Source organism: Rana temporaria, chromosome 1 (genome assembly GCF_905171775.1).
Source record: "Rana temporaria chromosome 1, aRanTem1.1, whole genome shotgun sequence".
Classification (NCBI taxonomy): domain Eukaryota; kingdom Metazoa; phylum Chordata; class Amphibia; order Anura; family Ranidae; genus Rana; species Rana temporaria.
Genome location: NC_053489.1, coordinates 284,765,513 through 284,909,691, shown reverse-complemented (window position 1 = coordinate 284,909,691; position 144,179 = coordinate 284,765,513). Strand labels below are relative to the sequence as shown.

The following is a 144,179-nucleotide window of genomic DNA, read 5'->3' as shown; positions in this document are numbered from 1 at the left end:
TTGATCACCTCTGCGGTTTTTATTTTTTGCGCTATAAACAAAAATAGAGCGACAATTTTAAAAAAAAATCAATATTTTTTACTTTTTGCTATAATAAATATCCCCCAAAAACATTTCCTCAGTTTAGGCCGATACGTATTCTTGTACCTATTTTTGGTAAAAAAAATCGCAATAAGTGTTTATCGATTGCTTTGCGCAAAATTTATAGCGTTTACAAAATAGGGGAAAGTTTTATTGCATTTTTATTAAAAAAAAATTTTAAACTACTATTGGCGGCGATCAGCGATTTTTTTCGTGACTGCGACATTATGGCGGACACTTCGGACAATTTTGACACATTTTTGGGACCATTGTAATTTTCACAGCAAAAAATGCATTTAAATTGCATTGTTTATTGTGAAAATGACAGTTGCACTTTGGGAATTAACCACAGGGGGCGCTGTTGGAGTTAGTGTTCACCTAGTGTGTGTTTACACTTACCTCATCCTTCCATTTTGCTTTTAAAATGTCCTTATTTCTTCTAAGAAATCCTCACTTCCTGTTCTTCTGTCTGTAACTCCACACAGTATTGCAAGGCTTTCTCCCTGGTGTGGAGAAAGCCTCTTGAGGGGGCGAGCAGGAGTGTCAGGAGTCAGGACACTCTCCACTTTGCAGATAGAGAAAGGAGCTGTGTGTTAGTGGGTGTCCTGACACTCCTGCTCGCCACCTCCCCCCTCAAGAAGCTTTCTCCACACCAGGGAGAAAGCCTTGCATTACTGTGTGGAGTTAGACAGAAGAACAGGAAGTGAGGATTTCTCAGAAGAAATAAGGACATTGAGCCTAGGTTCACACTGCTGCGAATTCAAAATCGCGGTAAAATGCGCGATTTTACCGCGATTTCGCGGCCGCGATTTCGGCCGCAATTTAATGTAAATCGCGGCCCGAAATCGCAAAAAGTAGTACAGGAACTACTTTTTGAAATCACAGATGCGGCGTCGCACTGATTAGGACAGTGCCATTGCCGACAATTGCCGCCGATTTGAGATGCGATTTGACATGTCAATTTGCATCTCAAATTGTTCCAAATCGTACCCAGTGTGAACCAGGGCTCAAAAGGAAAATGGAAGGATGAGGTAAGTGAAGGAGGACTGTAGGGGGGTGTGGCTGTAGGACTGACGTCATCGATCGAGTCTCCCTATAAAAGGGATCACTTGATCGATGCAGCCGCCACAGTGAAGTACGGGGAAGCCGTGTTTACATACGGCTCTCCCCGTTCTTCAGCTCCAGGGAGCGATCGCGACAGAGCGGCTATAAACGAATAGCGCCGTCGTCCCGGATCGCTCCCCGAGGTAAGCCGCCCCGCCGCACGCAGCGGAGGGGGTCCCGATCGGACCCCCGACCCGCTAGAAGGCAGGGACGTATATATACGCCCATCTGCCTGTACGTGCCATTCTGTGGACGTAAATAGGCGTGCGGCGGGCGTTAAGTGGTTAATAATAACTACAGATGAGCAATAGTGCCTGAGTTCAGGTCAAGGGGGGTTGTCGCATCCTGCATACCTATTTACACTGATCCGTTTTACAAATGGTATGCAGCATAAGTATAGGGGTGAGGGGATTTTTTTAAGTAAACATATATTTGCCTATACGTGTGTAGCGCTACCCCCGAAGAAGCCGCTGGTTGATTTGGGATCTACTCTCTTTTGGCTCAGCTCACCCCTATTAGCTAGCTCGAACCCTTCGGAACACATCAGAAGCCTGGTGGTTGAGATATTGTGACCTCCGTTGGGCTGGGGTCACAATAGCAGTAATAATACAACAATAGAATTACCTGCTGTTAAGGGTGGTTCCTCCAGGCAAGAAAATACACTCTACACAGTGAATGTATTTAAATTAAAAGAATAAGTTTACTTTATGAAAACTTGAGGGAACAAGCATAGGTTTGAGTTATGAACACAACTGGTAAGCAATGTATCACTATGATTCGCAAGGGCCCTTGCAGGAATCAGCAATTAATGACAGTAAGGAAAAACCTGACTAATGAAATGGTACCACTCATTTAAACTTAGGTAGACAGTCTATGCTCGCGAGCGCCCTCTAGCGGGCAGTTCTGCAGAACAGTTAATGTCCACGTCGCGGCCGGTTGGTGCACGTAAGAAATTGTAATCCAAGGTGGCAATCAATGAGGGAACTTAAGCAACAGAATGTCTGGGACAGCAAACGTTGGTGAACTAACACTCGTCAGTGTCGGTCACTTCTATGAACACTCAAACAGTTAACTGGGCCTCTAGGTTTCAGATTGAGGCCGAAAACGTGTCTCCGGCCTGTGAGGTGGCTCTAGGTGTCTGTGTAAACGGAGAGTCAGAAGTTGAGCAAGTGCTCTCTCACCAGACAGGCCGATCCGCCTGAGTTCTCCTCGGAAGGCGCGCTGGTAAATCACCGCTCCACAGCACAGGGATCCCGGACGAGGGTGCTCCACTGGTTCAACTGACAGCTGGGTTGCCTTTACGATCTCCGGGTACACCAGCTGGATGCTAGAGTCTTGCTTCCTTCCGAACGGCTGGTCTCTCGGTGGATTTAGGCCCAGGCTTCTGGCCTAACAGCACGGCTATACTCTGTCAGCAGCTCCGCAGAGGAGAGAAGTGCAGGTCCCGAGAGAAAGAAATCAGCCACGCCCTTTCTTTAAGTAACCTCCCCCATAAGTCTGTACGGAGGTGTCACGTGTTCCAATAACACAGGGCATTGTGGGAAGTGTAGTCTGTTTCTCCTAAGAGTCAATGGAGTCCATATCTCCTGCTACTTGCAGTCCCACAATGCATAACTTCATAACAATGTCTAACATATTTACAAATGTGGATAAAGTTCCAGCGGGGATGACCTGTCGTAAGGCTCTGACAGGATGACCCCGCTACACGTGCACTTGAAATTGCAATTTTAGGCCCAAATTTACTACAGATAAAGAGCACACGCAGGTGTTTTACTACAAAAATTGAAAAACTGCAGATAACACAGCAGTGTAAAATTGGCCAGCAGCAAAACAATTTTAACCACTTCAATACAGGGCATTTTCACCCCCTTCCTGCCCAGACCAATTTTTAGTTTTCAGCGCCGTCGCACTTTGAATGACAATTGCGCGGTCGTACGACGTGGCTCCGAAACAAAATTGATGTCCTTTTTTCCCACAAATAGAGCTTTCATTTGGTGGTATTTGATCACCTCTGCGGTTTTTATTTTTTGCGCTATAAACAAAAGAAGAGCGACAATTTTTTTAAAAACACAATATTTTTTACTTTTTGATTTAATAATTATCACAATTACAAAAAAATAATTGTTTTCCTCAGTTTAGGCCGATATGTATTTGTCTACATATTTTTGGTAAAAAAAAAAATCGCAATAAGCATATATTGATTGGTTTGCGCAAAAGTTATAGCGTATACAAAATAGGAGATAGATTTATTGCATCTTTTCATTTTTTTTTTACTAGTAATGGCAGCGATCTGCGATTTTTATTGAGACTGTGACATTGCGGCGGACATATCGGACACTTTTGACAAATTTTTGGGACCATTCAGATTTACACAGCGATTAGTGCAACTGCACTGATTACTGTGTAAATGTGACTGACAGGAAAGGGGTTAACACTAGGGGGTGCTGAAGGGGTTAAATATGTTCCCTAGGTAGTGATCCTAACTGTAGGGGGAGGGGACTCACAAGGGGAGGAGACCGATCTGTGTTCCTCTGTACTGGGAAAAACACATCGGTCTCCTCACCTCTGACATAGTTACATAGTTAGTCAGGTTGAAAAAAGACACAAGTCCATCCAGTTCAACCACAAAAAAATAAACAAACGAAATAAAAAACACAGTACAATCCCATACACCCAACTCCATACCCACAGTTGATCCAGAGGAAGGCAAAAAACCCCAGCAGAGCATGATCCAATTTGCTACAGCAGGGGAAAAAATTCCCTCCTGATCCCCCAAGAGGCAATCGGATTTACCCTGGATCAACTTTACCTACAAATCTTAGTACTCAGTTATTTTATGTACATTTAGGAAAGAATCCAGGCCTTTCTTAAAGCAATCTACTGAGCTGGCCAGAACCACCTCTGGAGGGAGTCTGTTCCACATTTTCACAGGACAGGACGTGGATCTGTGTGTTTACACACACAGATCCACAGTCCTGCTGTAATCATGGGCAATCGCGGGTGCCCGGCGGGAACATCTGGTGATACTTATTTAAGGTCCTTGTTTTGGACACTTTGTGTAATGCTCTATACCTGTCTCCCACAATCTTCTGCCATTTAATCACCCTGCCACACGCTCTCCCAAAGCAAAAATATTAATTAAGCCCTGTGAACAAAATAAACGCAACCTGCTATGACTGTAGTTCATGGTTTGTTTGTACCTATAGGTAAGCCTATAATAAGGCTTACCTATAGGTACTGTAAATAACTGCTAAACTTGCACTGTTTAGGAGATATTTACTGTATATGCCGCTGATGACGTCATCAGCGCATTCGCTCTGAAGGAACGGCCGCCCGGGTCCCTACTGCTCATGCGCTCTCTTACTGGCCTGGTGGTGGAGTGAGGAGGAGGAGGAAGCAAGACCTCTGACGTACCTTGCCGCGGCGAGGTCCAGCAGAAGTGGGGACAGGGTACCTGTCAAGAACAGGTACCCACTCCTCCCTCCCCCCCTGAAAGGTGCCAAATGTGGCACCGGAGGGGGGGGGAGAGATGAGAGGAAGTTCCACTTTTGAATGGAACTCCACTTTAATTAGGTGAGAGTTCTGTGAGCATGGAATGGTCACACAGAGTTAGAAGTCACACGGAGCATGGAATGGTCACATGGACATCACCCTCCCTATCCATGTACCTGGTCCGTTTCAGGACACCGGGCACATGAATTACTGTGGCGAGGGATAGGCAGGTGGTGTGTATTTTGAAGCACACGATTAGAGCCAGAGGCTCTAAAAGGCTTCATAATAGGGTGGGCTCAGGGCACAGTGCACTGCGTCCCGATTCCACCCTGTTGTGTGACGATAGCGAATACATTTTCGCTATTTTCACATTAACGTTCCTTAACGTTTACCGATTGGCCAAAGCGTTAGGTGATCCTATTGGATGCCTAGCGTTTTGGCGGAAGAGGAGACACGGCGTAGGAAGGAGCCACAATGGAGCTCAACATGTCTTTTACAGTCATTTAACCCACCATGGGCTACTGAGAATTCACTGCTGCAAACAGTGCGAGCTACACTTTCATTGTTTTTTTTTACCCCTATTATGCATGGGTACACTTTAGTGTAGTCAGGGGTGAAGTGCATTTTGTACTTTTTTTATTTTTATTTTAACATGACTCTGCCATGATGGTTCTGCACTGTGATAACCCTGGCCCTGTAGTCTAACCCTGGCCCTGCCTGTGTAGTAACTCTGACACCTGTGACAAGGTGTCACTAGAAGATTCAGTGTGTACATTTTTTTATTTAGAAATTATATTAATATAATAATTAATTATATATAAAACTACTGAATGGCCCCCATGGATCTGATGATTTGGCACCTGCTAAGTGAAAAATGGCCCCTGTGGACAGAGATGGCCCATGCTGTGCTGACTCAGGCCCAGATTCTCAAAGGAGATACGCCGGCGTATCTCCAGATACGCCGTCGTATCTCCAGATACGTCGTCCTATCTCTGAGTCTGAGCCGTCGTATCTATGCGCTTGATTCTTAGGCCCCGTACACACGATAGAATCCATCCGCTGAAAAATCCCAGCAAATGGGTTTCAGCAGATAGATCCTATGGTGTGTACACTCCAGCGGATCTGTTTCTGCGGATATTTCTCCCCTGGGATGGATTCCAGCAGATCGAATATTTGCTGACATGCCAAACAAATCTATCTGCTGGAATCCATCCCAACGGATGGATCCGCTGGTCTGTATAGACTCACCGGATCCATCCGTCCGAAGGGATCCCCTGCATGCGTCGTAATGATTCGACGCATGCGTGGAATTCCTTATATGACAGCGTCGCACACGTCGCCGCGTCATAATCGCGGCGACGGCGCAACACGTCATCGCCAGAGGATTTCGGCGCGGATTTTAATGCGATGGTGTGTACACTCCATCGCATAGAAATCCGCGGAAATCCTCGAGAGGATTTATCCGTGGAAACGGTCCGCTGGACCGTATCCGCGGATAAATCCTCCCGTGTGTATGGGGCCTTAGAATCAGTTACGCATAGATTTGTATTAGATCCGACCGGCAAAAGTCTCTTACGCCGTCGGATCTTAACTGCATATTTACGCTGGCCGCTAGGGGCGTGTACGCTGATTTACGCATAGAAATATGTAAATCAGCTAGATACGCGAATTCACGAACGTACGCCCGGCCGAAGCAGTACAGATACGCCGGGCTTTTCCCGACGTAAAGTTACCCCTGCTATATGAGGCGTACATGCGGCGTACCAATGTTAAGTATGGACGTCGTTCCCGCGTCGAATTTTAAAATTTTTACGTCGTTTGCGTAAGTCGTCCGTGAATGGGGCTGGACGTAATTTACGTTCACGTCAAAACCAATACGTCCTTGCGGCGTATTTGGAGCAATGCACACTGGGATATGTCCACGTCAGGTTACATAACATTTGCATAAAACACGCCCCCCTGTTCCACATTTGAATTAGGCGGGCTTACGCCGGCCTATTTACGCTACACCGCCGCAACTTACGGAGCAAGTGCTTTGAGAATACTGCACTTGCCCGTCTAAGTTGCGGAGGCGTAACGTAAATAGGATACGTTACGCCCGCTCAAAGAAATCTGGGCCTCAGTGTCTTAATTACATTTAAAATGGCCCCTGCTCATGCTGTAAATCACTCACTGCTCTGGGATCCTGAGTGAGTGAGGAAATGTGGTGAGAGAGTGACACAGTGATGCTCAGCGTCACTGTGTCACTCTATCCACACTCTGCAAGAACTCACACACTCTAGATACCTCCAGATACCCAAAGCCAGATACAAGTCCAAAGGAGATCGAAGATTTGCAGTCCAGGGACCTCGCCTGTGGAATGCACTACCAACCACCATCCGACTGGAGTCGGACCACTTGGCCTTCAGGAGAAAGATTAAAACCCATCTCTTCTGCGGTCAAGGGGTTCCTTACCCATGAAATGGATACAGCGCCCAGAGGCGATTCAGTTTGCATGTGTTGCGCTTTACAAGTCTCTCTCGCTCTCTCTCTCTCTCTCTCTCTCTCTAGAGGACCCGCCTGTGCGCACCAGAGTCAATGTGACTCCTCCTCACACAGACTGGTCATCCTAGCAAGTGAGGAAATCCGGCCATTGACGGTGGGTTCCCGGCTGCAGATAGTGCTGGTAGTGGCACAATAATGCCAGCTTTACACAGCATGCCCTGATCCGGGATCCGCCACGGCTGAGTGAGTGGAATACGGCCACGGTGGCTCAGGCTGCTGCGGCTGACAGCCGGGATATCGCACGGATGTCAGGGTGCCACAGCCAAAATGCGGGAGACTCCACCATTTACCATCTGATGTCAGTAGTGTTTGTAGAACTTGTGTAGTTACCAAAGTAGTACAATTGTCAATGTCAAAACCTTTCAGTCTTTGGCTTCCAGACGTTATGTTTGTTATGTAATACACTTCTAAAGCTATCAAACTAAAAGGATGTGGGTGCTTTTCACAATGTAAGAATGTCATTTATATATTGTTTCCTATTATTGATATAAATGATTATCCTGTCATTTCTTTTGAAAACGTATTTATAATCGTTGATACGCTACTCAGCTCCACATAATATACATCTGAAAGATGTCCTACTAAAACAATTGCATTTGAGAGTACACTGCAATAAACAGCTGCTACCTGACTAGACAAAGGCAAAGGAAACAAAGACAACCTGTCTACATGACTTAATTACAACACAAGGTACTTTCCACACCACTGGCAGAATAGCCTTTCCATGACAAAACTGGAAACTAAAGAAAACAGCTACAAGTAGAGTCACATATAAATGGCCTGCTGATCAAAATACAGTAAGCCCTCAGCTTCATAGGTCAAATTCTAAAGGAAACGCTACATTCCTTTTATACATGCAATAATCAAAATACTATATTAGCTGGTTATATTTTATTTTTACAGAAAGATTGTACAATTCTTAGTGGGAGCAGGTACCTGTAAAATTCAGGTACCTGCTCAACCCCCCTCCCCAAAAGCTCTTTTTCACAAACCGGGGAGGCGGCCTTAAAGGGGTTGTAAAGGTACAATTTTTTTTCCTAAATAGGTTCCTTTACCTTAGTGCAGTCCTCCTTCACTTACCTCATCCTTCCATTTTGATTTTAAATGTCCTTATTTCTTCTGAGAAATCCTCACTTCCTGTTCTTCTGTCTGTAACTCCACACCGTAATGCGAGGCTTTCTCACTGGTGTGGAGTGTCGTGCTCGCCCCCTCCCTTGGACTACAGGAGAGTCAGAACGCTCTCTACTTTGCAGATAAAGGAGCTGTGTGTTAGTGGGCGTCCTGACTCTCCTGTAGTCCAAGGAAGGGGGTGAGCACGACACTCCACACCAGGGAGAAAGTCTTGCATTACGGTGTGGGGTTACAGACAGAAGAACAGGAAGTGAGGATTTCTCAGAAGAAATAAGGACATTTAAAAGCAAAATGGAAGGATGAGGTAAGTGAAGGAGGACTGCATTAAGGTAAAGGAAGCTATTTAGGAAAAAATAAATGTACCTTTACAACCCCTTTAATGCGGAAGTTCCACTTTTGGGTGGAATCCTGCTTTTAGCCCGGCTGACACTCTGCCCGTGTGTATGTCAGTCTGTCCAATAGAAGCCAGCTGTTTGGCTGGCTTCTGGCAGACGTGCATGCTGGAAAACCAGCATATGACTGACTCCCAATCAGCACTCTCAGCCAATGGCACACACAGGGAGAGGACAAGAAAGGAATCCCAATTACGGTGTAGTATTTCAGGCTTAAGATGCGTGTTTATTGAAAAAAATAGGTACTCACATTTAAAACAATCAAGAGAGCATATCAGCTATGAGCGCCGAGCACATCCGTGTCACCTCCGGTGTCATCTATCACGTGACTTCATCAGGGGATGGGAAAAAAGCACAGGAGATGTCCTTATATTAGCATATAGGGTTCTCATTAGGGCGGCCATTTTCCTGGAGTCCGATCACAGGATCACACATCTTAAGCCTGAAAAAATACACCATATTGGGATTCCTTTCTTGTCCTCTCCCTGCTATTTATGAACGCCATTTGGAGATCTCATACCCCAGGAACAAGCAATTTGCTGCATATACCTAGAGAACCTTCCCCCACACCCTATTGCCCTGTACACACGATCGGTTCATCCGATGAAAACGGTCTGATGGATTTTTTCATCAGATATCCGATGAAGCTGACTTTCATCAGTCTTGCCTACACACCATCAGTTAAAAAACTGATTGTGTCAGAACGCGGTGACGTAAAACACAACGACGTGCTGAGAAAAATGAAGTTCAATGCTTCCGAGCATGCGTCGACTTGATTCTGAGCATGCGTGGATTTTTAACCGATGGACGCGCCCACAGACGATCGTTTTTTTTCTATCGGTTTTTAACCATCAGATAATTTTAAAACAAGTTCCTAGTTTTTTCACCGATGGATAAAAAAAACTATGGGGCCCACACATGATCGGTTCGTCTGATGAAAACGGTCTACTGATGAAAACGGTCTATCAGACCGTTTTCATCAGACGAACCGATCGTGTGTATGCGGCATAAGACAGCACCAGGCTGGATCTGGATTGGTATATTTATATGCTGTAACCTCACAGCAGTGAGATAAGGAGCCACCTATCACCATCGCTAGAGAATATTCACAGTGTGAAAACCCTGGAAGAAATTGTCACTTACTTATGCAGCACCTATTTTTTCACCTTACTTTGGACTTTCATATTTTAATTATGCATGTTTTTTGTTACACCATGCAATAAGATACTTTGTACTGCACACCAGTTGGATTGTCACGCATGACATGCATGTTGCTTGCACTTTTAATATAAGGTTTTGCTGGTTTCACCAATAACGTAGCAGTTGCTGGTACTTATTTAGTCAGGAAAAATTACGTTTTTCTTTTTTTTTCTGCATTTAGTACCATATTTGTTCCTTCCTTTTAGCAATACTGCACTTAGATTTGGAACATTACTCCTTGTCCCTACTTTTGGAGATACCTGCACTTTGCACCCATATATTGCTTCACATTTTTCATATTTCCAACAGCTCAGCACTACTTTCTATACACAGTACATGCACAGAGCCAGGATACTGGAGACTGTTGCCTCTAAGCAGCAGCAGCCCAATCGCACAAAACTTCTCAAATCCCAAAACTATGCCTCCTTCCCAATACCAAAGAAATAGGAAGCGAGAGGACCAATCACCACCCATCTCCTGATAGACAGAACCCAGACGCCATGTACTGTGAATGTAGTGATAGTGATGTCCCCTCCTCTACAGGCCTCAGGAGTTTGCCTGCTATTTAACTCTGGACAAATGGTGTAGTTCTGTCACTGACGTGGGCTCAAGAAAAAGCAGCTGCTTTGGGCCTCACACTGACCGGGCCCAGGGCATCTTCCCCTTTGCCCCACGTTAAAGACAGCCCTGCAGCTTTCAATTCGTAGATGTGATTGTTGCATTACCTTATTTTTTTAGGCTTTCTTTCTACTATTATGTAAAACCTTTATTCCAAAAGGAAAAAATGGTTTGCTGTAATTACTTACAAAGAATTAGCTGGAGTTTGGCTTCAATTTGTAACTGTTGCTAAATCTATTAGTACATCTAACACTTCCCTTTCCCCAGATTAACAATGCTGCTGTCCAAAGATGTTCTACTAGAGTGGTGTCTCTATAGTTCAGGAGGTATGTTACTGGCCAGATCACCAGGTGAAAAGAGAGGGGAAAGAAAGCCTAAACATTTTTTTTGCTGTCTCCACATCTAATGTTGGTAAGCTGAGATATATTACATTTTGGTTTTGGGTTTAATACCACTTTAATATTGCGTCCAGGAGGCCCAGAGGCTTTGTAGAGCTTTGGGTAGGATGAGGCTTCAAGTCCTAGGACCACATTTTACCTGTTAGACAGACCTCATTAATTGGTCTTAGCTGTCCACAGACCTTTATAGATGTGAACTGATTGAGGCTCAGGGACTTTGTGTTACTATCTCTTCTACAGTGGGGAGAACAAGTACTTGATACACTGCCGATTTTGCAGGTTTCCCTACTTACAAAGCATGTGGAGGTCTGTAATTTTTATCATAGGTACGCTTCAACTGTGAGAGACGCAATCTAAACCAAAAATCCAGAAAATCACATTGTATGATTTTTTTCAAGTAATTAATTTGCATTTTATTGCATGACATAAGTATTTGATACATCAGAAAAGCAGAACTTAATATTTGGTACAGAAACCTTTGTTTGCAATTACAGAGATCATACGTTTCCTGTAGTTCTTGACCAGGTTTTCACACACTGCAACAGGGATTTTGGCCCACTCCCCCATACAGAGCATCTCCAGATCCTTCAAGATCTTGCGATACATGGCCCCATCCATCCTCCCCTCAATACAGTGCAGTCGTCCTGTCCCCTTCATAGAAAAGCATCCTCAAAGAATGATGATTCCACCTCCATGCTTCACGGTTGGGATGGTGTTCTTGGGGTTGTACTCATCCTTCTTTTTCCTCCAAACACGGCTTGTGGAGTTTAGACCAAAAAGCTCTATTTTTGTCTCATCAGTCCACATGACCTACTCCCATTCCTCCTCTGGATCATCCAGATGGTCATTGGCAAGCTTCAGAAGGGCCTGGACATGCGCTGGCTTGAGCAGAGGGACCTTGTGTGCACTGCAGGATTTTAATCCACGACGTAGTGTGTTACTAATTGTTTTCATTGAGACTGTGGTCCCAGCTCTCTTTAGGTCATTGACCAGGTCATGTCGTGTAGTTCTGAGCTGATCCCTGATTCCTCATGATCAGTAATGCCCCACAAGGTGAGATCTTGCATGGAGCCCCAGACCGAGGGAGATTGACCGTCATCTTGAACTTCTTCCATTTTCTAATAATTGCACATAATATTGGATCCAGGAGGCCCAGAGGCTTCGTAAAGCTTTGGGTAGGATGAGGATTCAAGTCTTAGGACCACATTTTACCTGTTAGACAGACCTCATTAATTGGTCCTTGATTTTCACAGACCTTTGAGCTGATTGAGGCTCAGGGACTTTGTATTACTATCTCTTCTATGAGAGCCTGCTGCTGGGTGAAAAGTCTGACTGTTGACATAATGCTAAACAGGTACATGTGCAGCTTGTTTGTTTTGGTAAAGTTATTAGGGGGCACTCTGTTACTCAGGAACTGACATAAGTTCAGTTGGTGGCTCAGATGAGCAGATACTTTGGACTTGCTGTACAAATCCCTCATGCATTGAACTGTTTGTTGCCTTGCTATATAAAGTGCAGCAAAACCAGATTGGACTGTTCCTGAGTCTCCCCGTCTTTATGTCTTTTATGCATGGTGTTCTGCTGCCAAAACCAGTTGTGCCTGTCCTACTGTGTTTGTATGTATATATATATATATATATACACACACACACATATATATATACACACATACACATCTATTTCCATTGTAACTTGATGTTATCTATTGTTAGACTAGTATGACTACAACTAGGTTTTAATAAAAGTGGAGATATTCTTGAAGAAAAGGCACCCTTGTCCACTTTTTCTGAGGGCATAAATATATTTGGGATATTAAATTACAGACAAACTTAATGATCCTGCTTTTTATTTCTAATTATATAATAAACCAGTTTGATATGTCCCAGTACCAAAGAAGAAGAGTTGGTAACACATGGCCTGTGATAATTTACATAATGCTATTTACTTTGTTTAACGCTGTGGCAGAACACTCCACCCTTACAGATGATATATTTAATCATAAGTATGACATAAAATCATATCATTTAAGTTTGCCAATTGTGCAATAAATGATTCTGTTTCATGAAGGCAATGCTTATTGGTCGATCATTTATGCATTAAAGTCTCCATGGTTTGCTTGTACCTACAGGGAAGCCTAAAATAAGGCTTACCTGTACAATAGTATATTTACAGTAGTAGCAGCAGGTGATGTCAGCGGCGCATGCGCACTACGCTCTCAATGGACGGCGTGCTGTCCATTGAGAGAGCTGTGCCGCAGCCATGACTCCTGAGTGCATGCCAGGGAGTGATGTCATAGTGGCTCAGCCAAACAGCCAAAGCCCGCAAACCCAGAATGAAGCCAGAGTGGAAATGGAGTTGCCAGGGAGTCATGACAGCTCTACTGGAGGGCTTTGTTCTACGATACATATTTCATAATGTGTTAGTATCTTTCATATTGTGCTAGCACATTATGCTATTATCCTGCAGGGGCCCAGTTTTTTGGATTTTTACAGAAGTGTTACAGAAGGAAAACCTATGTACTTTGATTTAACAGCCAGCACCCTCCAAATTTATATTCTAAATTGCCTTTTTACAGGTTTTTGAATAATTTATCTTTTGTTTTAATGCAAACCTTTGAACTATTTCCTCTTGTCATTTTCTAAGAAGTTGGCATTTTGGAATGTGCGGTCACACAAGAGCTGAACCACCCACTCACTAAAATGCAGGTAGAACATATACTGCACAATAAGTGAGCATGTGTACCTTGTGTCCTCTCTATTACTTCCATGTGGAAGATGCTGTTCCATACATGTATCTCTGGGTGCATGGCATGTATGTTGCCTTACTAAAAACTCAGATCATTACCTTGATGTCCTTTCCACAGAGGAGGGATTGTATAAAAGATCATGAAGCAAGTAAGATATCATACCTCCTTGGAGCAGGATTCCATGATGAAAAAACCGGCACCTTTTGCTTTGATTGCACCTTATTTTGGCAAATAATTTCACAGCTTAAAGTGGATGTAAACCCGATTCATGACATTTGAGCTGATCACATGTATCTGCAGTGTTTTGTTATCTATTTTCAGTGAGCCAAGTCTTATAGCTCTCTTCTGAACGGTTCCCTCTGTTATCAGCCTGTGAACATCTTTTTTGACTTTTCAGACAAAGGCAGCCTGAATCTTTTGTCAAAGGAGGTTGCTAAAATAGATTAGCAGAGAGCAGCTCCTATTACAAAACAGCTCTGAGAGTCTCTGCCTATGAGGAGAGGGGGTGTGTGCCTTTCCTCCAATCAGCAATGTTAGCTATCTTGGCTGTATGCCCAGACATCACACTCCGTGTTGACCAGGAAGAGAAAATCTCCCGAATTTTCTAAACAGTATATAAAATGTGAAGACAGCAGATATACATATAAAACCTATGTAGGGAGATTTGGTCAATCTCTGTGTATCATCTGAGGCTGTTCACTTTACTGGGTATATGGAGGGTTTACATCCACTTTTAATTCTCTATACTATATAATTTATCAGTTCGATGTTGATTCATCAAAATACATTTTTCTTATTTATTTTATTGGCATACATATTCTTTATTTTTGTAAACATTTTGAGTTGTAGTTGTTTTTTGACTACATATTGTATGCTTTGAAGAGATTATTATTTTCAGAATAGAGATAGGAAGCAAACCATTTTTTTTTTTACAAATACCCTACAGTGGTTGTAAACCCTTACATATACCCAGTGAAGTGATTGGCCTCAAGTGATACACAGAAATTTAACAAATCCTCCTACATAAGTTGTACCAGTCTATCTGCAGTACTCCTTTCTCTACAGCTGTTCAAATTGCAGAATTAAAAAATTAAAAGCGCAGTATGGGGAGCTAAAGTTACACTCTGCAGGGCTCATTGAGAGCTGATTGAAAGGAAATACAATACAAATACAAAACCCCCGTATTTTTGAGTATGTTCAGGTGTTTTTAACTAGCCTTGCAGGATAAATGTCATTTTTGCATGTGTGCGCTATAATCTGTTTTGTATTGTCTTTAGCCTTATAGCAGCACCATCTTAGATGTAAAGCATTTTAGGGTGTGCCCCCCAAGTATGTTTTTGTTTGTTTGTTTGCTGATTGGAAGGAAGGGACACACCTAGGGTTGCCACCTCATCCCTTTAAAAAGGAACACATCTGAATTACACAGGTTCTGTGGCTGATTAAGGTGGTAATTAAACTCACTTGGTGCCTTATCTGCATTAAATTAGCCTCAGAATCTGTGTAATTCAGATGTGTTCCTTTTTAAAGGGATGAGGTGGCAACCCTGGACACACCCCACCTTCACACAGGAACAGAGCTGAGGCTGTCAATCACAGGCTGCTTGCTGGCGCTCCCTCCCATGTCACCTTTTTTCTCTTGGTGTCAGGAAAACTTGTTAAAAGTGACTTGTGCTGATAGCAGAGGAATGGAGCAGCAGACAGAAATGACACTCAGTGCTCTAAATTGAGACAAGTACACACTACAGAGGGATATGCTTTGTTCACATTTCATGTCTGAGGTTTATAACTACTTTAAATAGAATTTTTCTGATAATGTTTTTTGCCTATATTGGGAATATTGCCAAGTTTTTCTAATAGTTCCCTAATGAGTGTACACAGAATATAACTCACACAAATGTACCCCTTTTCCCCCTTTTTTTAATCCTTTTCATTGCATCTCAGTGCTGTTAATTTCCTACAGCATCTTTGCAGCCATCTACTGCTTACATGCACTCCAGCACGCAATATACGCCTCCAGCTGTCATTGTGCGCTGCTGGGCTTCTGGTGTGTCCTTGCGCCTTTATAGAAGAAATGGTCTGCTTCCAGGCATATAAACCTGCCCTTAAAATGACGTTTTTTTTCCTGTTTTGGATAGAGTGGAGATAGATTACAACACCTGTCAGTTTTTATTGCTGTCTGTGCCCCCGTTAATGTGATTCACCCTCTCTATTTGTCCTGTTTACAATGCAACACCTGTCAGTTTTTATTGCTGTCTGTGCCCCCATTAATGTGATTCACCCTCTCTATTTGTCCTGTTTACAATGATCAATTTTGAGTTATCCCCAGAAAAGTAACAGAGGGGAAATCTTCCAATGAGGACACTAGTTCTGGTGATCTGAGTGTCCCTTAATTTGCAGGGATTTCCTCCCACTTCCTGTTTGGCTATGGGACAGGAAGTGAATGAAAATCAACACAATGGGACACAGATGTTGGGAAAAAAATCTGACAAAGGTTATAACCTGCCCATTGTTCTACTTTAATTCATCCATTGCTATATATGCTACAACATGTAGACTCTCATCGACCAGAGTTATTACTGCACTATACAGAGGGGCCTTGAAGAGGCAGTGAGGCTTCCATATATATTTGCAAATTTTGTTTCTTGGTGTCCTCAGAACCCTCCCCCCCTGCCCTTCCCTGCTGTGAGAATGATAGTGGCAGGTGGAAAAGGGATCTGCAGGGCAGCCAAAGAAACAAAAAGATACCCAGTAGCATGAGTCTGTATGGGACTGTCACTCAGTTTGGGTTTGCTCTAAATGCTAGTTATTAGTTGGGGCAGCTGACATTTTTGTTTAGCACTCCAGAAACTGAGGCAACTGGGTGGGTTGCCTGCAACTGGGAGACAATGACAAAGCCTTTAAAATGGACCATGGCACAATCACTCATTATTGTTTTAAAAACAATTATTGTGTTGCGTTATCACTAGAAAGTGCATAAGATCATTGTAATAATCATACAAAATATGTGATTTAAAACATATGTGCAAGTTATAAAACAATCCTTAAAGTCCAGGATATAAAGTGCTTCAATGCAAAAAAAAGTTCATTAAAACATTTAAGTGTTAACAAAATCCAGTGCTCCAAAAGTGGATGAAGAAGGATTCTTCACACCCAGACAGTGCACACCCCACTCACTAGCCGATTGCCAGCTATTAACCACTTCCTTACTGGGCACGTATACCCCTTCCTGTAGTTCCCATTAGGCCATGATGTAGCAAGAATGAATGCGCACCGCAAACCAGGAAGTCAGTGAGAATAATGATTCAGGAGTGCTGGAGGTGAATAAAACAGCTCGATTTCAACAGGTATCAAACTAGTTAAAATGCAAAACATTACTTTATCAGCTACTGTCAGACTTTAATTTAAGAGGAAAATATTTTTGTCTTTACAACCCCTTTAACTTTATTGCTATCACACAGGAGAAAACAATTCCCTGTGTGATGGCAATTGGAGGGGATAGGTTTTCTTTATTTTTTTATTTTTTTAAATGTGTATTTTGTGCGTGTACTCGAGAGAGGAGCCGGACTGCAGGAGTTAGGAGTAGGCAGGCCTCCCCAGAGGCAATCTGCCACCTTTCTCCATGCCCCGGGTGGCAATGGCAGGTGTGTGAGGGGGTCCTCCCACACAGCCCGCCCTACCTGCTCCGCTTTGAAGCCCAATGGGGCAGAGGGACTCCCTACAAGGGAGTGAGAGGATCTAGCCCGCTCAACCAGCCCCGTTAGTCCTTCGCCTCTCTTTTTAGAGACCGCGTGGTCAAAGTGCGTGCATGTTGACCCAATTTCGAGTGCGTGTAAGTGTGGTGGTTTTTGTGGGAGGGGGTGGGCGTACTAAGCGCAGGCTTACCTTGCATAGCACACCCACCGGGAGCCGGGCTGAGACCACCAAACTCAATTCACATGTAGCCGAGAGCGGGATCCGAACCCCTAGCTGCAGAGGTGAATGGCTTGTCAGCGCAGTGCCAATCGCGTTGAGCCACCGCAGCTCCCAGGGGGGGCAGCTCCCAGGGGTTTTCTTTTATTAACCCTGTTACCTCCAAAAACAGGACTGCATTGGCGGCAGGGACAGGAGCCAGACTCGGCAGCTGGGGGGAGGAGGGGGGGGAACAGAGTCCTGAAGATAGAGCCAGCCGAGGGAGGTATGTGGGGGGAGAGGGGAGGACGGATGGCTGCACAGTGCACACATGTTCTGCTAGAAAGGAAAGCAACTCACCGCCCGTATGTTGAAATTGTCTCCACTCTGCTCGCACACAGCCCCACCTCCTCCTAACCCCACGCTGTGATAGACAGAACACATCTCAGCATTAGACCCGCATTCTGTCTATCACAGCGTAGTTAGAAGCAGGCGGGGCTGTGTGCGAGCAGAGCGGTGACAATTTCAGTGTGTGTTTTACCGCTCTGCAATTCTGCGTTGCACCACTAGTCATTATCAGCAATTTGTTGTTTCGGCATTTCCCCAAAACAGCTATTTTCGGCCGATATGTATCGGCCGCCGATATATTGGTGCATCCCTAGCTAGGACTTAAACTTGAACTTTTAACACTACACTATGAGTTCCTCCTCTGTTTCCCCTTCTCATTGAGTGCACTGCTCGACCGTTTTAACTGCATGGTCTATCCATCTTGGAACCCTTGCTCTTGGCATTGGACTGCTGTGGACTGGGTTAAAGTCATTTTAAAGTATCCTGAGACCATTCATGTGTGGGGTTGCTTCTCGGCCAAGGTAGTGGGCTCGAAATATTGGGTCCATGGCTAGGAAACCCCCCAGACCTTAATCCTATTGAGAACTTCTGGTCAATCCTCAAGAGGCAGGTAAACAAACCCGCCCCCCCACAAATTCTGACAAACTCCAAGCTTTGATTATACAAGAATGGGCTGCCATCAGTTATGATGTGGCCCAGAAGTTGATTGACGGCATGCCAGGGCGAGTTGCAGAGGTATAAAAAAAAAAGAAGGGTCAACACTGCAAATATTGACACTTTGCATAAACTTAAAGGAGTTGTAAAGGAAAAAAAAATGTTGCCTAAAATTAATGTCTGCAAGGTAGACAGACAGAATAGTATAATGATTCTGTTAAAAAAAACAAGTAAATACCTATTAAATTCCTTCATCTATATCACCTTCCTTCATCTATATCTATCATTCTAGTTTCCGTTTTCTCATTCACTTCCTGGTTTGCGGCGCTCGTTCATGTAAGAACTACATTTCCCAGTATAAATTGCGGCACGCCCAGTAATTCACACCTCCTTGAAGTCTCTAACACGCAGAGAGCGTCCTGACGCACAGATATAGTTCCCAGGAGGGGGTGAGTACGTTACTGACCACCGCAGTAAACCCTCCCGTCACGTTGGTGAGTAACAATCAGACAAGCAGGAAGTGAACAGAACAGAGAGGAAATAGAGCAACTTCTGAGCAAAAACGAACAATGAGGAAGTGAAAAGAGGAATGTCTGCAGGTAAAGGATGCTTATTATGAAAAAAAAAATTCATTTACAACCCCTTTAATGTAATGGACAATAAAGCCTTTGACATTTATGAATTGCTTGTAATTCTATTTCAGTATACCACAATAACATCTGACAAAAAGATCTAAAAAACACTGAGGCAGCAGACTTTGTGAAAATTAATATTTGTGTCATTCTCAAAACTTTTGGCCACGACTATATGTTGTCTTGGTGGATTATGACACGATTGTTTGTGTGGTGACACTTTTGCCAAACTTGTTTCCAATTTTTTAATTATTATTTTAAGCAGCAGATTTAAAAGTCTAAAAATTGCTTTTTATTTTTTATTAAGCAAATTAGAAGTTATATGGAAATTTTGTGACAGTTGACATTTTTTTTTTTGGTTATCAAAGAGAGGATGAAGAAATATGTGAAAAGGGTTGTAGAAAAGCACAACTATTAGTGATGATGTAATTGTAGAAGTATTTCCAGTCAGGTTATATAACGAATCTATATTTCAACATGCCGTGGTTTATTTCTGTAAGATGACTAAAGGGCAACGCAAATAACAGAATTCATAATGGGAGGGATAACCATATTCTTTTTTATATGTAAAAATTGGGACTATAGTAAAAATCGGAATACAAGAATCTGCATACAGTATCTACACAAATACTAAAGTAGGTTTGCTTCAATGAATTACGATTCTCATATTGAAAACAAAAGCATTGTTTTTGAAGGGAATGTGTTTGCTGAGATTCAGTATCATACGTAACATATAAATTCACTTAAGAATAAGGCAATATAAAACTGACAATTTAAAGCAGTATTAAGCCCAAAGCCAATAATTGCAAACAGTGGCCCAGATTCAAGAAGCTATTGCGCCCGCGCAACCTATGGTTGCGCGGCGCAATAGCTGTTTTGCTCCCGCGTAGCGAATGCCCCTGATTCAGGAACATCGCTACGCGGACTGCAGCCTAGGATATGACAGACATAAGCCTCCTTATGCCTTCATATCTCAGGCTGCATTCTTGCGTTGGCCGCTAGGGGGCGCGGCCATTGTGATCGGCGTATAGTATGCAAATTGCATACTACCACCGATTCACAAAAGTTGCGCGGGCCCTGCGCACGCAAGATACGGAGTTTCCGTACGGCGACTTTAGCGCAAGGTTGCTCCTGCTAATAGCAGGGGCAGCCAATGCTAAAGTATAGCCGCCCTTCCCGCTCGTGAAATTTAAATTTCACGTCGTTTACGTAAGTGATTCGTGAATGGCGCTGGACGCCATTCACGTTCACTTAGAAGCAAATGACATCCTTGCGACGTCATTTGCCGCAATGCACGTCGGGAAAGTTTCCCGACGGAGCATGCGCTGTTCGCTCGGCGCGGGAGCGCGCCTAATTTAAATGATTCCCGCCCCCGGCGGGATCATTTACATTAGGCGCCCTTACGCAGGGCTAATTAGCATAGCGCCCGCGCAATTTACGGAGCTACTGCTCCGTGAATCGCGGGCAAATCGAAATATTTGCGTGGGCGCAGAGAAAAATCTTTGCTCTTTGCCCACGCAAATATTGCGCGATTCTACCTGAATCTGGGCCAGTATATTGCAGCCTACCAATCATTACTGTAGATAGGGAGGTAGCATTTGTTTTTGTTAAGGCTTTTGATCACCTGGTTATCTGTTCAGTAACACACCTCCTGTATTAGGTGCCCCCACTCTGGATGAAGGAGCACAGGGGCACAGCAGACAGCATCATTGTCAGCTTGGGAAGAGGGGAGTGTCAGATGTTAGCAGATTTAGATACATTACAAACTCTAGTTGACACTGCAGTTTCACAAGCAGTTAAAGCAACAGATTTTTCACTTGGTATAAAGATTTTACATTAATAAATTAAAGCTGATCATTGTAAGCACCCCTGTCAGTGGTATATGGTTTGTCTTAACACTAACTGCTATGTTTGCATGGGCGCTTGTTAAGTTGAAAAACAACAGACTTATGGCCCGTACACACGATCCGAATATCGTACGACGGATCATACAACTTTTTTCGCTTAACAGTCGCAAGTAAAATGAAATAGGTTATTAAAGTCACAAAAATTCTCATAGAAATAAACGGAAGTGATGTCATGTGCTGTAATGTATTTGTATTGTATTTTCGGATGACAACTGTACTGACTAAATGAAAATCGTATGATCTGACATCGTACGAGGAAAAAATTTCGTGCATGTCCGATCGAATAATATCGGATGAACTGTCATGATCGGCTCTCGAAAGTAGTGTACACACGATCCAAAAATCGTACGATCCTTCATCGGACGATCGTTTTCGTCCGATATTCGGATCGTGTGTACGGGCCATTATTGGCAGGATCACCAGGTGAAATAAAGGGAAAAAAAGCCTAAAAGAAGAATTATAATGCAGCCATCACGTCGAATGATTAAGCTGCAACATGATGAATGTTTAATTGGGTTTAATTTGGTTTTAAGTAGAAGTAAGCAGTGATTTATTAACCACTTGCCGAACAGCTCACATAGATATACTGCGGCAGGTTGGCAGTGCTGCGTGAGTCGCCTTCCTTTTACAGCAGCTTGCACAGGCAGCACTCTCTCGCTCCCGCTGCGTGAGCGTGTCCGCAGGTCGGACAGACTCGATGTCCGCCGCCGACTCGCGATCAACTAGCACAGAGGCAGAACGGGAATCTGCCAGTGTAAACTAGGCGGATCCCTGTTCTGACAGGGGACATGTCAGAGATCTTCTGTTCCCAGTGATCAGGAACAGTGATCTCCCTCATGTCCAAGTGAGCCCACCCCCCCCCTACAGTTAGAACACACCTAGGGAACACAGTTAACCCCTTGATCGCCCCTAGTGTTAAACCTTTCCTTGCCTGTGTCATTTTTACATTAATTAGTGAATTTTTATAGCACTGATCAATGTGATAATGTCGCTGGTCCCCAAAAAGTGACATTTGGGGATTTGTCTAGCTTAAAAAAAAAAAAAAAATTGCAGATCGTGGCCATTACTAGTAAAAACAATAAAAATCCTTAAATCTATCCCAGAGTTCGTAGAAGCGATAACTTTTGTGCAAAACAATCTATATACGCCTATTGCGATTTTTTTTTACCAAAAATATGTAGAAGAATATATATCAGCCTAAACTGATGAATACATGTGTTATATATATATATATATATATATATATATATTTGGATATGTATTACACCAAATAGTTAAAAAAAATGTTTTTCCCAAATTGTCACCCTTGTTTGTTTATAGCATGAAAAATAAAAACCGCAGGGGTGATCAAATACCACAAAAAGAAAGCTCTATTTGTGGGGGAAAAAAAGAACGTAAATTTTGTTTGGGTACAGCATCGCACGACTGAGCAATTGCCAGTTAAATTGCAAAAAATTGTCTGGTCATGAAGTGTAAAAATCCTTCCGGGGCAGAAGTAGTTAACCTATCTCTGTGCTGGCAAGATTGCCTTGGTCCAGTTCCTGGATCTGTCCCCCACCAGACATTGTAGAACCACAGAATGCAATTTCACCATGTCATGGGGTCCTGCACAGGAATCATGTTAGTGATGTGTAATCAGACTGGTGACTTGAGGAAACTGGTAGAAAAAACTGCAAGCAGGAAAAAGAATACTACACACTGAAGCAATACATAATAATCAGAAACAGCAATTAGTACAAGAAAAATATAAAAACACAAATAGTTAATAAACACAAACAATGCCTGAAAAGGACACAATCAAATGAATATAAAAGCTGTATACAAGTAGGTGGTAACAGGGAAAGCAGAATAGGACAGGAAACTAGAAGGGTAGGTACAAAATTGCAAGAGAAACAATAGGCCACAGTGAGGGAACATACTGGAGGCTGCTCTACATGATTGGTGTAGGTGGGGGCAGGGCCGGATCCCTGACAAGGCTACAGAGGCCAGGCCTCAGGGCGGCAGTGGGTGCAGGGGCGGCGCAGCGGCAACAGGGGGGTGAAAAAATGTTGTCGTCCTGGCCGGTATCCTGACGAAAAAGAACCACAACAGAGTCTCCGAAGTTAGCCAAAGATGAATAACTGTGAGTCACCTGTTACAGGGCGCCTGCGCAATGACCACTATGCAGCGGCACACTCCCGATGCTCATGCAGAGCAAGGGACGGGTGTATTACTGTTATATGGTATACAGGGCGGATGGCTCTGCAAGAGGCGGGTGTATTACTGTTATATCGTGCAAGGGGCAGGTTTATTACTGTTATATGGTGTACGGGGCAGATGGCGCTGCAAGGGGCAGGTGTATTACTGTTATATAGTGCAAGGGGTGGATGGCTACAGAAGCGGGCAAATTTTAAAATGATGGACATAGATGATAAAAATGTTGATGGGCGTTCTTAATACTTGTCATATTATAATATATTACTATATATAGTATATTGTAATTATGCTTATGTTGTAACCCCTTCACCACAGAATGGCTACAGGGGATGCATTTAAACATGTATTATGGATGTACACAATATAACAGCAATAAACCCGCCCTTGCAGATCCGCCCCTTGCAGAAGATAACAGTAATACACCCGCCTCTTGCTCTGCACGAGCATTCTATCACATATGGGGGGGGGGGGTGGGTTCAGAAGCCCCCTATGTGACGGTGTGTGTGTGGGGGGGCATTGAAGGACCCGGCCTTGGGGCGGCAAAGGGAGTAAATCCGGGCCTGGGTGGGGGTGTAGGCTAAAACCTAAGCAACCATGCACAAGTCATTACTAAGAGCTGGTGCACATCAGATGCAGGTCAGTGCATTTTTAGTCTGCATCAAAAAATGCAGGCACAATGTTTTCCATGTATCCCAATGGCCCTAGTTCACACCAGGTCAGTGCATTCCAGTGTAGTCAACAAAAGTAGAACATGCTGCATCTTTTTTTTTCCTGTATGGAACACATCTGAAAGTGGCTAAATGCACGGAAAATGCACCAGAACGTATGTAAGCGCACACAATTTTTTTTTGTGTTCTACTTCCTGCTGTGATAGTTTACTTTGCATTTTTGATAAAATCAACTGGTTTCATGAGCACAGGGATGCAGAAAAATGCAGACATGTTGCAATTTTCCACACCTCTGTGCCCAGCTACTGTATATTTAAGTGTCAACTGAACACACAGGAAACCATTGTTTTCTTGGTGTCCTTGCAGAGAACAGTTTCTCTTCACTAAAAAAGTGTGAACCTTCCCATATACCTACCCCAGAACTGCAGGGAGAGAAGAGCTGGTGGCCACTAGATGAAGCGACAAACTCCAAGGCTCAAAAGTGGAGACAAATGTTTACCAGCGAACTGCTTTCAATACTGTACATTGTCCTGCAACAGGTAGAAAGAGCTACATCTCTCTTTACCTCTTTTTTTTCACAAAAAATAAATAAAATAAGATGTAGCGCTCCCCCTGTGGGAGCCGCTTAGGTTAATTAACCAGCACTTTACCAGCATTAGTGTAGAGCAGGGGTGTCAAACCCATATTCATCGTGGGCTGCATCAGCATTATGATTGCCCTCAAAAGGGCCGGTTGTATCTGCAAGATTAGATGTCCAGCGCATCCCCTCCCCTTTTCATTAGATGTCAAGAGCCACCCCACCATCAGAAGTTGAGTCCCCCACTCTCCCTTACATCACAGTGCACCCTACTTACCTTATGCTGCTGCTGGGAAGAAGCTGGATGCATTGCTTGACAGCAGAAAGTAAGATTCTGGAGGAGGACTAGAGGAGGGCTGCATGAAATGGCCTGGAGGGCCGGATTTAGCCCGCGGGCCTTGTGTTTGACACCTGTGGTGTAGAGGTATCCAGGCACACAACATTTTAACTCTTTCTGGCTTAATAATCCGATTGTAAATTCTGATCGTGTGTATGAGGCTTTAGGGATATCTTTTATGCTCTTGTAGAAAGAGGACACTCTTACATTCTCTTAAACAGTCTCTGTACACAAGGACAGGAGAGATGGCTGTCAAGTTCTCATGAAGCCTACCACTGACTGAGCAAAAAAATTGGCCTTCTGAAGAAAGGAGAAAGTTCAGCCTCGTCTTTCCAATATCCACCGGGCACTCTTCAGAGGGAGAAACAAGGATTACAATTCCACAGGACAGCTAGACACCTCCTTCCAACGGGTAATCTTCAACGAGTTCTCCAGATCAAGATTCCAGATGAAACCCTTCCAATAGGACCCCTGGCCATGCTACAGCTGGGACCTCACTGAGCATATGGCAGCATTCCTGTAAACTGCCCTTAGGGATAGAATCCCCTCCCCCTAAGGCTGGGGATTGCTCCTGCAGGACTGGATGTAAAACCAACTCAACTCCTGCTCCAGGCCTCAGACTATTTACAGGCTCTTCAGCCCCCTACTGTGCACACTGCCCTAGAAATGGGCCCCCATATAGTTTCAGACTGGCCTTCTGCCTTTCCTCCTACTGTGATTTCAGAACCCTGTAGAACAGTGGTTCTCAACTCCTGTCCTCAGTACCCACTAACAGGCCAGCTTTTAAGTATTACCTTGGGGAGATGCAGACTAGAATACTGCAATTAATGAGCAAATTATATCACCTGTATGTATTACAGTTATCTTGCAAACCTAGCCTAATAGGCTGCATTCACACCTATGTAGTTTTAGTGGTTTTTGCATTTTGCAGATTGGCACTATAGTTCATTTAACATGGTTTCCTATGGAACACGTTCTGTAGTGCAAATCTGCAAAATACACGAAAACTGCATAGGTGTGAATCCAGCCTTAGTAGGCCCTTAGGACAGGCGTTGAGAACCACTGCTCTAGAATGCAGGGGAAAATATTCAGACCAGCAGCCTGTGAAACACTGAGCAGACTAAAGCAATCAACAACTGTTTCACTGGCTGCAGAAGAGCCAAACTAAATTTAGTAGGCAGGTGCCACAAATGAAAAAGTGAACTTACTCATTACACCCTCAACACCCAACCAGTGCACTTATCTCCTTTCTTACCTTCTGCTGCCCACAGCAGAATGGGCATCTGAGAAACACAGTACACAACCCAGCATTTTAGTGATACGCATGCATTGGTGACCATGCTTGACCAATTAGACTCTCTCTGAGCTGTCCTGGAGGAAAAGTGTGCAGAAGAGCATGGCTTTCAAATGCCTAGACCATTATATCAGCTAACGTGAGTAGTGAAAGAAATTCATACAAGGAGGTAAGTGCAGTGGGAACTGTGTTGTGTGTTAGTTTGCCTTTTTGTGCTTCGTGAAAGTGAACTAGGCCTTTAAAACCCAGATGCTGAGGTCTAGACACCAATGCTCAAAGCAAAATTTAATATTAACCTGTTTCCGAGTTTTTCCCCAAGAAGCTTCGCTCACCTTGCTTCCTCCTCCCCCAGAACATCCATTTTGTGTTTACATTAGAGGGGTGCCAAGTTGTAGAGTTCCTATGGCAACATGTTTCAGGAATGATATGATTATTTTTGTATAATAATTCTAGGGATCCTGGGAACTCCAACCTGAAAGTGGGTCCCTTGCTGTTCTGTCAATTAGCATCCAGGAAGAAGTTCCCGACCCACAATAGCAGCCCTGCTAATGGGCCACAGAGGGTTGCTAGAGATAAACATCTTGTAGAGCAGGGGTAGGCAACCTCGGCCTTCCAGCTGTGGTAAAACTACAAATCCCATCATGCCTCGCCTCTAGGAGTCATGCCTGTGCTTGTCTTTCAGTGTCTCATGGGACTTGTAGTTTCAAAACAGCTGGAGGGCTGAGGCTGCATCTACCCCTGTTGTAAAAGACTCAGACAGGTGCATATCATCCGACTCTCTGCAATGCGCTTGATCTTAGTTTTACATATGGCTTGCTATGTTAACGCAGAAGATCAGATCATTATAAACTGTTTTTCTTTTATCATTATTATTTTATTGTATTCAAGTATTGGTCCATCAAATCTGACTTCCTTTTTTTTTTTTTTCAATCGTTTTTTTGTTTTTGTCTTGTTATAGCTATCTCGCTCATCCCCCGGGATCTAAGCTGTGTGCAAGATCCGTGTGCTTCTACGCACACACAAAACAAATTCATAAAAGGAATGATCAGAACACCATCAAAAGAAAAATCCAAGTATTTATTTTTTAAAAACAAAGTACACCAGTCTAAAATAAAAGAAATAAAAGCAGCTAGAAATTTAAGATCAACAGAGAGCTGGTATATTCACAGCACGGCAAGTTTTTTGCTTCCTCTGCCTGTGTGGAGCGGGGGGTGTGCCTTTCCTCAAATCAGCTCTCACACAGTGTATGCCCATACTCCCTTCCCACTGCTAAATGAGGACTTGTAACACAATGTGCACTTTCTATAGTTTGTAGAAAGATGAAGACAGCAGATATACATGTAAAACATTTAGGGAGACTGGTTTCAGCTGTGTATCATCTGAGGCTGTTTAATTCACTGGGTAATATGTGAGGGTTTACATCCACTAAGTGCACAGTAAATTTTGACTTTAGTAAATCAATCTCAATGTACCGGTATTTAAGTTAGAGGGCAAGAATGACCGTCTGCCAACTAAAATTTTCAGAATGTCAGCAATTGCAGCCTTGTTTTTGTTTTGACAGGTTTACTTTCAAGGTAACAATATATTTATAGCACACTATCCTTCCATTTTATATAATATATACAATTTTTCTATAGCGAGACAGCTGCTTTCTACCAGCTTCTGCTTTCAGGCAGTGCTTTAAGAGCTCCAGACTGTCACATAATAGATGTATTTTCTCAAGTACAAACCTGAAAAAAAAAAAAAAAAAAAAACAGGCATTAAAACATTACCTTGTTTTAGTTGTGTGCTTTCTGTATGCTGAATATCATGGTTCCCTTAATGCATAAGCCAATATTAGTTCCTCACGTTAGGCTAAGTAACAGGTGCATTTTAGTGTAGAAACTAGGGTTGTCCCGATACCACTTTTTTAGGACCGAGTACAAGTACCGATACTTTTTTTCAAGTAGTCGCCGATACCGAATACCGATACTTTTTTTAAATGTGTCCCCAAATGCAGCCATGTCCCTCACATATGCAGCCATGTCCCTCTAGCCATGTTCCTCACATATGCAGCCATGTCCCTCCAGCCATGTCCCTCCAGCCATGTCCCTCCATACCTTTGCCGCCGAAAGCCGCCGCATGGAGAAAATCACAGCATTCATTTGAATAGCTGTTTTTCCCGCGTGTATAGACACTCCCCCTTGCTCGGGATTGGACAGATCACGATCACCCATCCAATCCCGAGCAAGGGGGAGTGTCTATACGCGCGGGAACACTACAGCTATTCAAATTAAAGCTGTGATGTTCCCGCACAGCGTTTAACCCATGCGACGGCTTTCGATGCGGCGGTGCGATGCGGCGGCTTTCGATGCGGCGGGGGGGGGGGGGAAGTATTCTATTTAGGTATCGGGGGTATTTGCGCGAGTACGAGTACTCCCGCAAATACTCGGTATCGGTACCGATACTGGTATCGGTATCTGGACAACCCTAGTAGAAACCGTAAGATTATTTACTTCCACTCAGATCTTCTGACAAAAAAAAGAAAAAACCTCAAAGACCACAGTAAAGGTACTTGCAAAGATTTCTCTTGTTCAATCCACGGGCCGAATCCAAGAAATCAAAAATGTTTCCATACACAGTAAACAGCATGCTTGGGAGGAATCTCCCCTGTAAGGGATTATATTTAGCAGCCAGAGAGACCCTGCTCCTTTTGACAAGGAGATTGAAAAATCAGTTTATGCCAAGCTAGGTGGTGCCGATCAGGCCAGTCACACCTTGCATTTTATCTGAATTCTGCAAGCAATGCATGGCTAGCTTACATAAAAACAAAATGTAATATTACAGCTTACAAATTCTTAAATGTGGTTGCTGCGTTACCTGATGGCTTGGTCAGTAAAGCCTGGTACACACCACTATCTTTTTTCCCTTCAACCCAGCAGGTCAAATGTTAGCACAGCAATTTCCCCTGCTGTTTTATTGTGTTGATCTGCAGCCCTTTTTCAATCATGAGCCTGTGACAGAAGACAGCCAAACAGCCCGCGTCTGTTGGACTGGCTGCCATACACACGGGCCGAATGTCGGACGGTTTCTATTGAACTAGCAGACATTTGGACCGTGTGTACTAGGAATAAGTGTTTAACTTCCTTTAAACAGACCAAGCTGCCCAGATAAAGTAGCAGTTGGGAGAGTTGAGACAAAAATTTACCACCAATAGGGGTGATTACAATGGTCAGCTTTTATGCAAAAGCTTTATCGCAACAGGTAAGATTAAAAACCAAACACTGTTTGGGGGTCCACCATGATAGTCAACATCAGCATTATCCACCAGACAATTACCACCACCATCATCATCACCAGCGCTATTACCACCAACCATCATTTTCATCTGCAGGACCTTTTTTGTATCATGGTCAGCATGAAATATTCAGCAAAAAACATTCGTGGTCTAAGGACTACCGCTCCAACGTTACCGGATGCCATTAAAATAATACAACAGAAAGAATAACTGCTAAGAATTGATCGACCATCAAAAACAGGATGGCACCAGCTCAGCTACAACAGTTATCATGCGCCTTGATCAACACAAGATCCGCAGTAAAACAGACAGGAAATCCACAATTTTATCATTCAACACAATATTGACTGCCTCTTTGTCACAGAAAGCTGGCCAACATTAGATTGTAACACCATTATAGCAGAACTTGTGCCAGAAAATTATGGTATTTTCACCGAAAACAGAGTGGGACAAAGAGGAGGAGGTTTAGCAGTGATTTACAAGGCTCACCTCTCGCTCACCAAACCAAATTTACAGAGCGCATTGCCATTCATGGAAACGCTCACTCTGCAACTCCAAACAAAACACCAGGACACCATTCACATACTACCATGTTACAGACCGCCAGGCCCAAAGACTCATCTCTGTACATCGCCGACAGAATTTATCTCGACTTACACCTTAAATACCAAACACCTCCTGTTACTTGGAGATTTCAACCTATGGGCCAACTCTACACAGGATCCCGTCGCCAACGCCTGCATTGACCAATTGGAAGGACTAGGTCTGCAGCAACCGATTAAGCGCCCACGCATGTTTCAGGTCACACCCTCGACCTAATCTTCAAACAGGACATGGAGATCAACATAACGGAGAATAGGCCCTTACCTTGGACAGATAATCACGCAATCCAATTCAAAATGACCACCAACATCGTCTTAAAAAAAAACGCCAAACCCGCTAATAACACACTGGACAAGATCCCAGATGAAGCTCCATTCGAAACTCTTCAGAACCACACTATTAAACAAAATATAATTAATAGAGCAACACCAAACAGCAGTAGAAACACTTAACTCCAACAACAAAGGACTATTACAGACCGCAGACATAATTGCTCCGAAACGCAGAACGCTCATCCGGAAAACCAACTCCGGCTGGTTTAATGACACGCTCACATTATTGAAGCAAGAACGCAGAAGAGCAGAAGCCGCCAGGGGGAAAAAAACTCAAAGGAAAACCACACAATCTACAAACGAATCACAAAAAATATCAAAGAAATATTTAAAGCGAAAAGCGAAAATTTTTCTAATATCCTCGCAAAAGCCCGCAACCGCCCCCACGAGCTATTTAATTTAGTCACTCAGACCATGAATCCAGCCTGCCTAGAGGCTCCGAATTATGAAACACAAGATTTTTGCAATGAATTATCAGATTACTTCATTAACAAAATTGTAAAAATCTGTGAAACAATTCAGCAAAAAATTACCAGCCCCACTCCCCTAAATCAACAAGTTAATTACAATACAAGTACGCCACAATCAACAAAGTTCACACTAAAGTCTATTTCCATCGACACCACAATAAATATCATCAGAACTCTGCGAGACAGTACATCGCCTAATGACATCATTCCCACAAAACTGCTGAAAGAATGTGCCGATATTTTGGCACCGGCAATCACGCACCTTATAAATTTATCATTTAAGGAAGGTACTGTACCGACCTCCCTAAAACATGGCATAATCAAACCCATTCTAAAAAAAAACAACCTCGACCCCAAAGACCCAAACCATCGTCGACCCATAACAGGCCTAAACGTCTTCTCCAAGATAATGGAGAAAGCAGTAGTGCAAGAGCTACAACACCATCTAGACACTCACAAATTATTGGACCCACTACAATCGGGTTTTCGTCCAGGTCACGGGACGGAGACAGCACTTCTCAAAATATGGGATGATGCGCTCGAAGCAGCAGACGAAGGAGAATCATGTCTTCTGATACTGCTGGACCCGAGTGCGGCCTTTGACACAGTAGATCACAAAATGTTGCTGTCACGCCTAGCAGAAGTAGCTAGAGTTGCAGATTCGGATCTTCCCTGGTTCTCCTCCTTGCTGGAAAAATCAATCTCAGACAGTGAAACTAGGTCCTTTCACCTCAGAACAACGTACCGTGTCATGCGGAGTGCCCCAAGGTTCACCCTGTCACCCGTATTATTCAATATTTATCTCTGCCCTCTACTTAAAATTATCAGTAACCAGGAGTTACTCTACTACTCCTACACCACCCAGATGTATTTTGCATCAGCAGTAAAAAGGATCATTCTCTCAGGCTAGAAAAATGCCTCACTTTGATAGAGAACTGGATGACGGAGAGTTACCTTAAACGGAATGGATCAAAAACAGAACTTCTTCTGCTCCACGCAAATCGAAAGACTAGCGACGCCAACGTGGACCCCCCCGCCCATTTTGGGACAAATCATCATCCCCAGCACCAAAGACAAGAGCCTCGGAGTCACCTTTAACTCAGACATGACAATGGATGCACAAATAGGATCAGTAGTCAGCGGATCTCCCACCATCTGCTGCGCCTGCTACGTAGACTTGTCCCCTTCATCCCAAAAGAAGACACAGCAGTAGTCGTGGGAACAATAATCAATTCCAGGCTCGACTATGCAAACGCCCTCTACCTTGGTCTTCCAAAATTCTAGGTTGCACGTCTACAAGTCACCCAGAATACGGCGGCACGACTTGCAATAGGAAAAAAAATCCCGGAAATCAATTACCCCCTCCCTCAGGTCCCTTCACTGGCTGCCTGTGAAGGACTGGATCGCATTCAAGGCCCTCTGCCTGACCCACAAATGTGTACAAGGAACTGCTCCCCAATATTTATGTAAGAAAATAAAATACCACAACCCCAACCGCGTTCTCAGGTCAACCAACCAAAATCTACTTAAAACCCCCAAGGCCCATTACAAAACAAAAGGAGAGCGAAGATTTGCAGTCCAAGGACCCCGACTAAGGAACGCATTGCCAACCAATATCCGGACGGAAACGAATCACCAGGCCTTCAGGAAAAAACAACTCAAGACCCACCTATTCTGAAGGCCAAATTAGAAGTAAATGGATACCAAGCGCCTTGAGGCGATTCAGTTCGCATGTGTAGCGCTATACAAGTTTTTCATTCATTCACTGTTGCTGTAACTGCTTAAAGTGGGAGTTTCACCTGTTTTTTTTCTTTGCACCAAAAATCCTAAAATAAAAAAACAAAAAAAACAAAAATTGGATTTTTTTTTTATACTCACCTGAAAGGGCTGTTGCTATGTGGAAGTAGCTTTTCTGCCTCTTCTTCCACCGCGGAGGATCTTCAGGCTCGTCCTACATCGCTGTGTCTTCTTGTGAAAGAGCCGCGCTGCCTTCTGGGAACTGTGTGTATCCCAGCCGCCCATTCACAAAGCGCTGTGCGAGTCGCGCACACGCAGTAGGAAATGGGCAGTGAAGCCGTAAGGCTTCACGACCTGTTTCCCTTAGTAAGGATGGAGGTGCCAGGACTGAGCGATCGCTGTCAGGGGACCGACATCGCGGGCGACTAGGACAGGTAAGTGTCCTTAGTAGCTGCTGACTTTAAAGCGGGATTCCACCCGCAATTTTTTTTTTTTTTTTTTTTTTTTAGAGAGTTTGCCAAGTACTGTATTTGTTTATCAAATCCATCGGAATCTGCCAACACTACCCTCTCCACAGGTTGCAATGCTGCTGTTCAAATTTGTCTCCAGGGTGGAGACACCTTAAGACAGGACCATGTGCCACTTAAAAAAACAAAACAAAAAAAAAAACCACACTAACAAATGCCAGCAAACACTTATCTAAATCTGCTAGCACATCTAATGCCGCGTACACACGACCATTTTTCGGGTTGTAAAAAAATGAAGTTTTTAAGGGTTTAGAAAAAACGTTTTTTTTTAACCCGATCATTAAAACAGCCTTGCCTACACACGATCGTGGAAAAAAAATGCTCTAGCAAAGTGCAGTGACGTACAACGGCACTATAAAGGGGAACTTCCATTCGGATGGCGCCACCCTTGGGGCTGCTTTCGTGTTAGTAAAAGACGATTCGCGCTTTTCAGTCTGTTACAGCGTGATGAATGTGCTTACTCCATTACGAACGCTAGTTTTACCAGAACGAGTGCTCCCGTCTCATAACTTGCTTCTGAGCATGCACGTTTTTTTTTCACGTCGTTAAAGCCCACACACGACCATTTTTTACTACGTTAAAAACGTTGTGAAAAATTAGAGCATGTTCTAAATTTTTAATGGCCATTTTTTACATCGTGAAAAATGCTCTGGAGCCTACACACGATCGTTTTTAATGACATTTAAAAAAAACTAAATTTTTTACAACCCGAAAAACGGGTCGTGTGTATGCGGCATAACACTCCCTTCCTCCAGACTGACAGTGTTGCTGTCAAAAAGTGCTCCCCTGTGCTCATTCATCCAGAGTGGAAGTACCCTATTACAGGAGATGTTACTGGCCAGATCACCAGGTGGAAAAAGCCTAAAATTAAAAACAATGTATCCACCACATCTATGGACTGGCAATATATCAGATTTTTGGTTTTGGGTTCAATACCACTTTAAGTCATCGCTAAAGTGAAGATTTGCTATCTTATAGGGAACATCCAGAAACATTGCATCTAAGGGCTCATACACAAGGGAGGCATGATTTTATTAGGCTCTTGTTCATGCACGGCTGTACACATGTAACATTTCTGCTATGTCTTCATGCTTCTGGTGCTAGCATACTTGGTTGCCAAGATACAGGCTGCTATTTACTCGTGGGCCTTGTCTGCATATTTTTATCCACCAAGGAACGAAGAAGGGGGGGGGGGAAATCTCTAGATTCCCCCATCACCAACTGTTAAGCCTGGTACACACATTGGATTTTTTTTCATTCAACCCAGAGGTTGAGGTCCAGCGGGCTGATAGTACCCAAGTGGATTGACTTTGATGGTTTGAATCTCAGCTGATGCTTTACCAGTCGATCCATCCATGGCTGGATTTAAAGCGCATTTTCATTTTTTTTTTTAAGCCAAAATGGGATAACTACTTTATATTGGTTACTTGGCCCCCATTTACATAGAATAAAATAAAAAATATTTAAAAACTACAGCATACATTTTTAGAGAGGTTTTTCCCTGGAAACTCCAGCAAGGAAAATCCAAGGGTGCTGATTTACTTTGTCTGTACTGTGCCGATGGATTTAATTTATCAGTTGTAAAAGTAGATGAAACCAATGTCTTTCCTATCAAAGAAGTTAAAAATGTAAGCAGGGAATACAAATTATTTTTTATTTTTTTTCATTCAACTAGTGGGTTAAACAAAAACACAACCCTGACAGAGCGACACAAATGATATGCCACGATATTGTTCTTCTGACAGTGAGGGGGACTCTGCTCCTGCAATCAGTATACAGCCATTGGCTGAAAGCGCTGGTCAAATAATCGATACATATCGACCACTTTGAGGCCCCGTTAGCCATTTTTCATGAAGTGGTTGCTTACCTTGTTTATCTGCCTCCTTGTAACATCCTCCGAGAGCCCCTGAACCGCCTTTTACTCACAAGAGTATAAAAACTGACGCATTTTGGAGGACAGCGCTCTGAGGATGGGGGGGGGGTTGTCCCCCGAAATGCATCAGCCATCCAATTGGGTTGGTCCTACGATGAACATCACGTTCTGCTGGAGATTTTGATATTTATGCATACCGCTTTTATCTGCTTGCGAGTATCAACTTGTCTTCGTATACGCAATACGTTTATCAATGGTAATGCACAAAGTGTTTGCACCCTCCTGTGTATCTTTACGGTGTAACAATGATTTCCCAGTCTGATGAGGGATGCACCCCATGCTTATTGAAGCATAGTGTGGGGGAGAGGGTTGGGGAACCCTGATCTAGTGCTGGAACATTTTTAGAATTTTGAGTAGGCTTGAATGCTGAGAGGACGCATACAGGTGTAAACATTCTGTGCTGAGAGCGGGCACCCTGTGCGCTCCCAGGACAGACTAGCGGGTACTAGAAAGCTCCCGATTGTGAACTTTGATTATGTGACCATTAGGACAGTTGATCACATGATCAAAATACCCTACTCCCAACATTTAAAACCTCTTAAAGCATGGGTCTTCAAACTATGGCCCACCAGTTGTTCAGGAACTACAATTCCCATCATGCCTGGTCATGTCTGTGAATGTCAGAGTTTTACATTGCCTCATGGGATGTGTAGTTCCGCAACAGCTAGAGGGCCGTAGTTTGAGGATCCCTGTCTTAAAGGGTCGAGGGGCAGTGACAGAAGGGGGTCAATTATACGGTTCTTTACTGCTGTTGTATATTGTAACATCAGGAAATTATTAATGAAGACCTCTAATGTTACTAATATTACTAGCATTTACCAATGACCTATATTGGGTTTGGCAAGTGGCTTTTTTTTTTTATAATATTATTTTGATCTAAATAAAAAAACTTGAGTAACAAATGCTTTTTGCAGTCTGGATACATCTGTTCCTTATTTATGTATGCAGGAAACAAGAATGTGTTTGCATATAAAACAAAGGCAATCTAAGTACAGGTAATACCCACATGAGCATTTAATTTGTACCTTTCATCTGACAAAACAGAAGCAATCTGAAGAGACTGGAAACGTCTGACGCACACAAGAGTCAGACATTTATATCAGAGAACAGTGTGAGTCAGTGACGTATCCAGACAGACTCTTCAGTTTGGCAGATCAGTGGAACAGGGTTAGGAGAAGTGTAAAATACCCATTGTGTACATTTAATATAGCATAAAAAAAATAAAATAAGGGGGAGCAGATTCACATTGAAAAGTCATTACAAAATGACCAGTTACACTTACCGGTAGCTGTATTTCTGGTAAGTCTTACAGGACGGCACCCTGAGAGATGACTGGCTTCTCCTGACAGGAAACACAATCAAAAAGAGGTTAAAAACCCCGCCCCTTCCCGTGCTCCTCAGTTTGAGATAAAGTATGAACCCACCAGTGCACGGGAAAAACACCACAGAAAATATAATACAAACCAATAATGTATCACAAGGGTGGGAAGTAGGCCTGCCGTCCTGTAAGACTTACCAGAAATACAGCTACCGGTAAGTGTAACTGGTCATTTCTCTAGTCGTCTTCCAGGACGGCACCCTGAGAGAGAAGCAAGTAGCTTCAGGCCTACCTTAGGGCGGGACCACTGCTTGCAGGACCTTTCTCCCGAAAACCAAGTCCTGAGGTGACAGTAGGTCAACTCTATAATGTTTCAGGAACGTGTTCTGGCTTGACCACGTCGCTGCTCTGCAAATTTGCTCCACCGAAGCTCCGGCCCTTTCTGCCCAGGAGGTTGCTAGTGATCGTGTGGAGTGTGCTTTAACATTAGGAGCTACCTTACCGGCTTGTACATAAGCTAAGGAAATTGTCTGCCTAATCCATCTAGAAATAGAGGCTCTGGACGCTTGAAGGCCTCTTTTCTGACCCGAAAAACAAATTAATAGATGAGTAGAACGTCTAAAGACTGTAACTCTTTCTAAGTAAGCTAATAGACATCGTCTAACATCCAGACAATGAAAGGAAGCTTCTCCTTCATTCTGGGGATTTGAACAAAAAGAAGGGAGGATTACTTCCTGTGACCTGTGGAACTTTGTCACTACCTTAGGAAGATAAAGGGGGTCCTGACTTAGAACAACCCTGTCCTCAAATAAGCGAAAAAATGGCTCTTTAATGGAGAGCGCCTGCATATCACCTATCCTCTTGGCTGTCGTGATTGCCAAGAGGAAGGCAAATTTAAAGGTGAGTAACCTGATGGGGATAGTGTCAATTGGCTCAAACGGAGCCTTGGTAAGTTGGTTTAACACTAACGAAAGATCCCAGGGTGGAACCCTAGAGATCTGAACTGGGGACAACCTGTCTCTGGCTATAAGAAACCTTTTGACCAGGGGGTCCAGGGATAGACGTCTATCCAAAAAATACGACAAGGCTGCCACCTGAACCCTTAGAGTCCTTGTGGCTAACCCCTTGTCTACTCCATCTTGGAGAAAATCTAAGATGACCGAGGTCTCCTGCTGAGAATTCTGTCTCTCTGAGCACCAGCGAGAGAAGATACCCCAGGTTTTGGCATATATACGCCTAGTGACTACCTTCCTACTGGCTAGAAGCGTGTCAATAACTCTCTCGGAGCAGCCCTTCTCCCTCAGGTTCCGCCTCTCAAGCACCAGGCCGTCAGCTTGAAGAAGCCGGGTTCTGGGTGATAAATCGGACCCTGACGAAGAAGGTCCGCCCGGACAGGGAGAAGTAGGGGAGGCAACACTGACCCTCGCTCTAGAGCGGGAAACCAGGCCCTCTTGGGCCACCAGGGTGTGACGAGAATGAACTTCCCTACTGCTAGATTTACCTTCTGCAGGACTCTCGGAATCAGGCTCAAGGGAGGGAAGGCATAGGCTAGCTGGAACCTCCATACCTGTGCCAGTGCATCCACCCCCTCCGAGCCGTGTTCTCGGGAGAGAGAGAAGAACCTCTTCACCTTCCGGTTTGCCCTGCGGGCGAAGAGATCTATCTCTGGGCTGCCAAAGTGCTGGCATATTAGACTGAAAATCTCTGTATTTAGTTCCCATTCTCCCTGGAGAATGGGATGGCGACTTAAATAGTCTGCCTCCAGATTGAGGGTCCCTTTCAGGTGTACCGCCGAGAGTGAGAGAACTCTCTGCTCGGCCCAGCCCAGGATCTCTAAGGACAAGTCTAGAAGGGTGCGAGATCTGGTGCCCCCCTGATGGTTGAGGAAGGCCACCGCGGTCGCATTGTCGGAAATGATCTGGACCTCCTGGTCCAAGACTCTGTCCTCGAATGCCTTCAGAGCCTCTCCGACCGCTAATAGCTCGCGGTAATTTGAAGAGGCCCCCTTCTGTCGTTGTCCCCAGGTACCCTGGGCACGGAGATCGTCCAGATGTGCGCCCCACCCCCATGAGCTGGCGTCCGTGGTGATCCTGACCGGATTGATCTGGCCCCACGACAGACCTTGCTGTAGGTTCTGTGGGATGAGCCACCAGCCCAGTGAGAGCTTCACTGGTTCTGGGAGACTGACTCTGAGCTCTAGGGATTCCCTTCTTCCGTCCCAGGAGGAAAGAAGGAAAAATTGGAGGGGTCTGGAGTGGAGCTGAGCCCACGGGACTGCTGGAATACAGGAGGTCATTAGGCCTAGAACTCTCATGATGTCCCTGAAGGAGGACTCTACTCCTTCTAACGTTGATCTGACCACTGACATGAGACCCCGGATCTTGTCGTTGGGTAAAAAGAGCTTCCTCTCCAAGGAATCTATCAGAAACCCTAGATAGAGTTTCTTCTGCTCTGGAAGGAGTGAGGATTTCTCCTTGTTGATGATCCAACCCAAGGACTCGAGGGTAGTCATCACAGTGGCTAGATCCGAAAGAAGGAGATCTCGACTTTGATTGTATAGTATCAAGTCGTCGAGATAGGGAACTAACGCTATCCCTTGTAGGTGCAGGAAAGCGATCGCCTCCGCCAGGACCTTGGTAAAGACCCTTGGACTGGAGGCCAGTCCGAAAGGAAGGGCAGCAAATTGCCAATGCTGTACTCCCTGGGCGGAGGCGATCGCAAACCTGAGGAACCTCTGATGACCCAAGAAGATTGGGACATGGAGGTACGCGTCTCTTAAATCGATGGTGACCATGAATACCTCTCTTAGTAGGAGCCTCCTGAGGCTGTAAATACTCTCCATTCGAAACCTCTTGTGGAGGAGGGAGGTATTCAGGGGTTTCAGATTGATAATCAATCGAAATTTGCCTGAAGGCTTGGGGACCACAAAGATGTGGGAGTACACTCCCAACCCTCTCTGGTACACAGGGACTGGAACTATGACCCCCTGTTGTGCCAGTTCTGAGACATTTTGCAGAAGGCCTGCTGACTTGAGAGGGTCCTTGGGTAAGTGAGTCAGAATAAAGTTTGGAGGGGGAAGCTGACGGAACTCTAGTTTGTACCCCTCCCTTACGATTTGGAGAATGTGGGGACTTTGAGTAATACTCTCCCACCTGGGAAGGAACTGGGAGAGTCTTCCCCCGACCTTCCCGTCATTTGGAGTCCTTGTCGCTGGGTTTTGGATTGGAAAAAAGGATACCCCCTTTTTGTTTTTCCTTCCCAGCACCCCAACGTCTGTTGTAAGGGGCCTTCTTCTCCGAGGAACGGTTCTTACCTCCAAACCCCCCCTGGGGGCCTCGAAAAAACTTTTTCTTGTTTTGTCTAGGCTTAGTAGGAAAACGCACCCCTTTTTCTGAGGACCTAGTCAGGGCCTGATCCAGGCCCGTACCGAAGAGAAGGGAGCCCTCGAAGGGAAGACCACAAAGGCGGTTCTTAGACGCAAGGTCCCCATTCCACATCTTGACCCATACTGCTCTTCTGGCAGAGTTTGAGGAGGGCTCCTGTCTTTGCGGTAGAACGTACCGTCTCTACTGAGGTGTCTGCTAAATAAGCTACTGCGCTCCCTATGAGCTGAAGGGATTCTAGAATCCCCTTAGAGTCTGAACCCTGGGACACATGTTCCATCAACTTGGAGATCCAAGAATTAGCATTCCTAGCAATACAGGCCGAAGCCAATGCGGGGCTCAAGGCAGCCGCATTAGCTTCCCAGGCCCTACACAAGGAGGTCTCTGCCCGCCGATCCATAGGATCCTTCAAGTTGCCTGTGTCCTCAAAGGAGAGGTCCGACTGTTTGGAAATTTGCGCGAGGGGAGCATCTAATCTAGGTATTTTAAAAAATTTAGATTCCTCCTCCTCTTTAAAGGGGCAACGTCGTTTCCAGGTCTTGTATCTTAAAAGCTTTTTCTCTGGTTCTGCCCATTCCCTGAGGATGATATCCTTAAGGGACTGATGTACCGGAATAGCTTTGGCCTGAGGTTTAGACAGGCCTTGGTATAACCTATCCTGTGTGGAAATTTCTTCCGTAGGCTGTGGAATCTCCTCGGAGGCGTACACTGCCTCAAGGAGACCTTCCATGTCGTCGGCAGCAAAGACATATCTGCCTGTCCTAGTATCCTCATTTTCTTCTTCCGCCTGACCAATAGAACCTTCCTCCTGGGGAGGAATCTCTGAATCTTCAGAGTCAGATACTAAGGAACCAAGGGATTCCTGGCGGACTCTAAAAATCTGCGAAGAGGAACTTTCTTGAGAAGAGGGCCCTGCGATGGGGGCTTCAGGCTCTTTGCTCTTTAAAGACACATGAAATTCTTTAAGAGTAGAGAGCATCTCAGACTGGACCTCAAGAAATCCTTTCAGAATTTCAGAGGTCTCCTTCCCTGCCAATTTAATGATACATTTAGCACAAAAGGGTTTGGAATAATCTGAGGGTAACTTGCAACTACAATAGCCACATTTTTTGGAGCGACTAGTGTCCTTAACTGAACGACTAGCACCCCCCTGGGCAACAAAATCCTCCCCTAGAAAGAAAAGGATACACAGGCATGTATGTAAATACTAGGGAACAACTACTGGGTCCCAGCCCACCATACCTGTGTCCAGGAAGACTCACCCCCTGTGGTCTCCTCCGCAGCCGGGGTCGTAGACGACCGGACCTCTCGCTCCATCGCGTGAGGATGAAGGCGCCGCTCTCTCTCGGCTGCTGCTGCCCTTTCGTGTGTCTCCGGTGCCGTGGGAAGCCGACTGGCGTGTTGGAGCTGCAGCGCGCCATCTTTGCTGAGCCGACCCGGAAGTGACACGCGCCGCGCGTGTGACGTCATTGCCCTGCGCCGCCGGCTCTGTGAGACGCCGGTTTTGGCGCCAAATTCGAAAACGGCAATGAACGCTCCAGGGAATCCAGGACGACCCAGTCGCAGCCCCAGACCGCACAGAAAACCCCCACCACCGGAGAGAGCCTGACCCACAGACCTCCAAGGTAAGGGGAAAGCTCAGAGAGAGAGAGTGGATCAGCCCCTGGAGCTCCAGAATAGCCACCTATCCCCAGGAGACTCCAGCACTCAGGGGGGTTCTTCAACCCACATAGTGAGGCCCCCCTGAGCAAGAAGGGACCCCCTAGGAATGGAAATCTTCGCTAAACCCAAAGGCTACCCAGTGCCTGCGGTTCAGTTCCCAGGGGGGGACCACCAGCCCCAGGCCTTAGGTCAGAAAAAAATAAACGTTTCGCTGTGGGGAAACACAATCAAGAACTGAGGAGCACGGGAAGGGGCGGGGTTTTTAACCTCTTTTTGATTGTGTTTCCTGTCAGGAGAAGCCAGTCATCTCTCAGGGTGCCGTCCTGGAAGACGACTAGAGAAACAAACATGCCTTTTAAGAACCTTGGAGCTGTAAAATGCATAATGCATTAAGATTTAAAAAAAAAAAAAAGGTAGCCTCCCCAGCACCCCTAATGCTTACCAGAGCCCTATTGCTCTCCAGCGATGTCCACGAATGTCTAAGCCTCCCAGGACACTCCTGATTGGCCAAGACACAGCAGTGGCACCATTGGCTCCCGTGGCTGTCAAAGTCAGCCAGTCAATCAGGGGAGCAGGGCCAGGTTGGGGCTCAGTGTCTAAATCAGGGGTGGGGAACCTTTTTTCTGCCAAGGGCCATTTGGATTTTTGTAACATCATTCGGGGGCCGTACAAAATGCCAGTTAAAGAGACGCAGTGCCGAATCGCAAAAAGGGGCAAGGTCCTTAACCTGCATAATGGTCCGAGGCTTAAGTGGTTAATTCGCATACAGTTCATACTCCAATTTTATGCACTTTCACAGTGGGGGTGCCACTTTGGGAACACATGAACAGAGGGCAGCAACAATGCAAGTCAGATGGCAAGCATGGCTCATTTAAAATAACTCAAAACCATATTTTACCTGCTGTTTTTATTTATATTACACAGTAGTGGTCTTGCCTCAGCCAGCTTCTTCTGCCACCACCAGCTCTTGCCACCTTCTGCCACCATCACCTCCTGCCTCCACCAGCTCCTGCCCCACCAGCTCCATCTCCAGCTCCTTCTGCCACCACCGTCACCTACTGACACCCTCACCAGCTCCGGCCAGAAGCTCCTCCTGCCACCACCAGCTCCTGCCACCATCACCTCCTGCCCTCACCAGCTCCTGTCCTCCAAAGCTCCTCCTGCCATCATCACCAGCTCCTTCTGTCACCACCAGCTCATGTCCCTACCAGCTCCTTCTGCCACCACCAGCTCTTGCCACCTTCACCTCCTGCCACCATCACCAGCTCATTCTGCCACCACCGTCACCTACTGTTACCATCACCAGCTCCGGCCAGAAGCTCCTCCTGCCCTCACCAGCTCCTGTCCTCCATAGCTCCTCCTGCCACCATCACCAGCTCCTGCCACCACCAGCTCATGTCCCTACCAGATCCTCCTGCCACCACCAGCTCTTGCCACCTGCCACCATCACCTCCTGCCCCCACCAGCTCCTGCCACCTCCTGTCCCACCAGCTCCTGCCACCTCCTGCCCCACCAGCTCCTGCCACCATCACCTGCCACAAGCTCCTCCTGCCACCATCACCAGCTCCTTCTGCCACCATCACCTTCTGCCACCACCGTCACCTACTGCCACCATCACCAGCTCCTGCCAAAAGCTCCTCCTGCCACCAGCAGCTCCCTCCACCTCCTGCCACCACCAGCTCCTGCCCTCCATAGCTCCTCCTGCCACCATCACCAGCTCATGTCCCTACCAGATCCTCCTGCCACCACCAGCTCTTGCCACCTCCTGCCATCATCACCCCCTGCCCCACCAGCTTCTGCCACCTCCTGCCCCACCAGCCCCTGCCACCTCCTGCCAGACCAGCTCCTGCCACCATCACCTGCCACAAGCTCCTCCTGCCACCATCACCAGTTCCTTCTGCCATCACCAGCTCCTGCCAAAAGCTCCTCCTGCCACCAGCAGCTCCCTCCACCTCCTGCCACCACCAGCTCTTCCTGCCACCATCACCTCCTGCCCTCACCAGCTCCTGTCCTCCATAGCTCCTGCCCTCACCAGCTCCTCCTGCCACTATAACCATATCCTTCTGCCACCAACGCCGTCACCTCCTGAGTCCTGCCACCAGCTCCTTTAGTACCTTGAGGCAAGGAAGTCTGAGAATGCAGGCTTGGCTTGCCATGAGCTGGCCTGGTCAGTTTCTGCTGTGGATGCCTGGGTAGCTGCTGGGCTGTCTGGAGTCCGGATAGACCACCGCCTGGAGCCGGCACCAAGAAGGCAAGACTGCTCCATCCATTCCCTCTCGTGACTATTTTTAAAGTTTGGCGCGCCTGGCGGGATGCACGATGACATCACTCGCATCGCCACCTCTGTCTAATCCACGGCCGCCCCCTGGGCCTGGGGGGGGGGGGGGGGAACAGGATCGGAGGCTCAGCTCGGGACTCGGGCAGCGCCGGGAAACTGCGCATGCGCAGTTTAAAGCCGACGCGGTCACGGCTTTTTTTTACGGGGAATCTTGTCCTATAACGGACACGGAACTTGCAGCTGCGGGAGGGGGCCGGATGGAATGATTTTGCGGGCCGCAATCGGCCCGCGGGCCGCAGGTTCCCCACCCCTGGTCTAAATGCACACACACGAAGCTGTGACTCGTCTCCAGTGGCCCCATAGAAAGCTGACTGTGGAGGCGCCAGTAGCAGAGGCAAGTTGTTAAAAATAAAAAAACACACAAGTACAACATAAAGTAGTTATAGATTTTTACTGGGTCACATCTAAACCAATGCAAGTCTTTATAATACATGATTAAACTTTATACAATCCCAGACAGCCACGACAATTATGACACTAAATAAGGCCTTTATATGTATCCACAGTGTTATCCATTCACAATTTGTACTACATATCATTAAACTGCAGTTGCATTCATTATTGAAACTTGAAGCCAACCTAAACTGAAGGTCAGGCAGCTTAAAGAAAGAAAAAAAAATTACATATATAAAAACAAAATTTAAAAAATGCTTTGTAAACTAAAATTGAAAAAATAAGATTTCCAAAAAATTGCAGAATCATGCAGCTTGTCTGCAAAACAATTAAAAAAAAAAATTACAAAGTTCTGTTAGGATGAACATAATGTTTAGAGTCAGTGAGGTCTACAGAACGTTGCCTTGTACTTTAAAACAAGGTTTTAAATGAACATTTGAAACGCTCTGGCCAGTTAGTGGTATTTATAGTGGTACTAGAACTTGAAGAGCATTAACTAAAGTAGCAATGGCCTACTGCTACATTGATACGCGGTGATCAAACTAAATTGGTAAAATAAGCCACTCCTAAAGAAAGGAAAAAAACCTTGGCAAGTTATACAATCTAGCCCAAGAAGAAAAAAAAACAAAACAAAGGGCCCACTTTGGAATATGTGGAATCCAGCCCAGTGTGTCCAAAGGGGCTGCCTGAAAACCCCCCACTGACTTGAAAGATTTTGGCCAAGGAAGCTTGTTCTGTCAGTTTAGAGTCCAGCATGCCGTCGCTCAGCAACAGAAAACAAAAAGATTTAATATTCCCTTTTCAGCACACGTAGAAAGAAGTAAAAGAACAGCAGCTACAGACACCGTGGCGCTCGGCTGCACCTTTTTGCAAAACTGTCAATTACTTTTTTTTAAGAAAATATTGTTTGGATGACATTGCAAATATGTACACCAGTAAAAAGGGCAATCCTACTACTGTACATGGCAACTGCCCATAAAAACGAACAATCTGGCTGTGTCAAGTCATTTAGGTGTATAGTGTATATATAGTGGTTTATGGTTCAGTGTATGAAAATCACAGCTTCTACTTCAGATTCTTAAACATGTCAGTGCTTCTTAGGTTGCGAGAAGCTAAAAAGGAAATAGTTAAATGTGTTTGGCAACAAAATTCTACTCACTTGATACGATTTGTATTCCATAAGATAGGAATTGACTGATCACAGAAAGTTAAATCAGATTATGTGTGTAAAAAAAAAAAAAAAAAAAAAAAAAAAAAAAAAAAAAAAAAAGCGCCTACGTGGATCATAAACCGATAGACAAGTGTTTGCGTCTCAGGGCACCTGGGAAACCAGAACTATCCTAATGAATAATATAGAGGGGACTTTCACAATCAGTTTGTTGCCATTTAATCACACTGCTCATCTTAGATACAGTACATATGGATGCGCCATGCTGATATGATGAGCTGCTTCTTTCAAGAGCTCTTGTAACAAAAGAAATAAAAATACACACAGATGTAGGTAAAGGACAGCAAAATAATTTCCACATTTTAATACTGGTATAAAAACCTTCATTATCAATGTTAAGGGACAGTACATCCAATGACATTTTCCCGTTATGACTGCCACTGCAGGTTTGTTTTACACTTGGACGGTCAGTAAAACGATCCGGGTGTATGCCACATGCAAGTTTTGTATACAGAGCCTTCTCGATACCACATGCAATAGTATTAAGACTTGTGATAATTGCATTGCACTGCTGACTGAATGGTGCTTAAGGGTAACGCCACCATGTGATCGCTGAAAATAGGTTGCCCCCACTTTGCTGGCTAAAGTACCGTTTTAAACAATTCCGTGTCATTTAAATCTGCACCAATTCTACTGTAAAAGTTCTGACATACTGCAAGGCTATAATCCAACAGAGAAGAGAACCTGAGGTATCTGCTGGTTTGTATACAGTGGTGCTTCCCTCAGTACCAATGTCATCTTGGATTCTGCGACACCCGTTTAATAACCTCCAAATACTAGCATACGCCTTAGCGTCATAAGTGACAGCACAGAAGAGATTTTAACTAACACTGTACAGGAGATTGAAAAAAATCAAAATAAAAAAATTAAGAAAAAATGTTTTAGACATGCTATTCCGTTAAACAAATCATTACCTGTACATCTGTTAAGGCGACCAACATAATTTGCAAAACAGACCTTCAGGTTTGTATAGGACCATTGTATGGCTCACAGTCCAGCAAAATAAAAGAAACATGATCGGTTAAACTCTCTGGTGGGTGGCCAGCGAGCGCCGCTATGCACTGCTGTGAAAGTTGGCGCCACCCTTCCGTGCCACAGGTAGAGATTGTTTTGACCAAGTAGTACTTTACAAATTTACAAGCTCTTGTGTGACAAACTGTTTTAACCGTTCAAGGTATTGTCCATACAGTTCCACATCGTTGTGTCCAGCTCCTTCCACCCACAGCGGCTCCACCGGCCTTTGACAGCGCTCGAACAGTGCCAGTCCATGGGAAAAGTCAATAACTTCATCTTCTGTGCCATGGATGATCAGCACGGGAGAGGTTATCTTGGAGATTTTATCAATGCTGGAAGAAAATAAAAGTGCATTACACGAACAGCTAATGTAAATATTAATACATTACTTTGTTTAAAAATGATAAAACTAAAGTACATGCTGTAGCCTCTTGCAATTAAGTAAACCAGATTATTTTGTTACCTCGTCCACTGTACACACCATTTTAAGATGGTGTGTACAGGCTGCCAATATGCAAGCTGATTTCCAAGACAAATAAATGCTGAGCATAACATTGGTCCCAAAGGGGGAAGTATAATGAGGTCGCACATGCAGAAACAAACGCTGCACCCCGCCACATATACATGAACTCGTGGCAAATTTGCAATGCAAACTATAGAAAGCAAGCAGACGTAAAACTGCACCTGGTTACTGAACTTCAGTGTTTATGGTAAACTTGTAGGAAAGCTATTCCTTTGATACTGTCCTTTACAACCCTGACTGCAGCCCACATGGTTAAAGTAAAACTAAAAGGCAAGATCATTTTGGATAGAATTAAGAGGGGTTAGAACATCTGACAATTTTTATTGCCGTCTGTGCACCTGTTAACCTCTTCCATACAGGGCTTTTATACCCACCTCCATACCGGGCCTATTCTGGCACTTCTCTCCTACATGTACAAATCATCATTTTTTTGCTAGAAAATTACGCAGAACCCCCAAACATTATATATGTTTTTTTAGCAGACACCCTAGGGAATAAAACGACGGTCATTGAAACCTTTTATTCTGCACGGTATTTGCGCAATAATTTTTCAAACGCCTTTTTTTGGAAAAAAATTGTTTCATGAATTAAAAAAACAAAAAACAGTAAAGTTAGCCCAATTTTTTTGTAAAATATGAAAGATTATGTTACACCGAGTAAATAGATACCTAACATGTCACGCTTTAAAATTGCGCACACTCATGGAATGGCGCCAAACTTCGGTACTTAAAAATCTCCATAGGCAACGCTTTGAATTTTTTTACAGGTTACCAGTTTAGATTTACAGAGGAGATATAGTGCTAGAATTGTTGCTGGCACTCTAACGCACGCGGCGATACCTCACATATGTGGTTTAAACGGCGTTTACATATGTCGGCGGGACTTGCGTGTGCGTTCGCTTCTGCGCGCAAGCTACTGGGGACAGGGGCGTTAAAAAAAAAAAAAAAAATTTTTTTTTTTTTTTTACATATTTAATTTCTTTTTTTACACTTTATTTTATTTCATTTTTTTTATTATCACTTTTATTCCTATTACAAGGAATGTAAACATCCCTTGTAATAGGAATGTGTGTGACAGGTACTCTTTATGGAGAGATGCAGGGTCAATAAGACTCCAGGCCTGAAATCTGTGAAAAAAAAATTCACCGATCTCATGTTTACCGTTGCTTAGCAGCCGCAATCGCGGCTTTGTTTACTTACGGGGACCCGGGCGTGACGTCATCACATCGCGCCCGGGTCCTCCGACGGTCATAGAGATGACTGGTGACCATCTGGTCACCAGTCATCTCTATGCTTCCTGCGAGCGCCGGACATATCGTTCTCCGGGCCCCCGATGGCACGGGAGAGCCCGGAGAAGCACCGGGAGGGGAGGGGGGGGGATGTCACCTCCCGCAAGAACGATCTAGCGGCGGAACCGCCGCTATGATCGTTCTTACGTTGTGCAGAATCGGCGGCACAAGAGAAGGATATCTGAATGATGCCTCTAGCTGCAGGCATCATTCAGATATCCCCCCCCCAAAGCCCAGGACGTCATATGACGTCCACTCTGAACGGCAGAGGTTCTTTGTGGACGTCATTTTACTATGGGCCGGTAGGGAAGTGGTTAAGGAGATTCACCCTCTCTTCTTAGCCCGTTTACCAATTAGCATTGAATGTGAAAGTAAAAAGAAATCCCAAATTTTGGATCGCCCCCAGAAAAGTAATAGAGTGAAATTCTAATAAACATATAAGACAGGATTTACTTATATGAAAATTCAGATACACAATACATGAATATATTCATTCTAAAAAATGCATTGCCTTTAATATTGTATAAATATAGGCTGTATGTTGTATTTTAAAACGTCAAAGGTTAAAAACAGTTACATTGGTCGGTTTAGAAATTTGCTGCACATTTCTAAACCAATGTAACAGTTTTTAACCTTTGACTTTTTAAAATACAACCTATATTATTTATACATTATTAAAGGCAATGCATTTTTTTTAATGAATATATCAATTCATGTATTATGTATCTGAATTTTCATAGAAGTAAATCATGTCATTTTGTTTATCAATATCTCATGTATAGAATTTTTTTTAAATTCTGCTGTGCAACTCCCAAGGCCCAGATGAAGCGGAATTGTCTGAAACGCGTTGGTCCTATTGCTTTCATTGTTTGGGACCCGCACATCCCGTATTCAAAAACACCAAGACTGTAAAGTTCTTTTATGTTTTTTTTATTAGAATGTACAGATTAATAAAAACTTTTCTACTTTTTCATAAATCAATGTTTTTGAATTTCATTTTTTATACTCCTCAAAAGGAACATTTAAAGTCCCACTTTGTTCAAATGCCCCCTTTTTTGTAACATATTTGCATACCCATAGGAATGAATGGGACTGTGATAAACATGCACACAAGAGAAAAGGACTAGACAGGGATGATTTTGCTGTAAAAGCTGCAGAACGCCAAATATAGCTGTGCTGAGGAGGGAGACAGGAATTTGTCCACTTAGAAACTGGACTGAAGGTACCGTGTTGTTCTTAAAAAGGGTGTAAACCATTTTTTTTTTTTTTTAAACACCTGTAAGGCATAATGAGCCCTTTATGAAATACTTACATTAGGTTTAGTAACACTAAGATTTTTTTTATTAAAATAATTAGTGCCATAATCCGCATACAGAAATGGAAGGGATAATGTAAATTAAACTGTGCGTGTTTAGTATCACTTTAAAAGTGGTAGTAAACCCTGAAATGTTTTTACCTACAGGTATGCTCATAATAAAGCCAACCTGTAGGTAAAAATAAAAATCGGCTAAACGTGCACCATTTAGGAGATATGCTTGTGAGGAGCGGTTGGTGACGTCAGCGGAGTATGCGCTCTGAGGGAACAGCATACCCGTGCCGCAGGAGTGTCGTCATCGGTGCTCAGCCAGACGCCCCAAGTCCCGAACCCGAAAGGAAGACTGTGTGAAGATTGAAGCCTCCGCAACAGTGACAGCATGCTGCTTGAGAGCTTCATTTTAAAAAGGCAAGTCGTTCATAATGTGCTAGTATGCGGTGCATACTAGCACATTATATTGCCTTGCAGGTGAAATCTTTTCCGTCTCCCAGTGTTTACTACCGCTTTAAGCTCGGAGACACAATCTGGATGGCCCACAGCTGTACTTTTCAAAAGCAGAGAAGAAAATTACTAAAAAGCTTGTGGTCTTGGCTATGCTGCCCGTGCACAAATAAAACTTACAGGCAACAATGCATATCTACAGTAAAGACCGAAGTCCAGGATATCAAAGACTTTTACCTTATAAAAACATAGGTGTTATATTAGGACTATTAGGAGGGTGCCCTGAGGTCACTACTTCATGATAAGTGACCTTGCGATTTAAAAGGGTTGGAAAAAGGTTAATTTATTTTTGAATAACAAACTCGTCATACTTGCCTCCACTGTGCAGTTTGTTTAGAGTGGCACCGATCCTGCTGTTCTGGGGTCCCACGGCGGCTCCTCCCCGCAATAGCTATCCCCCTCTGGGAAGCTCTCACCCGAGGGGTTACCTTGCGGGTGCGCTCCCATGTCATACATTCGCCGTCCATAGCTGCCGAGTGTATGACTTGGCCCGCGTCATTGGATTTGATTGACAGCAGCGGGAGACAATAGCTGCGCTGCTATCAATCTATTCAATCAACACCGAGACTCCTAGGAGAAGAGGTCGCCGTGGACGCGCCTAGCAGGCGTAAAATAAGGGGGGCTGGGAGGCCTGTCACAGCCAGGTGTTTTCACCTTAATGCATAGGTTGCATGAAGGTGAAAAAAAAAAAAAAAAACCTTTACAACCCCTTTAATAAAATTGCAAGAACCATTGGTAAATGTTGCAAAGTTTCATCATTATGTCCCAAATATTCTGCAAACTCCCACCAAGAAAAGCACAGTCTTTGCCGAATGAAAGAAAAACTCAACATTATAATGTAACAGGGATGGGCAGAAATAGCGAATGTGCTCTATAATAAGATTAGAGGTCACATTGGAAGAACAGACATCAGGAGGAAGGTTATAATGGATCACAAAAAAATGTACTCACTTAGGGAATGCATCAAAACAGTAGGTTTTCTTGGTATCAGGAAAAGCTACCCTCATCCCGGAGGTAAGAGGAGAATGAAGAATCACAGCAGCACTTTCATATCGAGCAGCCAGATCCACAGAGGGGACAGTTCCTATACTCTGGCCGTAGATGATCACATGCTCTGGGCGTATACCATACCTGAAAAAGAACAGATTCAAAATTTACATTGTATTTAATTTTTCTAGAAGCTTGAAAATACTAAAGGGCACCATAAAAAAAAAAAAAAAAAAAAAAAACACACACCCACACACAATTATTAGGAAACATTTTAGTCAAAATGGCAAATAAAGCCATAACATGCATACAAGCAGCCTGGTTTCTCCTACTCAGAATATGAGACTTTAAACTACTGAAGCATTACATGTTTCCCGTCTCTTTACCACCTGTTATAATAAGCATGGGAATTGCACAGCTCAGGATGCAAATTATGCACACGCATGAATAGTCAGCCATTCTTCATTAAATGTATGTATCCAAAAGATTCAGCACCACAGTACAAATTTCCATATGCTGTGACATCAGGTTTAACCCCATACAAAACAGACCAGCTAACATGTTTCAGCCCTAATGGCCTTAATCACACATTTAACCCCTTTTGACTGCCCTAGATGTTTAACCCCTTCTCAGCCAGTGTCATTAGTACAGCGACAGTGCATATTTTTAGCAATGACCACCATTAGGGTCACTGGCTCCCACAGCGTATCAGAATGTCTGCCACAATACCGCAGTCCGGCTCTAAGTCGCTGATTGCCACGATTACTACTATATAAAAAAAAAAAAAAAAAAATTCCAGTATATTTACCTTAGTTTGTAGATGCTATGACTTTTGCACAAACCAATTAACATACGTTTATTGGGTTTTTGTTTTCCCAAAAATATGTAGCAGAATACAAATTGGACTAAATCTATGAAGACATTTGACATCACTTGATCGGATATGTTTTTTTTTTTTTTTTTTTTTTTTTTTTTGCTATAAAAGAAGAAACTCCGTGCCAAATTGCAAAAAAAAGAAAGAAAATAAGACAGGTCATGGAGGGGGGTGCAAATGGTTAAACTTCAGTATACAGTTGATCAATGGGTCAGTACACTGTTGGCCTAAGTGTTTGTGGGAGACCCCACTTCTTCAGCACCATATATTTTAGGCCAATTATTCTATACACCTAGGTCAGACTCTAAACCATTTCTCTGATTTGGATGTACATACCCTCATATTAAACCTGAGAGCAGGGCTGTGGAGTCGGTAGATAAATGTTCCGACTCCTCAGTTTTATGTACTTCCGACTCCTCTGTATTAATATGCGAATGTATTTTATACATTCCTTGAGGGAAAGAAACGCAACCTACCACAGGACTACTGGCTGGGAAGCCAACAGTCTACTGTATTGCACAGTTTAAGCAAAAGACAAACACAATGAAAACAATCAAGTGGCTGAATAGTAGCAGCAGGCATAAACATCAGGAACAGGATCTTTACCAGTTCAAAAATACAAACCACATTATTTGGTTGTTTTAGAAAAAAAAACAAAGCTTATCTATAATGAACCAAAAACAAAATGTGTAAAACCTAGAAATGGTTTATATTAATCTTGAAATGTAGTTCTAGGCTTAGCAAATGCAAATCAATTCAATGTAGAGTTCTAAGGAAGAGAATTGCCTCTGCCAGATCCTCTTTCATAGAGGCTCTTAAGTCAGACTTTATTATTTTTAGGGCTGAAAATAATCTTTCGACACTGACTTGGGTGGGTGGCATTGCAGTAACTATTCTGGCCACATCACTAACGATCTCTGGATAAACAAGGATGGCTTCTTCAACAGTAAGTTTTGATGAGCGATCATACTTTTCAACTTCTTTTAGTGCTTTATAAAACTCCTGTTGGAATTTTTTTATTTGGACACTTACTGGTTCTCTAACATGCGTTCCCTGTAAAAGCAGAACACAACACTATGGAAAGTATAAGTATTGCAGCTCCTAATTGTGCATGCGTGCCATATAGTGAAGCACATGAAAAGCATGCTTCTTCACGGTCACTTAACGTGTTCGTTTTGCGGTTACGTGAGGCACTGCATGCATTGGTCTTTATTCTTACAGTAGAGAAGTCATTAATTATAACTTTTTGTGAATTGGGACATTTAAACTTGCTTTTTTTTTTTTATTCCAATCTAAATTTAGTAGGAGCATTGTTTGCCGACTCCGACTCCAGGTACCCAAAATTTCCCTCGACTCCGACCCCACAGCCCTGCCTGAGAGTGCACACTTTCAGCCCATATCCATTACATAATAGCTTAAATATGTTTTGGTAAATACCTGGAGAGGAGAAAAAAAAAAAAAAAAAAAAAAAAAAAAAAACTAAAATTGGGCCTGTATTCAAAAATATATGGACCCAACTGTATATGGTCCTGAAGAAGCAGGGGCTCCAGTGAAACATGTAGAACGGTGTACTGGCTCATAGAGCAACTGTGAGTTGACGTCACAAAAAGATTAACTGCTTTTACTATGGTATACAATTTGATATTTTTATATTAAAAGGGGTTGTAAAGGTAAAAAAATAAAATAAAAAAAAATCCCTAAAATGGTTTCTTTACCTTAGTGCAGTCCTCCTTCACTCACCTCATCCTTCCATTTTGCTTTTAAACGTCCTAATTTCTTCTGAGAAATCCTCACTTCCTGTTCTTCTGTCTAACTCCACATAGTAATGCAAGGCATTCTCCCTGGTGTGGAGTGTCGTGCTTGCCCCCTCCCTTGGACTACAGGAGAGTCAGGACGCCCACTAACACACAGCTTTGTTCTCTATCTGCAACTTAGAGTGTCCCGACTCTCCTGTAGTCCAAGGGAGCTACGTCGCACGACCACGCAATTGTCAGTTAAAGCAACGCAGTGCCGAATCCCAAAAAGGGGCCCGATCATTGACCAGCAAAAGGGTCCGGAGCTGAAGTGGTTAAACAGTCATTACATCCTCTTCACTTTTATTTCCATCCAGAGAAGAATGGTGGGGAGTTGTGTGTCTCAAATAACACAAACTATGCACATGCTTAGCTCTACTAATAGAAAAAATGCTCTAATGGCTTAATTAGTAAAACAATGACTTTAGAAAGCCAAAAATGAATAACTTCATTCCTTTTGGGCCTTTTTAGCAATAAAAATTACAATACCCTGCAAGCTTTTTTAAATATATATATTTTTGTGAAAAGCTACAAAAGGCTTTATAAAAGTCGATTTTTTTTTACTAGTTTTGGTTTAATAGGTAATATTTAACCCCCTTCAGCCCCTTTTCACACGTGCGACTTGTCATGCAACTCCGATGTTCAAGGTCGCAGGAAAAGTCGTACCCCAAGATTCCCAACGATACCCATTCATATCTGTGAGACTTCAAAAAGTAGTCCCTGTAATACTTTGGTCCAACTAATGCGAGTTAAAGCGGAGGTTTCATTAAAAAAATAAATAAAAAAAAAAGTCAGCAGCTACTAACACTGTAGCTGCTGACTTTTAATAAGGACACTTACCTGTCCTAGCCGCCAGCGATGTTGGCCCCTGCCAAGGCCGATCTTCGATCCTGGCAGCTCCAGGCGCCGCCATCCACAGTAAGGGAAACAGGCAGTGAAGCCGTGCGGCTTCACTGCCCGTTTCCTACTGCGCATGCGTGAGCAGAGCGGCGCTTTGGTGAATGGGCCCGGCTGCTTTCTGGGACACACAGTTCCCAGAATGCAGCGCGGCCCATTCACAAGAAGACACAGAGTGTAGGAGGAGGAAGAGAATCCACCGCGGATGATGAAGAGGCAGATTCAGCACTTCCACATAGCAACAGCTATTTAGGGTAAGTAACATTTTTTTTTGGAAAAAATTCTCAGGTGGAAACTCCACTTTAAGCTCCATAGACCAAGTTTACACAGGTATTCCCTGAAATCGCATTAAAATTGAGGCCGCAAAGTCGCACGACTTCCATGACGTGGCTTCGTGAAACGGGCCTAAAGGTAAAATATTAACCACTTGCCACCTGTCATATTGACTGAGCGGGAATTTTCTGAATGATGCCTGCAGCTACAGCTAGTGCCGGATCCTCCTTACACCATAAGAACGATCAAAGTGGCTGTTCCGCCGGTTGATTATGGGTGGCAAGAGAGGATGCCCCCCCTCGCGCCATCTAACCAGAGAACACCTTGTATTCATTTTGAAAAAATAAAAAAAAGGAAGAAGTTCTGTGAATGGCGGAATCGCAGAACGAGGTCAGTGTGCAGAAGTAAAACTTGCTTGTCACAAAGATTTGGCTATAACTAAAGTAGCTATGAAACGTGCAAAGCAACATGCTTATCACACACAATGCAAGTTACCGCAACACATACTATTGGAAAGGTGTGTTTCAGCCTCCGCAGTCACAGGCAACACATTGTTGCCCACCAGGATCTCCCCTCCTGTCCATCCCATGGGCTTGTTTGTGACATCACTTGGAATGAACAAAAAATAGGTGGGGGGCTCTGCATGAGAACAAAAGCAGTGCTACTGTACAGTATACTACTGCCTTCCCTAAAGGCTCATACACACGATTGGATATTCCGACAATTGTCCGATGGGCGCGTTTTGTCTGTATGCTCCATTGGACAATTGTCGGAATTTGACAACAAATGTTGGATGGGCATGCTCTAAAATTGTCCGACAAATGTGCTCCATCAGAATATCCGATCATGTGTACACAAATCTGCGAACTAAAATCCAAAGTACAAACACACATGCTCAGAACCAATGCTAAACATCAAACAATAGCAGAAGTTGCCCAAAGGGTGGCGCTAAAGAGCAGAAAAACTATGTAGTTTTGTGAATGTTGGCTCAAAAAGTTCTTAACTCTGTATGCAGAACAAGTTCACAGCCAACAGATTGGATTTGTCCAATGGAAGTCTGATCGTGTGTATGAGGCTTTACTGTGCTTGGCTGCTGCTCCCTCCCATGCAAGGTGCCCTGCTACCAACCCCATGTAATGTTTTCTGCCCTGCTGACCCCTGTATACTGCTTATCTCAAAGTCTCACCAAGAATTCAGCATCTGTGCAGAAAAAGCCAAAAGGTTTTATCAACTTTTTTTTCTTCATGCCATTTCCCCAAAAAATAATTGCCGTTATATCAACAGCTCACTAAATCACATCAATGTTCTGTGAGCTGAAAATATGAACATTTCTGGGGTTTTCTGTAATCTAAAACTTTTGCCAAGAGTTACTCTAAGGTAAAAATAGGCAGGGAAATCCTGGTCATTAGGCTACATTGGCAATATATTGTAACGAAAGTCTAGTTTTTCCCTAGTACAGATTTATCATCTTAAAGCGGATCTCCACTCTAAAGTGGAGTCCCGCTGATCGGAACCCTCCCCCCCTCCGGTGTCACATTTGACACCTTTCAGGGGGGAGGGGGGTGCAGATACCTGCTGTCTACAGACAGGTATCTGCACCCACTTCCGGCCCTACGATACGGGCAAAGGACGGGTTTTTTCTCCGCTTCCCGTCGCCCCCCCGTTGTATGCTGGGAACACTCGGCTCCCAGCACACAGCGGGAGCCAATCGGCGGGCGCAGCGCGACTCGCGCATGCGCCGTAGGGAACTGGGCAGTGAAGCCGGAGCGCTTCACTTCCTGGTTCCCTCACCGTGGATGGAGGGGGGAGCAGCAGGGTGACGAGCGATCGGCTCGTCATCTGCTGCGATCACCGCTGGACTCCAGGACAGGTAAGTGTCCTTATATTAAAAGTCAGCAGCTGCAGTATTTGTAGCTGCTTGCTTTTAATATAGTTTTTTAGTGGCACATCCGCTTTAAGAGGAACTGCAGTCTGCTCACATAATTTGTAATAAAAACATCTTTGCCATTCTGAAGCTCCACTCCAACCACTTTGCATATCATTTTATATATATTGTGATTCTGTACTTTCCAAATATGTTGCAGAAATCTCACTCCACCGAGTCTGGCTGCATTTTAACTGTGGGCAGCTGAAGCTGCTGCCTCTTCACTTCCTGTATTTACACAGAGGCACACCTCCAGCTTTCATTGACCCTCTTATGACTCATCTCTCCCCCCACTCCTGGCAAACTCACTCTGTGTGCATGAGGTAATAAACAATAGAAAGTATTCAGCGCTGGAAAAAAATATTATAATAGTAATAATTATTATTATTATTATTATTATTAATAAGATTTGCAAGCCAGCACTCATAAAACGTCACAAAAGCAAAACTCACAGTGAAAACAGTGCCGCGCAAAAAACAATGGGTGAAACAATATTTAAAGAGGAAAGTCGTCCATGAGTGAATGTGAAAAAGGAGAAATCAATCACGTGGTGCAGGTATATAAAAGTGACCAAATAGATGTCCTCCACCATGAGTAAGGATGGCCTCTCACCTCAAAGGTCACTGAGCATATATATCAATCACAAGGTCCTGGTGACCATGAGGTCATAATAAGCCTAGGCTTTTAATCAGACATGAAACCGGAAGTGGGCTGAATAAGATATTTACTGGCAGGAGGGGGAGGGGTCGGATGGGAAGGTTTTACTATGCAAAGTTAAAACAAGGGCAGAAGATTTAATAGATGGAAAGTTAGGAAAAAAAAAAAAAAGAAGAAGGACTGAAGGTCTGCTTTAAATAATACAAAAGTTGAACAGGTCTATAGTGGGGCAAAAATATTGCTGTAGTCCATAGAGTATTAAAAAAAAAAGAAATTATGAAATCTGTGTGGTTAATCCAACAGGCAAAAGCTACCGTTTAAGTACTTGTGAAACGATCAAAGTTACATAAATGACTGGTGGGGAAATAATGTGCAGTAATCATCTGAAATCTATGCATCATGCCAGCGCTATTATGTACACCACAATGGACTCAAATACTGAGTCAGCACTTAATACTTCCCTATACACTGAGTCACTTCCGTGAAAGCGTACATATGCACACCAATAGGAGGAACACTATGATCACACTGCAGTGAGGACACCCGGTATTCATAAGCTTCCTGCCCTACAAGGCATTTAGAAATGTGATTACTATGACCCAGATTTTTATTTTACGTAGCATTTGTCATTTTAAGAATTTTGTGAATGGTGCAGTGAAACTACCTTTAGGGCTTGCTTACACCATAACCTGCACAAGTTTCTGTGCGTTGTGTCAAGGCAGCCCATTCATTTTACAAATCGCACCTCACCATGCCCCAAAGCACAGAAAGTCACACCTGTACAATGTTTGTAAAACACAGTACACATCTATGTTTAGGTGCACTATAGCATAGGTGTGGTCCGTGCGTTTGAATACAAAGAATGATTGGAAACGCACATGTATAGCGCTAGCCCACATTATATAACTTGCCTGTTAATGCATCTTTTTTCCCCCACATTTGTACCACTCTGGGGGGGTCAGATATTATGATTGCTTATAGCAGTAATATACACCTCTATAAGCAACTATTTTTACTGAATGACAGTGTGCATACAGTGTGTATGGTTGCGATTAGCCACAGCTAATCACATAGTAAAATGGACTGTGATCATCTTTGACTGTACCATGTGGGCACTGTGACCAATCACAGCTAGAAAACAATTGTATACAATGAATGGCATGAAAAGAGGCAGCGGGACAGTACACTTTTCAATTACCCACTGTGTCCGGTGAGCACAGGGGGCGACAGATAGCATTGCCCGTTCTCGGGACAACGTCATACGATGTCCTACTAGAACAATTTCATTGGCGGGAAGCAGTTAACCACTCAAACGCTCACTGCATATATGCTGTGGCAGGGGGGTTCTAATGCGCGAAACAACGTACCTGTACACAGTTTCCTGCAATAGACACTGAGGAGGCGCCGATGCTTGTGTCCGACAGGCCCGATGTCTCCCGGCCACCCGCGATCGCAGTACAGAGACCAGCATTCTGTGTCTATAGACGCAAATGCTGAACTTGGGAGAAGGCCCACAAGGTATCCCCCCCCCCCCCCCCCCCCGGGATTGCGCTTCTCCCAGGGGGAGACCCAATTGTGGCAAGTAGGGTCCCCCAGGGATCTGTCCTGGGACCAATTCTGTTTAATTGATTCAGGAATGATAGAGGATGAGATAAACAGCTCAATTTCAATATTTGCAGATTAGCAAGACGACATTAACTTCTGTGCGGGATGTGGAAATTGTACAAGACTTACATAAAATAATTGGGTGGGCAACTACATGGCAAAAGAGGTTTAAATGTTGAAAAATGTAAAGTAATGCATTTGGGTGCTAAAAACACGAGCGCAATCTACAGATCTAAAATTGTTTTAACCACTTGCCGCCCGCCCTATTACAAAATGATGGCGGCAAAAGTGGTTTCAATATCCTGACCCAACGTCATATGATGTCTTCAGGATATTGAGCCGCTGCGCGATCGTTGTTGCGGGGTGTCACGCTGACACCCCGCAACACCGATCTAGGTAAAGAATCTGACGAAGACTCTTTACCACGTGATCAGCCGTGTCCAATCACGGCTGATCACGATGTAAACAAGAAGTTCCGGTCATCTGCTTTTCCTCACTCGCGGCTGCTCCTCTGACAGGGGTGTTTGCGCTGATCGATTATCAGCGCATCTCCCCCCCCCCCCCCCCCCCCCCGAGGATACCCACACTAGACCACCAGGGATGCCCACCAGGGATGCCAATCAGTGCCCACAATGGGCATCACTGATTGGCAGGCATTATTGTTTGGCACTGATTGCCATCCATCAGTACAATTACAGTACATCCATGCCACCTATCAGTGTCGATCCATGCTGCCCATCTGTGCCACCCATCAGTGAAGGAGAAAACTTAATTTACAAAGTTTTTTTTTTTACCACACACACACACACACACACACACACACACACAAAAATCGTTTGGGTACAGTGTAGCATGACCGCGCAATTTTCATTCAAAGTGAAACAGTGCTGAAAACTGAAAATTGGTCTGGGCAGGAAGGTGTATAAGTGCAGCAAATCTTCAAACGAAAGTGACAAATCCTCCACCAACAAAAGAAGTGCTTCCTTACTAGATGGGATGGACCATTTGCATAACAAGTGGTCAAATCAGCTTGTTCCCACCATGAGGGAGATGATGCAGATGAGTCCAGCAGTGTGGTACACAGACATCAGATGGCACAGGTCAGATATGGAATAAAAGTGAAACACGACCTCAGTGTAGACTGTTATTTTATTCCAAAAAATTTAAAACAAAAAAAAAATCCACCACAAGCCACAAACCGATCTGAGTGGATACAAAGATGGGGGGGGGTCCATAACGTACGTACAGGGGAGGAGCTTCTTGCCGTGACGTCACCCGCGTCCTTTCCACTGCCGCTCGCAGCCGTTTGCTCGTTTTCTTATTACGATCCACTTCACTGGCTACCAGTCCCCTGGCGGACCCCCCCCCCTCTTTTTTTGCCTCTTTTTTGTGTTCAGCTTGCAACTTATTTAGTTTTATTGTTTGTGTGCAGATTGCCGTTTTATCAAGGTGTATAAGTTCCCTGTATTGAAGTGGTTAAGCAGGTCAAAAGGCAGAACATAAGAGGTTAACTGCACCCGTCAATGAATTCGGAATGATCTCAGGAGTTCAAACTGCTGCTGTTGACACAAGCCTTAATGCGGAGGTCCGGCGTTCAATAAAAACACTGTAGCAGCTGACTTTTAATAAGGACACTTACCTGTCCAGGGTGCCTGCGACGTTGGCAGCCGAACAATCGCCTGGGTCTCGGCTGCCCTGCCACCATCCTCGGTGAGGGAATCAGGAAGTAAAACGTTGCGGCTTCACTTCCCTACTGTGAATGTCTCCCGGGACGGACACACACACACACACACACACACACACAGCCCCAGGAGACCTCGCTCCCCATTTCCCAGGAGGCAGTGCAAGGAGAAGAAAGAAGACCACCGTAGACGAGGAAGTGGAATATTTTTTTTTTCTTTTGTAGCCTTTTTGGCCATTTTATTTTTAGGGTGGACCTCCGCTTTAAGCCCTGGTTGACACGGACGCAGCGTGAATTTAAAGTGGTAGAGGCTGCAAATTCGCATTGCGAATTTTTTTTTTTTTTTTTTAACATCGCACTGTGAATTCTGCTTAGCAGGTGCAGTTTCCATGCAAATTTGTGAGGGAAGTGGTCACATCTGCAATTTTTTATAAAAATTATATACACACACACACACAAAATATATATATATATATATATATATATATATATATATATATATATATATATATATATATATATATATATATATATATATATACACACACACATACACACACACACACACTTTTTTCCGTAGCGATGTGAATACTGGACTGCGATTTTAATCTTAATGAAATTTTTTTTTTTTTTGCAAGAAGCATATATTGGTTGGTTTGCGCAAAAGTTATAGTGTCCACAAAATGGGCAATAGATTTATGGACTTATTTTTATGTTTTTACTGGTAATGGTGGCTATCAGTGATTTTTAGTGGGACTGCGACATTAGGGCGGTCAAATCTGACCCCATGCGACACATTTTGGGGACCAGTGACATTACAGTGATCAGTGCTAAAATTGCACTGATCAATGTATAAATGACACTGGCAGGGAAGGGGTTAACCCTAGGGTGCGATCTTTTTGCGACACAGATTGTGGTTCCTGATCACTAGGAACAGCAGATCTCCATGTTGTCCCCCGACAGAAAGGGGATCCGACTTGTTTACGTGCAGCAAGTCCGCCATGTTCCCGTGGCACGTGTGTGCCCCACAGTATCTATTGCATGAAACCAAGTACAGGAACGCCGTTTCACGCAATAGAGCCGCCCTGCCCCAGTATATGTGCGGTGGGCGGTCTTAAAGTGGTTAAATTCGCCTCGCACTGCACTAAACTAGCATAGGACCCCCCTTTTTTTTTTAACTGGATCAAATTTGCACTGCATATATTCGAACAGCCTTCATTGGAAAAAGTTGTTTTACATATCATGCAAATCTATGCATTTCGGATGGCATCTGATCCGCATAGAATTTGCTTACGCTGTTAAATTAAGCGAAATAGTTCAAGAAGAGGAAATCAGTACACATTTCAGTTTTGGATTCAGTTGGGAATAACCCCTAAATGAGATTTCCAACGTCCTGACCTAGTAACTACTATCCCTAGGAGAGCATGTGTGGCATCGCCCCACAAAGAATGATAACCTGATAAAGAGGTTTTATATATATATATATATATATATATATATATATATATATATATATATATATATATATATATATATATATATATATATATATATATATATATATATATATATATATATATATATATATATTCAGCAGCTACAAATCCTGTGGCTGCTGACTTTTATTAAAAAGGACACTTGCGTGTCCAGGGATCCAGCACAGTTCTCACCATGGCTAGTTCTTCACTAGCCTTTGCGTTCCCAGTGCCAGTTACCCACCAACTGGACAGCCAGCTATGCGGCTTTTGGCTTTACAGCAGGCTGTCCACTGCACTTACGAACCACACTGCGCTTTGTGAATGGTCTCATTGTCTTCTGGGACCTTTTATGTGTGCCAAAAGACTGCGGGGAGAAAGAAGAACCTCTGGTCAGATGGCCTAGGTAAGCCAAGCAGAAGTGGGAGCAGGTACCTGTCAAAACTAGGTACCCGCAGCAAAAAAATAAAAAAGTATAAAAAAAAAAATGTACATGTCAAATGTGGCAGAGTGGAAAAGGAATCAAAGCGGAACTTCCCAATCTTGGGTGGAGTTATGCTTTAAGGTTTGTCTGTAATTAAAGAAGTCCAGACAAAGCTTGTTTGGCTGTACTTCTGTGGATCACAGGAGTGCAGTTCGTTTTGCACTCCTGTGACCAGTTTTCAGAAAAGAGCAGACTGTCGCCAATGTCAATCCAGGTACCGCGTCAGCCCGACAATGGGAGTCTGGAGCCGCTGAGAGCCTAAAACTGCTTTTCCACCCCCTCAACAGCTCCGTGTTCCAATGAGCGAGGAGGGAGAAGAGCAGAGAGCTGTGACTGACAATCTACAGCTCTCTGCTCACGGAGCTCCGAAAACCGAGCGATCAGCTGTGTTCGATCGATTGGTTCTCAGTGCATAGGCGATGGGGGACAGATGCAGCATCGGACCAATGCTGCATCCACCTAGGCAAGTGTAAAAATATGCAAAAAAATAAATAAAAATTCCTTTACTTCTCTTGTAAACTTAAAGTTCATGTACAGGCAAAAGTGTTCTGGAGAAAGGTAGAGTTAAAACCCCTGTCAAGTTACAGTTTTTTTTTTTTTGTGCCTGAGACGAGACGCAACAAGACAGAGGAAATCTCCCAAAGTGAGGGACAGCTATCCCCATTGGAAGATTTCCCCTTACCTCTGGTTTGGGGACAACTATAAAATGTTGCATTCCCCCCCTTTTTCCTTGACAGAGGGTCTAACCCTTCACCGATCTGTCTAAGAACATTATTTTAAACGATTTCTAGGCTAGGGACGTCTCCTTCCTCTACAGCCAAACTGTATATCGAGAACACAGAATCACTAACCTTGTTCTTAGAGCAATCCAAGCAGCATCAATATCAGCATATAAATTCTTCTCCGATGGCTTCCCAGAGCTTGACCCATATCCAGAATAATCGTAGGAGAATATGTTACAATTAATACGAGAGCCAAGTCCTATATAAAAGCTGCTCATCTGACCCAAATCTACAGCATTTCCATGAGAAAAGAGAAGTGTGTACTTAGCATTGGGAGAGCAGCGTACAAACATGCAGGCAATGCGGTTTCCACGGCTGGTCCTAGTCATGAAACACTCTATAGCGTCTTTTTCCCGGGCAGAATATTGCCAGTCCGCTCGTTCCGTCAAATGAAGAGTCCAGCGGCTTCCACTCTCATCACATATAAGAGTGTAAGTTGGATCAGGAGGTAAGAAGGCAAGTTTGGAGGCGATTTTCCCTGGACACGGTGGGCAGCAAAACAGGCAGCACAGCTCGCTGAAGGACAGATTATTCATGGTGGTTTCTGGGAAGAGAAAACACATTAATTAGTACTTGGATAAAATAAGTAAATATTTGCCTCCCCCCATTCACATTTCAGGAAAGGTGCTAATCAAATGACTATGCTACAAGAGATTTGCTGAACAAAACAAGCAGATGGTTTATTTTGAGAGGAATTTACTAGTCCCCAGTGGCCAGGAAAAACGCTGACCTTCCTTGCACTGGTGGCAGCGAATGGAACCATGTAATGGAAAAATAACTTTATTCCAGCGCAACAGAAACTTACGGCTCTAGTCAGACTTGTGCGCTTTGTTAAACTCCATAACCATTTCTTCTTTCTACTGAACAGGGCGATACAGTTCACTGAGATATCAAATTACAGAAAATGCTGGCTATTGTAGGACTTTATAAAGCCTGGTGTCCAACCTGCAGCCCCATTGGTACTTTGGCCCTCAGGAACTCTCTCTGCACAGTGTTTTCCCTTTTATGAAGCACCGTCCTTGGTGCAGAGGTAAATAAATTACTAAAAACTTTAAAATTCTAGGTTGTCGCACCTCAAAAAATGCAGAAAAGTCCAAGCAAACTGCATACCAGCTCTAGCCCTGTTAATTTACAGGAAATCTGGTTACTTTACTTTGGTACTCTGCCTAGTATAAAAAAAATTTTTTTAAAATCAGGAGAATCTTCTGGCGCTCACGTGACTCCTTGGCTCTCTCCTCTTCCCGGCTGACAGCTATAGCGGGAGGGGCTAAGAATTCCCTCTGATGTATAGAAAAGTTCCCATCTGTACCTATAACAGACACAGGGGATGGGATGTTTTTATTGTAGTTATGATAGCAGAAGAGGAGGGCTGGGCAGTGGATAGAGCTGCAGAACTTCAGATGAAAGAAGCATGTGAACCGACTACGGTTTCAGGAATCGGAAGCCATGATAAACCGTGGTCAGTTTACAGGGGGAGGACAGAACCAGACAGGATCAGCCAGGTTTTATTTAGGTGATAGAAGGGGCCAAAAATTACAAAGCACAAGCACTGTGCAGTTATTCATGCGTGAAAAGAACAGGATTCATTTTTGTTTAGGGTAACAAACGCTTTAAGTAAGATTCCCATCAGGAATCATTTTTGTGGTTAGTCTTCAGTGTAGAAACCATAGAAAAACAGCAGCAGTTTGGTAAGATTTTGCTAAAAGGAGGATTATTGCTGCACATCCAACATCAGGATTACATTATTTTTTGTAAAAATCCCTGCACGTCCTAAAAATAAAAATTAGGACTGAGGGGGTTAGGCAAAATGTAAACTTGTATAGGTAGAAGTCTGAGCCCCTGTACAAAGTAATGGTGCAACCCTGTTAAAAAAAAAAAAAAAAAAAAAAAGGGGGGGGGGGGGAGAACACGATTTAGACACCTTTCCAACCTAATGGAGACATGGATTTAACAAACTGTCTGTAGGCTGCTGCAACGTGCTGCAGTTGAGAATTTCACAAGGTGTGGATCTATGAAGACTGCTTTGTTCTGAGCCCTAGTTAATGTGTGGGGTTGGCCTGGCTCAGCAGAGGCCTGGTTACCATGGCCACTGAGGATTCTGCCTTTATTTGTATTTTAAACATTGTGCAGACCAAATTCTTCAGATTATGGAAATAAAAATAGAATATCAAAACACTCGTTTGTACCAAGGTAGCCTGTTTGCATAATAAACAGGTCTTAAATGCCAAAATTCTTCAGTGCACACCACATAAACCTTGGTAAAAATTGGCATTTTTGGAAAAGCTAAGCAAGTCCACTGCACTACATTGAAGTAGTGAAGAGTACATCTGATAGTGTGAACATATGCAGCATTATCATTGGCCAGCTGTTCTGTACCAAGTAAATGTATCACACATGTTTAATTTTTTCCCCATATACGAGGCGTAATTTAAATACATGCATGGGTAGACTTTTTATAATGTAACAATCTAGTCGCACAATCGCCTTTAGATTGATCGAGTCTAAATAATGCTGGATACAAGTGCCTGCTTACACAGTGCATTCAATTAATTGTAGTCAGTAGGACGCAATATATCGTTCTCTAGGGGTGTGTGTACATTTTTTTATATATATATATATATATATATATATATATATATATATATATATATATATACACACACACACACACACACATATATACACACACACACACACTTTATTTATTCAAGTGTAATATATATATATATATAGAGATATATATATATATATATATATATATATATATATATATATATATATATATATATATATATATATATATATATATATATATATATATATATATATATATATATATATATATATATATATATATATATATATATATATATATATATATATAGTTTGAAAGACCGCTGGGTAAATTACGGCGACATAAAATATTGCGACCACCACCATTTTATTCTCTATGGTCTCTGAAAAAAAAAGAGAAGAGATAGATATCCATCATGTTTGGGTGTTCCAAGTAATTTTCTAGCAGACAAAAATGTTGACTTTATGTGCTCAGGGTCATATCCAGAGGTTGTCTTTGGAAAATAGACGTATGAGTGCTGCCAGCATTGCTGCAGAGGTTAGAGGAGTGGGGGGTCAGCCTGTCAGTGCTCAGACCATATGCCACATGAAAATTAGTCTGCATGGCTGTTGTCCCTGAAGGAATCTTCTTCTAAAGATGATGCACAAGAAAGCCCACACTTTGCTGAAGACAAGCAGACCAAGGACATAGATTACTGGAACCATGTCCTGTGGTCCGATGAGACCAAGAAAAATGTATTTGGTTAAGCTCTGTGATGTCGTCATGGAGGAGTGGAAGAGGACTCCAATGGCAACCTGTGAAGCTCTGGTGAACTTAATGCCCAAGAGGGTTAAGGCAGTGCTGGAAAATAATGGTGGCCACACAAAAAATTGACACTTTGGGCCCAATTTGGACATTAATGGCTGTGTGTTGAGTGATGGAGGGGACAGGAAATTTACAATGTTATACAAGCTGTACACTCACTACTTTACATTGTAGCAAAGTGTCATTTTTTCAGTGTTACATGAAAAGATATAATAAATTATTTACAAATATGTGAGGTGTGTATTCACTTTTGTGAGATACTGTACATACACACCTATCCTCAGTATACATAACCCAACAGTAAAATAAAATATACCCAATGGGATATAAAATACACATTTGTTGGTAGATCGGGTTGTATTGCCTTTTACAAGGTATTCCATGACAAACTTTAATAAAAGTCAATACACAGATTTTAGCAAAAGATCACTTTTACTATGAAGCAAAATAAATGCGTGGGTGGTGTAAACTATAATTTCATCCAGAGCACATCTGCTTTGAGTACACATAACAAAAGCTGAAAAAAAAAACAAAGCTTTTGGAACCCATTGTGCTTCAAATTAACTAGTTACAACCTACACATGCATGGTTAGTGGTGTGTTTTTTGTTAGACTCTTTGGTCAATGAGCCACAATTTTTCACATAGAAAAAGAGTTGGGTAATATCTACAAAATTACACTCCAAAGGTCACCATGTATTAAAAGAGATTTTTGCAGTTAAAACCACAACAGCCACTACAGCCTAAAACCTTATCACATTGGCCTAGTCCGATTTTGTTACGGTATTTCACTGCGGTACGGTTAACGTGTGTTATGTTGCATTGGGCCAAGGCAGCCCAATCAATTGGAAAAGTTGCCAACGCACCACATTGGGCAAAAGTACGATTTCACCCCCAAAAGATGGGAGCTGCAGATTAACCAAGAAGCCGTTACTACACAGCAGTCAAAAACATAACATAATTTAAAAAGGAGTAACTCCAGTCAATTGTGTTTATTATGCTGGCAGGGACCCGAGAAGAGTAGGTTCACGGTTGCTCTGTGCAATTCAATTGCACAGAGCAGGCAAGTGTTAGAGCTGCATAATCGATTACTACCCCCCCCCCCCCCAATCTCCAGGCTGGATGACCCGCAATTTTCGGGTGCGGCCATAGGAAAGTCCCCGGCTTCGGCCTAGCTCCGGCCATCTTGGTACACCCGGCAGCGGCTGTTTAGTCAGGAAGTGACGTTTCGTTGCCACCATCTTGCTCCACCCCACACTCCTGCACAGTAATGTTAGTGAGAAGGGGGCAAGCGGACATCTTGTTACACCCAACGGAGTTTTAGATTGCAGTTATTTTCAACACAAAATGGAGCTTATGTGCTTAAATACAGTATATGTAAATCTGATGGAATGTTTACATGTAAAATTTTAAAAGCAGCAGCAAACCTGCTGACCTTACATGCTTGCTAATGTGAAAGAACCCCTCTGATTTTCATATCTAGTTAAATGTGAAAATCAGAGGTGTTCTTACACATTAGCAAGCATGTAAGGTCAGCAGGTTTGCTGCGGCTTTTAAAATGTAACATGTAAACATTCCATCAGATTTACATATACTGTATTTAAGCACATAAGCTCCGTTGTGTTGAAAATAACTTTACATTTTTGAGAACCGTGATCTTCATTTTATGCAAAAGAAACGCGATTCTCATTTTCCCCCAGAATCGTGCAGCTTTAGTAAGTACCGTATTTATCTGCGTATAACGCGCACTTTTCTCCCCCTTAAAATCAGGGGGAAATCGTGGATGCGCGTTATACGCCGATCACCTCCAAACCCGCAGACGGACACCAACAAGGCTGGATGGACCCCGCGCAAGGAAGCCGCAGACGGACACCAACAAGGCTGGACGAACCCCGCACAAGGCTGCCGATGGACGCAGGGCAAAAATTTAAGTGTATATATATTTTACCTTTGCAATAGCTTTAAAGCGGAGTTCCAACCACAATTAGCATTTTTTAAATGTATGTGCTTTTATCCTGCGTTTTTATAATATAAATCTGGTCACTTACTATTTTACAATCCGCCGCAGATCTGCATAGATATTCAAAAAAGATAGTTTATAAAACTATATCTACACCGTTGTCATTTTGCTTGTGGGCATTGTGAAGCCTATAGGCACTTACTTCCTGGAAGTCTTGGATGGGGAGTGATAATTGGACAGCGCACTGCATCCTGGGAAATGACAACACATGTTTCCCAGGAGCAATAGAGGGAGGTGATGTCAGATTCCTAGGTGGTTTCAAAGGCAGATTTCGTGGGACTGCATAGCAACAGGCATTTCCAGATGAGTAAAAAAAAAAGTTCTGATGGATGGATCTGATGTTTTTTTGATGGAACCTCCACTTTAAGCAAGCTCCCAGCAGGCTTTCAACAAGCTTTATGAAGTACTGAAGTCTTCTAGCAGCCAACATACTTTGTTGCAAAATGAGAATAATCTGCAGATACATATAGGTATATATACCCAACGTTACAGCCCTTTTTCAACAGATAAATTAGAGAGGAAAAGTTTATAGCAGAAACGATTTTCAAAAAAAATTCCCATTAGTACACCCCCCAGTCTCCGCCCGGAATGGAGGGGCGGAGACTGGCAGGGAGGGGAAGCACACCACCTCCATGGGCAGCACAGACTGGGGCTAAAAAAAAAACCTCCGCCCACTACAGGAAATAGAACTCCCGCTCGCTGTGATTGAACTACAACTGGGCGTGTCAGACCGCTGGCTGAGCTTAGGAGAGGGATAGAAGCCAGCGGTCTTACAAACAGGATGTCAGCAAGCAGGAACGGCTTTTCAGCAAGTTCAGCAGCCTATTGAAGAGGAACTACAGAGCTCAGGAGAACATGGATAGCAAAGTTGGTGAAGATAGATCAGCAACAAAAACATGGAGAAAGGTTTCTCCCCCCCCCCCCCCCCCCCAAGTTCTGCCTTAAAAGTAACGTGCTGAGTTTGGGGAAATATACGGTAGCTATTGAAAAACAATACAAAAAATTGCATTGTGTCAGGTAAAGTATACTACCCATTAATGGTGTTGCTGGCCATGTTTCTTGCAAAAGGTTGGATCAATGAATGTAATGGGTAGCTCAGAACCTGGAAAGGATTGCTGCTTTAGAGGACATCGTTACAGCTCTGAACTGCAGGCAAAAAACTGGATTTTCTGCAGATTTTGCACCTATAATTGGAGCAGGATTTCATTGCTTGGGTGCAAAGAAAAAATAAAAAAAAAAAGTGTCAAGGCATTCCAGAGAAAAAATAAAAATGAAACAACGTTCTATATAAATGATCGATCACACACTTCAACTTTAAGCTGATTTTACACTGCTCTGTAGCAAAATCATGAGAAGGCAAAAGCTGGAAATTTGACAGCTAGTAACAGACATAAAAAAAAAAAACTTGCCACTTCTAAATACCACATTTATGCGCGTTTGCGTTTAGAAGCGTTGTTTAGGGAGGGTCAGGAGACCCATGAAAAACAATAAGCACAGAAGGCACAGCAGCATTGCCAGCCTGGGGGAGAGGGTACGGTTATCTGGATTAGTAGATTTAGCAAAATTAAGCCAAATTCCAGATCACACTTTATAATCAGTTCCAGCAGATTTTCTCCTTTTGGGATAAAGATTTTGCAGGAATAAATAAAATCTGATCATTTAATCACCCCTGCCAGTGTTAAGTGGTTTGTCTCATCCATGTGATGTATTCTGCTGGAGCTTTTTTTTTTTTTTTTTTTTTTTTTTTTTTTAAGGCCACAGGACGCTGCTAAACGTACGTTCAGAGGCAGTTGGGACACTTTTCAACTGCTCCGGAACTCATTTAAAGCGGATGTGCCATGGGAACAAAATATTAAAAGTCAGCAGCTACAAATACTGCAGCTGCTGACTTTTAATATTAGGACACTTACCTGTCCTGGAGTCCAGCGCCGATCGCAGCAGAGCACGAGCGATCGCTCGTCACTCTGCTGCTCCCCCCGCCATCCACGCTGAGGGAACCAGGAAGTGAAGCGCTGCGGCTTCACTGCCCGGTTCCCTACGGCGCATGCGCGAGTCGCGCTGCGCCCGCCGATTGGCTCACACGCTGTGTGCTGGGAGCCGAGTGTTCCCAGCACACAACGGGCGACAGACGGGATGTGACGGAATGCCCGTCTTTCGCCCGTATCGTGTGGCCGGAAGTGGGTGCAAATACCTGTCTTTAGACAGGTGTCTGCACCACCCTCCCCCCTGAAAGGTGTCAAATGTGACACCGGAGGGGGGGAGGGTTCCGATCAGCGGGACTCCATTTTAGGGTGGAGGACCGCTTTAATGTTACCCTATGTGACCATGTACACAGTGTTGTTTATTGCCGTTTGGCTGGATCACTAAATGAAAAAACAGAAAACGAAGCATGAAAACGAATGCAGCCATCACATCCAAAAACTGGTAAGCTGCAATATTACAAATGTTTGCTTATGAGTATAATAACGCTTTAATAACTATATTTGGATGCAAAGTAAATGTATATCTTTTGTGGCCAAAGACTATTTTATGAAGATTTCTCTGACTGGTGTTCAGGTTTAAGCTGATAGTAAGGTGTATGAAAAAATAAATAAAACCACACACACCACAAAGCACTGATCAAATTACATTTCAGCCGTGCTCTGGGACACTCCACAAGGTGATTATCCAAACTGTAAATTAATCCCCGTGTAGAACATAAGCTTTAAGAGCTCAGGGTCAAGGGTTTAATCACTGGTCAAGTTCTTAAGCAAGTCTTGATTTACACCGCAAGTAACACGTTTCTTCAGAAGTACTAAAAAATATTGGGGGAAGAAAAATAAGAAGGCAAAAACAAACAAACAAACCATTCATTTGACCTTTACAATGGCCAAAAAATCTATTTACTTACAGCAAATAAAAAGTATGCCATTACTCTGACATCTGTAAACTGCCTTCATACTTCTGCATTGCTAGTCTATGCTTTGTCATGGTCCCCATGTTCTAAACCCCCATCCACACCTGAGGGTTTTGCAGCATGACTGACCAGTTTACCCTTCAGTGCTCTGTTGCTTGTAGTCCTATGCCCTACACTCAACGTTGTACATTAGCCGTTGTGACGTGAGGGCCCGTGGAATCCAGAACCCCTTGGAAAGGTTGGCAAACCCCTTGTTTCAGCTCCCCATGCACCTCCCATGTCTAAGTGACCCTGTGTCCATTAGAGAAAATATATGACTGGGATTACTTAAAATGGGAAAGTAATATTTATCCACAATATCTCCTAGGACAGGGATATGCAATTAGCGGACCTCCAGCTGTTGCCAAACTACAAGTCCCATCATGCCTCTGGGTGTCATGCTTGATGCTGTCAGTCTCGCTATGCCTCATGGGACTTGTAGTTTGGCAACAGCTGGAGGTCCGCTAATTGCATATCCTTGTCCTAGGATATATGTAAAGACTATTGGTTTGTTTGAGTCTGAACTCAACATGTTCGTTAAGAGGGCTGATCACATTGGCCTCTGTACAATGTAGGAGACAGGCCGACTCATACTGGAGCTCCTGCCATTGTGTGAAGGTGTCCTGTGATTTTTAGGGATGAGCCGAAACCCCCCATTCGGTTTGCACCAGAACCTTCAAAACGGACCGACCGTTCGCTGGAACATTTAGAACCCCATTGACGTCAATGGGACTCGAACGTTCGAATTCAAAAGTGCTCATTTTAAAGCCTAATATGCAGTAATTGTCGTAAAACATCTGAGAACCCGGGTCTTGCCCCAGGGAACATGTATCAATAAAAAAAGTTTTAAAAACAACTTTCGTTTTTTCTGGAGCAGTGATTTTAATGATGCTTAAGAAAAAAAAAAGAAAAATCCCTTTAAATATCGTACCTGCTGGGTGTCTATAGTATGCCTGTGAAGTAGCACATGTTTAGAACTGTCCCTGCACAAAATGAGATCACTATAAGAAAAAGTAATTTAAAACTGCTTGTGGCTTTAATGTAATGTCTGGTCCCTGCAATATGGATGAAAATCATTGAGAAAAATAGCAGACACAGACAGTACATACACCACGTAGCTTTAGGTGCACACTGCAGAGGACACAGGCAATACACCACGTGAGAATACTGCAGCTAGCACAATCACCTGCCTGCCAGTAAATTAGGAAGAGCTGATTTAGCTAAACTATACTGTGTGTATGTGTATATGTGTATATGTGTATATGTGTATATGTGTATATGTGTATGTGTGTATGTGTGTATGTATGTATGTATGTATGTATGTATGTATGTATGTATGTATGTATGTATGTATGTATGTATGTATGTATGTATGTATGTATATATATATATATATATATATACATATACATATATATATATACACACACACACACACACACACACACACATATATACACACACACACACACTAGGGCCGAAACAACCAATCGATTATGAAATTAATCGATTAATCGGCCAGTAACATAATGGGGTTAAAAACTAAAATTAGCCCTTTACAGTAACGATTTGCTTTTTTTGTACTATAAATAGTAATTTTACTGTCCCACAGTAAAAAAAAAAAAAAAAATTAACCCCTTACAGGAGTGATTATTTGCTCTTTTTGTACCTATTTTTGTTTTTTTAACCCCATTATGTTACTAAACATCTCAGGCCTGGGTTCACACCTCTGTTTTCTGGTGCTTCTTGAAGAAACACACTACAGTTCATTTACATGTTTTCCTATGGGACACGTTCACATCCATGATTTTTTTTCAGCTGCTGCATATTTGGAAAGGGGCGGGGACTTTTTAATGCAAAACAGTGCCATTTTGTTTTTTTTGGTTCAATATACTTCAATGAAGAATCTGCAGAAAAGCATATAATGTGTTTTTGCGGCAATTTGCGTTTTGTAATCTGCCCAACAAAAAATGTAATATTTTTTTTTTTTAAGGCTATTAATCAAAATAATCGGCCAACCAATCGATTATGAAAATAATCGTTAGTTGCAGCCCCTAATATATACACACACACACACACACACACACACACACACACACACACCACCTGGGATGCATATATATCCTCTACACACTAACTTTCTCTGTCTTCGCTCTTTAACCACAGCAACACACTACACAAGGCCGACATGCAGGTGGCCTTTTATAGTGTGGGGCGTGTACTAACCCCCCCCCCCCCCCCCATAAGCCATAACTGGCCAAAGCCACCCTGGCTTTGGCCAATTATGGCTCTCCGTTTATTGCAAGCTGTGATTGGCCAAGCATGCAGGTCATAGTGCATGCTTAGCCAATCATCAGCCAGCAATGCACTGCGATGCCGCAGTGAATTATGGACTGTGAAACGTAACTCGAATTTGGCGTGAACGGCCCAAAATGTTCGTAATTCAACGAACGATCGAACATACGATGTTCGAGTCAAACATGAGTTCGACTCGAATACGAGGCTCATGCCTAGTGATTATACATCATCATAAGTATAAACAATCTACTGTGTGAAGCTCGGTGACAAAAAGTCTGACCTGTAGTGAAATCCTAATTAATCACAATGGCCAGGTGAGCACGGAATCACCTTGTATGGTTAAAGGATTAGTAATTAGCTCATGTTAATTAGGTTCCTGGTTACAGTTTGTGTTGTCATCCAGGTGTAAATATTTGTGCGAGATCTCAAATAAAGCAGGCAATTCCTGATGCACTCCAAAGGCTGGTGTTGTCTGGTTCTTGGGGGTTACTATAGCCAGATCCATAGGTCTCGTGTTCCAGGACGAAGGAAGTGATATACTGACTGAAGCACTCAAGTAGAGTGTGGGATGTCCCGTCACAGCCATTTTTTTTTTAAACCACAATTGGGAATCTTTGGCCGCCCCCAGACTACAATAAGAGTGCCTGTAAAATGCTCAACACATGTGTTTTTGCACATTAAAGAACTACTCTCCTCTTGCCCAGGTCCAGCTGTGAAGGCCCACCACTGCCCAGAATGGTTCCTGGGCTCTCCTGTTCCTCTGCGGAGTCCAGAATTACAGTAAAAAGGTCCAGTTGGCTGCCCATAAAGAAGATGGAGAAACAACCATTCCACGATCTTCTGTCTGAGGAATAAACTCGGAAGCAACATGATAACTTTCAAAGCTATCATTTCCTTCATTCACCTTGTTTCTGTGGATGTGAAGATTCATCGTTTTGGCCAGCTTTAAGACTGGTATGCACAGGCTGAAAGAGAAGGGAAAAAAAAAAAAAAGCAGGAACCGTCTGACATGCGGTCAGTGTGTAATGTCCAACAGAAGCTGGTCCCACGAAAGGCTTATATCGAAGGGACATGCTGGTAAACCAGCATCCGAATGGTCTTTACAGCCAATGGCTTTTAATACCTCAGCTTTAAAAAAAAAAAAAAAAACTTATACATTCAATTCCATCCAGCAGATCTTACTAGTCGATAAGGCGACACTTTCTCCTTTAAGCAAGTGCATTTTCCTGGCTGCATGTTGCCCTTACTGATCTGGTGTACAAAGATCACACGGGAAAACATATGAAGCTGCAAATAAGAGATTAGTAGAGAGCCATTGTTAGCAAAAAGTTAGTGTTTAAACTAATGAATACCTATACCTACTCTGACATCAAACAAGGAATAGCTTGAATAAGGAACTATTCACCCATTCAGATATACAGTAGGTTTAGAGTGCTGGAAAGTCAAGGTCATAAAGGTCCAATTTACTGTACTATCTGGGATGGTTGTTTTTTGGCAGGATGCTGTATACAGGAAGGGACTATCAATTCCACCCTCTCGCACCAAAAGAGAATAAATATAGAAGCCATTAACCTAAGTAAACCAGAACGACAACGAATACAAGTATGGAATTCTATTTTACTTTTTAAAGCTGAACCTTAGCCAAAAACAATTTAAGGCCATTTGCACTGTAAAAAGAAATGAACACTAATGAATTGTGTGCAATGTGCAGCTACTGCATTATGTAATGATCTTACTTCTATCTCCCCTGTACTGTACAGTCCAGTCCACACCAATCGTTCAGCTCCAGCTGGAGTACACAGATCACATTGGGTCAGTCACTCTGCAGCTTGCCCAATCCTAAATCATCCAAACAGAGAGCACATTGAAATGCAAGATGTTTCTGGAATGGATGAGCTGCAGAGAGATCCGCTGTGATCTGTGTACTCCAGCAGGAATTCTAAGTTTCAGGGCTGACTGTATGAATATACAGCTGGCCAAAGATGGTTTGAAATTCAGCTTCTTCAGCAGGGACTGGACGAATTTCAATCCATCTATGGCCATTTCTGTTCGAGAGCAATCAATCAAACTGGCTTGTTGGAAAAAAAATTCAGTCGATCTGTGCATGCAGCCAATGGCTGCAACACTGATCAGTGTATTCTGATGGTGGGGGAAGTCCCTCCCTGCTCTCAGAATACAATAACCCAATGGGAAGGATTGCCTCATCCACCTTGAGTGTTTGGATTGGGGAAATCAATCCATCTATGGCCACCTTAAGAGCCAGTTCACACTGGCGTGACTCGTCAGGTGGCTTAGTCACGCTCCGTTGAATGGAACCGTTCAAATAGGAGAAACTCCGGTCGCTCAGACTTAGAAAAGGGTTCCTGTACTACTTTGGGACCACTTGCATTGACTTCAATACAGAAGTCGTTTTGCAAGTCGGCTCTGAAGTCATGGCCAGATCGCCTTGCCGAGTCGCTCGGCAAGTCATGCTGCCCCAGTGTGAACAAGTGTTAAAAAAAAAAAAAAAAAAACAACACACCACACACCCCATCTCTAGTATAAATTGTCTAACTTTACCCATAACAACTTGATCATATTTTTTCTTTTATGTTTTTTTTTTTTAGCAAGGAACATACTTTTTACATTAATTATGCTACCAAAATGTGTTGTAAATTGCCTCCAGCATTGCTCCAGTTTCCTCTTGATGGAGGCTGCCATTTTGCTGAAGGCCAGAGCCCCGCAGCAGTAAGTCAAAACAGAACTAAACCCATTGATTTTTTTTTTACTCTTAGTTACATCCACTTACGGGAGTCTGCACCACAGCCCGTGACGTCACAGAGGGGGCTCCCTCCCCCTCTTCCGGCCGCCAGGCCAATATGAGAGAGGAGCGGGGCCTCGCGCATGCGCAGTAGGGTTCCCGGCGTGAAGCCAAAAGGCTACACTGCCGGGTTTACTTACCCGCAATGACGGCAGCACCCGACAGCTGATGGAAACCGTGCCGACATCGAGGGACTCCAGGACAGGCAAGTGTCCCAATATTAAAAGCCAGCAGCTGCAGTATGTGTAGTTGCTAGCTTTTAATTCATTTGTGTCCGCAACACCCCTTTAAGGTCATCAGCAGATCGTTCTCTACAAAATTTGGCAGTGACTAAAAATGGAGCAAAAAAGCATGTGCAGAGCAGGGCGAGAGTATTACTAGATTTTAAACAGTATAGTAGAACCGCGGACTGCGAGTAACGTGGTTTACGAGCGTTCTCATAAGACGAGCAGGATTCCAGCCTCTGGGGTGTGCAGTACCGTATTTGGCCAGAGGTGCGGGGGTTCCGTTGACGCTCAGCCACGCAGAGCCGATTGGAAACACTCTGTTCCCAAGTGGTATCCGATGGTCTTTCTCCCCCCCCCCCCCTGGCCACATGCAGTGCTGCATACACTAGCAGTGACACTGGAATAAATTATCTGAGTTTCCATATATTCCCATGGGGAAACTCACTTTGATATAAGAGTGCTTTGAATTACAAGCATTCTTCTGGAACGGATTATGCTTGTAATCCAAAAGGTACTACTGCAAATATACACTTATTTGTAATGTTTTACAGCGCTACCTGCAAGAGGGGCCAGGCTAAAGTGATCCAGCAGGACTTAATTTTCTGATGAAAGTTACACTTTATCTTTGCCAAAAAAAAAAAAATTTGGCTAGAAAATACCGGTTTTCATATACTTTCCATTTCTATACAAGTCATTCTTCTAGGCCAGTGATGGCAAACCTATGCATCCCAGATGTTTTGGAACTACATTTCCCATGATGCTCAAATACACTGCATGAGCATCATGGGAAATGTAGTTCCAAAACATCTGGGGTGCCAAGGCTGCTGCTGTCTCCATGATTCTGGGACACAATTGTCACTAACTCCAGAAGTCAGATATTCTTTTTTTTGCTCCCATGAGAGTTTGCAGCCAGGGGTGGAGGGCAGAGGAGAGGTGAGAGCTTAAGGGTGGCCTAATGGAGGGTGGAGATCCATGTGTACCAAGCCCTTACTGCACATGTGCTTCCAGCCCTTTGCGCATGTTGCTATAGCAGTCACAGTGGAAGTTCGCTGCTGTTGCGATAACAATGTGTATACATAGGGCTGGAAGCGATGCGCTTAGTGCACAGGCATGTAGTTCGGACTGGGTGTAACAAGATGTCCGCTGAAACTTACTGATAACGAGTGCAGGGTGTACCAAGATGGGCGCTGCAGCATAGCATTTTCTTATGTCATTTATTGCTGCATTTTAGTGCCTGCCCATAAGTGCCAGCCACCTATCACTGCCATCCATCAGTCAGTGCCACCTATCAGTGCCCATCAGTCAAACTGTCACATGGCATTTAAAAAAAAAAAGAAGAAGTGGCAGTGGGACAACCCTACAGGGTAGGTAAACAAATAATTAGTATAGATTAATGGGAAAAGATTGTTGATTTTAGAGATGACAAAATTCCTAACAATGTATGGTCTTTGTAAAGTAAATCAACTTTGCCTGCCGCTCCTCTTTAAGAGTACTACATAAAGCAGCTGCAGCCACATCATGCACACACTTTGTTAGTATTCATTTTTTAATATTGCAAGTGGCCAAAAATGGTTTTGGCCGGAGTTCAGCTTTCAACAAAAGATTGTGCATAGGACGGCGCGTTCGAAAAACTTTAAGGATTACTACTTTTGCTCAAAAGAGCAAGCTGAGGGGAAAAAAAATAAAAATAAAAAAAACACAGGCCCTTCAAGTGAAACTTACTCACATAGTGCCTGTGAAAACGAAAACTACAAAAGAAAAGGTCATGTGCTTCACATAGAATGTTGTTTATTCATACGACGTGACCCTGTATGACTATTACAGGACTCCGGTAAAGGAAACGCCGTCTGAGATACTGGTTAAAAAGCTGCACCTGTTATCCTGAGGGAAGATTCCATCAATTGAAATGGTTTTTGATAATTAATGTCACTAATCTTACGTCTAAGTGACACACACAAAAAAAAAAAAAAAAAATTATATATATATATATATATATATATATATATATATATAATCTATATCGTCTTTTCTGACTGAAACATCAGACATATGAAGGAGGTAACTACAGTATTTGGGGGTTGGGGGACCGTCACTTTTTAGTTTAATGTCAGCAGCAAAAGATTGGCGGACCTAAAATCGGCTTAGTTGGAGCACTACTCCAGAGTAGGGCCGGTTGCTGCTCTATAATCATACAACAGAACTAAAGTCGCAGTTCAAATCCACAAATCTGCAAAAATAAGGCCTCATTCACACAACGGACCGTTCAGGTCCGCCTGTCAGTTTTGATAGGCGTCGGATGTTAGCAGAGACATGTCCGCTGGCATCCGACCCTATCCGATAAAAACCAGACGTATGGGGGGGCACGTCCCCATCCGTCCATGCAGATCGGGTAAGATCGCTCCATAGGAGACAGCGGTGCCCGACAAGCCCCTCCCCGCTCAGTGAGCAGAGAGGAGCTTGTCATCCGTCGGCTCAGCGGATATCTGCAGACTGATCTCCCGTTGAGCTGGCGGGAGCAGGCGGACTCCATAGGAACGGAGTCCGCCTGTGTGAATGGGGCCTAATGAATTTGAATCTTTTACCCAAAATTCTATATTTTGTTAGAAAACAAGGTTTGTGTGCATCCCCAGCTTAGCCCCCATTTACATGTGTAACAATAGCCAATTGATTTAGGAGCTTTTTTGCACACTTGTAATCCAGGAGCAGAATTTAGCGTTTTTGCTACTTTAATTACACTTAGGTGTTTGAGGATTCCTTAACACCTTTGTACAAATGACTTGTAGTACAGGAGCAGAATCACATGTTTTTTGCCCTATAGAATTTCTAACACACACACACACACACACACCTACCTTTCAATTAAAATCTATAGGGGCAAAAATTAGCAATTCTGCCCTGAATTAGGTGTTGTCATTTTTCAAGCTTCACATGACTCAACACACAGATCAGGCCACTGAAACAATGGGATTCTTGACGTTTAGGGTTGTTACGCTCTGAGAATCTTGAGACAAAACCTTCAGGTGTGAACGAGGGTACAACCACCCTTGTTGCAAGCTACCAATTGCAGACCTTATTCATACCAAGCATGTAGGATCAAAATATTTAGTTCTCCATATTTTTCATTCCTCTATTGCCCACATCTATCCAATGCACAGTATAAAATGGTTGTCTGATGGCCTCCAAATACTATTTTTTTTTTTTTTTTTTTTTTTTTTAATTACTACCCATTACTTTGAGAAAACTGAAAAGTGGAATTTTTTAAGAAAGATTAGTAGGCTAGTAGGTAAAGGGACAGACAGGCACTTGTTCTACAAGATTCTTCCTCTGTGAGCTGTCAATGAGTGTTATACTTAGTTTAGAGTTCGAGAGCCACAACTGGTAACAGCTTCTGCAAAAAGTGGTCAGTTCAATTTACAACAAGCCACTTCCCCATTCTTTTAGTTTGCCTCTAGGAAAAGTGTCACTAAAGTCAAGTCACAAAAACTGGCTAAGAATGAACTTGCATAATGGAGTAAAAAAGATTGAGCAACTAAATTAGTACAGTTTAGACATAGTTGAATACATTGATACAAAATGATGCACGTGACAACAAGGCATATGAAAGTAAACCTGCTATTAAAGTGGCTTAAACCTGCTTTGTGAAGTTTGACCTAGGCACATGTATATCTGTAGTGTTTACTCATCTCTCTCCAAAGCCCTGAGTCATGTGTCTTTCTGTGCTTTCGTTCCTCTGTTATCAGCATGATAACTTCTGACAAGATAAAACAAGCCTGAGATTTGTGTCGAGGTGGGTGCTATAGATAGATTAACAGAGAGCTTGTCTTGTCACAGCACAGCTCTAAAATTACATTTCTTCCTGTGCCTATGTCGAGGGGGGGTGTGTGCACATTTCCTCCAATCAGCTGTCACACAGTGTATACCAAGACTATACTCCTACTGCTGAACGAGGAAGTAAAAATTCTAAAGAACATAGCAAGTTGAAGAAAGGAGATCTACATATAAAACGTATGAAGGGAGATTTGTTTTATCCCCGTGTATCATCTGAGGCTGTTCACTTCACTGGGTGTATGAGGGTTTACAGACACTTTAAATACAGGAGATACCATGGCTAGTTGGAGAATGTTAATAATCTGGCTATTATGCCTACACACTGGCTTAAATTTTTTTAAAGCATTTCTAAACCAAAATTACTAGACTCTCATAACTCACCATACACATTACAATCTTTGTGAATAAGGCTGATGTCACAAAAACTAAAAATCTTTAGTCCAGGTAATCTGCATACTGACAATAAAGCTGCACTTTGCATGCTAGCGATCCAGTAGTAAGACTATAGGAGATGGCAGAGAATAGAAAGCTTTAACTGCTTGCATGTGATGCCCCTGCATTGGCAGATTTTCAGTAAGCATCACCAATTTTGGTACAATTTGCAATGCCAACCTTGGAAACCAATTCTGGTAAAACTATTTCAAAATAACTGATCTTTTCAGACAGACCGAGACTGGAAGCAATGGTACCAATATAGCCAAACCAACTGTGTGACCATGTTGAAAAATAAAGTTAGCACCTGGTAACCCGGCTATGTATAGTTCAGGCTCTCATACAGGAACCAGAGCCTATCATTATCTTTTACATCGTCAATTCACAAAACGCATTGTATTCTGCTTACAAAGGAGAGCGGAGGGGTACAGCATCTCTCCTTGTCCATTTACAGAACGTTTTGTGATCACTGAACCAAACACACTGATCACAAATGTAAACCAAGCCCTACCCTTCTCTCTGCAAATGATCACACCAACCCGACTGTCGCAGGCAGCAGAGATGCCAGTGCAATAAAGTTCACCACAGACAGGAGGTGGAAACCAGGAAGAGACCCGATTGAAAAAAAGAGGACCCGGCAGCATCAGCGGTTTTGGGTGCATTACCATTCTTATTAATGTACGTTTATGATCATGTAACCAATAGCTTTTGGTTGACTGTTTAATTTGCACATTAAAGTGGTTGTAAAGACTCAAGTCATTTTTTTTTACCTTTGTGCATAGAATGCATGAAGAAAAAAGAAAAAAAAAACACCCACCTTCTGCTCTGCCTTTTATTTTCCCAAAGTCTTCAGGTTTGTCACACAACGTGCAGGTTTCACAAACCATCGTTATGACACGTGCAGATTAAAAAGGTCCCTAAAGACAGAGGATGTCTACCCAATCAGATGATTGGCAAGTATTCATATGGTTTTAGGCCAATCAATGCATCCCAGTTGAATTTGCTCATGAAGAAGTTGATTGGCGAGGATCGATTTTCCAAGCCAAAAGCTATAGATTCTGTGAAGGCAGACAATGCCTAGAGCCCTTCTCCACCCCCTCTCTGTAAGCACAAACATGTGATTTTGCTTGATGCACACTTGTATGTATGTAGAACAATCTCTTGTTAGAAAAGATCAGTCAGTCACAATCTAATGTCTGCATGTGCAGGGCAAGGCAACACATTCACTTTAATAGCCCTACTCAACACATACCCTGTACAGCAGGGATCTTCAAACTACGGCCCTCCAGTTGTTCAGGAACTACAATTCCCATCATGCCTGGTCATGTCTGTGAATGTCAGAGGTTTACAATGCCTCATGGGATGTGTAGTTCCGCAACAGCTGGTGGGCTGTAGTTTGAGGATCCCTGCTGTATAGACTACAAGTACAAAGAACAATTTAAATGAAACAGTATGGGTGCTTTTCCCATGTGCCCAAGGGAAAAGGGGGGGGGGGGGGCACAAGGAGCCAATCAGGCCTGTTTCAGTGAAAAAACGCATTGGTGATAGAGTAGTGGTGGAGAAATGCACTTGGTGTGCCGATTCTCAGGGGCAGGCAAGGGCTAAGGTGGAGACATGCAAGGTAAAGAGAAACCACAGCAAAGGTCTGGACCCCTTCCCTGGCAGACAGATCTTTGTAAATCTCAGAACTGAATACAAATCTTTTGGAAGGTAAAACAGCTCTCATATGCATTTCAGGGCTCCATGTCTGAACAGACACAGGGAGCTCTGACTCAGCTCAGGTGTCCCCATAGCAAGCTGCTTGCTGTGGGGGCACTCAACAGGAGAGAGGGGCCAGGAGCACCGAAGAGGCATCCGAGAAGAGGAGGATCTGGCCTGCTCTGTGCAAAGTAACTGCACAAAAGCAGGAAAGTAAAACAGGTTTATTATTTTTATATAAAAAATTTGACTTTACAGTCACTTTATTAGCCTTTAAGTCATATGTCTTCTGCCAACACACTACACATCACGGGAGAAATATTAAGTTTTCAGTAACAGACAGCTGTGGATTGGCCCTGCTCCTTAAAGTGGTTGTAAACCCTTACCTATACCCAGTGAAGCGACTGGCCTCATTATATACGCAGAGATTAAACCAATCCTCCTACATAAGTTGTACCTGTTTATCTTCAGTCTACTCTCCTCTACATCCATTCAAAGTCTAGAATTTATAATGCTTGTCTGAGCGTTCACAAAAAAGGGGGCGGAGAGCTGAATTTACACACTGCAGAGCCAAGTATAGATCTGATTAAAGGGAAGGGACACCCCCCCCCCCCCCACAGCACACAGGAAAAGAGCTGAGGCTGTCAATCAGTTGGTGGTCCCTCCCGTCACCTTTTTTCTCTTGGTGTCAGGAAAACTTGTTCGAAGAGACTCATGCTGATAGAGGAATAAAGCAGAAGACAAAGGCGACACCAATGCCGATTGCACACGATCGGACATTCGACAAAAAAAAAAAAAAAAAATTTCCGATGGAATGTTGGCTTAAACTTGTGTTGCATACACACGGTCACACAAATGTTTGTCGGAAATTCCGAACGTCAAGAACGCGGTCACGTACAACACTACGACGAGCCGAGAAAAAGGAAGTTCAATGATTCCGAGCATGCGTCGAATTGCAAGCATGCATAGGATTTTTGTGCATCGGAATTGCATACAGACCATTGGAATTTCTGACAAGCACTTTTGTTGTCGGGGAAAAAAAAAACAAGAACCAGTTCTCAAACATTTGTTGTCGGAAATTCCGACAACAAAGGTCCGATTGAGCATACACACGGTTGGATTTTCAGACAAACTCACATCAAACATTTGTTGTCAGAAATTCCGACTGTGTGTACGCGGCATTAGTGCTCTTAATTGGGACAAGTACACACTACAAAAGGATATGCTTGGTTTATATTTAATGCCAGAAGTTTACAACCACTTTAATGTACCCAAGGATGATGGAAAAGCATAGCCACCAATACAAGGAATGCAATTACATTTGCTGGAATGGGTCGAGAATACGCACAGAATAATTTCAAATGTTAAATAAGTCGTTTTTCAAGTCAGAGCCCTTAAACGCCCGGTTGACATCGGTGCGACTTGTCATTAATGTGATTTTGGACTTGTCAAATTGAATGACAATTCGCACCCCATTGCCGACAATGGAACCGTTCACGTAGCAGCGATTAAGAACTGGGTTCCTGCACTACTTTTTACTGATATCATTGCGACGTGTATAGACTTATGTTAAAAGTCGCAAACCACAATGAAATCAGCAAATTGCACCAATTTAAAATTGTGCGGTTTCAAAGCCGCACCGGTGTGAACAGGGGCCAAGATAACACCAAGCTCTTCCGAGTCCTTCAGTTATCATTAGAGCTTGCAACAACATAGTAGGCAAGGCTGAATAAAGACAGGTCCATCCATTTCAACCTCTGAGCATTTCTTTTGAAGGAAACGAAAGTAGCGAACGTGTTTGTGTGAAGGCTACTTTGTGGTTTATTTGATGTTGAGAAAATGCACTAGAATTTGTGTTTCTATTAGAACAATGTACAGTGGGTGAACTATACAACCATTAAACTATGATGTACAAAAGCAAAAAGCCCCAAGCGATCAGTTTAGAACACTTGTGATGTCACAGGTACTCATGGCTGTGAAGAGGAAGCAGTCATTTACATTTAGCTGGATTCAGGATGGCGGGCGCATAGTTGCGGTGGCGTAGCGTATGGCATTTACACTACGCCGCTGTAAGTTAGCGAGGCAAGTACATGGTTCATAAAGTACTTGCCTGCTAAGTTACGGCGGTGTAGCGTAAATCGGCTGATAAGGGCGGCTAATTCAAATTCGGCTGAGGGGGCGTGTTATGTTAATGGGGGTTGACCTGACGTGATTGACGTATTTTACAAACGGCGCATGCACCGTCCGTGTACATATCCCAGTGTGCATTGCGGCAAAGTACGCCGCACGGTCCTATTGGTTTCGATGTGGACGTAAATCCCTATTCACGGACGACTTACGCAAACAACGTAAAATTTTCAAATTTCGACGCGGGAACGACGGCCATACTTAACATTACTATTCGAGCGATTTGATGGAACAACTTTAGGCCTGAAAGTGCGTTACGTAAACGGCGCATCTTTACTGCGTCGGGCAAGTGTACGTCCGTGAATCGGCGTATCTACTCATTTACATATTCTAGGCCGACAGCAATGGAAGCGCCACCTAGCGGTCAGCCTAAAAAGTACACTTTAGGATACGACGGTGTAAGACACTTACGCCGCTCGTATCTGAGCCCAATTTAAGCGTATCTGGTTACCAGAATACGCTTAAATTAGCGTTGGTGCAGATTCTGACTTAGGCTGGCGTATCTACTAATACGCCAGCCTAAGTCTATCTGAATCTAGCTATTACTATCTTTCTAGCAGGATGGATTCACGCCATCTGCCTGCTTACTACCAATTACTGAATGGCTTATGTCTTACCAAATCTAAAGCCCATTCAGTAGAACTACAATACACCAATGTTTACTGCCCATTCAAAGAGCTTTTGTTTCCATGTTCTTATTGTAATTGTTAGCACAACTCAAAACCGTGTAATAGATAACAGGGCAATATTCTAATGAAGAAGTCCTATTAAGTAAACCTATACAATAGAATACACACACACACACCAATGTGATTCCTTCTATCTTTTAGTGTAAAAACAAATCTTGGTCTGTACATTGTGTATGGAGGGCAGCACAGGATCCTATTTAAATGCCTGCACTGCATATAATCCAGACATAAGAGAAGAGGGTGGATCAGTCTGTGCCTACCACCTACACCACATCCGCCCCCTCGTCCCAATCCTTGGATACGAATACCAGACACAGCAGCATTATGGGGGAGGGGAACAAGGATACTTTCTTAGCTGTTGATGAATGCAAAGACAGCTTGTTCTGGGTTGTGCAGACAACATAAAATCCATGTCACTGCAATATGATCACAAGGTGTTTTTCTATGGTATATAAATCTGTTAATCACTCAGATGGCCAAGTTAAACAATACTTATTGTTAGATGCCAGTCGTTTGTAATCACTGTGTGGAGTACAAGTTGTCGTGACCTGAAGCAACCTCAAAAGACAAATGCAGAGCATTGTTGGACATGTGCCATTGGTCACATGGAGGTAACCCAATTTCAGCATTGCGCTCTAAACCATGTGACATTTGTAGATCCTAGAGTACACAGTGTTGGACTTATACTAGGGTACTGTTTAGTTTGTTAAGGGGGGGGGGGGGGGGGGGGAACTTTTTTTTTTTTTTTTTTAACATGACAAAGGCCAGTCGTGAGACCCTGCTATAGCCATCATTCCCAGGATTACCATCGATGAGCAAGGCGGGGGATGGGTGCAAAACAAAGAAGAAAACACAGGGATATCAAAATACGGACCGACACAGAAAAGGACACATTTCATGCTTCCCAGCCTAAAGGCAGTCTCTTTCTAATGCCTTACGTTATAATGGATCCTATTGGATTTTAAGTAAATGTATATTCAAGTGGATGACGTTCACTTTGCTGAAGCACCATGCAAACAAACACTTTTTTTTAAATTTTTAATAAAACTCTTTTCCTCATTTACTCCAAGCTGCTGATCTCCTGCCACTTCCTGCCTACATACACTCACCCTAGTGTCAGTTGTGCACCACTGCTTCCCAACAGCGACATTGGACCATGTCTGAGCAATGTGTAACAGCTTTGCAGTCTCCATCAGGGGCTCATATGACAGCACAGGAGCGCCCCTGGGGGCACCATTGTCACCATAGCGTAGGAAGTGCATGAGGCAGGATCACCAGCTTTTTATTAGTAACTGAAGATTAAAGTGGAAGTAAACCTGATTCATGAAATTTGAACTGGGTACATATCTTTCTACAGGGAGTGCAGAATTATTAGGCAAATTAGTATTTTGACCACATCATCCTCTTTATGCATGTTGTCTTACTCCAAGCTGTATAGGCTCGAAAGCCTACTACCAATTAAGCATATTAGTTGATGTGCATCTCTGTAATGAGAAGGGGTGTGGTCTAATGACATCAACACCCTATATCAGGCAACTTCCTTTCCTTTGGCAAAATGGGTCAAAAGAAGGACTTGACAGGCTCAGAAAAGTAAAAAATAGTGAGATATCTTGCAGAGGGATGCAGCACTCTTAAAATTGCAAAGCTTCTGAAGCGTGATCATCGAACAATCAAGCGTTTCATTCAAAATAGTCAACAGGGTCGCAAGAAGCGTGTGGAAAAACCAAGGCGCAAAATAACTGCCCATGAACTGAGAAAAGTCAAGCGTGCAGCTGCCAAGATGCCACTTGCCACCAGTTTGGCCATATTTCAGAGCTGCAACATCACTGGAGTGCCCAAAAGCACAAGGTGTGCAATACTCAGAGAGATGGCCAAGGTATGAAAGGCTGAAAGACGACGACCACTGAACAAGACACACAAGCTGAAACGTCAAGACTGGGCCAAGAAATATCTCAAGACTGATTTTTCTAAGGTTTTATGGACTGCTGAAATGAGAGTGAGTCTTGATGGGCCAGATGGATGGGCCCGTGGCTGGATTGGTAAAGGGCAGAGAGCCCCAGTCCGACTCAGACGCCAGCAAGGTGGAGGTGGAGTACTGGTTTGGGCTGGTATCATCAAAGATGAGCTTGTGGGGCCTTTTCGGATTGAGGATGGAGTCAAGCTCAACTCCCAGTCCTACTGCCAGTTTCTGGAAGACACCTTCTTCAAGCAGTGGTACAGGAAGAAGTCTGCATCCTTCAAGAAAAACATGATTTTCATGCAGGACAATGCTCCATCACACGCGTCCAAGTACTCCACAGCGTGGCTGGCAAGAAAGGGTATAAAAGAAGAAAAACTAATGACATGGCCTCCTTGTTCACCTGATCTGAACCCCATTGAGAACCTGTGGTCCATCATCAAATGTGAGATTTACAAGGAGGGAAAACAGTACACCTCTCTGAACAGTGTCTGGGAGGCTGTGGTTGCTGCTGCACGCAATGTTGATGGTGAACAGATCAAAACACTGACATAATCCATGGATGGCAGGCTTTTGAGTGTCCTTGCAAAGAAAGGAGGCTATATTGGTCACTGATTTGTTTTTGAATGTCAGAAATGTATATTTGTGAATGTTGAGATGTTATATTGGTTTCACTGGTAAAAATAAATAATTGAAATGGGTATATATTTGTTTTTTGTTAAGTTGCCTAATAATTCTGCACAGTAATAGTCACCTGCACACACAGATATCCCCCTAAAATAGCTAAAACTAAAAACAAACTAAAAACTACTTCCAAAAATATTCAGCTTTGATATTAATGAGTTTTTTGGGTTCATTGAGAACATGGTTGTTGTTCAATAATAAAATTAATCCTCAAAAATACAACTTGCCTAAAAAATTCTGCACTCCCTGTAGTGTTCTCTTTCTCCAAAGCACTAAGTCCCAAGTGTTTCTGTTGCTCCGTTCTTCTGTTATCAGCATGACAACTTCTGATAAGTTCTCCCATCAACCAAGATAAAACCAGCCTGAAATTTATGTTGTGGGAGGTTGCTATAAATAGATTAAAAGAGAGCTTGTCTAGTCATAGGCACAGCTCTGCATATTACTTCCTTTGCCTACTTTTAGGCCCCTTTCACACCAAGGAGTTTTTCAGGCGTTTTAGAGCAAAAAAATAGCGCCTAAAAAAAAAGAAAATCCTGCCCTGCAGTCTTCAGTGTGAAAGCCCGAAGGCTTTCACACTGAAGCGGTGCACTAGCAGGACCGCTCCAAAAGTCCTGCTGGCCACATCTTTGGAGCAGTGAAGGAGTAATGTATTTACCGCTGCTGCCCATTGAAATCAATGGGACAGCGCGGCTATACCGCCCGCAATGCGCTGCTTCAGCAGCGCATTGCGAGCGGTTTTAACCCTTTCTCGGCCACTAACAGAAGTTAAAACTGTGCCGCTAGCGGCCGAATATCGCGGATAAAACGACGGTATAGCAGCACTAAAAATATCGCCGCTATACAACCAGCGCACCTTCCACGCCCAGTGTGAAAGGGGCCCAAGGCTTCATTCACACTACAGCGACTCCAAAGTCACACAATTCCCAGTGCGACTTAGGAGGGCGAGTTTGAACTCTCTGTATGAAGAGGTAAAGGCATCTTCTTGAACAGTGTGCCATTGAAGGAAATGGGCTGCGACCTCTCATGCGACCGATGTGAAAAGTTGCACACGTGTTACTGGAGCCTTAGGGTCCATATGCATGGGAAATTGGCATCCCCTGCTAATACCGGTACCAGCAGCAAGAATCTGCAGATTCCTACAGGTGCTTCCTGTGGCCAGTCAGTCTATACAATGCTGACAGCGGTTGTAGCCATCCATGACCGTTCATACAGCCAGTGATTATCTGCAGTGACCGTGGCTGGATACAGACCTAAATACAAGTAATCACTGGCTGTACGAACATCACGGATAGCTGCAGCCACTATCAGCCTCTGCACTGTATAGGCTGGGCAGCTGTACACAAACCATCAGTCAGACAACAAAATTCACAGAGTGCCAATTGCCCTAATGAAAAGGACCCTTAGGGACATTTCCCACCTTCGTGATGCTTAGGGCCCTTTCACACCAATGCACTCCCATTGACTTACAACAGAAGTGTGAAATGGGCCTTCCAGACTGAAAAGTTCTTATGAAACTTACATGATTAAAGTAATTCCGTTTAGATCTGCTTTCTATTTACTATCTGGAAGGGTGCTCCAAATGTTGCTGATGAAGGAAATACAGAAGACATTAGACTGCTAGTAACATTTGTAAGAAGTCTGTTCTCATTTCCCAGAGTGGTGTAATAAAACCCTTGTGACTCGGCTGATAGACAAGTCTCACATGACTGCAAATCTAGGATCTACAGACAATCCTAGGCTCTGTATATCCACTGACAAGATCTACCAGGAGGAGGAATAGGTCACGGGACACGGCACACTGATCCCTTCTATTCCATATGTCATGCCCAATGCTCAGGATCCAAACTGTCCTATAGTAGTATTAAGCCCTAACGCTCATTCACACTACTGAAAGTCACGCTCATTCACACGACTTGTAAACTAAAATTTTTCCGTTTTAGCATGCGGCCTGGTGCCAGTTTTACCCGTTACAGGTGTTTGTAACTTTATTGAGCATGTACAAATGTACAGTTTCAGTTGTAGTGTGAACAGGGCATCTAAAGAACAATTGTTTTCTATGTGCCCTGCGCAAATACGGCGTGACAGAAAGTATTGCAACGATCGCCATTTAATTCTCTAGGGTGTTAGGATAAAAAATATATATAATGTTTGGGGGTTCTAATTAGACGGAAGAAGATGGCAGTGAAAATAGTGAAAAACAACATTAGAATTGCTGTTTAACTTGTAATGCTTAACTTGTAATACCAACGGCCACCACCAGATGGCGCCAGCTCACATCGGGTGGTAATAACTTGTAATACCAACGGCTCACCACCAGATGGCCCCAACTCACAAAATAAAATTTTTTTTTTTTTTTTTTTTTTTGCCCCCCTTCCAATTCAAGTCGCCAGGACCCTATTTCTAGTCGCCATGGCGACCTGGCGCCCGGGATTTGTCGAGCCCTGCCATACACTAGTAGATATTAAAACATTTGTACAAAAACTCCCTGTACATTTGATGACTTCATGAATGATGATCAAGAGTGTTTTAGAATTTTGTTAAAAACACTTTCGCGTTTAGAAATTTTTGGTTCATTCGCGAAAATTTTTCCATCTGTCTTAGAATTTTCTCATCGCCGAGGTTAAAAGCGATCGCCAACCTAGCCCTACTGACGAAAACAAAAACAAAACTCCACTGGCCAGTGTAAATCCATTGGAAGAGAAGTTTTGCCAATTCAATTGAATAATCAAAATATACCAAAACTGGGAGCATTCGGAATCTGGTGCAGCTGCGCATGGTAGCCAATCAGCTTCTAACTTCAGCTTGTTCAATGAAGCTTTCACAATAAAACCTGGAATCTAATTGGTTTATACACGGCTGCACCAGTTTTAGTAAATCTCCCCTCTTGTGTGTTGCCCATAATGCGGAGGTGTACTTTACTGAGGCTTGGACAATAAAACCTGGAAGCCGATTGGTGCAGGTATGTATAGAAACCTATCAGCTTCCAGGTTTTATTGTTAAAGCCTCACACCAAGACCCCTTTCACACTGCGGCTTTTTCAGGCGCTATAGCGTTAAAAATAGCGTCTGCAAAGCTGCTCCATTCACTCCAGTGTGAAAAACCGAGGGCTTTCACACTGTAACGGTGCGCTGGCAGGGCGTCAGAAAAAGTCCTGCCAGCAGCTTCTTTGGCGTGCATTAGAAACGATGAACTCACCGATCCTAATGCGCTCCTGCCCATTGAAATCAATGGGCTACACTTTGCGGGCGGTTTTAACCCTTTTTTGGCCGCTAGCAGGGGGAAACCCGCCCCACGAAAGGCACCGCAAATCTGACTGTAAATAGCAGCGTTTTACCACCGATGCTCGGGGCGGCTCGGTGTCAAAAGGCTCTAAAAGACATTTTGGGCAACCCACAAGAGAGGCCATTTACTAAAATCTGGTGCAGCCGTGTATAGAAACCAGATTTTAGTAAGGCCCCTTTCACACTGACACGTTTTTCAGGCGGTTTAGCGCTAAAAATAGCGCTGCTATACCACCTTAAAAAATCGTGCCCTGAAGGCTTTCACATTGAAGTGGTACGCTAGCAGGACCACTTCGAAAGTCCTGCTAGCCGCATCATTGGAGCGGTATAGGAGTGGGGTGTTTACCGCTCCTTCCCATTGAAATCAAGCAGAGGCGCGTTGGCGGCGGTATTAACCCTTTTCACCCGCTAGAGGGGTTAAAACCGCACCGCTAGCGGACGCATATCGCGGTAAATATGACAATATAGCAGCGCTAAAAATCACGCTGCTATACCGCCACGGCACCTCTGCTGCCCCGTGTGAAAGGGGCCTTAAAGTGGAGTTCCACCCATTAAAAAAAAAAAAAAAAAAATTACACTCACCCGAAATACCTGTTGCTATGCGGAAGTCCGTAATCTGCCTCTTCCGTAACGGATGTCCGTCTTCTAGTGAATTTGGTGCGCTGCTTTCTGTGAACTGTGTGTAATCCCAGAGAGCAGTGCCCATTCACAAGTCAGCGCGAGACTCGCGCATGCGCAGTAGGAAACGGGCAGTAAAGCCGTTGGAAGCGTCAGGTACCGCCAAAGTCCCGCGATTCGGGATCGGGGGCTGAAACGTGGCTATTCTGGCTGCGATCCGGGACACCAAGATGTGAACGGAGCCTTAAAGTGGTTGTTATAATAAGGCTTACCTGTACGGTTTAGAAGATATCCCCTGTATCACCGTCATCAGCACATGCTCACTGGAGCAATGGCACGTTTATGCCGTTGCTTCAGCTAGTATGCGCGGGAGTGATGCCATTGCGGCTCCGGCCAATCACAGAATCGGAGCCCACGACACCTGGAAGTGACTCCGGGAGCAATGTCGCCGGCCAGATCGGTGTACGGGGACTTCAATCTAAGGTGAGCGTTTTGTTATGAGCTAGTATGCTATGCTTTGGTGGGTTTACAACCTCTTCAACAATAAAACCTGGAAGCTGATTGGTTTCTATACACAGCGTCACCAGTGTTAGTAAATCTCCCCTCACGCGGAGTCGTCCCCAGCGCGTTGCGTCCCATGAGCACGGTACTAAGCACTGGGGAGATTTAGCTGTGGCTGGTCAGGGTGGCTCCAGGGAGACCCTGCAAGGTGAAGGAGCCACAGTATGGATGGAAAGTCCACACAAGAAACTTTGAGAGGATGCCAATACTGCACACCATAGAGGAGGGAGGATCAGTGACCATAGAGTAGACTGGGCGAACACTGACCTGTAAAGTGCGGTGTCAGATCTGGACGCCTTGGCCTCTGGGAACCAGCAGCAGGGGGGGGTTTCGCGTGACGTCACTCCGTCCACACTCGATGACGTCACTCCCGTGTTTCTTCCAGCCCTCCTCTAGACGTCATACCCCGGACAGCCTTCGCTCCGACATGAACAAAACACGACAATTCCAATACCCGTCCACAAGGCACTTGGCTGTGTAGTGACGTCACGGCTTAGGAGTTGCTCCGGCTGCCTTACGGTTGGTAGGAGAGGTCAGTGTAATCCAACCGGGGCGCTGCGACACTACACACCGGAGCAACACACAGACACCACCGCGACTCACCGCCGAGTAACCCGGGAGGGGGGGGGAGTGCAGGGGAGGAGTCCCCAAACACTGCTGTTAGTAGTGGGCGGGGCACTAGCGTCTAGGATGTCCAATCGAAGCGTGAGAAGATATGTGACTTCAAAGGGTCGCTATTAGCGAATGGGAGGCGGAGCGAAAGAAAACGTACCAATCATGTCGCTATATTGTTTCGTGAGTTCCAATCAGATAAGACCCTGGCTGTGAGGTTTTGTGGGGGGGTCGGCGTGCGTAAAGAGGGAACGGAGGACCGCCTTCCGTATGATAAGCAGACACGTTGTCCAATAAAGAGAGAGAGATAGTGAGGAAGTCGTTCTCTGGTAGGTGAGGAGGGGGTCTTCGGTAAGGGTGCCTCAGTGGCTCAAACTCGGCAGCATGAGTTCTCAGAGGGGAAACGTGCAGAGGTCCAGGCCGCAGAAACATAAAAATGCGACTGTCTATAAGAATGATAAATATGAAACAAGCTCCTGGACTAAGGTGAGAGGGAGATACGACAATATACTTATTATCAGTGACACATGGCTGCAGTTATTCAGGAGGTCCAGACTCCAGGGCAAGCTGTAGTGAGACGAATGGGGGTACCTCATTGTTTATGGGGAGGCGGATATAAAAGACATACAGACATGCAGCTCTGTAATCGGTAAACCCTTCCATATACCCAGCGAAGGGACTATCCTCAGAAGATGCACAGTAAATAAACAAATCCTCCTTCATAAGTTGTATATGTTAATCTGTAGATCTCTCTATCTGTTCAGAATTTATAAAGCTTGCATGAGAGTTCATAAAACAGGCAGAGAGCTGAAGTTACACTCTGCAGAACTCAGTGAGGAGAGCTCTGAGAGCTGATTGGAGGGATGCGACACACCCCCCCTCCACACAGGAACAGAGCTGAGGCTGTCAATCAGCTGGAGGTTCCTCCCCTGTCACCATTTATCTCTTGGTGTCAGGAAAACTTGTCACAAGTGATTCATGCTGATAGAAGAGGAATGAAGCAGCTCACTGAAATGACACTTAGTGATTTTAATTGAAACAAGGATATGCTTTGTTCTATTTCATGCCTGAGGTTTACAACCACTTGCTGACTATGCTATAGCCAAATCATGGCTACAGCGTGGTCATCCAGTTCTGGAAGGGCGTCATATGATGTCCTCCCAGAACTATGCTCTGTGTGATCGCTCTGTCCCTCGGACACAGACCATTACAGATCAGGGTAAGGCCTGGTTCACACCTATGCATTTTTTATTTTTTGTGTATTTTAACCACTTGCCACCCGCCAATGACACATTGACGTCGGCAAAGTGGTTGTAGAATCCTGACTGGACGTCATATGACGTCCTCAGGATTCTGAGCCGCTGCACGCCCCCGGCTGCGCGCATCACGGCAATCGTTGTTGCAGGGTGTCAGTCTGACACCCCGCAACACCGATCAAGGTAAAGAGTCTCTCACGGAGACTCTTTACCACGTGATCAGCCGTGTCCAATCACAGCTGATCACGATGTAAACAGGAAGAGCCGGTAATCGGCTTTTCCTCACTCGCATCTGTCAGACACGAGTAGAGGAGAGCCGATCGACTGCTCCTGTGACAGGGGGGGGGGTTTGTGCTGATTGAATATCAGCACAGCCCCCCCCCCCCCCGAGGATGCCCACTGGACCACCAGGGATGCCCACTGGACCACCAGGGATTAAAAAATAAAGGTATGCCACCCTAGACCACCAGGGATGAGGACACAAAAAATGGATGCTAATCAGTGCCGCAATGGATGCCAATTAGTGCCCACAATGGGCATCACTGATTGGCAGGCATTGTTTGGCATCCATTAGTAAAACACATACAATAGTGCCCATCCGTGCCGCCTATCCGTGCTCATCTGTGCCACCTATCCGTGCCCATCCGTGCTGCCTATCCAGGCCCATCCATGCCGCCTATCTGCGCCGCCTATCAGTGTCCATCCGTGCCGCCCATCAGTGCCGCATATTAGTGCCCATCAATGCCACCTCATCGGTGCCCATCAGTGCCGCCTTATCAGTGCTCGTCAGTGCAGGAGAAAACATACTTATTTACAATGTTTTATAATAGAAACAAAAAAAAATGTTTTTTTTTCCGGTAATTTTTTAATTTTTTTTGCAGAAAATAAATATCCCAGAGGTGATCAAATACCACCATAAGAAAGCTCTATTTGTGGGTACAAAATGATAAAAATGTAGTTTGGGTACAGTGTAGCATGACCGCGCAATTGTCATTCAAAGTGCAACAGCGCTGAAAGCTGAAAAGTGGTCTGGGTGGGAAGGTGTATAAGTGCCCTGTATGGAAGTGATTACGTTTTGCAGAAACACGCTTCAGTCCATCTGTGCATTTTATGGAAAGGGCCAGGGACTTGTTTTTGGTTCCATAGACTTCAATGGATCATAAATGTGTATTGCAAACTGCAACCCAGATAGGTGTGAATCAGGCCTAAAGAGCCAATCACAAGTGGCTCTTTACCACGTGATCAGCTGTGTCCAATCACAATGTAAACAAACTTGCTGGTTATCGGCATTCCATTCCTCACTCTGTCACAGCCTGAGGAGAGAGCCGGTGTTCTATCGATATGTGCCCTCCGTCGAAAATTGCCTGTGCGTTGTACAGGTTGGAGCCGCACTCCCAGCTGATTTCCCAATCAGCTGTAGTGACGTGACCACGGCGCATGCGCACATCACAGGAGGCATTTTTCGGTGGGAGAGGGAGTTTCACGGACACAATTGAAAGCTATACACAGAGCGGAGGGGGACACTGTAGTTGTTGCATTCTGCCTCGCTGTTGCAGGGCGGCTTGTGGCTGTGTTGAAGGGCGGGTTTTGTCAGTGTTGCAACCCGCCCTTAGACACAGGCAACAGGCGCTGAATAAGACACTAAAGTTGCCGTGCAACACTGACAAAAGGCGACCATGAGCAGACTGAAACTCCGCCCCGCAACAGCGAGGCATAATATAAGAACTACGGTGTCCCTCCGCTCTTTTAATAGTGTCCGTGACATTCTCTCTCCTGTTGAAAACTGCCTCCTCTGATGTGCGCCTGCGCCATGGTCGCATCACTCCAGCTGATCGCCAAATCAGCTGGAGTGCGGCTCCATCTTGCGCATGCGCAGGCACTTTTTGTCGAAGGGCACATATAGGTAGAACGCCAGTAACCGGGTAGTGTGAAAGGTGACATCTGCACTGATAATCGGGGCACTGTTATTCAATGTCCTGATCATCAGTGCAGCCTATCAGTGTACATCAGTACAGCCTCATCAGTAATGGAAAATAATGACCTGTAAAAAAAAAACTTTTGTTTCCAATTTTTTTTTTTCCCCTGTTTGTTTAGCAAAAGAAAAAAAAACAGTAGAGATTAAAGAGGAAGTAAACCCTGATGGGGTTTACTTCCTCCTATCTTTTCCTGCAAAGGTAAAGCATAATGGGCATTATGTGACACTTGCCTGCAGGAAAAGCCTGCAATGTCACCGTCTTCCATGCTGGCAGCGAGCATCCAAAGGGTGAACCCTTTTCTTCCGGGGGCTGCGAACCCCAGCTCTCTTAACTGGCCAGAGTCGCGTGACGTTGCTTGCGCGTGGGAGACGCTTTTCACGGCTTGAAACGACACAGTGCGCCCTTTCAAGATGGTGCGTGTGCCATTGAAGTCATCGCTCAGGGAAATTGCAAATATCTCCGAGACTGTGTAGGCTTCCCTGTAGGTGTAAATTCTCCCCGAGGGTTTACAACCACTTAAAATACCACCAAAGGAAAGCTCTGATTGTGGGAAATAAATGATAAAAATGTATTTGGGTACAGTGTTGCATGACCGCTCAATTGTCATTCAATGAGTGACAGAGCTGAAAATTGGCCTGGGCAAGGAGGGGGTGAAAGTGGCAAGTGGTTAACGTGGATTTCCAGATGTTTATCAAAAGTCAGCAGCTACAAAAAATGTAGTTGCTGACTTATAATAAACACACACTTACCTGTCCCACGGTCCAGCGATGCAGCTGACCAATGCCTCACTCCTCTCCGTGGCGCCGGCCTCTTTACTGTAGGCACCCGGCTGTGACAGTTTGCGGCTTCATAGCCTGGTGCGCACTGCACATGTGCGAGTTGCCCTGCACGTCCTGAATGGCTGAGCAATCTTCTGCGGACCTGTGACGTGTCCTAGAGGATTGCAGAGTGGGAGAGGAGAACTTCTGTTCGAGTCGCCCAGGTGGCCTGAGCAGAAGTGGGGGCTGGTGTACCTGTCAAAACAAAGTATACACCCATGCCAAATGTCAGGGGGTCAGAAGTCCTTAACCGCTTTCCACCCGTCAAAGGTCATATGACATTGCAGACTTTGAGCAGTGATATCTGAATGACGCCTGCAGCCACAGGTATCATTCAGATATCTTTTACAGCCGGCGATTCCCTTCACCATAAGAACAATCATAGCAGCTAAACCGCTTGAGTGTTCTTACAGGCGGCTTCTCCCGGGTCGCCCCTGCGATCGGTGAGCCAGAGATGGAACCAGCCAGTGTCGGATGGTGACCATGGAGATTTCCAGCAGGCCAGATGGTCCCTGAAGTCTCTATGATCGTTCGGAGGCCATGCACGATGTTATGATGTTACGCCCGGCCTCTGCATTTAAAAAATTTCTGCCGCCTCAGTTGGGAAGCCAGGAGGCCATCGTCGTCCCCTTTTTTTTTTTTTTCAGCCTAGAGCTGAAATTTGAGGACTTATTGATCCCAGATCTCACTGTAAAGAGGACCTGTCACGTACTATTCCTATTACAAGGGATGTTTACATTCCTTGTAGTAGGAATAAAAAAGTGATAAAAATAAATAAATAATTGTACCAAGAAAGCATCAAACTAGAAAAATTTAAAGCGCTCCTGTCACTGCGTGCTCACTCGCAGAAGTGAATACATATGTCACGCCCACATATGTATCAGTCAAACTACACATGTGAGGTATTGCCGCGAACGTTAGAGGGAGAGCAATAATTCTAGCACAAGACCTCCTCTGTAACTCAAAATATGTAACCTGTAAAAAAAAATTTAAAACTTTGCCTAAGGGGTTTTTTGAAGTACAGGAGTTTGGCGCCATTCCACGAGTGTGTGCAAATTTAATGCGTGACAAGTTTGGTATCTATTTACTTATAACATCATCTTTCACATTATGCAAAAAAAAATTATTGGGCTAACTTTACTGTGTTTTTTTTTTTTTTATGCATGAAACTGTTTTTTTTTTTTTTTTTTAATGAAAAATTGTTGCGCAAATACTGTGCAGAGACCATTTTATTCTCTATGGTCTCTGCTTTAAAAAAAAAAAAAAGTTTGGGGGGTTCTGTGTAATTTTCTAGCAAAACAATTATGATTTTTACATGTAAAAGAGAAATGTACGAATTGGCCTAGTAGGCAAGTGGTTAAAGTGCTGTAAAGCCTTGTTTATTTATTTTTTGTTTATTATTTATTTTTTTAAACAAACATGTTGCCGGTTCACACTGGGGCGACTTGGGATCCGACTTCATGTCGTCCCAAGTCGCGCTGTAGAGAAAAACAATGGAAGTGAATGGGAGCGGTGTTAACTACTTGCCGACCGCGCACCGTCATAATACGGCGGCAGGTCGGCTCTCCCAGGCGAGAGCCCGTAGCTATACGTCCTGCGCGTGAACGGCGATGGGGCGGGCGCGCGCGCGCGCCCCCCCGCCGTTCCAGATGATCAGATTCGTTTCAGAACTGATCAATCACCAGGTCCAGGCCAATAAAATCTGGCCTGGACCTGGTGATCACACTAACCAATGGTTGTCTTCCCCTGGCAATGTTTTGTAAACATTGGCAGGGGAAGTACTGCTCTCTCCCTCGTGTCGGTCTTTCCGTTCCAGACCGAGAGGGAGAGAGCATCTGAAACGTGAGTTGCACAACACTACTCTAACACCAGGTCACATAGGCACACATTTAACCCCCTGATCACCCCCTGATCACCCCCCAAATTAACCCATTCACTGCCTGTCACTGTGTCACCCAGTACAGCAATCAGATTTTTTTTTGATCGCTGTACTAGTGTCATTAGTGACAAAAATAAGTGTTTAGGTAATCAGTCTTAGGCCATAAAAAGTCTAGGGACCCCCCCTAACCCCCCCCAATAAAGGTTTAACCCCTTCATTACCCCCTGTCACCAGTGATCACAGTATAAGTGTCACAGGTGACGCAGTTTAGTTTGTTTATTTTCTATAGCATCAGGGCACCCGCCATATTTTTTTAAATAAAGTTTTAACCCCCTGATCGCCCGGCGTGTGATAAAAGTTTGGTTTTAGCGCCAGATAGGGTCTGCGTCGCCCCAGGCAGCGTCAGATTAGTGCCAGTAGCGCTAACACCCACGCACGCACCATACGCCTCCCTTTAGTGGTATAGTATCTGATCGGATCGATACCTGATCTGATCAGATCTATACTAGCGTCCCCTGCAGTTTAGGGTTCCCAAAAACGCATTGTTAGCGGGATCAGCCCAGATACCTGCTAGCACCTGCGTTTAGCCCCTTCGCCCAGCCCAACCCACCGAAGTGCAGTATCGATCGATCGATCACTGACACAAAACACAAAAACACATAACTGCAGCGTTCGCAGAGTCAGGCCTGATCTCTGCGATCGCTAACAGTTTTTTTGGTAGCGCTTGACTCAGTCGCTAACAGGTCAGGTGCTTTTTTGCCTGTGAATCTCACCACTGTACCCCTAAATTTAGAGCCCAAAATGGCAAATCGATGGTACAGTGATGAAGAGGCCTACTTGTTTATGAGCCTGTCAGATAGTGATGAGGAGGTCACGCATCTGTCAAATTCTTGCTCAGAATACGATCCTGTAGACTACAGTGGCTCCCTGACAGATAGCTCTGACGACGGAGTGGTCCCTGCTAGGGTCAGGCGTACCAGACCCCGATCTTCTGCTGTCGCTGAGGTGCAAGAACCGCAGGGCTCTCGTATGGAGGAGAGAAGTACTAGCGCCGCTATTCCTTCTGGTGAACTGGCAAGCACCAGCGGCCTAGTACATCCTGGTCATATATCCAGCACTGCAGTAACACTTGGTGACGTGGCGAGTCCCATAAGTGCAGTTCAAGCTGGAGAGGTGGCAAGCACTAGTAGTGTCCCGCTGCCACCAAGAAGAAGAAGACGACAAAGACAGGCCCGTCCCCATAGTGTCCTTCCTGCTGCATTCGCCAATCCTGATTGGGTACCCACCACTTCTGCAGCACCCGTACTTCCCCCATTCACTGGCCAACCCGGAATTCAGGTGAATACAGTTGATTTTACGTCACTGGATTTTTATTCGCTGTATTTCACCGAAGATCTCTATAGATCTATTGTGGACCAAAGCAATTTGTACGCTGGTCAATTCTTCGCCGCTAATCCCCAGCTGTCCCTTGCCAGAGATTGGAAGCCAATTACGGTTTCCGAATTTAAGATCTTTCTGGGCCTTTCCCTCAATATGGGCATTACTAAAAAGAGTGAGCTGCGGTTATATTGGTCCACGCACCCAGTTCACCATATGCCCATTTTCTCTGCCTCCATGGCCAGGACACGATACGAGCAGATCTTGCGGTTCATGCATTTTAGTGACAATGAACTCTGTCGTCCTCGGGGAGACCCTGAATTCGATCGGCTCTACAAAATTCGGCCCCTCGTAAACCACTTCAACGAACGGTTTGCAGCCTTGTATAATCCCCAACAAGTTGTCTGCGTTGATGAGTCCCTGATTAAGTTTTCTGGCCGCTTGTCATTCAAACAATACCTTCCCAGCAAGCGTGCCAGATACGGGGTCAAGTTGTATAAGCTCTGTGACAGGGCAACAGGCTATACATCTAGCTTTATGGTTTACGAGGGAAAAGACAGTCACGTAGAGCCGGAGAATTGCCCTGATTACATAGGGAGCGCTGGTAGGATAGTGTGGGAATTGGTGTCACCCTTATTCGGAAAGGGGTACCACTTGTACGTGGACAATTATTACACAAGCGTGCCACTTTTTAGTCACCTTTTTGATTATGGAATTGGCGCATGTGGCACCGTGCGACCTAATCGCCGGGGCATCCCCCAACGGCTTGTAGAATCCCGTCTTAGTCGGGGGGAGAGAGCCTGCTTACGGTGTAATAATTTGTTAGCAGTGAAGTGGAGGGATTCACGGAATGTTTTTGTTCTGTCCTCGCTTCACGCAGACACGGCAGTCCAAATTCCTACGGCGACTGGTGTTGTGGAGAAACCCCTCTGTATCCACGAGTACAACCTTAACATGGGAGGGGTGGACCTCAATGACCAGTTGTTGGCGCCGTACCTAATTGCCCGGAGGTCCAAACGCTGGTACAAAAAAGTATCAGTGTATTTGTTTCAATTGGCTTTGCTGAACGCTCATGTGCTATACAGAGCTTCAGGACGGACTGGATCCTTCCTAAAATTCCAGGAAGAGATCGTCGAAGCCCTTCTGTTTCCAGATGGTGCTGTGCCCCACCTTCCCAACGCAAATGCAGTGAGCCGGCTGTATGAGAGGCATTTTCCTTTTGTCCTCGCTGGTACCCCTACCCAAAGAACCCGCCAAAAAAGATGTCGTGTCTGCAGCAAACTCGGATTTAGGCGTGACACCCGCTTTTATTGTCCCGACTGTCCTGACCAACCTGGTCTCTGCATTGGTGTATGTTTCAAACGCTACCACACACTAATTGAGTTTTAGCGTAGGGTACAGCACCACACAGTCCTAGGCACACCAACACAGGGTCTCGGAATATGTGATGGCCATCACATTTTGAGAGACCATAATCTGCAACGTTCAGTTTATAGTTTTCATAAAAGTGAAAAAAAGTAGAAAAAAAATAAAAAAACACACAAAAACACAAAAAAAATATAAAATAAAAAATCCAAAAATAGTTGTGGTTGTATTTTTCTCCTCTCTTTATTGTTCTCTTATGTTCACTCTCTACTGTCCACTCACTATTGTTCTATATCTATTCTCTCTATTTTTACAATGTTTTATTGTATTTGCTTTGCAGGTATGGTATGTTATACTGTAATGTTTGTTTTATTGTTAACCATCATTTGCTTAGCAGGTACGCTATTCAGTTGCATCGCGGATTTATTTAGCGTGACAGCAACAGCGTTTGCTCCCACGATATATAAAGCCGCGACTCCAACGCTGTAGGAGGTGATTTCACCACCACAGTTAAAAAAAGAGCATATATGCCGAAGCATGGGGGCATTAGGGGCGGAGGAGCGATTTTGCTCCTAATGCCGCGTACATACGGTCGAAATTCCGACGGAGGCTTGCCCGTGGAAAAGTTCGACCGTGTGTACGCGGCATAACTTTTTTTTCGGGAGGATGCCCCCATGCTTCGGCATATATATTTTTTAGGCACAGGTTGCGTTAAAAAATGTTTTGTTTTGTTTTTGATATTTGCTTTGCAGGTATGGTATGGTAAGATCTTACTGTTAAAATGTAATGTTACTTTGTTATAATGTTAACCATCATTTGCTTAGCAGGTACGCCATTCAGTTGCAGTGCGGATTTTTTTAGCGTGACAGCAACAGCGTTTGCTCCCACGATACATAAAGCCGCGACTCCAACACTGTGGGAGGTGATTTCACCACCACAGTTAAAAAAAGAGCATATATGCCGAAGCATGGGGGCATTAGGGGCGGAGGAGCGATTTTGCTCCTAATGCCGCGTACATACGGTCGAAAATTCCGTCGGAAGCTTGCCCGTGGAAAAGTCCGACCGTGTGTATGCGCCATAACTTTTTATGCGGCGTACATACGTGTGTGAGCGGCATAACTTTTTTGCGGGAGGATGCCCCCATGCTTTGGCATATATAAATGGTGCATGTATGCCCATCATTAGAAGTGGGTGGATGAAGGGAGGTATTCTAATGGTGGGCATACCCACCGATCAATCTTTTTTTCGTTCAGCCAACAGGCTGCATGAAAAAAAAAAAAGATTACAATACATGTCCAACAAGAACCATCAACGTACTGGTATGTTGCTGGACTTTGAATGGTTATACCAGAATGATGCCTGCGGGTTTAGGCATCATCTTGGTATCATTCTTTTCAGCCAGCGGTCGGCTTTCATGTAAAAGCAGTCCTAGCGGCTAATTAGCCTCTAAACTGCTTTTACAAGCAGTGGGAGGGTATGTCCCCTCCCCGGATATAAACTGCGCCATTGGGAAAGTGGGAAAACATTTTATCACACCGATCTTGGTGTGGTCAGATGCTTTAAGGGCAGAGGAGAGATCTAGGGTCTAATAGACCCCAATTTTTTCAAAAAAGAGTACCTGTCACTAACTATTGCTATCATAGGGGATATTTACATGCCCTAAGATGGCAATAAAAATTATAAAAATAATAAAAAAAAGTAAGGAACAGTTTAAAATAAAATTAAAAAAGCAAATTAAATAATAATAAAAAAAAAAAAAAGCACCCCTGTCCCCCCCTGCTCTTGCGCAAAGGCGAACGCAAGCGTCGGTTTGGCGTCATATGTAAACAGCAATTGTACCATGCATGTGAGGTATCACCGCGAAGGTCAGATCGAGTGCAGTAATTTTAGCAGTAGACCTCCTCTGTAAATCTAATGTGGTAACCCGTAGAGGCTTTTAAAGGCTTTTAAAAATGTATGTAGTCTGTCGCCACTGCGCATTTGTGCGCAATTTTAAAGCATGTCGTGTTTGGTATCTATGTACTCGGCCTAAGATCATCTTTTTTATTTCATCAAACATTTGGGCAATATAGTGTGTTTTAGTGCATTAAAATAAAAAAATATGTATTTTTGCCCAAAAAAATGCATTTGAAAAATCGCTGCGCAAATACTGCGTGGTAAAAAAAAATGCAACACCCACCATTTTAATCTGTAGGGCCTTTGCTTTAAAATAATATATAATGTTTGGGGGTTCAACTTAACTTTCTTGCAAAAAAATATGTTTTTATGTAAACAAACAGTGTCAGAAAGGGCTTTTTCTTCAAGTGGTTAGAAGAGTGGGTAATGTGTGACATAAGCTTCTAAATGTTGTTCATAAAATGCCAGGACAGTTCAAAACCCCCCCAAATGACCCCATTTTGGAAAGTAGACACCCCAAGCTTTTTGCTGAGAGGCATCTCGAGTCCATGGAATATTTTATATTTTGACACAAGTTGTAGGAAAGAGAATTATTATTATTTTATTTTATTTTTTTTGCACAAAGTTGTCACTAAATGATATATTGCTCAAACATGCCATGGGCATATGTGGAATTACACCCCAAAATACATTCTGCTGCTTCTCCTGAGTACGGGGATACCACATGTGTGAGACTTTTTGGGAGCCTAGCCGCGTACGGGACCCCAAAAACCAATCACCACCTTCAGGCTTTCTAAGGGTGTAAATTTTTGATTTCACTCCTCACTACCTATCACAGTTTCGGAGGCCATGGAATGCCCAGATGGCACAAAACCCCCCCAAATGACCCCATTTTGGAAAGTAGACACCCCAAGCTATTTGCTGAGAGGTATGGTGAGTATTTTGCAGATCTTGCTTTTTGTCACAAAGATTTGAAAATTGAAAAAAGAAAAAAAAAAAAAAAATATATATATCTTTCTTCATTTTCAAAAATAAATGAGCGCTGTAAAATACTCACCATGCCTCTCAGCAAATAGCTTGGGGTGTCTACTTTCCAAAATGGGGTCATTTGGGGGGGTTGTGTGCCATCTGGGAATTCCATGGCCTCCGAAACTGTGATAGGCAGCGAGGAGTGAAATCAAAAATTTGCGCCCTTAGAAATCCTGAAGGCGGTGCTTGGTTTTCGGGGCCCCGTACGCGGCTAGGCTCCCGAAAAGTCCCACACATGTGGTATCCCCGTACTCAGGAGAAGCAGCAGAATGTATTTTGGGGTGCAATTCCACATATAACCATGGCATGTGTGAGCAATATATCATTTAGTGACAACTTTGTGCAAAAAAAAAAAAAAGTTTGTCATATTCCAGCAACTGGTGGCAAGATATAAAATATTCCATGAACTCAAAATGCCTCTCAGAAAATAGCTTGGGGTGTCTACTTTCCAAAATGGGGTCATTTGGGGGGGTTGTGTGCCATCTTGGCCTTTTATGGCCTTCAATACTGTGATAGGTAGTGATCGGTAGTGAGGAGTGAAATCAAAAATGTATGCCCTTAGAAATCCTGAAGGCCGTGCTTGGTTTTCGGGGTCCCGTACGCGGCTAGGCTCCCAAAAAGTCCCACACATGTGGTATCCCCGTACTCAGGCGAAGCTGCAGAATGTATTTTGGGGTGTAATTCCACATATGCCCATGGCATGTGTGAGCAATATATCATTTAGTGACAACTTTGTGCAAAAAAAAAAAAAAAATTGTCATATTCCCGCAACTTGTGGCAAAATATTAAATATTCCATGGACTCAACATGCCTCTCAGCAAATAGCCTGGGGTGTCTACTTTCCAAAATGGGGTCATTTGGGGGGGGGTTTGTGCTATTAGGGCATTTTATGGCCTTCAAAACTGTGATAGGTAGTGAGGAGTGAAATAAAAAAATTGCGCCATTAGAAATCCTGAAGGCGATGCTTGGTTTTCGGGGTCCCGTACGCGGCTAGACTCGCAAAAAGTCCCACACATGTGGTATCCCCGTACTCAGGAGAAGCAGCAGAATGTATTTTGGGGTGCAATTCCACATATAACCATGGCATGTATGAGCAATATATCATTTAGTTACAACTTTTTGTAATTTCTTTTTTCTTTTTTTTTTTTTGTCATTATTCAATCACTTGGTACAAAAAAAAAAAATATTCAGTGGGCTCAATATGCCCCTCAGCAGATTCCTTGGGGTGTCTACTTTCCAAAATGGGGTCATTTGGGGGGATTTTGTGCTATTTGGGCATTTTATGGCCTTCAAAACTGTCTTAGGTAGTGAGAAGTGAAATCAAAAATTTGCGCCCTTAGAAATCCTGAAGGCGGTGCTTGATTTTCGGGGCCCCGTACGTGGTTGGGCTCCCAAAAAGTCTCACACATGTGGTATCCCCGTACTCAGGAGAAGCAGGAGAATGTATTTTGGGGTGCAATTCCACATTTAACTATGGCATGTGTGAGCAATATATCATTTAGTGACAACTTTTTGTAATTTCTTTTTTTTTTTTTTTTTTGTCATTATTCAGTCACTTGTTACAAAAAAAAAAATATTCAATGGACTCAACATGCCTTTCAGCAGGTTCCTTGGGGTGTCTACTTTCCAAAATGGGGTCATTTGGGGGGGTTTTGTACTTCCCTGCTATTTTAGCACCTCAAGAATTGAGATAGGCAGTCATAAAATAAAAGCTGTGTAAATTCCAGAAAATGTACCCTAGTTTGTAGATGCTATAACTTTTGCGCAAACCAATAAATATACGCTTATTGGCATTTTTTTTACTAAAGACATGTGGCTGAATACATTTTGGCCAAAATGTATGACTAAAATTGAGTTTGTTCGATTTTTCTTATAACAAAAAGTAGAAAATATCATTTTTTCTCAAAATTTTCGCTCTTTTTCCGTTTATATCGCAAACATTAAAAATCGCAGAGGCAATCAAATACCATCAAAAGAAAGCTCTATTTGTGGGAAAAAAAGGACGCAAATTTTGTTTGGGTACAACATTGTATGGCCGCGCAATTACCAGTTAAAGCAGCGCAGTGGAAAATTGTAAAAACACCTCTGGTCTTAAGGCTGACAAATGGTCCGGTGGGAAAGTGGTTAATACACACGACTCAAGGCGATCCGACTTCAGAAAAGGTTCCTGTACTACTTCAATCCGACTTGTAGGCGATTTGTACCCATTGATTTCAATGGAAGTCGCCTCAGAAGTCGGATCACTGTCTTAACTGAAGCGACTTTCCAGGAAGAGAACATACATTTCTCAGGCAAACCCCTCCCTCCCTCTCTCAGAGCTGATTGTTGTTTGATTGGCCACTGGAAAGTCTCCTGTCCTGGAGACGACTTCAAGTGGTGTTGTAAATCGCCCCAGATCGCCCTGTGGTTCATGCTCAAGTCGTGTCGGAGTCGCCTCTGAAAGTCGCGCTGGAAGTCGTGTCGCAGTTGCACAGAGCAGCCCGGATCCTCCTCTTCTTGGGTCCCCCTTTGCTGCTCCTGGCCCCTCTTTCCTATCGAGCACGCTAAGTCAGCAGCTCCCTATGGGGGCCCTGGAGCCGAGTCATAGCTCTGTGTGTCCATTCAGACATGGAGCTATGACCCAGCCCGGACCCCTCTCTCCCCTGAGTGGCTGACTGAGTTTGACAGCTGTGGAAGCCAATGGCGCTGCTGTTGTGTCTCAGCCAATCAGGAGGAGTGTCCTGTATGGCTTAGACACTCATGGACATTGCTGGAGAGCTATGGGGCTCAGGAAAGTTATTAGGGGGTGCTGGGGTGGCTGCTACACAGGTTTTTTATCTTAATGGATAGAATGCATGAAGACTTTCTGCCTTTACAACTCCTTTTAAAGAGGAAGTTCCACTTTTGGGTGGAACTCCGCTTTAATACTCCATTAATGGAGATGGGCTTGGGCGTGTTCCAAATCCCACGTGCCCAATGCCGCCAGGAAGCCGACACTACACACAGCTAATCGCAGGCAGTGAGACATTTCCTGATTCGTGCATGTGCGGATCAGGAAATGTCTTGCTGCCTGTGATTAGCTGTGTGCAGTGTCGGCTTCCTGGCGGGATCTGGTACGTGGGATTCCGAACACGCCAAAGCCCATCTCTAATCATTAACCTCTTACCGAAAGCTCAACAAGTGTAGCGCCAAAAGGGTGGGCTTTAACAACCACATGCCACCCATATGCTTTGCTGGGCAGGCAGTGTTTTTGTGCAGAGGGCACACTCGCCAGCAGAGTGGTTTCCGATCATGTGATCACTGTGACAGTGGTTGTATGCTCATCGACCCTTGCCCTCACCAGACAGGAAGGGGTTACCACAAGGATGGCAGGTAAGTGTTATCCCAAGGATGGCAGGAAGGGGTTAAAGTCAATCTAAAGGCAAAACTTTTTTTTTTTTCTTTCTTCAATTAAATTTTTTTTGGGCATATGTGTCTCATTGGTGAGATTTCCCTTGGATTTCCATTCCATAGCCAAAACGAAATGTGAGAGGAAAGGGAATCTCTGTCTGTCACCAAAACTAGTGTCTCCATTGGAAGATATCCCTGGTATTCCTGTTCTGGTGACAAGCCAGCATTTGAGATTTTCTTTCACTTTCATAATGGTAAACAGTTGGGCCGAAACAACTAATTGATTAATCCTCAACTAATCGATTTATGAAAATAGTTGTCAACTATTTTCATAATCGATAATTCGGCCTGCCGATTAGTCGGCCTGCATACAGAATGCATTATTTGTTTACATATCGGGTATTACAGTGCAACAGTGAGTGGTTCTAAAGGCAGAGATTTTTTTTTTTTTTATCTTGCTATAGGGGTGCTTTATACTATATGTTTCAGCTTGCTATGGGGGGCACTCTGGAGTCAGGAGGAGCCAGAAGCGTCGGTGGGAGACCCCAGAAGAGAAGAATCAGGGCTGCTCTGTGCAAAACCATGACACAGAGCAGGTAAGTATACACATGTTTGTTTAACCACTTAACGCCGATATACGTCGGCAGAAGGGCACAGCTGGGCACAGGCACGTACCTGTACGTTGCCTTTAAGACCCAGACCCATTCCGAAGCTCCGTGACCGAACCCGCGGACCCGATCTCCGGCGATGTTCCCGCGATCGGTCACAGGAGCTGAAGAACGGGCAGAGGTGTGTGTGTGTGTAAACACACCTTCCCCGTTCTTCTGTGTGGCAGTGACACTGATCGTCTGTTCCCTGATATAGGGAACACAGACGATCAGTGACGTCGCGCCTCCCTACAGTAAGAATCACTCCCTTAGGGCACACTTAACCCCTTGGCGCCCCCTAGTGGTTAACCCCTTCACTGCCATTGTCATTTTCACAGTAATCTGTGCATTTTTATAGCACTTTTCGCTGTGAAAATGACAATGGTCCCAAAAATGTGTCAAAAGTGTCCGATGTCCTGCTGATACTAAACGTCTTAGGCCTGGTTCACACTTATGCGTTTTTTGGTCTTTTTTTTTTTTTTTTTTCAGAAACGCCCTACAGTACATGTATTTAACATGGTTTCCTATGGGACACGTTCACATCTATGATTTTTTTTTTAGCTATTACGTATTTGGAAAGGGTCAAGGACTTTTTTCAATGCAAAATGGTGCTTTTTTGGTTCAATAGACTTCAATGGAGAAGCTGCCTGAAAAAACGCATGTAGTGCGTTTTTGCAGCAATTTGCGTTTTTTAATCTGCCCAACAACAAATTGGCCCAAAAAAAGCATAAACAATGCAAAACGCAGAAAAATCACGGGTGCAAAAATCACAGCAGAAATGTATCGAAAGCATACTGCATAGGTGTGAACTAGAGCTGCACGATTCTGGCTAAAATGAGAAGCAGAATAAACCACCATTCTCACGGTGTAACATCTTCTTTCACATTAAATAAAAAAAAATTGGGCTAACTTTGCTGTGTTTTTTTATTTTTTAATTCATTGAAGTGTACTTTTTCCCCAAAAAATTGCGTTTGAAAAACCGCTGCGCAAATACTGTGTGACATAAAATATTGCAACAACCACCATTTTATTCTCTAAGGCGGTGGTTCTTGAAGATCGGGAAGGGAAAAAGATTGCGATTTCGATATTTCGCGATTAATCGTGCAGCTCTAGTGTGAACCAAGCCTTATGCTGGCATACACATATCGATTTTTGGGCAAGAATATTCATACGAAAAATCTTTGTACATTCGCTGAATGAAAGAATATCGTTGGAAAATGTCACTTGCTTTTAACATTCAGTTTTAAAACGAATGTCATTTTCGAATGAAAACCACATACACTGTCTGAGAATTCCTTTCACCAAGAAATGTTCTATTCTGCTCCTTCAAATTTTCCCATCGCTGTGGTGGAAAAGAATGTAGATTTGACCCCACTAATGATTAGAAAATCAAACAAATATTCTTAAAACTAAATCTTTTTTTGTAGGCATGTTTCTTGGTGTAGTTGCTTCACCCACGATGTAAAATTGATTGGGCGCTATACAGCTACCCAGGTCACCTTTACAAGTGCTGAGCTGGCTTCACTCCTGGTAGCTAAATAGAGAAGCTGGTAGAGAAGATCAAGTATGTGCCCCTGGAGAGGACGCATTAAAGCAAACCTCTTGCTTTGCCCTCCAAGGAAAAACACATTTGCTTTATTCTGCAGTTACATTTATTTTAGGCTGAAAGAGTAAGTTTTCTTTTTTTTTTTTTAAGTAGAGATGTCAATAAAACCTTAAATCTGATACTGTGTATATAGTTGTTAGTTTCTTAGTTCTGAATAGTGTGTTGGAAATCATTAAGGGCAATATACATGGAGATCTGAATTAACAGGTACCTGGAACTCCATATTTTAGGTATGCATTTAAAAATTTTAATGTTTAATTTTGTTGACTAGTCGATAAATAACTGAATGGCTTTGCACAGAGCAGCCCCAATCCTTATCTCCTCGGGTCCCCTTCTGGCGCTCTGGGCTCCTCTCCCTTGCTGAATGCACCCATAGCAAGTCACTTAATGTGGGGGCACTCATGTGTGCTCACTCCCGAGCCCACAGAACGGGGCTCAGCTACGCCCCCGACTCTCTTCTCACTGGCTGTGATTGATTGCAGCGGGAGCCAATGACTCCTACTGCTGTGTCTGTAGAGCAGAAGTTCATACATCTGATACTATTGACTATGATAGTATTAAAGAAGAACTGAAGTGTTTTCACACTGGAGCGTTGCGCTAGCAGGACGGTAAAAAAAAGTCCTGCTAGCCGCATCTTTGGAGCGGTGTGTATACCGCTCTTCTATCGCTGCTTCCCATTGAAATCAATGTTTAATCCTTTCTCGGCCGCTAGCGGAGGTTAAATGCGCCCGCTAGCGGCTGAAATGCGCTGCAAATCCGCCCATAGTGTCAGCGGTAAAAATGGCGACGTTTTACCACCGACGCTATGGGCGGCTCAGTGTAAAAGGGGTCTAAGTCTCTGTGTGCAGGTGGTCATCTTGGTAAAGTTAGGAATTGTGTCCTCATGTCATAGCCTCCGGCAATAAGAACAGTGAGCAAAACAGTGTTGACCTCATCAAATTTCACTCCAAATCTCCTGAGACTAGTATTAAGAGGCAGTAGTGCCTTAGATTATACCCTGCAGATATATAGCTATTATGCTGTATTCACAGGAATGCCTAGGCAGCCTTACATACCAGGAAGTGCACTATTATTTTTCAAGACAAAATTTCACTTTTTTTTTTTAATTTTTTTTTTTTTAACGTGCTGCTTGGGTGAAATTAAAGTGATTTGTAAAGGCAGTAGTTTTTTTAAACGTAATGCGTTGTGTGCAGCAGCCCCTCTCAGCCCCCCTAATAACTACCTATGGTCCCTCTAGATCCAGCGATGTTGTAGGATTGTCTCAGCTGCCAGAGACTCCCCTCCTTATTGGCTGAGACAGCAGCGAGGCGCCATTGGCTCTCGGCCAATGCGGAGAGAAAGGGGGTGGGGCCATGCCATGGCTCTGTGTCTGAATGGAAACACAGAGCTATGGCTCAGCTTGGGTGCCCCCATAGCAAGCTGCTTGCTGCAGGGGGACTTAACAGGAGGGAGGAGCCAGGAGCACCGAAGAGGCACCCTAAAAGAAAAGGATCTGAGCTGTTCTGTGCAAAACCACTGCACAGGGCAGGTAAGTATAGCCTATTTTTATTATTAAAAATAACAAACAACAAGACCATCACTTTAATGCATTCCCTGTAGCAGCTTCTCCCTGCTCAACAAGGCTTTGCTGAGAGCATTGGAAGCCACTGACCATGCCGTCAGTCAAATCCTAAAAAAAAAAAATTGCTTTATCACTTTAACGTTTTAAATGTTTCCTATAACCAGGTAAGTATAACATTGTAAAGGGGTTTGTTTGATCTATCTATCTATCTATCTATCTATCTATCTATCTATCTATCTATCTATCTATCTATCTATCTATCTATCTATCTATCTATCTATCTATCACAAAAAAAAAAAACCTGGAAGGTGATTGGTTTCTATGCAGAGCTGCACCAGACTTTGCACTTTAAAGTTTTAGTAAATCAGCCCCCATCCTAAGTAGGTATGCCAAGCATGCTGTAGAGACGGACCCTTGAGAGCTGTATGGAAGTAGTAGCCTCTCTGCAGAGGCCCGGCATTCTCTTTGCAATGTCAGGGCTCTCCAAGCAGTAGGGTGCATAAGCTGTGCTTATTGCAGGTCTAACAAATAAGGTTGTGTATTGTTATCCTATTACTGTTCTTATACATCTTTTGAAATTGCCAGCTGTCCTTTTTGGATTGTATGACTACTTGTAACAGTGTGTGGTTGTTGTTCTTTAGTGCAACTTGCTAAAACTTTAATGTTGATAAATAATCCTCTGAGTTGAAATTCATTCCGCCTACCATGTCTTATTATACTGTGATTCTTCCCTAACATAATTTTGCTCTTAATGAGCACAACAGTGGGATGTCACTTGCGTAATAGCTTTTGATAATAGAGTAAATTGATCCCTTTTTTATTTTTTCCTGTAATTTCCTCTCAAGCAGGATCATTAGTCACAACTTCTCTTCTCCCACTTACTGTTTTGCTGTCACCCTCACAACACCAGGTACTTGAAGGCATCAAACTTATTGAAGATTGTTTCTAGTGCCTAATAAGCCTCAGTACAAATAATCTTATGTTATAAACAGTAAATGGATGTGTCCTGACGCACACACTAATAAAACACATGGTGGCCTCCATCCCTGATTTGGTAGATAGGAGAGAAGGGTTTGTGGGACTTTAAATGAGGGAACACCATGTCAAGAGAGAATAACATAAAAATGAAGTTACAGTAGATTATTACAATCTTGAATACATATCAGATATTTTGTATTTACTAGATAGGTAGTCACGTGACTTTCTGTAAATATGCTGCTCATAGCATGCAATACAAATAAAAATAGACATGGCAGATATATATGGTAAAATAAATCAATTGAAGAACATATGTAATAGAGACAGGTAACTGTTGGCATCTAGTGGCACTCTGTGTTTCTCCAGTCATCTTCCAGGACGGCACACCTGAGATGACGGAAACACAATCAACAACAGCGTTTAAAAGGCCCCACCCTTCCCTCTGTCCCTCAGTTATTGATTGTGTTTCCCACAGGATGGCAACGAAACAATTTGTTAGTTTTTTTCTAAGAGACTAGGGTCTGGGACCAAGGTCTCCCCCCTCCCTGGAATCTTGACCAAAGGCAGTCAGTGGGGGCTACAGAGTCAGATAAAAAAGCTCTAGCTTTACTTCAGGGGGGCCCCCCCCTTCTATTTATTCTCAGGGAGTGAAGGTGCTGGATAACCGTCTCTGAGAATACTGGGGGTGTTTGACACAGTGAGCTGTCCACATCCCCAGGGACCATCCATCCCACTCTCTCCTCCTACCTGACGGTGGTGGGTGGCGAGGAGGAGCCGCTCAGGATGTCCCCGATTCGGGGAGGGAGTCTCTGTGGATTTTTGGCAAGTTCCCAGACGCTGGCACAGAGGAAATGCTTCTCCAGACCGCAAAGCGGTCTTCGGCGTCCTGTACTGCCTACTGCGCTTGTCCGGAAGTGTCCGGCACGGCTAGTCAGCGTCACTTCCGCTGCGTCTGGGCTACAGTAAAATGGCGGCGAGAGGCGTCTCACACGCTAATGAGCGGTAACGGAGCGGGGGTCCACGGTCGAACGTTCCCCCCCATCCTGCACAAAGCGATCCTTCCCTACGGTGGGCAGCTGAAAGCAGCATGGACAAGGAGGACGGACCGATGCCAGCTTCTCAAGTCGCCACAGGGGGTGAGTGACTCGGCTGATTGGGGGGGGGGGGGGAGTGATTTTTTTGGGGTGGCCCTATTAACACTATCCCCCACAGGAATAGCCATGGGTAACAGGTCTTTTCTGTTCAGAGACTGAAAGCCCTGCCCAGGAGACCCCCAGCAGGTCTAAAGGCAAATCTAAACGCAGTGGGTATTGTGGGGATAAACTCCCACAAGACTATGTGAAACCCTTCTGCTCTAAGTGTATATACAAATTAGCAAGCAAGGAGACAGCGCAAACAATGAAGGAGTGCAAAGCGCTGCAAGCTGAAATGCTGGCTACGCTTCAATCCATCAAAGCCTCGGTAGCTAACAGGGAAGTAGCTTCCGTAGGTAGGGAAAGCTCCCCCTCCTTAGTAGAGACTCAGACTAATGTTACGGAAGAGTCTCAGGGACCACCACTAACCTACTCGGATGTAGAGTTAGAACTCTCGGATCAGAGTTCCAGGGAGGATTCTGACCACAGTAGTCTTGAGGATACTAAGCCTGGGGGTCATCTCTTTTCAGCAGAGGATATGAAGGATCTCCTCAAAGCTATCTACCTCTGAGGACATCCAACTACCCCCCCCCCCCCTCAAATCTCAGTACGAGACGAGCATTACAGGGGACTCAGTAAATCCCAAACCAAATCCTTTCCTGTGCACCAATCTCTTAAAGATATTATTCTAAGAGAATGGAAGGAACCTGAGCGCAGGGTTTTAAGACTAAAAACTTGGAAGCGCAGGTGCCCCTTCAAAACGGAAGAGGAAGACCGATTCTTTAAAGTTCCGCGTCTGGATGCTTCATTGGCCCAAGTATCCAAACACTCGGATCTATCCTTCCAAGATTCCGGTAACATTCGGGATCCAATGGATAAAAAGTCTGAAACTTTGCTACGCAGGGCGTGGGATGCCAATGCAGCTGCTATGGCCCCTACATTGGCCTCTGCGTGTGTCGCTAGAAATGCGGACGCATGGCTCCGCAGACTAATGGACCACAGGCCAGTAAAGCCAAAGAGGTATTAGACTCTCTGGAAGTGGTCGGAAAGGCAATCGCCTACTTAGCAGATGCTGCAGTGGAAACAGTCAGAACCACCGCCAAATCAGCAGCTCTTTTAAATTCCGCCAGAAGAGCCCTTTGGGTAAAGACATGGGATGGAGATTTTGCATCCAAGTCTCGCCTTTGCGGAATTCCCTTTGAGGGATCCCTGCTCTTTGGTTCTGATTTGGAGCAGGTACTGTCCCGTTCCACAGAGAAGGGAAAAAAGTTCCCTGCTAAATCCAAAAAAGATAAAAGGGAAGACATTTTTTCGTGGCCCCCCTTCAAAAAAACATTTTCAGGGAAAGAAGGAGGCAAAGAAAAAGAGGGGATTTGGAAAAGGCAAGGAAAAAGGTGGGATCCTTTTTTTCCGGAGCTATATCTTCCAACAAAGAAACCAAATGACGCCAGCATAAAAGTTGGCGGAAGGCTCTCCTGGTTTCTCCCTCAGTGGGAGAATATCACCTCTGAATTCCACAGGTCACAGGAGATTGTCCTCCCCTCCTTTTGTCAGAACCCACAAAAAGACAAGGAGGCAAGGTTTCATTTATTAGATGTCAGAAGGTGTCTTCTAACCTATTTAGATAGAGTGAGTTCAGGAGATCAAATCATTTGTTAATTAATTTCTCCGGTCAAAAGAAAGGGCTTCAAGCCTCTAAGCCTACGATAGTCAGGTGGATTAAACAGACTATCGCAGTAGCTTATGAACAGTCAGGAAATCCTGTTCCAGGGCACATTAAAGCTCACTCAACCAGATCTCTGGCGACCTCCTGGGCAGAGAAGGCAGGCGCTTTAATTGATAAGATCTGCAAAGCAGCAACTTGGACGAGCCAAAATACATTCCTGAGGCACTACAGAGTGGAGCTGTTGTCCCCTCAGGACTTGGCATTCGGCAAGAAGGTCCTACAGGCGGTGATCCCACCCTAAGGTAGGCCTGAACTTCTTTTTTTTAAAGGTAAATTTTTATTTTGAAATTTTTGTACATACAAAACAGACAATACAAGAAACACACATCCTAGGCGAACATCGCCCGGTACATCATTTTACAAAACTTTGGTAGCTGGTACACATTGAGCATTTTCATAAAAACGCACAGAGAAAGGTGGGAGAAAAACAACAGAATCGTTAATTTACTCACTTAGATCTATTCAACGGGCAGAGGTATCAGTCAAAGTTCAAGGAGCAGGAGGTATGGTGCTCTCGGAATCAACCCACGAGCCCCAGACCTTCAAGAATTTTTTTGGACACCCTCTGGCCTCATATGTCATCTTATACAGCGGTATAGCACGATTGATGGTGGTGAGCCAAAAGGTAATGGTAGGTAAGGATGGAGACTTCCAGTGGAAGGTTATAGACTTCTTAGCATAGAACAGTACTATCCGCAGGAAGGTTTGCATATTCTTAGATATAGTCTCATCATCAATGTGGCCCAGTAAACACCTCAGAGGATTACATATATTGGGTATCTCAGTCAGCGAGGCCTGAACTTCTTGCTCATCGTCTCAGGTGTGCCGTCCTGGAAGATGACTGGAGAAAAGTACCAGTTACACTTACCGGTAACGGATTTTCTAGGAAATCTTCCAGGACGGCAGGCCTACTTCCCACCCTTAAATGTTGGTGATGTTTGTGTTCACAGAAGGTACCCTCTGACACCGGTGTGGGTCTATACTTTGTCATAACTGAGGGACAGAGGGAAGGGTGGGGCCTTTTAAACTCTGTTGTTGATTGTGTTTCCTGTCAGGTGGGACCGTCATCTCAGGTGTGCCGTCCTGGAAGATTTCCCAGAAAATCCGTTACCGGTAAGTGGAACTGGTACTTTTCCTGGCATTTCAGACATTTATCAGGAGTGTTATAAAGTAATACACTGGAAAGAAAAATAGACATGGGTAAATAATAATGCCTTTGGAATAGGGGAGGACAGGGACTGTGTCCCAATAAGGTGGAAACAATTGGGAGACTTGCTGTACAGCCTCAAGGACGGGTCCGGTATCTGCCAAGGAAAGCGGGGGTACGGGCATGATGTCTACCCCAGGGTTGAGATGGGGGAACCCTCCAAGGACAGAGAACAGCATCCAGAGCATAACACTGTGGTCACAGCTTGCTCCAAAATAATATGTGTGCACGATGAGTGCATAGTGTTCCTAAAACAAGTGTGTGTAAAAAATAAATACATTTTATTAAAAAATGTAAAAATAGTGTAGCAAAATATCTGTGTTCCCATAAGGGGACTGCATGGGGGAGTGTGTATGAAACAAAGTCAGGAAAAAAACATACCAAGAGATGGTAACTGCTCCCAGCAAAAAGGGTGACCTGTGTGTAGGATCTGTGTGTAGTTCCTTGTGATTGAGTCAAGCAAATGAACCATTGGTTGCTCCAAGGCTACTATATAACCCCATTCCCAGGTGGGACCCTGTCAACGTCATGCCTGATTGGCCACTCTACACAAGGGAGGCGGGGAGGGGATTACCAACTGCGTGTGGTGGAGCCATCAGCAGTGGTCTGGAGCTGGTCATGCATTAAGGTAAAAAAAAAAAAATCTGCCTTTTACAATCACTTTAAATGACTTCCTTCTCCTGCCCAGAACTAAATGTCCAATGAAGCATTGCTGCTCACACATTTACTAGCTCTCAGGCACTTACTGACGTATAAACTGTGTACTGAGCTGTATGTATGTTGCACTTTATTTTCTGATATGAAAATGCATTGTGTATGCAGGCGAACTAATTAGCTGACCATCTACTTGATTATGAAAATAGTTGATGGCGATTTTTATAATTGATTTATGTCAATTAGTTGTTTTAGCGCTAATCATGTAAGAAAATCGCATACTATTTTGTCAGTTGCCTGTTCTTTTAGAGTAGGTTCCATAGTTGTCTGTTTTTTTTTTTTTTACTGCATTTCCTTGGTATCATTGTAACTATGTGTCTATTTTTACCATGCATTATTATACCAGCAACATTTTTGCTTTTCAGAAGCTTTGAAGGCTTAGTCCACAGTATACATTTTTGATGTGTTTTTATTGAGCCTCAGATGTGTGATTAAGTGGCTTCAAAGTCACTTAGGTGTGTTTAAAGTTGGGATGCCATCCTTGTTAATCCATGCATTGTTTTGTTTTTTATTGAAGTTATGCCTAAAATATAAGATTCTGTCTTACTTTACAGTGATCGTTAAAATCTTGCGCAAAAAAAAAGTGAAACTTTTTTTGGATGAATTTTTAAATGGGCAATACAATGAAAAACAAAAAGGTCAGGTATGGAAGATGCCCAAATACAAAAAAAACATTACATCATCAGTACAGAAAGAATAAGGCCCCTTTCACACGATAAGCCCGCTCGGATTCTCCTGTCCATTTTTTCAGGTGGATCCGAGTGGACCACTCATTGACTCCTATGGGCAGGCGGATGTCAGTGGAGATGTGTCCGCTGACACCCGTCTGCCTTCTGACCTGCTAAAAACTGATGTATGGTGATAGGTTTAGCCATCCATCTGGAGGATCGGATGAGATCTGATGAAAAGAGACATGCTTCTGTTTTCATCCGATCTCCCCATAGAAAGCGGGGCTCTGACAGGTCACCCTGCTCAGTGAGAAGAGACTGACCTGTCATCCGCCTGCTCAGCAGAGATCAACAGAGCATTCTCCCGCTGAGCTGGCAGATCTGAGCAGATCCGCCCCCTGTGAAAGGGACCTTTGTTCTGGCTCATTACTGTGCAGATTTCAAGAAGTGACTCTTCAGTGCTCCCAATGCTAAAAACGTTTTTTTCCCCTCCCAACATGTTTCTAAGACCTTTTTACGGTTATACTACATAACTTTTGAATATTAATGTTCACAGCTTTTTGTGTTTTCAGGCACGTTGGGTGGGCGGCCCATTCAAAATGAAAGGGGTGTCATGCATGAAATAGGTCTTCCTGCATTTTTTTTTGCATGCACACCACACTGTTTTACAGTGGGGGTTATTTACCAAAGGCAAATCCACTTGGAAGTGCAGTCGCTGTAGATTCGAGGGGGACATACAAGGAAAAAAAAAACAGCATTTTTAGCTTGCACATGATTGGATGATAAAATCAGCAGAGCTTCTCCTCAGATTTAAAGCGCCTGCACTTCCAAGTGCGCTTTCAGTGCAATTTCAAGTGCACTTGTAGTGCAAAGTGGATTTGCCTTTCGTAAATAACCCCCAGTGTGTTGCAGCATGCGTTTGTTGGGTGGCATTCAAATTGAGTGGCACCACAGTGCATCAACACATGTAAGGACCATTACTCTCTGTATTGCTGTTCCCTTTAGATCTTGTCGGGTAAAATATTGTCACCAGAATAAGAAATTGGGTTAAATTTCTAAGGCCTAAGAGACATTTCTTGGCTGTACTAAAACTGGCATACATGATATAATGCAGACTATTCGGAAAGTGTTTACTATGATCCCTGTATCATAACTGCAGATGTTAATGAAAGAGAAAGTTTGGGACCTAAAATATTCTTCCCCTGACCTTATATCAGTAGTTTTTAGCACAGGTGACACTTCAGTATGGTACTAATAACTTTGAGTGCAGTAGTTTCACAGACTGGATAATGTATGCTTCTTCAGGGATTAGTTTAGTGTCATGGATTAGATTAGGAGTAAGATTAGTTTGAAGGTGAAGTGTTAAAGCGTCAATATAGGGGTTAGGCATTAGGATTTCCTTGACAGCTAGGGATAGGTCATAGGCTAGGATCAGTTGAGGGAAGTTTGTTCTCGTTTTTTTGCACCAAATACAAATCCTGCATCAGCCAGTTTTTCTACAACCAATTTAAGGCCCCTTTCAAACTGACGGATAGAATGTTGCTTTTAGCTGCGGATTTTACCTATGACACCATTCACACACTACGGTTATCTGCGTTTTTTGTTACCCGTGGTTTTGTGCAGATAGAAAAAATAGAACTGGATGCGTCCAGCTGCGAAATCCCGCAGCCATCCGTGCATAACCGCAGGTAATCGCAGTTCACTGTGACGGCTGCCTTTTGGTATGAATCTTGACAGCAGCACGGCCGGTCAGGAAAGGGGGTGGGGACGAGCGAGCGCCCCCACCCCTGTCCTTAGCCATGCAAGGCCGCATTCCCTCAACATGGGGGGGTAGGTGCTTTGGGGCAGGGGGGCACCCTGTGGCCCCCCCACCCCAAAGAACCTGTCCCCATGTTGATGAGGACAGGGCCTCTTCCAACAACCCTGGCCGTTTGGTTGTCAGGGTTTGTGGGAGGGGAGATTATCAGAATCCGGGAGCCACCTTTAATAAGGGGGTCCCCAGATGCCAGCCCCCCACCCTAAGTGAATGAGTAGGGGGGTACATCGTACCCCTACCCATTCACCTGGTGGAAAAAAATGTAAAACACACTACACAGGATTTTTTAAGTAATTTATTAGTCAGCTTCAGGGGGGGGGGGGGGGGCTCCTCTCTTCTTAAGCTCTTTTACGAGGGGGGGCCCTGCTTCTGCTGGGGTCCCGGTCTTCACCGCCGTCTGGTTCTCTTCCACCAGGGGCCCCACTCTCTTCTTTAGCTGTTTTACGAGGGGGGGGGGTGCCCGGGCTTCTGTCGCCTTCTGCCTTCTTCTTCTTCTTCTTCTTCTCTTCTTCTTCGATGTTGACACGTCGCTTCCTCCTCAGTAATGCCGTGTGCGCGGCTTGCACCGATTTATATAGGCCTCTTATGACGTCACAGTCCCATCATGCTCCGGGTGCACGTCATAAGAGGCCTATATAAATCGGTGTGAGGCGCGCACACGGCTTTACAGCGGGAGGAAGCAAAGTGTCAACATCGAAGAAGACAGAAGCCCGGGCACCCCCCCCCTGTAAAAGAGCTAAAGAAGAGAGCGGGGCCCCCGGTGGAAGAGAACCAGACGGCGGTGAAGACCGGAACCCCCCCCAGCGCAAGAGAACCAGACGGCGGTGAAGACCGGGACCTCCGGCAGAAGACCTCAAAGCAGGGCCCCAACTCGTAAAAGAGCTGAAGAAGAGAAGGGGGGGGGGGCCCCGGAGCTGACTAATAAATTACTTCAAAAATCCTGTGTAGTGTGTGTGTGTGTGTGTGTGTGTGTGTTTTTTTTACTTTTTTTTTTTTCACCAGGTGAATGAATAGGGGTAAGATGTACCCCATACTCATTCACCTAGGGTGGGGGGGGGCCGCCATCTGGGGGCCCCCTTATTAAAGGGGGCTCCCGGATTCCGATAAGCTCCCCTCCCGCAGACCCTGACAACCAACGGCCAGGGTTGTCGGGAAGAGGCCCTGTCCTCATCAACATGGGGACAGGTGCTTTGGGGTGGGGGGGCCCACAGGGCTCCCCCCTGCCCCAAAGCACCTACTCCCCCATGTTGAGGGCATGCGGCCTGGCACGGTTAAGGAGGGGGGGGGCGCTCGCTCGTCCCCACCCCCTTTTCTGACCGGCCGGGCTGCTGCTCGGATACGGGTCTGGTATGGATTTTGGGGGAACCCCACGCCGTTGTTCTGGCGTACGGGGTTTCCCCTTAAAATCCCTAGCAGACCCAAGGGCCTGGTATGCTCTTGCAGGGGAAACCCATGCCGGTTTTTTATTTGATATTTGGCGTGGAGTTCCCCCTCAAGATTCATACCAGACACAGTGCTTGGTATTGGCAGGGATCCAAGTCGGATCCCCGTTCAATATCATGCCGCGGCTAAACGCAACCGCAGCTAAAAGCACTGTACAAATGCAGCTGATCGCTGTGCCTGGAGTCTTGAATTCAAGCAAAACAAACATGCTTTTATCTGCGGAAAAACAGCCGTCCGTATGAAAGGGGCCTAAGATGGTATATTTATTTTCTGTTTATTACCAAATAATAATCAGAATATAAGAAATGTTAAAAAAAAAAAAGAATATGAATATATATATATAATTTTTTTTTTTTTTTAAATCTGCATAATTAGACATGCTTCTGAATTATTGCCACATGATAATGGTGCTTATGAAGTAACCAGCTTTAGCACAATAACTAAAAGTGACTCATTTTATTAAGTTATAATGAACAAAGTGCTTTGTCGCTTTTGATTTTTAATAAGACCAAATCCCTGGCATAAATATAGATTCACGAAAAGCTCCTAAAACAGGGATTGTTGGCAGAGATTTGAAAGTCTTTTTTGTCATCGAAATGTTAATCCTAAACATTTGCATCTCTGAATTAATAACCAGTCTGTCAGCTCACTGACATTTTGAAACTATACTCACTTTGCTTATACTAAAAAATGTTATTGTTTGAGTGCAGTGTATGCAACCCCCCAAAACGACCTAATTTTAAAGTAAGCCCGTTTCGAGCAAAATAACCTTTTGCCAATTGTTTTTTCTTCTTTTTTCCTTTTCCTTCTGTCGTACGAGAATTTTCGTGACTTTAATAACCTATTTAATTTCTACTTGCAACTATTAGTCGAAAAAAGTCGTACGATCTGTTGTACGATATTCGGATCGTGTGTACGGGGCATTAGGCTGGCCGTACATTATACAATTTTTCCTTTAGCTTTTTTAAAACCATATAGTATGAGATCAAACCTAAACACTTTCAATTTGTATACAATCAGGCAGGCCCTTACACTAGATAGCTGAAGGTAAATATAAAGCAAATTGTTGCTGCTGTCTGTGTCAATGGACGCAGCAGCAGGACTCGGGAGCACACCCACGCGAGGGCCCCTAGGGAATGCGGGTCTCCGTGGGGGCACTCGAGAAGAGGAGGAACCAGGAGCGCCGCTAGGGGACTCCAGGAGAGGAGGATCGGGGCCCCTCTTTGCAAAACCCTTGCACAGAGAGAGGTAAGTATGACTTGTTAGAGGTGTGTGTTTTATTTAAAAAAAAAAAAAAAACTTTTAAAACCACTTTTTAATTTCACACTTTATAACACAGGGAGGGATGTTATGGTCCAGCGATCTAAGTATTTGCTGTATTCAGATAATGGCTGCATTTTGTGTTCTGGCTTCTCAAAGGTGGCCCAGCCGCAGACAGAACACTGTCTGTAAAACGTCAACTTTGCAGTTTCACTGTAACAGCCCCTGGACACTATACAGACATGATTGACATGTCATGCAAAATTGGTACTTTACTGTTGTAGCTGCAGGGCAGTCCTGAGTAATGGAAATCCCAGGTGGCATGCTCAAATACGAGGAGCCAGTGTGAGGTAAACGAAAAATGTGGAATAAGCTTAAAGTGAAACTTCTCTCTCCCAATCAAAAAAATATTATTTTTACTCCTTATGCTGCTAACAGTAAATAGGAAAATATATCCTATTTACTTGTTTTAAACTTTCAGGAGAAGAGGAGGAGGGGTTTGCTCAGCAAAGCACGCGCTCCTGCATGCATGCTTGAGCTAAAGGCAGATGGATTCCAGGAAGTAAATGCTACATAAATCATTTGCCCTTAAAGGGGTGTTCCAGGCAACCCTGGGCAAAAAAAAATAATAATAATTAAAAGCCATCAGCTACACATACTGCAGCTGCTGGCTTTTAATAAATGGAGACTTGCCTGTCCTGGTGTCCCTCGATGTTGGCACCGCAGCTGATGTTTTACATCAGCTGTCGGGTGCTGCCGTCGCCATTGAGGGTAAGGGAACCCGGCACTAAAGCCTTTCAGCTTCACATCAGGAACCCTACTGCACAGGCACGAGGCCCCGCTCCTCTCTCCTATTAGCCCGGAGGAGGAGGAGCAAACCCTGCGGTGACGTCACGGCTGCGGCCAGACTCCTGGAAGTGGGAAAGGATACCCGTCTTTGACAGGTATCCTGTTCCCCCTCCCCCTGAAAGGCGCCAATTGTGACACCGGAGGGGGGGAGGAATCCGATGGGCGGAAGTTCTACTTTAGGGTGGAACTCCGCTTTAATCAGGATGGCCATGGTCAGAAATGCTAGGGGGGGGGGTGTGTTTTTCAAAGTGATTTCTTATCAAAATCAAGCATGGAGACCAGGATGGATGGGGGCGTTTACTTTAAATATAAAAAAAAATATTAAATGGTGTTTTTGGTTTTGAGGTGCTCAGATGCAGTGCAGATCTGCTTTAATTTGGCAGGATCATTGAGGAATAATGTGAGATAAATAAAGTTTGTTGACTTGATGAAAACTGCTCTTGGCATGTTTGTAACAATAGAAAATCGGGATCCCTGATGTTGTATATTACCGATCTATAGGCATCTGTGTTGCTGAAGAATCATAGCAGTCTAGGAACCATCTTTATTCAACTAGGTGCAGATCTTGTAGCAAATGATAACGTAGATCTGATTTTGTTTGGTAGGAAGTAATTATATATTATATCAAAGGGGTTCCGGGGAAGTTATTGACACCTCCACCCTTAGTTTGCTAACCACCATGTAGTGTGAAAGCTCACAGTACTCTGATGAGGGGGGAATGTTGATTTTCTTACTCTAATCTCAAACTAAACCTAAGGCCTCTTGTACACGATACTCTTGTTTGACCACTTTTTTTTTTACTTGTATGTATTTGCGCATATACGTGTGTGTGTGTGTGTGTGTGTGTAATATAATTATTTATTTTTTATATTTCAGGCGATAAATTCCAAGTTGCATGATGGAGTTTGCCAGCGCTGCAAGGATGTACTGGAATGGAAGGTGAAGTTCAGCAAGTATAAGTCACTGTCTCAGCCTAAAAAATGGTAAGTGACAGCAGTGTTGTAATTAGCAACCAGCCCTACAGAGTTGGATCATTTACTCAAGGTTTGGCCAAGCTTCCAGTTAATGCCTTTGGGAAAAACATGAATGAGTTGGAAAACAATAAAGCTTTTATCTGAAATCTGAAACCTCTTCCATAAAGCGCGTGGCTGGATCAGTAACTGTGTATTTAAAGTCTCTCTTGAAAGAGATCCATTATTAAAGCAGATTATGTGGTAACTTTAAACATAACCTAAAATGGAAATGCACCTGAAAGACACATTCGGGTAACCTTTGAGCAGCAATACAGATCATATATTGTGGTTATACAGTACATGCTATGCAGAATATTTGGTTTATGGAGCTTTCCAGTCTTTTGCTGTTAGAATAGATGTAAATTAAACGGCACACCAATACATTACCTATCACAACTTGTTAAATTTGTTTGGCCTTTCCTCTGTCATTGTTTAGAGGCAGTCCTTCATAATATCCGGAGTTCATTTCTTAAAAAAAAGATTTGATCACTGTGTGTATGTCTACAAAGATGAGCTCTTGCTGCTCCTGTAAGAGGTAAAGTACTCCTGTGGGCCATATTCTCCACCAGGACTCCCCAGCTCCCATAGCCAAATTTCTATTCACATATTGCATGGAGATTGGAGGGAAAAATCGCTTATCACTGTACTACTAAATGACTAATTTAAAAAAACTTCAAGTATATAGTTTCCAAGTTCAAGTGTTTGCAAAGTCAATTTTTTTTCTTTTAAAACGTACCTGCTCTGTGCACTGGTATTGCACAGAACAGCCCTTAACATTCTATTCTAGGTTCCCCACTGGCACTCCTCTTTAGTGTGCCACCATAGGAAACTGATTCATTTGGTGGCACACCTGTGGGCTTGATCCCAAGCCTCACTGCCTGCATCTATAGACAGACTGCGTGGCTTGGCCCCACCCCGTTTCCTCATATTAGGATTTGACTGACAGCATGGTCAGTGGCTCCCGCTGCTCTCTGCAAAGCCTGGTTGAGCAGGAATAATAGGAGAGAGCTGCTACAGGGAATGCGTTAAAGTGATTAAAGTCTTGTTTGTTATTTTCTAATGAAAAAAATAATAATTATACTTGCTCTATGCAGTGGTTTTGCCCAGATCCTCCTCTTCTCGGGTCCCTCTTCTGTGCTCCTGGCCCCTCCCTCCTGTTGAGTTCCCCCACAGCAAGACACTTGCTATGGGGTCAGCCAAGTCGCAGCTCTGTGTGTCCATTCAGACACGGAGCCATGGCCCGCCCTCTCTCTTCTCATTGGCTCACATGGAGCCAATGGCGCCACACTTCTGTCTCAGCCAATGCGAGTCCCGGACAGCCAAGTCTCTCGTGCTACATCGCTGGATCTAGATGGATCTCGGATAAGTATTAGGGGGGCTGCTGCACACAGAAGGCTTTTTATCTTCATTCACAGAATGTATTAAGGTAAAAAAACATTCTGGCCTTATAACCACTTTAAAGGGGTTGTAAAGGTACAATTTTTTTCCCCTAAATAGCTTCCTTTACCTTAGTGCAGTCCTCCTTCACTTACCTCATCCTTCCATTTTGCTTTTAAATGTCCTTATTTCTTCTGAGAAATCCTCACTTCCTGTTCTTCTGTCTGTAACTCCACACAGTAATGCAAGACTTTCTCCCTGATGTGGAGTGTCGTGCTCGCCCCCTCCCCTGGACTACAGGAGTGTCGGGACTCCCACTAACACACAACTCCTTTCTCTATCTGCAACGTAGAGAGCATCCTGACTCTCCTGTAGTCCAGGGGAGGGGGCGAGCACGACACTCCTCTGTCCTCAGGACCCACTAACAGGCCAGATTTTAAGAATTATCTGGGGGAGATGCAGACTAGAATACTGAAATCACTGAGCAGCGAACGATATGTGATGTACACCTGTGATGTATTTCAGTTATCTTGCAAACCTGGCCTGTTAGTGGGTCCTGAAGACAATGGTGAATGTTTTAGCTCAGGCCACAATTTTAGAAAGTTGTTTGAAGGGCGCTACCAAGCTCCCATATGCTGCCACAGTGTGAAAGGGCCCTCCGTGAACTACAGTCCAGATTTTAGCCATAGTGTTTTTTTTGTTTTTTTGACTATCAACCAACTTCTAAATGAGGCACTGAATATGCTCTCTTGAAGTTATTATTTTTACTACTATATAATCAATCTAGTAGCAACCAGCAAGGCTGTCAACAACTGTATAATTCTCAAATTTGAACAAAGAATAGAAATGTGATTCACGTTTGTTTCTAAAAAAAAAAAAAAAAAGGGAGAAAACAAAATCTAAATTTTATAACTAGTTCACAGTGGGATTTGAATCTGCAGCAAGACCACAAGAAAGATGTCCTGCCGGGCAGAACATCACATGTGTGCGAATCATAGGCCTCCCAGAAAGGCATAAAAACGTACAGTAACAACACTTTCATTAACTAGGATTTGCAACCAAACTTTTTCCTTTAGAACAGTTTAATTTTCTATTTTTTATTCTTTGCCATTTTTGTATTTACATGGTAAGCTTTCCTCTGCAGTAAGCTGTTGGACAGAAAAATCTCTGAAATGCAGAAAGGAGTACCAGACCAAAATTGAGTTAAGCCGCGTAAACACGACCATTTTTCATGACATTGGGAAAAACAAAATTTTCTTAACGTCATTCTTGTCAAGCACTATCGTGGGAAAAAAAATGCTTGAGTAAAGCGCGGTGACGTACGACGGCACTATAAAGGGGACATTCCATTCAGATGGCGCCACCCTTTGGGCTGCTTTTGCTGATTTTGTGTTAAGTAAAAGTTTGGTGAGAGATGATTCGCGCTTTTCAGTCTGTTACAGCGTGACGAATGTGCTATCTCCATTACAAATGCTAGTTTTACCATGCCATCCCGTCTCATAACTTCTGAGCATGCGCATTTTTTTTTCTCCGACATTAAAGCCTACACACGACCGTTTTTCACAATGTGAAAAACGACGATGAGAAAAATTGGAGCAGGTTCTAAATTTTTAATGCCCATTTTTCACGACGAGAAAAATGCTCTGGAGCCTACACACGGTCGTTTTTAATGACCAATTTAAAAAATAGAATTTTTCTCGTCATGAAAAACGGTTGTGTTCAAGATATTTTTGATAAAAAAAAAAGGTAACCCCACTCCTAGTTCATCTGGGCTCAACACAGAATACAATTGGATGGATTCAGAGGAAACGGTGACTACGCAGATCTATATTGGCCAGTATTAGACTCTCGTCATTGAGGAGCAAACTTGCTAAGCCATTCCATTTCTGTGTAACTAAGTTTTATTCTGTGTTGAGCCCTGATAAACCGGGAATGGTATTGCACCCGAAATGCATTGGCTGTTTTTATATGACTTTTTTTTTATCAACAATTATCTTGGACCATATTATCCAATATTTGGTCTGACACTCCTTTTCTGTCATTTTTATGGTTTGAGCTACTTTTGGGTGCCGATCAAGGGAAGCCTTGCCATGTGCGAGCTCACTACAGCTACCTTTCTTGTTTGAAGTTTTCCTTCATCTAACTATACTTGCAAATCTAAAAGTTTTCAGCACCTTTTTCCTGGACAGAACAATCTAGCCTGGTCTTGACACCTCAAACATCCCAGCTTGTATCTACATAAGAAATAAGAATGCTTTATTGTGCATTCAAGAAAATCCATCTTTATAAATACAGTATGTAGTTTGTCTGCTCCAACTTCAGTTCTGTACTAGTTTTTGAACAGAAAATGTTTTTATGTTTGGTATACCGTATTCTTTTTATCCTCTTTAGTTTCTACAATACTGTTTCCTAACAACTTTTGGACAGTTTCACTATGATACATAATGGCCCTTTATGGCTTTAAAAAGAAGCAGACCGTATAGATTTTGTTGCACCTGGTTTTCATTCAGTCATCTGTTTTTAGACACGGGTAACTTTTTGGACAGCTGGTTATAGCAGTGCTTGCTCTTTTAACTTGTTTTTGTATTGGTACTTCGTATACTGTAGTTATTGTAATAGTTTTTATCTTGCATATCGGCAGTATTGAAAATGTTCCTCCAAAGGCAATTTACTTTACTACCTTACTTTTGTTTTAAATCCTTACAGTACTGTTGCATTATCTTGTTGACAGAAGCTGCTGTTTCAAGGATCCACGTGGTATACTCCATGTCATTTTTGTTTATTTGAGAGTAGATTCAAAAAGTATTTTTTTTTCTGTGCTTGTGTGCACAAGCACAGTAATGGTGGCCATGCTGTCACTGGACAATGCAGATTACAGAAAAAAGGCACAGAGGCAATTAAAATGGCTCTGCACTATGTGATTGCTGTGACCAATCGCAGCTTCCGTATGATTCCACTTGTCAGTTAACAAAGGTAGAAACTACCTAGCTAATGAGAGTTGTTCAATACTTTGTGATCGCTGTGACCTGTCTAACAATGCTGCCCACAAGCCTGTTTGTTTACAAAGTAAGGGCAAGCCTGTGGTGATGTCATAAAAATATTAAGAAGGTATAATCTTACTTTTTATGTAACTTTTCAGAAAAAGTTCTGCATTTATGTTATGTAGGACAAAAGGGAAACGAAACAACACCTACATTTGTGTCTGGAGTTCATCTTTAAAATCCTCATTCACTTTCCTCCAGCCACCAATGAGAAGTGTATAACTTAAATTATGCAGGCAACCTGTTTCTAAATAAAGTCCATAGTCTAGTCTCTGGTATGAAACCATTCAGTCCACAAAGCAGAAACCCCCTGCCCCAGAGTCGCCCTATTTCTAATTCATTCTTTACCATATCAACTGATAAAGAAAAGATTTAGGTCTTCAACAAACTGATTTTTTTTTTTTCTTCATTTGTGTAATGTGATTACAAATTGTATTCTCCATCTAATTTTAATGCTGTTTTTTGTGATGATTAACTGCATATGTAGTTTAGTTAATCTGTCTTCTGGTACTGTGAGATTGTGCATCAAAGCATTATTCAAAACATTATTCTTTGTCACATTTTTGCAAAATTCTCCCAGCTTCCGATTTAGTCATACTATTGTATTCCAATTTTAAAGATAAATGCAGTTGTCTTTTATAAACTCATATGTTGTATGCTCCACATAACATATCTTAGAATTGGGTTGAGATATATATATATATAATATTCTTGGAGATAGAAGTCCTGTTTAAATTTTAGAAATCTAAAAAAATATATTAATTGAGCATAGTTCAGACTGTTCTGTCTTCAGTGTTCTATTCTTGCTCTGGTTCTGCATGTCTTTAACTAACTTTGCTACACATTTCAGATATCTAATGCCTAGTACACATGGGGGAATGTCGGGAGACATCGGCCAGTTCAACAAAAAATGCCAGACATTCGACCCATGTGTCTGTCGGCCGAGCATGCTGTACAGCCAGCAGCTGACCAGCTCCCGATCACTCCTAATTTACATACATACTGTGCATTCATATGATGTTACGCTGGCATTTTTAATGTAAATATTAACCTAGTCACAAAAATTCCATATAAGCGTTAACATGTATTTTTTAATGTTGTTTTTCAAGTCATTTTCAAGGGCAGCATTTTGAGAAACAAAGTACACCATCTACGTTTTTATATAAAAAGGAAAAAAAATGGCAACTTCCTCCTGAGCTTCAGTTATTTGTGTTTCTGCTGGCCGCACAGGAGCATCACCAGTTTAGTTTATTTTATCTATGCTTTAGGTTAGATGTGTCAAACAAGAGGCCCACTGGTCAAATCCGGCCCTTCAGGCCATTTCATGTGGCCCTCACACCTCTTCTGCAGCTGAGCCCCCCTCTTGTCTCCACTCGCCACCTCATCTCAGCAGTTTGCAGCAGAGAGGACAACAGAACTCCTCCACCAGATCCTGCACTTCTCTTTGCACAGAGAGGCTTGTTTCTGCCCCCCGTCTCAGCAGTCGGCATCAGCAGAGTGGAGGACAGGACTACTACAGATTCTGCGCCTCTCTGTGCAGCCGCAACACCACCTTGTCTCCACCTCACCGGTCTCCGCATTCAGCAGCTAACTCCAGCCCTCCTTTGATCCTTCTCCAGACCCTGCACTTTTTGCTTCTCAGTTTCTACCCAGCAGCAGCACAAAGTAAAGGGGGGTGGTGGTGGGTAATGCTTGACTTCTGATGGTGGGGCGGCTTGCTCTGGACATCTAGTCTTACAAATGCAACCGGCCCTTTGAGGGCCACCATAATGCTGATGTGGCCTGTGCTGAAATGGAGTTTGACATGCCTGCTTTAGGCCGTTGTGTTGCAAGGGCCTCCCAATATGTGCTCCCCTGTGATTCCAGGGATGGTGAGCTTGAAGGGGTTGCATACTGTTTTTTTTTTTTCTAGGCTACATTTGTTGGTATCCTAGTTGTGGGATCTTAACTGACGGTCACCTTTTTGGTGTTCGCCAAAGTTCCTTCTCTTCTGGAGAAGAAGCAGCTATACCTATGGTCACAGAGGCAACCAGATTTTTCGTTCATTTTTCGAGACTATGCACCTACTTTGCGATACTTTATCAATATCGGTCCTCATGATGTTCTAACACTTTGCTTTTAAAATAATTTGTTCTCAACATGAACTTCATTGTGTGTGTGTGTGTGTGTGTGTGTGTATACATGAATAGAAAGGTGTATATTAACAGCCTACAATACACCACTCAGCGCCAACCAAGTCCTACAGCTCTCCAGCAGTGCAAACATTAATAATAGACTTCCCAATTCACTTTACAGAGTATCAGAATAGTACTTAGCAGCTGTTTAAAAAATACAAAGTATAAAAATAAAACGGTCCAATTACTGAATCGTTCGGATACTAAGACATCGCTAATTTTAAACTAGGATATAGATCGTGTGGCCAACACCACATCTGAAAAGTCTTTGTGTAGTGATCGTAGAGGGAACAGTCCAATCACCAACGGTTGTCACAGTGTGCACCTTCCACCAAAAACTCCTGCATTTCACCTTGTGAAGCCCCCCCCCCACAGGGGGTTAAACTTGCCAGAAAGCGCTAATGAGACAGCCTTAAGATAAGTGTGGATGGTACCGAGGCTCAAAAAAAAACTTCATAAAACACAAGCATTGCACATAGCGTAATCCTGTTTTATTAAGACGAACTCCCCGTACATCAAAAGACCCACTTATATCTAACTACGTACACAGTATAAAAGTTAATCAAGCAAACGGTGTGACCAAATAGAATGCTATAACCGTATTCTGCCATCCGAAGAGTCAGCGTGTCTCCTTGCAGACAACGCAAACAGAGGACGTGACCACACGACATCATAATGAGCTTGTATCTCCCCGCCCTCCAGTGCATCGGCCAATCGTACGCCAGCAGCCACACATGACAGGTGCTTGTCACTATAGCAAGATTAAACGCTGCCGGCTTGACTCGCACAGGGAAGTGAGAAGATACAAGATACTGCAAAAAATACAGCCTCAATAAATATAAACATTTTAAAACATCAGTAAATCGTATACACCCTGAACAATACAAATAAATACGGCTTGAAATAGCATGCATATAAGATTTTTTTTTATGGGTAAACATATAATTCAAGCTGACCTTCATGGGGGCAAATCTATGTACATTCCCATATCCCATAATCGGATAATTAATTAATAAATAAATAAATATATTTATTAAAAACCTGAGATAATATCAGTAAATATGAATGTATTGCTCATAAAATACACTAACAAATTCATTAAATATGTGTATATAAAATTATTCTAGGGGAGTTCTAAAAATTCATAAAAGTTCCATAAAAATTAATAAGAACTTAATATGAATCTCATAATGTAAAAAAATAGCCGATTAAATGTATATAGGTGACTATTTATTAAGTCACCTATAAAAACAGTTTATGTCAAGATCGACATTTAACCCTTTCGGCAATAATGTAAAAAGAAAAAAAAAACGGAGTGCGACTTTAAAGGCGCTACTGCAAAAATAATAAAACGTGCATATAAATAGTACAAAAGCGTGGATACATAAAAATTGCAATACAGATATGGATTCTTAAAACCAACGCGTTTCGGAAAACAGGGTTTTTCTTCCTTCATCAAGGTAGTAACAGAATTTCACATATCCTTATTATTGGCAATGCAAATAAGTATCCAAAGGCTTAAAAAGAGTAACACTACAGTGCATGTCCCTTCATGCAGTTCATCCACTGTGTCAATGTTGGTAATCAAGCAGACAGGAGAGGAGGGATACAAAAGACCTCAGAAGATAACACTAGGACGATCTCTGTCCTAGACACCTCAGGGAAAGCTGTAACCAGACAGTGTGTTTGTGTACTGGGGTCCAAAAAAACGAGAACCTATGCGTATTAGTGTACTTGCATACCGCCAGGCAAGTTAATAAGGAAGTGTGAGGATTAGACAGTACAGATGATAGTTTCAACATCAGTAAGAGAAGCCATCTCAAGCTGAATGTCATGCAGATTCCTCTAAACACAACCTCCTGCCTCCCTAGGTGGAGTTTTTGTCATGATCTGTATGCCTCTCCACCTCAGCCATTCAGAGGAAGCCTTGTATACGTTTGATTAAAATACAAAGCTTCCTGTGAATGGCTGAGAAGTACTCAACTTGATTTTGTTCCAACAGCAGATGACCTGCCCATTGCCAGAATACAGCCCTGTATACTATATGCAGCTAATGCTACATACAGTTTATATAGCGCTGATGACAGCCAGAACAATTGGATCATTTGGGCCATCTCGACTTAAACTATTTTGAAGTGGAAGTAATCCTGAAGTTTGGCATGTGCCAGCCAAGTCCATTTATCAATTGCCTGCGTATTTCCTCCTATCAGGCAGCCCAGGTGCATTATACATTGCGTCTGTGCACTACTGTACTCTTGTATTTGGCATTGCTATCATAAACATAAGTACAGCGTATGGCCATATGTAAAACATTAAAGATGTTCAAGTTTTGCATATGCTGGTATGCTGCACTTGCCTTTACGATATACACAAGTATAGCGGCGCACAGCCATCCGCATCATTGATAGCCTGTACTTTGCACTTGGACTGCCTGGGCAGAGGAAATATTCTGCCAAGCAGGTTTGGCCGGCTTGTATGCAAGAGCCCTTAATGGCTGCTAAATACATCTGTATGTTCAGCTGAAACAATGTTCTGTAAAGTCAATTTAATACAGAAATGTTAAGTTATTATATAGCACTGCAGTTGTGTTTTGTGGTTGACCTGATAATTTGTGCAGCACATTCCTTTCCTTTTCTTTTTTTTAGTGTTAAATGCTTGCAAAAAACAGTGAAGGATGCCTATCACATCATATGCAAACCATGTGCTACTCGGCTTGATCTTTGTGCCAAATGTGGGAAAAATGAAGACATTGTTGTGCCGTAAGTAGTAGATTGTGATTTCACTGAAATATCATCATTCTGTTCGGATGTAGTTGTGGTGCAGCTTGGGGAAAAAGATACTGCATGTTTGGATTGAAGAGTTCACAGAAGATTGTACTCTGAGATTGCTCAGAAAATCCAAATCATCACACTATTTAAAGCTGAGCTCCAGGCAACCCTTTTTTATTTTGGATAAAGGAGGGGTAGAGCGAAAGCCTCTCTCGTGTGTGTTTTTGTGTTTTTTTTTTTTTTTTTTTTTTTGTGTTTTTTTTATGCGCTAAACAAAAAATGCCTCCAATTTTACTTTCTGTTATAAAACAACAATAAAAAAAATGAAGATCAAATGTCTTCAAAAATGTTAGGTCAATATATATTCTTCTACATGTTTCTGTAAAAAATATTGCAATAAGCATATATAGGTTGGTTTGCGCAAAATATAGCATCACCCAACACCCCCCCCCCCTCTCACAGCCTGGAGAACACATTCTATCCCATAGAACCTAAAATTGCTAACATCACCTGAAAAGCACGGACTAAAATCCTATCTCTTCTGCTAGTAAAAGCAGCACATACAATGCACACAAATGCAGGCTATGCACACAGTTGGCCCTAGATATTTAACCCCCTTCCCAGCCAGTGGCATTAGCACAGTGACAGTGCATATTGGGGTGATCCATTATTACCAAAAAGCTCTATTTGTGAGGGGAAACAAATTACAAATTTATGTATAGTATTGTATGACTGCGCAATTGTCAGTTAAAGTAACACAAATGGCCTGGCCATGGAGGTCAAGTGTTCAAAAGCTGTTTGCGACTCCCAAAGGTAACCGACAGCAAAAAACATGATAGAGGCTGATAGAGGCTGTCTTTATCCCCCTCTTATAGCCAAAATAAAAACAAGTTGACTTACTTTTTTTATTGGATAGGTAGAAATGGTTAAAAACATGAGAGAAAACCACTCACAAGTAAGGTGCACCAAGGAAGAAGTGCACAATGTCAAACACTTAATGGGAATTAATCACAGGTCTCTTTTTAAAAGCCTCAGACTACCACCTCCATACACAAGCTGAGCGACCAGGCTTCCTGGCAATCGTAATAACATCATTATGCTTCGCCTTGATGCATTTCGCTACTCCCTGTGGGCATGGTGAAATGCATCAAGGTGAAGCATAGTGATTCACCATTGTCAGGAAGCCTGGCCGCTTGGGTGGTAAGTGGCCCTTACAACAGGGTTATTCTTTAGGTGAGTTAAGTGGTTTAATTTTAAATTTATCCTTTCTCAGACTTTATGGAGATACTACTATATTTGTGACATTTGCATATTATTTTCTGTGTTGGAGGTATGCAAATCCCTTAAATATTTTAGGGCAGTTTTATTGACCGTAGCCTCTAAGGGAGTCGAAAAAGGTATTTGTATGATTGTATCATCTGTGCTGTCATTGGAACCTACTAAGGCCATTTGGTTGACAGGCACATGGGTTCATCCACCCACACTTTATGGCAAATGGGTGTTCTCTTAATTGTATAGTTAGCACACATACAAAAGCATTCATATTGTGATGTTCAAATTCCTTGCGGTTTGTAAGAGTTATGCCTCAGATTTGCATTGCTTGAAGTCTCCCTCTTTTACTTGGCACTTCAATGAAATCTGTTCACTTTGTGGGCAAAACTGCTAATGAGACTCAGGAGGCTCAAACGCTACTGTCATCGGTTGATTGTTCAGAGCCTATTAAGAGAGCCTTTTTGGTTTAAAGCCCAGAAGGTAAAGCATTCATTGAAAAGTCTGGCTTTGTAACGGAGGCATTTATCCTGAAGTAATTTTTCTGTCTGGAGAGACCTTTGTGTTCGTACAGTGTCAAACTTTTAAGACGTTTTTCTCAGTGCTTGGGGAAATAAGGATACACGTTTAAAGCGGTGGTTCACCCTCCTTGACATCATTATACCATTACATTCGGCATCGTAGCGCGAGCTACGGTATGCCGGTCTTAAATTTTTAATCCCCGTACTCACTGTGCTATCGATCATTGAAGTTTCCGACTCCCGCGGGGAATGGGCGTGCCTATGGAGAGGGAGGATGATTGAGGGCCGGCTCTGGCACGTCACGCTCCCCGAAGACAGCCGGAGTAGGTCTCGGCTCTTCACGGCGCCTGCGCACAGGCTATGCGCAGGCGCCGTGAATAGCCAAGCCTATTTCGGCTATTTCCGGAGGAGTGTGACGTGCCAGGGTCGGCCGTCAATCACCTTCTCTCACCATAGGAACGCCCATTCCCCGGAATCTTCAACGATCCATAGCACGGTGAGTACGGGGATAAAAAATGTAAGACCGGCATACCGTAGCTCGCGCTACGATGCCGAATGTAATGGTATAATAAAATTTTTTTTTTTTTTTTTTAATAGGGTGAACCCCCGCTTTAAGAATTTCTACAAAAAGTGTATAGTAAAATTGAACAAAACTACTAATGTGAAATGATAATCGATAACGGGGAAAAAACGTAATGCTTTTTTGCACTATGCTGTTTCTTCATGGTGAACAAAACACTATAACTTTTTGTTCATGACGGTATGTACATTTTAAATGATGATCTTGCTGGCAGTCGTGCATAGTTGGATGTGCAAATCTGACACTGAAGAAGACAATAGCAGGTTCAAATGGCCCCTTTTATGTTTTTCAGGTGGTTGTGTACTGGGCAGTTAGCATCTTGTATATTCTACGGTAGTTCTTTCTCCCTTTGGCATGTTTTGTAAAGCATTTTGAGTAGTGCAACACAGTTTAAAAAACCCTGTATGTCAGATCACAGCACTCTGTCACACAAATCGGTCCAAGGCTAATTGGGAGGTACAGGAGAAGGCAGGACAACTTTGCCCTTCTCTTCCAAAAGTTGTGATGTGTAGAATACAGTATCCTGGTTAAAGTGTCACTGAAGGCAAAACTTTTTATTTTTCATTTTGGGTAGCACAAGGTGTTTTTTTTTTTTTTGCCATCTGTTTACCATTTGGAGAGATTTCCATTGATCCTGTCCTAGACAAAACAGGAAGTAAGAGAAAAATCCCTCCAAAGTCAGGTAATCCCAGCGTGTCACTGGAACAATTGTCCCTATGTGGAGATTTTTCCTCTATTCCTGTTTTGATGTCAACCCCAAATTTGGGATTTTCTTTTACTTTCATTTTTAGTGATAATGGTAAACTAGACTAATAGAGAGTGTGACTCTCCCCAACAGGGACACAGACGGCAATAAAAACTGACAATTTTACTCATTCTCCACTCTATCCAAACCCACAAAATGTCCTTTAGTGACACTTTAAGCTTCCAAAGTCGGCTCTAGGGGGTAAGAACAGTTTTGTCTGATCTGTTGTAATGATGATTGGTTGCATCTTAAACATGTATAATCGTTTTTATTTGATTATAGAATCGTCGGCGCATCTACAGCTGGTGAAAAAGCGGAAAGAGACAGCAATACAGACAGTGACTTGGACTTAAATATAGACTTGGAGGTTTCAGATGATGAGTTGCCTGAGGGAGGGGACAAAGACAAACGTGAATCTGTGTGTAGAAATACAACTGATGTCAAAAGTTAATGGAAGTCTTCTGTTACACAGTGTTTTTAACAGCGTTCACATTCTCTTTCATCGTCTCAGCAATATTGTGTATAAACTGTTCAGCTGTATTTACTGGAATTTGGAGTTGTACTGTATCACATGTTCTACATTTCACAGGCCAAGACCAAAGTCTTCATGTAGAAAAAAGGCTATTCTCATTTATGAATACATTTATTTAAAGTGTGCCATGTTTAAGAGCAATTATGACACCAGCATGAGGCCTTACATCTATGGTTATGTATTTTTTTCTTTGTGTATTCAGAATGTTAAGAGAATACTTTTTATCTTGCTAATAATACAGGATATATTTACTCTGGGACCTACCTTTTTTGTCTTAAACTGCCAATTCTGTACAGTTCTTGATATTCTCTATTGTCTACATTAAGCAAACTAGCAGTTAGTGGTGTTACCTGCTGCCTTATGTCTTGTGCAATATGTGTTACTAAAAATGCGTGTCCTTCATTTTCAAATGAAGGCCAAATGAAACCACAGTTCATTTGGGTAATCCTGATGGTAATCATACTGCATTGTTTGAAACCCTACAAGCCCAGTGTCATTGTTTTTAAGAAATAAAATATTAAAAGTATGGCTTTTTCACCTACCAGGGTGGTGCACAGCTGCACTAATATAAAAAATATTCCCCAATATATGCTTGAAGAAAGTCCTTTATGACTGGACGGTGTTCTTCACAGTGTGAGAAGGGTTAGATGGCACCTAGGGTTTGAGGGCCTTTTGGGATGTCCTCAACCAAATTTGGCTTTAGAGTTTTCTTCAGGGTTGTCAAAGCCTGGAGGCTTTGTAGTGTCTTGAGTGGAATAAAGCCTTCAACCCTGGGTCCACATTTTTCCAGTAACTAGCACACTGATTGTTCAACTGTTCATTGTTCATAGTGTCCTTGTTATGGCCCATACACACGATCCGAATATCGGACGAAAACGATCTTTCGAGGAAGAATCGTATGATTTTCGGATCGTGTGTACACTACTTTAGAGAGCCGATCACGACAGTTCATCTGATCTTATTCGATCAGACAAGCACGAAAATTTTCCTTGTACGATACCAGATCGTACGATTTTCATTTAGTCAGTATAGTTGTCCAAAAATACAATACAAATACATTCCAACACATGACATCACTTCCAATTTTTTTTTTTTTTTTTTTTTTTTTTTTTTCTGTCGTACTAGAATTTTCGTAACTTTATTACCCTATTCAATTTCCACTTGTGACTATTAAGCGAAAAAAGTCGTACGATATTCGGATCGTGTGTACAGGCCATTAGACTCTATACAGACACAAGGAGTGCATGTCTAGGTTCTGACCTGTGACAGGCTTTCTGAGAAGGAGGCGTGAGCGAGAAAAGGTGGTCTGTGTGGAAACCGACATAGAGCCCGAGCAGACCAAGACAGGCAGGAAGGTGTAGGAGTTTTTTTTAAATTGCTGAAAGAAAAAACTGTAGTAACCCCTTTGAGTTTTTTGAACACTTTAAATAAAAGTGGGCTAGACAGCCCTAAAAAGATTGTGGTCAGCATATTGTGTGCTTAAAGTTCTACTTTGAGGTAATCTTTTCACACTATATAGGTTGTCTTATTTGTGTTTTTTCAATTCGCTGTATATCTATGGCACCTTGGTAGATCAGGACTTCCTTTTAGTTAAGCATTGTTCACTATAATAACTGTAACTACAAAATACATCTAAGCCATTGCTCCTGATTGCTCAAAGGTCACACTGTGTGGCTGACCCACCCCCACCAAAGTGTACCGCCTACCCCAACTAAGTCGGGGAATGCATCTTGCTTTGTTTGTTCATTCCTCAACTTTTTCATTCCCCGACTTAGTTGGGGTAGGCGGTACACTTTTTTTATTCTACTCTTTATTCTATTTAATATTGTTTATTTTACTTTTTTTTTTTTTTTTTTTTTTTAATTTCTCTTAATTTTTTTTTTTATATCACTTTTATTCCTACTACAAGGAATGTAAACATCCCTTGTAATAGGAATGGTGCATGACAGGTCCTCTTTATGGAGAGATGTGGGATCTATAAGATCCCACATCTCTCCTCCAGGCTGGAAAGACAGAGATCCAAAAAAAATTAACAATCTTTCTTTCCAGCCTAGTCCTCTGCATTATTTACTTCCATCGGCTGGACGTGACATCATAACGTCACTCCTGGGCCTCCAATGGTCATAGAGATGACGGGACATTGTGGTCACCGGAAATCTCTATGATCAACATCCGGCGACGGCAGATTCCTTCTCCGGGTCACTGATCGCACGGGCGAGCCAGGAGAAGCACCAGTGCACACCCTCTCGCTGCCTGTAAGAATGATTAGCGGCTGAACTGCTGCTATGATTGTTCTTACGGTGCACAGAATCGCCGGCTGTAACAGATGATGTCTGTAGCTGCAGGCATCATTGCGATATCCCCACTCAAATTCCAGGATGTCATATGACATACCTTTGGGTGGGAAGTGGTTAATGCACATTTACAACCAGTACAGATGGCTTTGCATGGCTGTTTTTTGCCTTGGTAAGAAACCACACAATCCTCCCTGTAATTCTAAAGCTATTGAAATGAGTGAATTGAGACTGTCAGCTTTGCAGACAGACATATTTAATAGCCTTCATTTATGAAACTATCAGCCTCTCAGGGATGTATTGTACCAAGACAATTCATCTAACATAACGGTTTATTTAGCATTCTAAAAGTATTTTATATATGTCAAGTCTGTATTTGTATAATTACTCTTAGCTTTGAAACATTTTTTCAATTTGTGGGTCTTTTTATGCATTTAAATAAACCTTAAGGGCCAGATTCTTAAACGAGATACGACGGCGTATCTCCATATACGCCGTCATAGCTCTAAGTTGCGCGTTCGTATCTATGCGCCTGATTCTTAGAATCAGTTACGCGTAGATTTCCCGTAGATCCGACTGGCGTAACTGTGTTACACCGTCGCATCGTAAATGCATATTCACGCTGGCCGCTAGGTGGTGCTTCTGTTGAATTCCGCGTCGAGTATGCAAATTAGCTAGATACGCAAATTCCCGGCCGACGCAGTAAAGTTACGCCGCTTACGTTAGGCTTTTCCCGGCGTATAGTTACCCCTGCTATATGGTGGTGTAAGTGCGGCGTACCAATGTTAAGTATGGCCGTCGTTCCCGCTTTGAAATTTGAAAAAGTTACGTCATTTGCGTAAGTCGTCCGTGAATGGGGCTGGACGTCATTTACGTTAACGTCGAAACCAATGACGTCCTTGCGGCGTACTTTGGAGCAATGCACACTGGGAAATTCCACGGACGGCGCATGCGCCGTTCGGGGAAAAACGTCAATCCCGTCGGGTCACAGTACATTTACATAAAACACACCCCCCCTGATCCAAATTTGAATTAGGCGGGCTCACGCCGGCCGATTTACGCTACGCCGCCGCAACTTACGGAGCAAGGGCTTTGAGAATACAGCACTTGCCCGTCTAAGTTGCGGAGGCGTAACGTAAATCGGATACGTTACGCCGCCGCAAAGATACGCGCTCCTAAGAGAATCTGGCCCTAAGGCCCCATACACACCATAGAATCCATCCGCAGATAAATCCCAGCAAATGGGTTTCTGCGGATAGATTCTATGGTGTGTACACGCCAGCGGATCTCTTTCCGCGGAGAAATCTCCTCTGGGATGGATTCCAGCAGATCGAATATTTGTTGTGCTGCACAACGAATCCATCTGCTGGAATCCATCCCAACGGATGGATCCGCTCGTCTGTACAGACTTACCGGATCCATCCGTCCAAAGGGATTCCCCGCACGCGTCGTAATGATTTGACGCATGCGTGGAATTCCTTATATGACAGCGTCGCGCCCGTCGCCGCGTCATAATCGCGGCGACGGCGCGACACGTCATCGCCAGAGGATTTCCGCGCGGATTTCAATGGGATGGTGTGTACACTCCATCCCATCGAAATCAGCGGATATCTTTGAGAGGATTTATCCGTGGAAACGGTCCGCTGGACCGTATCCGCGGATAAATCCTCCCGTGTGTATGGGGCCTAAGTGTTGATTTTCAATAGAATCAAAACTGACTTTTGCAAACAGACTGCATAAAGTGCTGAGTACCTGGCCAAATTGCTGGGTCTTTATTTTCATATACATTTTAGCTTCAGTGGCTATCTACAGAGCTATATGGTGGCAGTAGTCAGTCTAATTTTAGCTTTTATAACTCTGCTACAAGTTTACAAGTAAATAATTGTTTTCTTTGTGTGTAAAGTAATGCAATCCACATGCTGTTCAACTAGGAAAATAGGCATTTCTATTGCATGTTTGATTTCAACTTTTAGCTCAATGTGGAGGTTTGTATCAGATGATGACACCTAACCTCAAAATAACATGCTGTGCTAAACATGCATATAAATCATACATGAAAACTAGCAATCAACAAAATCCTATGCATACACAATAATCCGTGCACCCCTGTATCAAACATATCAACAGCGTTCAGTGGGAAACAAATTATAATGTCCTAAACACAATAATAAATGTGCAACTATTTCATAAGCCCTCTTTGTAATCAGTGCTCAAAGTCTGTAAACCTCTTGCTTGCGGTGTCTCATATATACTGTAAAGGCTTAAATCTTTTGGTGATCAAACATCTTGCTCAGGTGAAATCCACCACTACTAAGGGCACACAATCACCTTTTAAGGATGACCTCAAACTCGATAAGGTCTCACACGCTTGTCCTCAGGGTAAGGTCGCTGCAGTGCTTGTAACCACTCTTTGGAATCCTGAAGTGATTAGCGGACTATCAGAACTATTGACATATCTCGGCATAGTGCCTACATATACTTTCAGGATGTTTATACTGAAATATAAAATATTATTGTATTTATGGAAATATGTAAATCTGTGATTTGGGAGAAATACAGTTTCCTACAATATCAAAATAAGAAATCCAAAATTATTTTATCTGTGCTATTTTGAGGACAAGTAACACAAATGAATATTTAAAATGTACTGTATATTGTACGGGTACAATTTGTGATAAAACAAATAATTGATATACTTCTACAATCCGAGATACATGAAGGTTGAATGTTCAGATAATATTTACATTATATATGAGAAGGTATATTCACAACTCTTATTTAAATCATCCTGGTATATTTAAAACCTGGTAACTTGTAAAATAACCTTCCCGTGATTACCACGGACTCTAGGTGTTTGTTTACTTTGACACTATGTTATCTCTTCTCAAATCAAACAGATCTCCTCTTCTCCATCTTGTGTGGTACAGATCAAAGAACCCTGTACACAAGCTTGGCAAAACAGACAAGCGTATTTTAAATTTAGAGAAAATTTATTTTTCACATACCTCACCCTAAAACCATTGTACAACTGTTGGCATTTAGCTTTTTAAAGACAAACATAATTTGTGTAAGTCTCCTAATATTTGGAATATAATTATTTCATACTGCAGTTAAAAATAACCAACTCCCAAATTATCTTTTCCAGGTATATTTAAATGGTTTTAGTTATGTGTATGTAAAAACATTCACTACCAAAAGGTGAATAAACAAAATTATACATTACCAGTATTTAAGAGTTTTTTCTGTTTGAGAAGGGAAGTCCTATGAGGGACATTTTTCAACCCACTACATTTTTGCATTCAATTTCTCCCTTCCAGCTTTCTTCAGAGATAGAGAGTTAGCCTTCAGAGTTAGAGTGAGAGTTCTCCCATCAGCGACCCTCAAAGATCCATCCAAGCTCTCTCAAAGATTCCTCCAAAGATCTCTCAGCCCTCAGATCCCTACAAAGAAGCAAAAGATCCCCTTGTGCCCTCTGCAACACCTTTTTAACACACCCAAGAAGTGGGTGTGTATCCCACTTTACTATGTCACATGATGCTATGTTAGGTAGGCTGCCATAGCAACCAAGGATGTGGCCATTTTGAGTAATGCCACTTTGAGCCTGTAGG

At 43.5% G+C, this 144,179-nt stretch overlaps 2 protein-coding genes across 2 annotated transcripts; one reads left to right on the top strand and one right to left on the bottom strand.

Annotated features, from left to right (window-relative positions):
- Nucleotides 1-44,160: 44,160 nt before the first annotated feature.
- On the bottom strand, nt 44,161-93,837 carry ABHD17B (abhydrolase domain containing 17B, depalmitoylase). The gene is made up of 4 exons (XM_040356465.1): nt 93,340-93,837; nt 63,550-64,024; nt 51,000-51,179; nt 44,161-46,753 (listed from the first exon to the last, which is right to left on the bottom strand). The coding sequence occupies exons 2-4, from the start codon at nt 64,014-64,016 to the stop codon at nt 46,534-46,536; spliced, it is 867 nt and encodes a 288-aa protein (XP_040212399.1). The 5' UTR covers nt 64,017-64,024; nt 93,340-93,837; the 3' UTR covers nt 44,161-46,533.
- A 74-nt stretch (nt 93,838-93,911) lies between these two features.
- Nucleotides 93,912-138,803, top strand: C1H9orf85 (chromosome 1 C9orf85 homolog). Its single transcript, XM_040356476.1, has 4 exons — nt 93,912-94,170; nt 125,134-125,240; nt 134,508-134,621; nt 138,028-138,803. The coding sequence occupies exons 1-4, from the start codon at nt 94,069-94,071 to the stop codon at nt 138,194-138,196; spliced, it is 492 nt and encodes a 163-aa protein (XP_040212410.1). The 5' UTR covers nt 93,912-94,068; the 3' UTR covers nt 138,197-138,803.
- The last annotated feature ends 5,376 nt before the right edge of the window (nt 138,804-144,179 follow it).

Excerpts from the sequence above, each read along its gene's own strand:
- ABHD17B (XM_040356465.1), bottom strand. The coding sequence starts at position 64,016 with ATGAATAATCTGTCCTTCAGCGAGCTGTGCTGCCTGTTTTGCTGCCCA. Across the intron at positions 51,180-63,549 it reads TGGATTGCTCTAAGAACAAG|GTATGGTATACGCCCAGAGC; the intron begins GTTAGTGATTCT and ends GTTCTTTTTCAG. Across the intron at positions 46,754-50,999 it reads TGTTTTGATGCATTCCCTAA|CATTGATAAAATCTCCAAGA; the intron begins GTGAGTACATTT and ends ATTTTCTTCCAG.
- C1H9orf85 (XM_040356476.1), top strand. The coding sequence starts at position 94,069 with ATGAGTTCTCAGAGGGGAAACGTGCAGAGGTCCAGGCCGCAGAAACAT. Across the intron at positions 94,171-125,133 it reads AAACAAGCTCCTGGACTAAG|GCGATAAATTCCAAGTTGCA; the intron begins GTGAGAGGGAGA and ends TTTATATTTCAG. Across the intron at positions 125,241-134,507 it reads CTGTCTCAGCCTAAAAAATG|TGTTAAATGCTTGCAAAAAA; the intron begins GTAAGTGACAGC and ends TCTTTTTTTTAG.